This window comes from Microtus oregoni, unplaced genomic scaffold (genome assembly GCF_018167655.1).
Source record: "Microtus oregoni isolate MIOR12 unplaced genomic scaffold, Mior012 000066F_ref0000041, whole genome shotgun sequence".
Taxonomy (NCBI): domain Eukaryota; kingdom Metazoa; phylum Chordata; class Mammalia; order Rodentia; family Cricetidae; genus Microtus; species Microtus oregoni.
Genome location: NW_024543952.1, coordinates 6,068,473 through 6,200,543, shown reverse-complemented (window position 1 = coordinate 6,200,543; position 132,071 = coordinate 6,068,473).

Below are 132,071 nucleotides of genomic sequence, written 5' to 3'. Positions count from 1 at the left end.
TCAGTAATCAGCGTGCTCCGTGCTCAGTACTCAGGGTGCTGGGTGCTCAGTGCTCAGGGTGCTGGGTGCTCAGTGATCAGGGTGCTGGGTGCTCAGTGATCGGGGTGCTGGGTGCTCAGTACTCAGGGTGCTCAGTGCTCGGGGAGCTCGGTGCTCAGTACTCAGGGTGCTGGGTGCTGGGTGCTCAGTGCTCAGGGTGCTCAGTGCTCAGTACTCGGGGTGCTGGGTGCTCAGTACTCAGGGTGCTGGGTGCTTAGTACTCAGGGTGCTCCGTGCTCAGTACACAGGGTGCTGGGTCCTCAGTGCTCGGGGTGGTGGGTGCTCAGTGCTCAGTACTCAGGGTGCTGGGTGCTCAGTGCTCGGTGTGCTGGGTGCTCAGTACTCAGCGTGCTGGGTGCTCAGTACTCAGGGTGCTGGGTGCTCAGTGCTCAGGGTGCTGGGTGCTCAGTTCTCAGGGTGCTGGGTGCTCAGTGATCGGGGTGCTGGGTGCTCAGTACTCAGGGTGCTCAGTGCTCAGTACTCAGTGCTCGGGGTCCTGGGTGCTCCGTGCTCGGGGTGCTGGGTGCTCAGTGCTCTGGGTGCTTAGTGCTCAGTACTCAGGGTGCTGGGTGCTCAGTACTCAGGGTGCTGGGTGCTCATTCTCGGGGTGCTGGGTGCTCAGTGCTCGGGGTGCTGGGTGCTCAGTACTCAGTGTGCTGGGGGCTCAGTACTCAGGGTGCTGGGTGCTCAGTACTCAGGGTGCTCGGTTCTCAGTACTCAGGGTGTTGGGTGCTCATTCTCGGGGTGCTGAGTGCTCAGTGCTCAGGGTGCTGGGTGCTCAGTACTCAGGGTGCTGGGGGCTCAGTACTCAGGTTGCTGGGTGCTCAGTGCTCGGGGTGCTGGGTGCTCAGTACTCGGGGTGCTCAGTGCTCAGTACTCAGGGTGCTGGGTGCTCAGTACTCAGGGTGCTGGGTGTTCAGTGCTCGGGGTGCTCGGTGCTCAGTACTCGAGGTGCTGGGTGCGCAGTACTCGGGGTGCTGGGTGCTCAGTGCTCTGGGTGCTGGGTGCTCAGTGCTCGGGGTGCTGGGTGCTCAGTGCTGAGGGTGGTGCTGGGTGCTCAGTACTCAGGGTGCTGGGTGCTCAGTGCTCAGGGTGCTGGGTGCTCAGTACTCAGGGTGCTCAGTGCTCAGTACTCAGGGTGCTGGGTGCTCAGTGCTCAGTGTGCTCAGTGCTCAGTGCTCGGGGTGCTGGGTGCTCAGTGCTCAGGGCGCTGGGTGCTTAGTGCACGAGGTGCTGGTTGCTCAGTACTCAGGGTGCTGTGTGCTCAGTGCTCAGTACTCAGCGTGCTGGGTGCTCAGTGCTCAGAGTTTTGGGTGCTCAGTGCTCAGGGTGCTCTGTGCTCAGTACTCAGGGTGCTGGGTGCTCAGTGCTCGGGGTGCTGCGTGCTCAGTGCTCAGGGTGCTGGGTGCTCTGTGCTCAGGGTGCAGGGTGCTCAGTACTCAGGGTGCTGGGTGCTCAGTGCTCGGGGTGCTCGGTGCTCAGTACTCAAGGTGCTGGGTGCTCAGTGCTCAGGGTGCCGGGTGCTCAGTCCTCAGGGTGCTCCGTGCTCAGTGATCAGGGTGCTGGGTGCTCAGTACTCAGGGTGCTCGGTGCTCAGTACTCAGGGTTCTCAGTGCTCATTACTCAGGGTGCTGGGTGCTCAGTGCTCAGGGTGCTGGGTGCTCAGTACTCAGGGTGCTCAGTGCTCAGTACTCGGAGTGCTTGGTGCTCAGTACTCAGGGTGCTCAGTGCTCGGGGAGCTCGGTGCTCAGTACTCAGGGTGCTGGGTGCTCAGTACTCAGTGCTCGGGGTCCTGGGTGCTCCGTGCTCGGGGTGCTGGGCGCTCAGTGCTCTGGGTGTTTAGTGCTCAGTACTCAGGGTGCTGGGTGCTCAGTACTCAGGGTGCTGGGTGCTCATTCTCGGGGTGCTGGGTGCTCAGTGCTCGGGGTGCTGGGTGCTCAGTACTCAGGGTGCTGGGGGCTCAGTACTCAGGGTGCTGGGTGCTCAGTACTCAGGGTGATCTGTTCTCAGTACTCAGGGTGCTGGGTGTTCAGTGCTCGGGGTGCTCGGTGCTCAGTACTCGGGGTGCTGGGTGCGCAGTACTCGGGGTGCTGGGTGCTCAGTGCTCGGGGTGCTGGGTGCTCAGTGCTGAGGGTGGTGCTGGGTGCTCAGTACTCAGGGTGCTGGGTGCTCAGTGCTCAGGGTGCTGGGTGCTCAGTACTAAGGGTGCTGGGTGCTCAGTACTCAGGGTGCTCGGTGCTCAGTACTCAGGGTGCTGAGTGCTCAGTGCTCAGGGTGCTGGGTACTCAGTACTCAGGGTGCTGGGTGCTCAGTACTCACTGTGCTGGGTGCTCAGTGCTCAGGGTGCTGGGTGCTCAGTGCTCAGGGTGCTGGCTGCTCAGTACTCAGGGTGCTGGGTGCTCAGTGCTCAGGGTGATCGGTGCTCAGTACTCAGGATGCTCAGTACTCAGGGTGCTGGGTGCTCAGTGCTCAGGGTGCTGGGTGCTCAGTACTCGGGGTGCTGGATGCTCTGTACTCAGGGTGCTGGGTGCTCAGTGCTCGGGGTCCTGGGTGCTCAGTGCTCAGGGTGATCGGTGCTCAGTACTCAGGGGGCTCGGTGCTCAGTGCTCAGGGTGCTGGGTGCTCAGTCCTCAGGGTGCTCAGTGCTCAGGGTGCTGGGTGCTCAGAGCTCGGGGTGCTCAGTGCTCAGTACTCAGGGAGCTGAGTGCTCAGTACTCAGGGTGCTGGGTGCTCAGTACTCATGGTGCTGGGTGCTCAGTACTCAGGGGGCTGGGTGCTCAGTGCTCAGGGTGCTGGGTGCTCAGTGCTCAGGGTGCTAGGTGCTCAGTGCTCGGGGCGCTGGGTGCTCAGTGCTCTGGGTGCTTAGTGCTCAGTACTTAGGGTGCTGGGTGCTCAGTGCTCAGTGCTCAGGGTGCTGGTTGTTCAGTACTCAGGGTGCTGGGTGCTCAGTACTCAGGGTGCTGGGTGCTCAGTGCTCAGGGTGCTGGGTGCTCAGTACTTAGGGTGCTGGGTGCTCTGTGCTCAGTACTCAGGGTGCTGGGTGCTCAGTACTCAGTGCTCAGGGTCCTGGGTGCTCCGTGCTCAGGGTGCTGGGTGCTCAGTGGTCTGGGTGCTTAGTGCTCAGTACTCAGGGTGCTGGGTGCTCAGTACTCAGGGTGCTGGGTGCCCATTCTCGGGGTGCTGGGTGCTCAGTGCTCGGGGTGCTGGGTGCTCAGTACTCAGGGTGCTGGGGGCTCAGTACTCAGGGTGCTGGGTGCTCAGTACTCAGGGTGCTGGGTGCTCAGTACTCAGGGTGCTGGGTGCTCAATACTCTGGGTGTTGGGTGCTCAGTACACAGGGTGCTGGGTGCTCCGTGCTCGGGGTGCTGGGTGCTCATTGCTCAGGGTCCTGGGTGCTCAGTGCTCAGGGTGCTGGGTGCTCAGTACTCAGGGTGCTGGGTGCTCAGTACACAGGGTGCTGGGTGCTCAGTGATTGGGGTGCTGGGTGCTCAGTACTCAGGGTGCTCAGTGCTCGGGGAGCTCTGTGCTCAGTACTCAGGGTGCTCAGTTCTCGGGGTGCTCGGTGCTCAGTACTCAAGGTGCTGGGTGCTCAGTGCTCAGGTTGCCGGGTGCTCAGTCCTCAGGGTGCTCCGTGCTCAGTGATCAGGGTGCTGGGTGCTCAGTACTCAGGGTGCTCGGTGCTCAGTACTCAGGGTTCTCAGTGCTCATTACTCAGGGTGCTGGGTGCTCAGTGCTCAGGGTGCTGGGTGCTCAGTACTCAGGGTGCTCAGTGCTCAGTACTCGGAGTGCTTGGTGCTCAGTACTCAGGGTGCTCAGTGCTCAGTACTCGGGGTGCTGTTTGCTCAGTGCTCAGGGTGCTCAGTGCTCAGTGCTCGGGGTGCTGGATGCTCAGTGCTCGGGGCGCTGGGTGCTCAGTGATCGGGGTGCTGGGTGCTCAGTGCTCTGGGTGTTTAGTGCTCAGTACTCAGGGTGCTGGGTGCTCAGTACTCAGGGTGCTGGGTGCTCATTCTCGGGGTGCTGGGTGCTCAGTGCTCGGGGTGCTGGGTGCTCAGTACTCAGGGTGCTGGGGGCTCAGTACTCAGGGTGCTGGGTGCTCAGTACTCAGGGTGCTCGGTTCTCAGTACTGAGGGTGCTGGGTGCTCATTCTCGCGGTGATGAGTGCTCAGTGCTCGGGGTGCTGGGTGCTCAGTACTCAGGGTGCTGGTGGCTCAGTACTCCGGGTGCTGGGTGCTCAGTACTCAGGGTGATCTGTTCTCAGTACTCAGGTTGCAGGGTGCTCAGTGCTCGGGGTGCTGGGTGCTCAGTACTCAGGGTGCTCAGTGCTCAGTTCTCAGGGTGCTGGGTGCTCAGTACTCAGGGTGCTGGGTGTTCAGTGCTCGGGGTGCTCGGTGCTCAGTACTCGGGGTGCTGGGTGCTCAGTACTCGGGGTGCTGGGTGCTCAGTGCTCAGGGTGCTGGGTGCTCAGTGCTCGGGGTGCTGGGTGCTCAGTGCTGAGGGTGGTGCTGGGTGCTCAGTACTCAGGGTGCTGGGTGCTCAGTGCTCAGGGTGCTGGGTGCTCAGTACTAAGGGTGCTGGATGCTCAGTACTCAGGGTGCTGGGTGCTCAGTACTCAGGGTGCTGGGTGCTCAGTGCTCAGGGTGCTGGGTACTCAGTACTCAGGGTGCTGGGTGCTCAGTACTCACTGTGCTGGGTGCTCATTGCTCAGGGTGCTGGGTGCTCAGTGCTCAGGGTGCTGGGTGCTCAGTACTCAGGGTGCTGGGTGCTCAGTGCTCAGGGTGATCGGTGCTCAGTACTCAGGGTTCTCAGTAATCAGGGTGCTGGGTGCTCAGTGCTCGGGGTGCTGGGTGCTCAGTACTCGGTGTGCTGGGTGCTCTGTACTCAGGGTGCTGGGTGCTCAGTGCTCGGGGTCCTGGGTGCTCAGTATCAGGGTGCTGGATGCTCAGTGCTCAGGGGGCTGGGTGCGCAGTCCTCAGGGTGCTCAGTGCTCAGAGTGCTGGGTGCTCAGTGCTCGGGGTGCTCGGTGCTCAGTACTCAGGGTGCTGAGTGCTCAGTACTCAGGATGCTGGGTGCTCAGTACTCATGGTGCTGGGTGCTCAGTACTCAGGGGGCTGGCTGCTCAGTGCTCAGGGTGCTGGGTGCTCAGTGCTCAGGTTTCTGGGTGCTCAGTGCTCGGGGTGCTGGGTGCTCAGTGCTCGGGGTGTTGGGTGCTCAGTGCTCAGTGCTCAGGGTGCTGGGTGCTCAGTACTCAGGGTGCTGGGTGCTCAGTACTCAGGATGCTGGGTGCTGAGTGCTCAGGGTGCTGGGTGCTCAGTACTCTGGGTGTTTGGTGCTCAGTACTCAGGGTGCTGGGTGCTCAGTGCTCGGGGTGCTGGGTGCTCAGTGCTCGGGGTGCTGTGTGCTCAGTGCTCAGGGTGCTGGGTGCTCAGTACTCAAGGTGCTGGGTGCTCAGTGCTCAGGGTGCTGGGTGCTCAGTCCTCGGGGTGCTCCGTGCTCAGTGCACAGGGTGCTGGGTGCTCAGTACTCAGGGTGCTCGGTGCTCAGTACTCAGGGTTCTCAGTGCTCAGTGCTCAGGGTGCTGGGTGCTCAGTTCTCAGGGTGCTCAGTGCTCAGTACTCGGGGTGCTGGGTGCTCAGTACTCAGGGTGCTGGGTGCTTAGTACTCAGGGTGCTCAGTGCTCAGTACACAGGGTGCTGGGTCCTCAGTGCTAGGGGTGCTGGGTGCTCAGTGCTCAGTACTCAGGGTGCTGGGTGCTCAGTGCTCGGGGTGCTGGTTGCTCAGTACTCAGCGTGCTGGGTGCTCAGTACTCAGGGTGCTGGGTGCTCAGTGCTCAGGGTGCTGGGTGCTCAGTGCTCAGGGTGCTGGGTGCTCAGTGATCGGGGTGCTGGGTGCTCAGTACTCAGGGTGCTCAGTGCTCAGTACTCAGTGCTCGGGGTCCTGGGTGCTCCGTGCTCGGGGTGCTGGGTGCTCAGTGCTCTGGGTGCTTAGTGCTCAGTACTCAGGGTGCTGGGTGCTCAGTACTCAGGGTGCTGGGTGCTCATTCTCGGGGTGCTGGGTGCTCAGTGCTCAGGGTGCTGGGTGCTCAGTACTCAGGGTGCTGGGGGCTCAGTACTCAGGGTGCTAGGTGCTCAGTACTCAGGGTGCTCGGTTCTCAGTACTCAGGGTGTTGGGTGCTCATTCTCGGGGTGCTGATTGCTCAGTGCTCGGGGTGCTGGGTGCTCAGTACTCATTGTGCTGGGGGCTCAGTACTCAGGGTGCTGGGTGCTCAGTACTCAGGGTGATCTGTTCTCAGTACTCAGGTTGCTGGGTGCTCAGTGCTCGGGGTGCTGGGTGCTCAGTACTCGGGGTGCTCAGTGCTCAGTACTCAGGGTGCTGGGTGGTCAGTACTCAGGGTGCTGGGTGTTCAGTGCTCGGGGTGCTCGGTGCTCAGTACTCGGGGTGCTGGGTGCGCAGTACTCAGGGTGCTCGGTGCTTAGTACTCAGGATGCTGGGTGCTCAGTGCTCAGGGTGTTGGGTGCTCAGTGCTCAGGGTGCTCTGTGCTCAGTACTCAGGGTGCTGGGTGCTCAGTGCTCGGGGTGCTGCGTGCTCAGTGCTCAGGGTGCTGGGTGCTCTGTGCTCAGGGTGCTGGGTGCTCAGTACTCAGGGTGCTGGGTGCTCAGTGCTCGGGGTGCTCGGTGCTCAGTAATCAAGGTGCTGGGTGCTCAGTGCTCAGGGTGCCGGGTGCTCAGTCCTCGGGGTGCTCCGTGCTCAGTGATCAGGGTGCTGGGTGCTCAGTACTCAGGGTGCTCGGTGCTCAGTACTCAGGGTTCTCAGTGCTCATTACTCAGGGTGCTGGGTGCTCAGTGCTCAGGGTGCTGGGTGCTCAGTACTCAGGGTGCTCAGTGCTCAGTACTCGGAGTGGTTGGTGCTCAGTACTCAGGGTGCTCAGTGCTCAGTGCTCGGGGTGCTGGGTGCTCAGTGCTCGGGGCGCTGGGTGCTCAGTGATCGGGGTGCTGGGTGCTCAGTACTCAGGGTGCTCAGTGCTCGGGGAGCTCGGTGCTCAGTACTCAGTGCTCGGGGTCCTGGGTGCTCCGTGCTCGGGGTGCTGGGCGCTCTGTGTTCTGGGTGTTTACTGCTCAGTACTCAGGGTGCTGGGTGCTCAGTACTCAGGGTGCTGCGTGCTCATTCTCGGGGTGCTGGGTGCTCAGTGCTCGGGGTGCTGGGTGCTCAGTACTCAGGGTGCTGGGGGCTCAGTACTCAGGGTGCTGGGTGCTCAGTACTCAGGGTGCTCGGTTCTCAATACTGAGGGTGCTGGGTGCTCATTCTCGGGGTGCTGGGTGCTCAGTGCTCGGGGTGCTGGGTGCTCAGTACTCAGGGTGCTGGTGGCTCAGTACTCAGGGTGCTGGGTGCTCAGTACTCAGGGTGATCTGTTCTCAGTACTCAGGTTGCAGGGTGCTCAGTGCTCGGGGTGCTGGGTGCTCAGTACTCGGGGTGCTCAGTGCTCAGTGCTCAGGGTGCTTCGCGCTAAGTACTCAGGGTGCTGGGTGTTCAGTGCTCGGGGTGCTCGGTGCTCAGTACTCGGGGTGCTGGGTGCTCAGTACTCGGGGTGCTGGGTGCTCAGTGCTCAGGGTGCTTCGTGCTCAGTGCTCGGGGTGCTGGGTGCTCAGTGCTGAGGGTGGTGCTGGGTGCTCAGTACTCAGGGTGCTGGGTGCTCAGTGCTCAGGGTGCTGGGTGCTCAGTACTAAGGGTGCTGGGTGCCCAGTACTCAGGGTGCTGGGTGCTCAGTACTCAGGGTGCTGGGTGCTCAGTGCTCAGGGTGCTGGGTACTCAGTACTCAGGGTGCTGGGTGCTCAGTACTCACTGTGCTGGGTGCTCAGTGCTCAGGGTGCTGGGTGCTCAGTGCTCAGGGTGCTGGGTGCTCAGTACTCAGGGTGCTGGGTGCTCAGTGCTCAGGGTGATCGGTGCTCAGTACTCAGGGTGCTCAGTACTCAGGGTGTTGGGTGCTCAGTGCTCGGGGTGCTGGGTGCTCAGTACTCGGGGTGCTGGGTGCTCTGTACTCAGGGTGCTGGGTGCTCAGTGCTCAGGGTGCTGGGTGCGCAGTCCTCAGGGTGCTCAGTGCTCAGAGTGCTGGGTGCTCAGTGCTCGGGGTGCTCGGTGCTCAGTACTCAGGGTGCTGAGTGCTCAGTACTCAGGATGCTTGGTGCTCAGTACTCATGGTGCTGGGTGCTCAGTACTCAGGGGGCTGGCTGCTCAGTGCTCAGGGTTCTGGGTGCTCAGTGCTCGGGGTGCTGGGTGCTCAGTGCTCGGGGTGATGGGTGCTCAGTGCTCAGTGCTCAGGGTGTTGGGTGCTCAGTGCTCAGTGCTCAGGGTGCTGGGTGCTCAGTACTCAGGGTGCTGGGTGCTCAGTACTCAGCGTGCTGGGTGCTGAGTGCTCAGGGTGTTGGGTGCTCAGTACTCTGGGTGTTGGGTGCTCAGTACTCAGGGTGCTGGGTGCTCAGTGCTCGGGGTGCTGGGTGCTCAGTGCTCGGGGTGCTGTGTGCTCAGTGCTCAGGGTGCTGGGTGCTCAGTACTCAAGGTGCTGGGTGCTCAGTGCTCAGGGTGCTGGGTGCTCAGTCCTCGGGGTGCTCCGTGCTCAGTGCTCAGGGTGCTGGGTGCTCAGTACTCAGGGTGCTCGGTGCTCAGTACTCAGGGTTCTCAGTGCTCAGTGCTCAGGGTGCTGGGTGCTCAGTGCTCAGGGTGCTCAGTGCTCAGTACTCGGGGTGCTGGGTGCTCAGTACTCAGGGTGCTGGGTGCTTAGTACTCAGGGTGCTCCGTGCTCAGTACACAGGGTGCTGGGTCCTCAGTGCTCGGGGTGGTGGGTGCTCAGTGCTCAGTACTCAGGGTGCTGGGTGCTCAGTGCTCGGTGTGCTGGGTGCTCAGTACTCAGCGTGCTGGGTGCTCAGTACTCAGGGTGCTGGGTGCTCAGTGCTCAGGGTGCTGGGTGCTCAGTTCTCAGGGTGCTGGGTGCTCAGTGATCGGGGTGCTGGGTGCTCAGTACTCAGGGTGCTCAGTGCTCAGTACTCAGTGCTCGGGGTCCTGGGTGCTCCGTGCTCGGGGTGCTGGGTGCTCAGTGCTCTGGGTGCTTAGTGCTCAGTACTCAGGGTGCTGGGTGCTCAGTACTCAGGGTGCTGGGTGCTCATTCTCGGGGTGCTGGGTGCTCAGTGCTCGGGGTGCTGGGTGCTCAGTACTCAGTGTGCTGGGGGCTCAGTACTCAGGGTGCTGGGTGCTCAGTACTCAGGGTGCTCGGTTCTCAGTACTCAGGGTGTTGGGTGCTCATTCTCGGGGTGCTGAGTGCTCAGTGCTCAGGGTGCTGGGTGCTCAGTACTCAGGGTGCTGGGGGCTCAGTACTCAGGTTGCTGGGTGCTCAGTGCTCGGGGTGCTGGGTGCTCAGTACTCGGGGTGCTCAGTGCTCAGTACTCAGGGTGCTGGGTGCTCAGTACTCAGGGTGCTGGGTGTTCAGTGCTCGGGGTGCTCGGTGCTCAGTACTCGAGGTGCTGGGTGCGCAGTACTCGGGGTGCTGGGTGCTCAGTGCTCTGGGTGCTGGGTGCTCAGTGCTCGGGGTGCTGGGTACTCAGTGCTGAGGGTGGTGCTGGGTGCTCAGTACTCAGGGTGCTGGGTGCTCAGTGCTCAGGGTGCTCAGTGCTCAGTACTCAGGGTGCTGGGTGCTCAGTGCTCAGTGTGCTCAGTGCTCAGTGCTCGGGGTGCTGGGTGCTCAGTGCTCAGGGCGCTGGGTGCTTAGTGCACGAGGTGCTGGTTGCTCAGTACTCAGGGTGCTGTGTGCTCAGTGCTCAGTACTCAGCGTGCTGGGTGCTCAGTGCTCAGAGTTTTGGGTGCTCAGTGCTCAGGGTGCTCTGTGCTCAGTACTCAGGGTGCTGGGTGCTCAGTGCTCGGGGTGCTGCGTGCTCAGTGCTCAGGGTGCTGGGTGCTCTGTGCTCAGGGTGCAGGGTGCTCAGTACTCAGGGTGCTGGGTGCTCAGTGCTCGGGGTGCTCGGTGCGCAGTACTCAAGGTGCTGGGTGCTCAGTGCTCAGGGTGCCGGGTGCTCAGTCCTCAGGGTGCTCCGTGCTCAGTGATCAGGGTGCTGGGTGCTCAGTACTCAGGGTGCTCGGTGCTCAGTACTCAGGGTTCTCAGTGCTCATTACTCAGGGTGCTGGGTGCTCAGTGCTCAGGGTGCTGGGTGCTCAGTACTCAGGGTGCTCAGTGCTCAGTACTCGGAGTGCTTGGTGCTCAGTACTCAGGGTGCTCAGTGCTCGGGGAGCTCGGTGCTCAGTACTCAGGGTGCTGGGTGCTCAGTACTCAGTGCTCGGGGTCCTGGGTGCTCCGTGCTCGGGGTGCTGGGCGCTCAGTGCTCTGGGTGTTTAGTGCTCAGTACTCAGGGTGCTGGGTGCTCAGTACTCAGGGTGCTGGGTGCTCATTCTCGGGGTGCTGGGTGCTCAGTGCTCGGGGTGCTGGGTGCTCAGTACTCAGGGTGCTGGGGGCTCAGTACTCAGGGTGCTGGGTGCTCAGTACTCAGGGTGATCTGTTCTCAGTACTCAGGGTGCTGGGTGTTCAGTGCTCGGGGTGCTCGGTGCTCAGTACTCGGGGTGCTGGGTGCGCAGTACTCGGGGTGCTGGGTGCTCAGTGCTCGGGGTGCTGGGTGCTCAGTGCTGAGGGTGGTGCTGGGTGCTCAGTACTCAGGGTGCTGGGTGCTCAGTGCTCAGGGTGCTGGGTGCTCAGTACTAAGGGTGCTGGGTGCTCAGTACTCAGGGTGCTCGGTGCTCAGTACTCAGGGTGCTGAGTGCTCAGTGCTCAGGGTGCTGGGTACTCAGTACTCAGGGTGCTGGGTGCTCAGTACTCACTGTGCTGGGTGCTCAGTGCTCAGGGTGCTGGGTGCTCAGTGCTCAGGGTGCTGGCTGCTCAGTACTCAGGGTGCTGGGTGCTCAGTGCTCAGGGTGATCGGTGCTCAGTACTCAGGATGCTCAGTACTCAGGGTGCTGGGTGCTCAGTGCTCAGGGTGCTGGGTGCTCAGTACTCGGGGTGCTGGATGCTCTGTACTCAGGGTGCTGGGTGCTCAGTGCTCGGGGTCCTGGGTGCTCAGTGCTCAGGGTGATCGGTGCTCAGTACTCAGGGGGCTCGGTGCTCAGTGCTCAGGGTGCTGGGTGCTCAGTCCTCAGGGTGCTCAGTGCTCAGGGTGCTGGGTGCTCAGAGCTCGGGGTGCTCAGTGCTCAGTACTCAGGGAGCTGAGTGCTCAGTACTCAGGGTGCTGGGTGCTCAGTACTCATGGTGCTGGGTGCTCAGTACTCAGGGGGCTGGGTGCTCAGTGCTCAGGGTGCTGGGTGCTCAGTGCTCAGGGTGCTAGGTGCTCAGTGCTCGGGGCGCTGGGTGCTCAGTGCTCTGGGTGCTTAGTGCTCAGTACTTAGGGTGCTGGGTGCTCAGTGCTCAGTGCTCAGGGTGCTGGTTGTTCAGTACTCAGGGTGCTGGGTGCTCAGTACTCAGGGTGCTGGGTGCTCAGTGCTCAGGGTGCTGGGTGCTCAGTACTTAGGGTGCTGGGTGCTCTGTGCTCAGTACTCAGGGTGCTGGGTGCTCAGTACTCAGTGCTCAGGGTCCTGGGTGCTCCGTGCTCAGGGTGCTGGGTGCTCAGTGGTCTGGGTGCTTAGTGCTCAGTACTCAGGGTGCTGGGTGCTCAGTACTCAGGGTGCTGGGTGCTCATTCTCGGGGTGCTGGGTGCTCAGTGCTCGGGGTGCTGGGTGCTCAGTACTCAGGGTGCTGGGGGCTCAGTACTCAGGGTGCTGGGTGCTCAGTACTCAGGGTGCTGGGTGCTCAGTACTCAGGGTGCTGGGTGCTCAGTACTCTGGGTGTTGGGTGCTCAGTACACAGGGTGCTGGGTGCTCCGTGCTCGGGGTGCTGGGTGCTCATTGCTCAGGGTGCTGGGTGCTCAGTGCTCAGGGTGCTGGGTGCTCAGTACTCAGGGTGCTGGGTGCTCAGTACACAGGGTGCTGGGTGCTCAGTGATTGGGGTGCTGGGTGCTCAGTACTCAGGGTGCTCAGTGCTCGGGGAGCTCTGTGCTCAGTACTCAGGGTGCTCAGTTCTCGGGGTGCTCGGTGCTCAGTACTCAAGGTGCTGGGTGCTCAGTGCTCAGGTTGCCGGGTGCTCAGTCCTCAGGGTGCTCCGTGCTCAGTGATCAGGGTGCTGGGTGCTCAGTACTCAGGGTGCTCGGTGCTCAGTACTCAGGGTTCTCAGTGCTCATTACTCAGGGTGCTGAGTGCTCAGTGCTCAGGGTGCTGGGTGCTCAGTACTCAGGGTGCTCAGTGCTCAGTACTCGGAGTGCTTGGTGCTCAGTACTCAGGGTGCTCAGTGCTCAGTACTCGGGGTGCTGTTTGCTCAGTGCTCAGGGTGCTCAGTGCTCAGTGCTCGGGGTGCTGGGTGCTCAGTGCTCGGGGCGCTGGGTGCTCAGTGATCGGGGTGCTGGGTGCTCAGTACTCAGGGTGCTCAGTGCTCGGGGAGCTCGGTGCTCAGTACTCAGGGTGCTGGGTGCTCAGTACTCAGTGCTCGGGGTCCTGGGTGCTCCGTGCTCGGGGTGCTGGGCGCTCAGTGCTCTGGGTGTTTAGTGCTCAGTACTCAGGGTGCTGGGTGCTCAGTACTCAGGGTGCTGGGTGCTCATTCTCGGGGTGCTGGGTGCTCAGTGCTCGGGGTGCTGGGTGCTCAGTACTCAGGGTGCTGGGGGCTCAGTACTCAGGGTGCTGGGTGCTCAGTACTCAGGGTGCTCGGTTCTCAGTACTGAGGGTGCTGGGTGCTCATTCTCGCGGTGATGAGTGCTCAGTGCTCGGGGTGCTGGGTGCTCAGTACTCAGGGTGCTGGTGGCTCAGTACTCCGGGTGCTGGGTGCTCAGTACTCAGGGTGATCTGTTCTCAGTACTCAGGTTGCAGGGTGCTCAGTGCTCGGGGTGCTGGGTGCTCAGTACTCAGGGTGCTCAGTGCTCAGTTCTCAGGGTGCTGGGTGCTCAGTACTCAGGGTGCTGGGTGTTCAGTGCTCGGGGTGCTCGGTGCTCAGTACTCGGGGTGCTGGGTGCTCAGTACTCGGGGTGCTGGGTGCTCAGTGCTCAGGGTGCTGGGTGCTCAGTGCTCGGGGTGCTGGGTGCTCAGTGCTGAGGGTGGTGCTGGGTGCTCAGTACTCAGGGTGCTGGGTGCTCAGTGCTCAGGGTGCTGGGTGCTCAGTACTAAGGGTGCTGGATGCTCAGTACTCAGGGTGCTGGGTGCTCAGTACTCAGGGTGCTGGGTGCTCAGTGCTCAGGGTGCTGGGTACTCAGTACTCAGGGTGCTGGGTGCTCAGTACTCACTGTGCTGGGTGCTCAGTGCTCAGGGTGCTGGGTGCTCAGTGCTCAGGGTGCTGGGTGCTCAGTACTCAGGGTGCTGGGTGCTCAGTGCTCAGGGTGATCGGTGCTCAGTACTCAGGGTTCTCAGTAATCAGGGTGCTGGGTGCTCAGTGCTCGGGGTGCTGGGTGCTCAGTACTCGGTGTGCTGGGTGCTCTGTACTCAGGGTGCTGGGTGCTCAGTGCTCGGGGTCCTGGGTGCTCAGTATCAGGGTGCTGGATGCTCAGTGCTCAGGGGGCTGGGTGCGCAGTCCTCAGGGTGCTCAGTGCTCAGAGTGCTGGGTGCTCAGTGCTCGGGGTGCTCGGTGCTCAGTACTCAGGGTGCTGAGTGCTCAGTACTCAGGATGCTGGGTGCTCAGTACTCATGGTGCTGGGTGCTCAGTACTCAGGGGGCTGGCTGCTCAGTGCTCAGGGTGCTGGGTGCTCAGTGCTCAGGTTTCTGGGTGCTCAGTGCTCGGGGTGCTGGGTGCTCAGTGCTCGGGGTGTTGGGTGCTCAGTGCTCAGTGCTCAGGGTGCTGGGTGCTCAGTACTCAGGGTGCTGGGTGCTCAGTACTCAGGATGCTGGGTGCTGAGTGCTCAGGGTGCTGGGTGCTCAGTACTCTGGGTGTTTGGTGCTCAGTACTCAGGGTGCTGGGTGCTCAGTGCTCGGGGTGCTGGGTGCTCAGTGCTCGGGGTGCTGTGTGCTCAGTGCTCAGGGTGCTGGGTGCTCAGTACTCAAGGTGCTGGGTGCTCAGTGCTCAGGGTGCTGGGTGCTCAGTCCTCGGGGTGCTCCGTGCTCAGTGCTCAGGGTGCTGGGTGCTCAGTACTCAGGGTGCTCGGTGCTCAGTACTCAGGGTTCTCAGTGCTCAGTGCTCAGGGTGCTGGGTGCTCAGTTCTCAGGGTGCTCAGTGCTCAGTACTCGGGGTGCTGGGTGCTCAGTACTCAGGGTGCTGGGTGCTTAGTACTCAGGGTGCTCAGTGCTCAGTACACAGGGTGCTGGGTCCTCAGTGCTAGGGGTGCTGGGTGCTCAGTGCTCAGTACTCAGGGTGCTGGGTGCTCAGTGCTCGGGGTGCTGGTTGCTCAGTACTCAGCGTGCTGGGTGCTCAGTACTCAGGGTGCTGGGTGCTCAGTGCTCAGGGTGCTGGGTGCTCAGTGCTCAGGGTGCTGGGTGCTCAGTGATCGGGGTGCTGGGTGCTCAGTACTCAGGGTGCTCAGTGCTCAGTACTCAGTGCTCGGGGTCCTGGGTGCTCCGTGCTCGGGGTGCTGGGTGCTCAGTGCTCTGGGTGCTTAGTGCTCAGTACTCAGGGTGCTGGGTGCTCAGTACTCAGGGTGCTGGGTGCTCATTCTCGGGGTGCTGGGTGCTCAGTGCTCAGGGTGCTGGGTGCTCAGTACTCAGGGTGCTGGGGGCTCAGTACTCAGGGTGCTAGGTGCTCAGTACTCAGGGTGCTCGGTTCTCAGTACTCAGGGTGTTGGGTGCTCATTCTCGGGGTGCTGATTGCTCAGTGCTCGGGGTGCTGGGTGCTCAGTACTCATTGTGCTGGGGGCTCAGTACTCAGGGTGCTGGGTGCTCAGTACTCAGGGTGATCTGTTCTCAGTACTCAGGTTGCTGGGTGCTCAGTGCTCGGGGTGCTGGGTGCTCAGTACTCGGGGTGCTCAGTGCTCAGTACTCAGGGTGCTGGGTGGTCAGTACTCAGGGTGCTGGGTGTTCAGTGCTCGGGGTGCTCGGTGCTCAGTACTCGGGGTGCTGGGTGCGCAGTACTCGGGGTGCTGGGTGCTCAGTGCTCTGGGTGCTGGGTGCTCAGTGCTCGGGGTGCTGGGTGCTCAGTGCTGAGGGTGGTGCTGGGTGCTCAGTACTCAGGGTGCTGGGTGCTCAGTGCTCAGGGTGCTGGGTGCTCAGTACTAAGGGTGCTGGGTGCTCAGTACTCAGGGTGCTCGGTGCTCAGTACTCAGGGTGCTGAGTGCTCAGTGCTCAGGGTGCTGGGTACTCAGTACTCAGTGTGCTGGGTGCTCAGTACTCACTGTGCTGGGTGCTCAGTGCTCAGGGTGCTGGGTGCTCAGTGCTCAGGGTGCTGGGTGCTCAGTACTCAGGGTGCTGGGTGCTCAGTGCTCAGGGTGATCGGTGCTCAGTACTCAGGATGCTCAGTACTCAGGGTGCTGGGTGCTCAGTGCTCGGGGTGCTGGGTGCTCAGTACTCGGGTTGCTGGATGCTCTGTACTCAGGGTGCTGGGTGCTCAGTGCTCGGGGTCCTGGGTGCTCAGTGCTCAGGGTTATCGGTGCTCAGTACTCAGGGTGCTGGGTGCTCAGTGCTCAGGGTGCTGGGTGCTCAGTCCTCAGGGTGCTCAGTGCTCAGGGTGCTGGGTGCTCAGTGCTCGGGGTGCTCGGTGCTCAGTACTCAGGGTGCTGAGTGCTCAGTACTCAGGGTGCTGGGTGCTCAGTACTCATGGTGCTGGGTGCTCAGTACTCAGGGGGCTGGGTGCTCAGTGCTCAGGGTGCTGGGTGCTCAGTGCTCAGGGTGCTAGGTGCTCAGTGCTCGGGGCGCTGGGTGCTCAGTGCTCTGGGTGCTTATTGCTCAGTACTCAGGGTGCTGGGTGCTCAGTGCTCAGTGCTCAGGGTGCTGGTTGTTCAGTACTCAGGGTGCTGGGTGCTCAGTACTCAGGGTGCTGGGTGCTCAGTGCTCAGGGTGCTGGGTGCTCAGTACTCTGGGTGTTGGGTGCTCAGTACACAGGGTGCTGGGTGCTCCGTGCTCGGGGTGCTGGGTGCTCATTGCTCAGGGTGCTGTGTGCTCAGTGCTCAGGGTGTTGGGTGCTCAGTACTCAGGGTGCTGGGTGCTCAGTACTCAGGGTGCTGGGTGCTCAGTGATCGGGGTGCTGGGTGCTCAGTACTCAGGGTGCTCAGTGCTCGGGGAGCTCTGTGCTCAGTACTCAGGGTGCTGGGTGCTCAGTACTCAGTGCTCAGGGTCCTGGGTGCTCCGTGCTCGGGGTGCTGGGTGCTCAGTGCTCTGGGTGCTTAGTGCTCAGTACTCAGGGTGCTGGGTGCTCAGTACTCAGGGTGCTGGCTGCTCATTCTCGGGGTGCTGGGTGCTCAGTGCTCGGGGTGATGGGAGCTCAGTACTCAGGGGGCTGGGGGCTCAGTACTCAGGGTGCTGGGTGCTCAGTACTCAGGGTGCTGGGTGCTCAGTACTCAGGGTGCTGGGTGCTCAGTACTCTGGGTGTTGGGTGCTCAGTACACTGGGTGCTGGGTGCTCCGTGCTCGGGGTGCTGGGTGCTCATTGCTCAGGGTGCTGGGTGCTCAGTTCTCAGGGTGCTGGGTGCTCTGTACTCAGGGTGCTGGGTGCTCAGTACTCAGGGTGCTGGGTGCTCAGTGATCGGGGTGCTGGGTGCTCAGTACTCAGGGTGCTCAGTGCTCGGGGAGCTCTGTGCTCAGTACTCAGGGTGCTGGGTGCTCAGTACTCAGTGCTCCTGGTCCTGGGTGCTCCGTGCTCGGGGTGCTGGGTGCTCAGTGCTCTGGGTGCTTAGTGCTCAGTACTCAGGGTGCTGGGTGCTCAGTACTCAGGGTGCTGGGTTCTCATTCTCGGGGTGCTGGGTGCTCAGTGCTCGGGGTGCTTGGTGCTCAGTACTCAAGGTGCTGGGGGCTCAGTACTCAGGGTGCTGGGTGCTCAGTACTCAGGGTGCTCGGTTCTCAGTATTCAGGGTGCTGGGTGCTCATTCTCAGGGTGCTGGGTGCTCAGTGCTCGGGGTGCTGGGTGCTCAGTACTCAGGGTGCTGGGGGCTCAGTACTCAGGGTGCTGGGTGCTCAGTACTCAGGGTGCTGGGTGCTCAGTGCTCGGGGTGCTCGGTGCTCAGTACTCGGGGTGCTGGGTGCTCAGTACTCCTGGTGCTGGGTGCTCAGTGCTCAGGGTGCTGGGTGCTCAGTGCTCGGGGTGCTGGGTGCTCAGTGCTGAGGGTGGTGCTGGGTGCTCAGTACTCAGGGTGCTGGGTGCTCAGTACTCAGGGTGATCTGTTCTCAGTACTCAGGTTGCTGGGTGCTCAGTGCTCGGGGTGATGGGTGCTCAGTACTCGGGGTGCTCAGTGCTCAGTACTCAGGGTGCTGGGTGCTCAGTACTCAGGGTGCTGGGTGCTCAGTGCTCGGGGTGCTCGGTGCTCAGTACTCGGGGTGCTGGGTGCTCAGTACTCCGGGTGCTGGGTGCTCAGTGCTCAGGGTGCTGGGTGCTCAGTGCTCGGGGTGCTGGGTGCTCAGTGCTGAGGGTGGTGCTGAGTGCTCAGTACTCAGGGTGCTGGGTGCTCAGTGCTTAGGGTGCTGGGTGCTCAGTACTAAGGGTGCTGGGTGCTCAGTACTCAGGGTGCTCGGTGCTCAGTACTCAGGGTGCTTGGTACTCAGTACTCAGGGTGCTGTTTGCTCTGTGCTCAGGGTGCTTGGTGCTCAGTGCTCAGGGTGCTGGGTGCTCAGTACTCAGGGTGCTGGGTGCTCAGTGCTCAGGGTGATCGGTGCTCCGTACTCAGGGTGCTCAGTACTCAGGGTGCTGGCTGCTCAGTGCTCGCTGTGCTGGGTGCTCAGTACTCGGGGAGCTGGGTGCTCTGTACTCAGGGTGCTGGGTGCTCAGTGCTCGGGGTCCTGGGTGCTCAGTGCTCAGGGTGATCGGTGCTCAGTACTCAGGGTGCTGGGTGCTCAGTGCTCAGGGTGCTGGGTGCGCAGTCCTCAGGGTGCTCAGTGCTCAGGGTGCTGGGTGCTCAGTGCTCGGGGTGCTCGGTGCTCAGTACTCAGGGTGCTGAGTGCTCAGTACTCAGGTTGCTGGGTGCTCAGTTCTCATGGTGCTGGGTGCTCAGTACTCAGGGTGCTGGGTGCTCAGTGCTCAGGGTGCTGGGTGTTCAGTGCTCAGGGTGCTGGGTGCTCAGTGCTCGGGGTGCTGAGTGCTCAGTGCTCGGGGTGCTGGGTGCTCAGTGCTCAGTGCTCAGTTTGTTGGGTGCTCAGTGCTCAGTGCTCGGGGTGCTGGGTGCTCAGTACTCAGGGTGCTGGGGGCTCAGTACTCAGGGTGCTGGGTGCTCAGTACTCAGGGTGATCTGTTCTCAGTACTCAGGTTGCTGGGTGCTCAGTGCTTGGGGTGATGGGTGCTCAGTACTCGGGGTACTCAGTGCTCAGTACTCAGGGTGCTGGGTGCTCAGTACTCAGGGTGCTGGGTGCTTAGTGCTCGGGGTGCTCGGTGCTCAGTACTCGGGATGCTGGGTGCTCAGTACTCGGGGTGCTGGGTGCTCAGTGCTCAGGGTGCTGGGTGCTCAGTGCTCGGGGTGCTGGGTGCTCAGTGCTGAGGGTGGTGCTGGGTGCTCAGTACTCAGGGTGCTGGGTGCTCAGTGCTCAGGGTGCTGGGTGCTCAGTACTAAGGGTGCTGGGTGCTCAGTACTCAGGGTGCTCGGTGCTCAGTACTCAGGGTGCTGGGTGCTCAGTGCTCAGGGTGCTGGGTACTCAGTACTCAGGGTGCTGGGTACTCAGTACTCAGGGTGCTGTTTGCTCAGTGCTCAGGGTGCTTGGTGCTCAGTGCTCAGGGTGCTGGGTGCTCAGTACTCAGGGTGCTGGGTGCTCAGTGCTCAGGGTGATCGGTGCTCCGTACTCAGGGTGCTCAGTACTCAGGGTGCTGGCTGCTCAGTGCTCGCTGTGCTGGGTGCTCAGTACTCGGGGAGCTGGTTGCTCTGTACTCAGGGTGCTGGGTGCTCAGTGCTCGGGGTCCTGGGTGCTCAGTGCTCAGGGTGATCGGTGCTCAGTACTCAGGGTGCTGGGTGCTCAGTGCTCAGGGTGCTGGGTACTCAGTCCTCAGGGTGCTCAGTGCTCAGGGTGCTGGGTGCTCAGTGCTCGGGGTGCTCGGTGCTCAGTCCTCGGGGTGCTCCGTGCTCAGTGATCAGGGTGCTGGGTGCTCAGTACTCAGGGTGCTCGGTGCTCAGTACTCAGGGATCTCAGTGCTCATTACTCAGGGTGCTGGGAGCTCAGTGCTCAGGGTGCTGGGTGCTCAGTACTCAGGGTGCTCAGTGCTCAGTACTCGGAGTGCTTGGTGCTCAGTACTCAGGGTGCTCAGTGCTCAGTACTCGGGGTGCTGTTTGCTCAGTGCTCAGGGTGCTCAGTGCTCAGTGCTCGGGGTGCTGGGTGCTCAGTGCTAGGGGCGCTGGGTGCTCAGTGCTCGGGGTGCTGGGTGCTCAGTACTCAGGGTGCTCAGTGCTCAGTACTCAGTGCTCAGGGTGCTCAGTGCTCAGTGCTCGGGGTGCTGGGTGCTCAGTGCTAGGGGCGCTGGGTGCTCAGTACTCGGGGTGCTGGGTGCTCAGTACTCAGGGTGCTCAGTGCTCAGTACTCAGTGCTCAGGGTGCTCAGTGCTCAGTGCTCGGGGTGCTGGGTGCTCAGTGCTCGGGGCGCTGGGTGCTCAGTGCTCGGGGTGCTGGGTGCTCAGTACCCGGGTGCTGGGTGATCAGTACTCTGGGTGTTGGGTGCTCAGTACTCAGGGTGCTGGGTGCTACGTGCTCGGGGTGCTGGGTGCTCAGTACTCAGGGTGCTGTGTGCTCAGTACTCAGGGTGCTGGGTGCTTAGTGCTCGAGGTGCTCGGTGCTCAGTACTCAAGGTGCTGGGTGCTCAGTTCTAAGGGTGCTGGGTGCTCAGTCCTCGGGGTACTCCATGCTCAGGGTGCTGGGTGCTCAGTGCTCAGGGTGCTGGGTGCTCAGTGCTCGGGGTGCTAGGTGCTGAGTGCTCAGGGTGCTGGGTGCTCAGTGCTCGGGGTGCTCGGTGCTCAGTGCTCAGGGTCCTGGGTGCTCAGTACTCAGGGTGCTCAGTGCTCGGGGAGCTCGGTGCTCAGTGATCGGGGTGCTGGGTGCTCAGTACTCAGGGTGCTCAGTGCTCGGGGAGCTCGGTGCTCAGTACTCAGGGTGCTGGGTGCTCAGTACTCAGTGCTCGGGGTCCTGGGTGCTCCGTGCTCGGGGTGCTGGGCGCTCAGTGCTCGGGGTGCTTAGTGCTCAGTACTCAGGGTGCTGGGTGCTCAGTACTCAGGGTGCTGGGTGCTCATTCTCGGGGTGCTGTTTGCTCAGTGCTCAGGGTGCTGGGTGCTCAGTGCTCGGGGTGCTGGGTGCTCAGTGCTGAGGGTGGTGCTGGGTGCTCAGTACTCAGGGTGCTGGGTGCTCAGTACTCAGGGTGATCTGTTCTCAGTACTCAGGTTGCTGGGTGCTCAGTGCTCGGGGTGATGGGTGCTCAGTACTCGGGGTGCTCAGTGCTCAGTACTCAGGGTGCTGGGTGCTCAGTACTCAGGGTGCTGGGTGCTCAGTGCTCGGGGTGCTCGGTGCTCAGTACTCGGGGTGCTGGGTGCTCAGTACTCCGGGTGCTGGGTGCTCAGTGCTCAGGGTGCTGGGTGCTCAGTGCTCGGGGTGCTGGGTGCTCAGTGCTGAGGGTGGTGCTGGGTGCTCAGTACTCAGGGTGCTGGGTGCTCAGTGCTTAGGGTGCTGGGTGCTCAGTACTAAGGGTGCTGGGTGCTCAGTACTCAGGGTGCTCGGTGCTCAGTACTCAGGGTGCTGGGTACTCAGTACTCAGGGTGCTGTTTGCTCAGTGCTCAGGGTGCTTGGTGCTCAGTGCTCAGGGTGCTGGGTGCTCAGTACTCAGGGTGCTGGGTGCTCAGTGCTCAGGGTGATCGGTGCTCCGTACTCAGGGTGCTCAGTACTCAGGGTGCTGGCTGCTCAGTGCTCGCTGTGCTGGGTGCTCAGTACTCGGGGAGCTGGGTGCTCTGTACTCAGGGTGCTGGGTGCTCAGTGTTCGGGGTCCTGGGTGCTCAGTGCTCAGGGTGATCGGTGCTCAGTACTCAGGGTGCTGGGTGCTCAGTGCTCAGGGTGCTGGGTACTCAGTCCTCAGGGTGCTCAGTGCTCAGGGTGCTGGGTGCTCAGTGCTCGGGGTGCTCGGTGCTCAGTACTCAGGGTGCTGAGTGCTCAGTACTCAGGGTGCTGGGTGCTCAGTTCTCATGGTGCTGGGTGCTCAGTACTCAGGGTGCTGGGTGCTCAGTGCTCAGGGTGCTGGGTGTTCAGTGCTCAGGGTGCTGGGTGCTCAGTGCTCGGGGTGCTGAGTGCTCAGTGCTCGGGGTGCTGGGTGCTCAGTGCTCAGTGCTCAGTTTGTTGGGTGCTCAGTGCTCAGTGCTCGGGGTGCTGGGTGCTCAGTACTCAGGGTGCTGGGGGCTCAGTACTCAGGGTGCTGGGTGCTCAGTACTCAGGGTGATCTGTTCTCAGTACTCAGGTTGCTGGGTGCTCAGTGCTTGGGGTGATGGGTGCTCAGTACTCGGGGTACTCAGTGCTCAGTACTCAGGGTGCTGGGTGCTCAGTACTCAGGGTGCTGGGTGCTTAGTGCTCGGGGTGCTCGGTGCTCAGTACTCGGGGTGCTGGGTGCTCAGTACTCGGGGTGCTGGGTGCTCAGTGCTCAGGGTGCTGGGTGCTCAGTGCTCGGGGTGCTGGGTGCTCAGTGCTGAGGGTGGTGCTGGGTGCTCAGTACTCAGGGTGCTGGGTGCTCAGTGCTCAGGGTGCTGGGTGCTCAGTACTAAGGGTGCTGGGTGCTCAGTACTCAGGGTGCTCGGTGCTCAGTACTAAGGGTGCTGGGTGCTCAGTGCTCAGGGTGCTGGGTACTCAGTACTCAGGGTGCTGGGTACTCAGTACTCAGGGTGCTGTTTGCTCAGTGCTCAGGGTGCTTGGTGCTCAGTGCTCAGGGTGCTGGGTGCTCAGTACTCAGGGTGCTGGGTGCTCAGTGCTCAGGGTGATCGGAGCTCCGTACTCAGGGTGCTCAGTACTCAGGGTGCTGGCTGCTCAGTGCTCGCTGTGCTGGGTGCTCAGTACTCGGGGAGCTGGGTGCTCTGTACTCAGGGTGCTGGGTGCTCAGTGCTCGGGGTCCTGGGTGCTCAGTGCTCAGGGTGATCGGTGCTCAGTACTCAGGGTGCTGGGTGCTCAGTGCTCAGGGTGCTGGGTACTCAGTCCTCAGGGTGCTCAGTGCTCAGGGTGCTGGGTGCTCAGTGCTCGGGGTGCTCGGTGCTCAGTCCTCGGGGTGCTCCGTGCTCAGTGATCAGGGTGCTGGGTGCTCAGTACTCAGGGTGCTCGGTGCTCAGTACTCAGGGATCTCAGTGCTCATTACTCAGGGTGCTGGGAGCTCAGTGCTCAGGGTGCTGGGTGCTCAGTACTCAGGGTGCTCAGTGCTCAGTACTCGGAGTGCTTGGTGCTCAGTACTCAGGGTGCTCAGTGCTCAGTACTCGGGGTGCTGTTTGCTCAGTGCTCAGGGTGCTCAGTGCTCAGTGCTCGGGGTGCTGGGTGCTCAGTGCTCGGGGCGCTGGGTGCTCAGTGTTCGGGGTGCTGGGTGCTCAGTACTCGGGGTGCTGGGTGCTCAGTACTCAGGGTGCTCAGTGCTCAGTACTCAGTGCTCAGGGTGCTCAGTGCTCAGTGCTCGGGGTGCTGGGTGCTCAGTGCTCGGGGCGCTGGGTGCTCAGTGCTCGGGGTGCTGGGTGCTCAGTACCCGGGTGCTGGGTGCTCAGTACTCTGGGTGTTGGGTGCTCAGTACTCAGGGTGCTGGGTGCTACGTGCTCGGGGTGCTGGGTGCTCAGTACTCAGGGTGCTGTGTGCTCAGTACTCAGGGTGCTGGGTGCTTAGTGCTCGAGGTGCTCGGTGCTCAGTACTCAAGGTGCTGGGTGCTCAGTTCTAAGGGTGCTGGGTGCTCAGTCCTCGGGGTACTCCATGCTCAGGGTGCTGGGTGCTCAGTGCTCAGGGTGCTGGGTGCTCAGTGCTCGGGGTGCTAGGTGCTGAGTGCTCAGGGTGCTGGGTGCTCAGTGCTCGGGGTGCTCGGTGCTCAGTGCTCAGGGTCCTGGGTGCTCAGTACTCAGGGTGCTCAGTGCTCGGGGAGCTCGGTGCTCAGTGATCGGGGTGCTGGGTGCTCAGTACTCAGGGTGCTCAGTGCTCGGGGAGCTCGGTGCTCAGTACTCAGGGTGCTGGGTGCTCAGTACTCAGTGCTCGGGGTCCTGGGTGCTCCGTGCTCGGGGTGCTGGGCGCTCAGTGCTCAGGGTGCTTAGTGCTCAGTACTCAGGGTGCTGGGTGCTCAGTACTCAGGGTGCTGGGTGCTCATTCTCGGGGTGCTGTTTGCTCAGTGCTCGGGGTGCTGGGTGCTCAGTACTCAGGGTGCTGGGGGCTCAGTACTCAGGGTGCTGGGTGCTCAGTACTCAGGGTGCTCGGTTCTCAGTACTCAGGGTGCTGGGTGCTCATTATCGGGGTGCTGGGTGCTCAGTGCTCGGGGTGCTGGGTGCTCAGTACTCAGGGTGCTGGGGGCTCAGTACTCAGGGTGCTGGGTGCTCAGTACTCAAGGTGATCTGTTCTCAGTAATCAGATTGCAGGGTGCTCAGTGCTCGGGGTGCTGGGTGCTCAGTACTAGGGGTGCTCAGTGATCAGTACTCAGGGTGCTGGGTGCTCAGTACTCAGGGTGCTGGGTGTTCAGTGCTCGGGGTGCTCGGTGCTCAGTACTCGGGGTGCTGGGTGCTCAGTACTCGGGGTGCTGGGTGCTCAGTGCTCAGGGTGCTGGGTGCTCAGTGCTCGGGGTCCTGGGTGCTCAGTGCTCAGGGTGATCGGTGCTCAGTACTCAGGGTGCTGGGTGCTCAGTGCTCAGGGTGCTGGGTGCGCAGTCCTCAGGGTGCTCAGTGCTCAGGGTGCTGGGTGCTCAGTGCTCGGGGTGCTCGGTGTTCAGTATTCAGGGTGCTGAGTGCTCAGTACTCAGGGTGCTGGGTGCTCAGTACTCATGGTGCTGGGTGCTCAGTACTCAGGGGGCTGGGTGCTCAGTGCTCAGGGTGCTGGGTGCTCAGTGCTCAGGGTGCTGGCTGCTCAGTGCTCGGGGTGCTGGGTGCTCAGTGCTCGGGGTGCTGGGTGCTCAGTGCTCAGTGCTCAGGGTGTTGGGTGCTCAGTGCTCAGTGCTCAGGGTGCTGGGTGCTCAGTACTCAGGGTGCTGGGTGCTCAGTACTCAGGGTGCTGGGTGCTCAGTGCTCAGGGTGCTGGGTGCTCAGTACTCTGGTTGTTGGGTGCTCAGTACTCAGGGTGCTGGGTGCTCAGTGCTCAGGGTGCTGGGTGATCAGTGCTCAGGGTGCTGGGTGCTCAGTGATCGGGGTGCTGGGTGCTCAGTACTCAGGGTGCTCAGTGCTCGGGGAGCTCGGTGCTCAGGACTGAGGGTGCTGGGTGCTCAGTACTCAGTGCTCGGGGTCCTGGGTGCTCCGTGCTCGGGGTGCTGGGTGCTCAGTTCTCTGGGTGCTTAGTGCTCAGTACTCAGGGTGCTGGGTGCTCAGTACTCAGGGTGCTGGGTGCTCATTCTCCGGGTGCTGGGTGCTCAGTGCTCGGGGTGCTGGGTGCTCAGTACTCAGGGTGCTGGGGGCTCAGTACTCAGGGTGCTGGGTGCTCAGTACTCAGGGTGCTCGGATCTCAGTATTCAGGGTGCTAGGTGCTCATTCTCGTGGTGCTGGGTGCTCAGTGCTCGGGGTGCTGGGTGCTCAGTACTCAGGGTGCTGGGGGCTCAGTACTCAGGGTGATCTCTTCTCAGTACTCAGGTTGCTGGGTGCTCAGTGCTCGGGGTGATGGGTGCTCAGTACTCGGGGTGCTCAGTGCTCAGTACTCAGGGTGCTGGGTGCTCAGTACTCAGGGTGCTGGGTGCTCAGTGCTCGGGGTGCTGGGTGCTCCTTGCTCGGGGTGCTGGGTGCTCAGTGCTGAGGGTGGTGCTGGGTGCTCAGTACTCAGGGTGCTGGGTGCTCAGTGCTCAGGGTGCTGGGTGCTCAGTACTAAGCGTCCTGGGTGCTCAGTATTCAGGGTGCTCGGTGCTCAGTACTCAGGGTGCTGGGTGCTCAGTGCTCAGGGTGCTGGGTACTCAGTACTCAGGGGGCTGGGTGCTCAGTACTCAGGGTGCTGGGTGCTCAGTGCTCAGGGTGCTTGGTGCTCAGTGCTCAGGGTGCTGGGTGCTCAGTACTCAGCGTGCTGGGTGCTCAGTGCTCAGGGTGATCGGTGCTCAGTACTCAGGGTGCTCAGTACTCAGGGTGCTGGCTGCTCAGTGCGCGGGGTGCTGGGTGCTCAGTACTCGGGGTGCTGGGTGCTCTGTACTCAGGGTGCTGGGTGCTCAATGCTCGGGGTCCTGGGTGCTCAGTGCTCAGGGTGATCGGTGCTCAGTACTCAGGGTGCTGGGTGCTCAGTGCTCAGGGTGCTGGGTACTCAGTCCTCAGGGTGCTCAGTGCTCAGGGTGCTGGGTGCTCAGTGCTCGGGGTGCTCGGTGCTCAGTACTCAGGGAGCTGAGTGCTCAGTACTCAGGGTGCTGGGTGCTCAGTACTCATGGTGCTGGGTGCTCAGTACTCAGGGTGCTGGGTGCTCAGTGCTCAGGGTGCTGGGGGCTCAGTGCGCGGGGTGCTGGGTGCTCAGTGCTCGGGGTGCTGGGTGCTCAGTGCTCAGGGTGTTGTGTGCTCAGTGCTCAGTGCTCAGGGTGCTGGGTGCTCAGTACTCAGGGTGCTGGGTGCTCAGTACACAGGGTGCTGGGTGCTCAGTGCTCAGGGTGCTGGGTGCTCAGGACTCTGGGTGTTGGGTGCTCAGTACTCAGGGTGCTGGGTGCTCAGTGCTCGGGGTGCTGGGTGCTCAGTGCTCGGGGTGCTGGGTGCTCAGTGCTCAGGGTGCTGGGTGCTCAGTATTCAGCGTGCTGGGTGCTCAGTTCTCGGGGTGCTCGGTGCTCAGTACTCAAGGTGCTGGGTGCTCAGTGCTCAGGGTGCTGGGTGCCCAATCCTCGGGGTGCTCCGTTCTCAGTGCTCAGGGTGCTGGGTGCTCAGTACTCAGGGTGCTCAGTGCTCAGTACTCAGGGTGCTGGGTGCTCAGTACTCAGGGTGCTGGGTGCTCAGTTCTCGGGGTGCTGGGTGCTCAGTGCTGAGGGTGGTGCTGGGTGCTCAGTACTCAGGGTGCCGGGTGCTCAGTGCTCAGGGTGCTGGGTGCTCAGTACTAAGGGTCCTGGGTGCTCAGTATTCAGGGTGCTCGGTGCTCAGTACTCAGGGTGCCGGGTGCTCAGTGCTCAGGGTGCTGGGTGCTCAGTACTAAGGGTCCTGGGTGCTCAGTATTCAGGGTGCTCGGTGCTCAGTACTCAGGGTGCTGGGTGATCAGTGCTCAGGGTGCTGGGTGCTCAGTACTCTGGGTGTTGGGTGCTCAGTACTCAGGGTGCTGGGTGCTCAGTGCTCGGGGTGCTGGGTGCTCAGTGCTCGGGGTGCTGGGTGCTCAGTGCTCAGGGTGCTGGGTGCTCAGTATTCAGCGTGCTGGGTGCTCAGTGCTCGGGGTGCTCGGTGCTCAGTACTCAAGGTGCTGGGTGCTCAGTGCTCAGGGTGCTGGGTGCTCACTCCTCGGGGTGCTCCGTGCTCAGTGCTCGGGGTGCTGGGTGCTCAGTGCTTGCGGTGCTGGGTGCTCAGTGCTCAGGGTGCTGGGTGATCAGTATTCAGCGTGCTGGGTGCTCAGTTCTCGGGGTACTCGGTGCTCAGTACTCAAGGTGCTGGGTGCTCAGTGCTCAGGGTGCTGGGTGCTCAGTCCTCGGGGTGCTCCGTGCTTAGTGCTCAGGGTGCTGGGTGCTCAGTACTCAGGGTGCTCGGTGCTCAGTACTCAGGGTTCTCAGTGCTCAGGGTGCTGGGTGCTCAGTACTCAGGGTGCTCAGTGCTCAGTACTCGGGGTGCTGGGTGCTCAGTACTCAGGGTGCTCAGTGCTCAGTACTCGGGGTGCTGGGTGCTCAGTGCTCAGTGTGCTCAGTGCTCAGTGCTCGGGGTGCTGGGTGCTCAGTGCTCCTGGCGGTGGGTGCTCAGTGCTCGAGGTGCTGGTTGCTCAGTACTCAGGGTGCTGGGTGCTCATTGCTCGGGGTGCTGGGTGCTCAGTGCTCGGGGTGCTGGGTGCTCAGTGCTCAGGGTGCTGGGTGCTCAGTATTCAGCGTGCTGGGTGCTCAGTGCTCGGGGTGCTCGGTGCTCAGTACTCAAGGTGCTGGGTGCTCAGTGCTCAGGGTGCTGGGTGCCCAGTCCTCGGGGTGCTCCGTTCTCAGTGCTCAGGGTGCTGGGTGCTCAGTACTCAGGGTGCTCAGTGCTCAGTACTCAGGGTGCTGGGTGCTCAGTACTCAGGGTGCTGGGTGCTCAGTGCTCGGGGTGCTTGGTGCTCAGTGCTGAGGGTGGTGCTGGGTGCTCAGTACTCAGGGTGCTGGGTGCTCAGTGCTCAGGGTGCTGGGTGCTCAGTACTAAGGTTCCTGGGTACTAATTATTCAGGGTGCTCGGTGCTCAGTACTCAGGGTGCTGGGTGCTCAGTGCTCAGGGTGCTGGGTACTCAGTACTCAGGGTGCTGGGTGCTCAGTACTCAGGGTGCTGGGTGCTCAGTGCTAAGGGTGGTTGGTGCTCAGTGCTCAGGGTGCTGGGTGCTCAGTACTCAGGGTGCTGGGTGCTCAGTGCTCAGGGTGCTGGGTGCTCAGTGCTCGGGGTCCTGGGTGCTCAGTGCTCAGGGTGCTGGGTGCTCAGTACTCAGGGTGCTGGGTGCTCAGTGCTCAGGGTGCTGGGTACTCAGTCCTCAGGGTGCTCAGTGCTCAGGGTGCTGGGTGCTCAGTGCTCGGGGTGCTCGGTGCTCAGTACTCAGGGTGCTGAGTGCTCAGTACTCAGGGTGCTGGGTGCTCAGTACTCATGGTGCTGGGTGCTCAGTACTCAGGGTGCTGGGTGCTCAGTGCTCAGGGTGCTGGGTGCTCAGTGCGCGGGGTGCTGGGTGCTCAGTGCTCGGGGTGCTGGGTGCTCAGTGCTCAGTGCTCAGGGTGTTCTGTGCTCAGTGCTCAGTGCTCAGGGTGCTGGGTGCTCAGTACTCAGGGTGCTGGGTGCTCAGTACTCAGGGTGCTGGGTGCTCAGTGCTCAGGGTGCTGGGTGCTCAGGACTCTGGGTGTTGGGTGCTCAGTACTCAGGGTGCTGGGTGCTCAGTGCTCGGGGTGCTGGGTGCTCAGTGCTCGGGGTGCTTGGTGCTCAGTGCTCAGGGTGCTGGGTGCTCAGTATTCAGCGTGCTGGGTGCTCAGTTCTCGGGGTGCTCGGTGCTCAGTACTCAAGGTGCTGGGTGCTCAGTGCTCAGGGTGCTGGGTGCTCAGTCCTCGGGGTGCTCCGTGCTCAGTGCTCAGGGTGCTGGGTGCTCAGTACTCAGGGTGCTCGGTGCTCAGTACTCAGGGTTCTCAGTGCTCAGGGTGCTGGGTGCTCAGTACTCAGGGTGCTCAGTGCGCAGTACTCGGGGTGCTGGGTGCTCAGTACTCAGGGTGCTCAGTGCTCAGTACTCGGGGTGCTGGGTGCTCAGTGCTCAGTGTGCTCAGTGCTCAGTGCTCGGGGTGCTGGGTGCTCAGTGCTCGGGGCGGTGTGTGCTCAGTGCTCGAGGTGCTGGTTGCTCAGTACTCAGGGTGCTGGGTGCTCAGTGCTCGGGGTGCTGGGTGCTCAGTGCTCGGGGTGCTGGGTGCTCAGTGCTCAGGGTGCTGGGTGCTCAGTATTCAGCGTGCTGGGTGCTCAGTGCTCGGGGTGCTCGGTGCTCAGTACTCAAGGTGCTGGGTGCTCAGTGCTCAGGGTGCTGGGTGCTCACTCCTCGGGGTGCTCCGTGCTCAGTGCTCGGGGTGCTGGGTGCTCAGTGCTCGGGGTGCTGGGTGCTCAGTGCTCAGGGTGCTGGGTGATCAGTATTCAGCGTGCTGGGTGCTCAGTTCTCGGGGTGCTCGGTGCTCAGTACTCAAGGTGCTGGGTGCTCAGTGCTCAGGGTGCTGGGTGCCCAGTCCTCGGGGTGCTCCGTTCTCAGTGCTCAGGGTGCTGGGTGCTCAGTACTCAGGGTGCTCAGTGCTCAGTACTCAGGGTGCTGGGTGCTCAGTACTCAGGGTGCTGGTTGCTCAGTGCTCGGGGTGCTGGGTGCTCAGTGCTGAGGGTGGTGCTGGGTGCTCAGTACTAAGGTGCTGGGTGCTCAGTGCTCAGGGTGCTGGGTGCTCAGTACTAAGGTTCCTGGGTACTAAGTATTCAGGGTGCTCGGTGCTCAGTACTCAGGGTGCTGGGTGCTCAGTGCTCAGGGTGCTGGGTACTCAGTACTCAGGGTGCTGGGTGCTCAGTACTCAGGGTGCTGGGTGCTCAGTGCTCAGGGTGCTTGGTGCTCAGTGCTCAGGGTGCTGGGTGCTCAGTACTCAGGGTGCTGGGTGCTCAGTGCTCAGGGTGCTGGGTGCTCAGTGCTCCGGGTCCTGGGTGCTCAGTGCTCAGGGTGCTGGGTGCTCAGTACTCAGGGTGCTGGGTGCTCAGTGCTCAGGGTGCTGGGTACTCAGTCCTCAGGGTGCTCAGTGCTCAGGGTGCTGGGTGCTCACTCCTCGGGGTGCTCCGTGCTCAGTGCTCGGGGTGCTGGGTGCTCAGTGCTCAGGGTGCTGGGTGATCAGTATTCAGCGTGCTGGGTGCTCAGTTCTCGGGGTGCTCGGTGCTCAGTACTCAAGGTGTTGGGTGCTCAGTCCTCGGGGTGCTCCGTTCTCAGTGCTCAGGGTGCTGGGTGCTCAGTACTCAGGGTGCTCAGTGCTCAGTACTCAGGGTGCTGGGTGCTCAGTACTCAGGGTGCTGTGTGCTCAGTGCTGAAGGTGGTGCTGGGTGCTCAGTACTCAGGGTGCTGGGTGCTCAGTGCTCAGGGTGCTGGGTGCTCAGTACTAAGGTTCCTGGGTACTAAGTATTCAGGGTGCTCGGTGCTCAGTACTCAGGGTGCTGGGTGCTCAGTGCTCAGGGTGCTGGGTACTGAGTACTCAGGGTGCTGGGTGCTCAGTACTCAGGGTGCTGGGTGCTCAGTGCTCAGGGTGATTGGTGCTCAGTGCTCAGGGTGCTGGGTGCTCAGTACTCAGGGTGCTGGGTGCTCAGTGCTCAGGGTGCTGGGTGCTCAGTGCTCGGGGTCCTGGGTGCTCAGTGCTCAGGGTGCTGGGTGCTCAGTACTCAGGGTGCTGGGTGCTCAGTGCTCAGGATGCTGGGTACTCAGTCCTCAGGGTGCTCAGTGCTCAGGGTGCTGGGTGCTCAGTGCGCGGGGTGCTGGGTGCTCAGTGCTCGGGGTGCTGGGTGCTCAGTGCTCAGTGCTCAGGGTGTTCTGTGCTCAGTGCTCAGTGCTCAGGGTGCTGGGTGCTCAGTACTCAGGGTGCTGGGTGCTCAGTACTCAGGGTGCTGGGTGCTCAGTGCTCAGGGTGCTGGGTGCTCAGGACTCTGGGTGTTGGGTGCTCAGTACTCAGGGTGCTGGGTGCTCAGTGCTCAGGGTGCTGGGTGCTCAGTGCTCGGGGTGCTTGGTGCTCAGTGCTCAGGGTGCTGGGTGCTCAGTATTCAGCGTGATGGGTGCTCAGTTCTCGGGGTGCTCGGTGCTCAGTACTCAAGGTGCTGGGTGCTCAGTGCTCAGGTTGCTGGGTGCTCAGTCCTCGGGGTGCTCCGTGCTCAGTGCTCAGGGTGCTGGGTGCTCAGTACTCAGGGTGCTCGGTGCTCAGTACTCAGGGTTCTCAGTGCTCAGGGTGCTGGGTGCTCAGTACTCAGGGTGCTCAGTGCGCAGTACTCGGGGTGCTGGGTGCTCAGTACTCAGGGTGCTCAGTGCTCAGTACTCGGGGTGCTGGGTGCTCAGTGCTCAGTGTGCTCAGTGCTCAGTGCTCGGGGTGCTGGGTGCTCAGTGCTCGGGGCGGTGGGTGCTCAGTGCTCGAGGTGCTGGTTGCTCAGTACTCAGGGTGCTGTGTGCTCAGTGCTCAGTACTCAGCGTGCTGGGTGCTCAGTGCTCAGAGTGTTGGGTGCTCAGTACACAGGGTGCTGGGTGCTCAGTGCTCAGTGCTCAGGGAGCTCAGTTCTCAGGGTGCTCAGTGCTCAGGGTGCTGGGTGCTCAGGGTGCAGGCTGCTCAGTGCTCGGGGTGCTGGGTGCTCAGTGCTCAGTGCTCAGGGTGCTGGGTGCTCAGTGCTCAGTGCTCAGTGCTCAGGGTGCTGGGTGTTCAGTACTCAGGGTGCTCTGTGCTCAGTGCTCAGGGTGCTGGGTGCTCAGTACTCAGGGTTCTGGGTGCTCAGTGCTCGGGGTGCTGGGTGCTCAGTGCTCAGGGTGATCAGTGCTCAGTACAAAGGGTGCTGGGTGCTCAGTGCTCAGGGTGATGGGTGCTCAGTCCTCAGGGTGCTCAGTACTCAGGGTGCTCGATGCTCAGTGCTCAGTACTCAGGGTGCTCAGTACTCAGGGTGCTGGGTGCTCAGTGCTCGGGGTGCTGGGTGCTCAGTACTCAGGGTGCTGGGTGCTCAGTACTCGGGGTGCTGGGTGCTCAGTACTCAGGGTGCTGGGTGCTCAGTGCTCGGGGTGCTGGGTGCTCAGTGCTCAGGGTGATCGGTGCTCAGTGCTCAGGGTGCTGGGTGCTCAGTCCTCGGGGTGCTCAGTGCTCAGGGTGCTGGGTGCTCAGTGCTCGGGGTGCTCGGTGCTCAGTACTCAGGGTGCTGAGTGCTCAGTACTCAGGGTGCTGGGTGCTCAGTTCTCATGGTGCTGGGTGCTCAGTACTCAGGGTGCTGGGTGCTCAGTGCTCAGGGTGCTGGGTGCTCAGTGCGCGGGGTGCTGGGTGCTCAGTGCTCGGGGTGCTGGGTGCTCAGTGCTCAGTGCTCAGGGTGTTGGGTGCTCAGTGCTCAGTGCTCAGGGTGCTGGGTGCTCAGTACTCAGGGTGCTGGGTGCTCAGTACTCAGGGTGCTGGGTGATCAGTGCTCAGGGTGCTGGGTGCTCAGGACTCTGGGTGTTGGGTGCTCAGTACTCAGGGTGCTGGGTGCTCAGTGCTCGGGGTGCTGGGTGCTCAGTGCTCGGGGTGCTGGGTGCTCAGTGCTCAGGGTGCTGGGTGCTCAGTATTCAGCGTGCTGGGTGCTCAGTGCTCGGGGTGCTCGGTGCTCAGTACACAAGGTGCTGGGTGCTCAGTGCTCAGGGTGCTGGGTGCTCACTCCTCGGGGTGCTCCGTGCTCAGTGCTCAGGGTGCTGGGTGTTCAGTACTCAGGTTGCTCGGTGCTCAGTACTCCGGGTTCTCAGTGCTCAGGGTGCTCAGTGCTCAGTACTCGGGGTGCTGGGTGCTCAGTACTCAGGGTGCTCAGTGCTCAGTACTCGGGGTGCTGGGTGCTCAGTGCTCAGTGTGCACAGTGCTCAGTGCTCGGGGTGCTGGGTGCTCAGTGCTCGGGGCGCTGGGTGCTCAGTGCTCGAGGTGCTGGTTGCTCAGTACTCAGGGTGCTGTGTGCTCAGTGCTCAGTACTCAGCGTGCTGGGTGCTCAGTGCTCAGAGTGTTGGGTGCTCAGTACTCAGGGTGCTGGGTGCTCAGTGCTCAGTGCTCAGGGTGCTCAGTGCTCAGGGTGCTCAGTGCTCAGGGTGCTGGGTGCTCAGTGCTCGGGGTGCTGGGTGCTCAGTACTCGGGGTGCTCAGTGCTCAGTACTCAGGGTGCTGGGTGCTCAGTACTCTGGGTGCTGGGTGCTCAGTACTCAGGGTGCTGGGTGCTCAGTGCTCGGGGTGCTGGGTGCTCAGTGCTCAGGGTGATCGGTGCTCAGTGCTCAGGGTGCTGGGTGCTCAGTCCTCCGGGTGCTCGGTGCTCAGGGTGCTGGGTGCTCAGTGCTCGGGGTGCTCGGTGCTCAGTACTCAGGGTGCTGAGTGCTTAGTACTCAGGGTGCTGGGTGCTCAGTACTCAGGGTGCTGGGTGCTCAGTACTCAGGGTGCTGGGTGCTCAATGCTCAGGGTGCTGGGTGCTCAGTGCTCAGGGTGCTGGGTGCTCAGTGCTCAGTGCTCAGGGTGCTGGTTGCTCAGTACTCAGGGTGCTGGGTGCTCAGTACTCAGGGTGCTGGGTGCTCAGTACTCAGGGTGCTGAGTGCTTAGTACTCAGGGTGCTGGGTGCTCAGTGCTCAGTGCTCAGGGTGCTGGTTGCTCAGTACTCAGGGTGCTGGGTGCTCAGTACTCAGGGTGCTGGGTGCTCAGTGCTCAGGGTGCTCTGTGCTCAGTACTCAGGGTGCTGGGTGCTCAGTGCTCGGGGTGCTGCGTGCTCTGTGCTCAGGGTGCTGGGTGCTCAGTGCTCAGGGTGCTGGGTGCTCAGTACTCAGGGTGCTGGGTGCTCAGTGCTCGGGGTGCTGCGTGCTCTGTGCTCAGGGTGCTGGGTGCTCAGTGCTCAGGGTGCTGGGTGCTCAGTACTCAGGGTGCTGGGTGCTCAGTGCTCGGGGTGCTCGGTGCTCAGTACTCAAGGTGCTGGGTGCTCAGTGCTCAGGGTGCTGGGTACTCAGTCCTCGGGGTGCTCCGTGCTCAGTGATCAGGGTGCTGGGTGCTCAGTACTCAGGGTGCTCGGTGCTCAGTACTCAGGGTTCTCAGTGCTCAGTACTCAGGGTGCTGGGTGCTCAGTGCTCAGGGTGCTGGGTGCTCAGTACCCAGGGTGCTCAGTGCTCAGTACTCGGAGTGCTTGGTGCTCAGTACTCAGGGTGCTCAGTGCTCAGTACTCGGGGTGCTGGGTACTCAGTAATCTGGGTATTGGGTGCTCAGTACTCAGCGTGCTGGGTGCTCCGTGCTCGGGGTGCTGGGTGCTCAGTGCTCGGGGAGCTCGGTGCTCAGTACTCAGTGTGCTGGGTGCTCAGTACTCAGTGCTCTGGGTCCTGGGTGCTCCGTGCTCGGGGTGCTGGGTGCTCAGTGCTCTGGGTGCTTAGTGCTCAGTACTCAGGGTTCTGGGTGCTCAGTACTCAGGGTGCTGGTTGCGCATTCTCAGGGTGCTGGGTGCTCAGTGCTCTGGGTGCTTAGTGCTCAGTACTCAGGGGGCTGGGTGCTCAGTACTCAGGGTGCTGGGTGCTCATTCTCGGGGTGCTGGGTGCTCAGTGCTCGGGGTGCTCGGTGCTCATTACTCAAGGTGCTGGGTGCTCAGTGCTCAGGGTGCTGGGTGCTCAGTGCTCGGGGTGCTCGGTGCTCAGTACTCAAGGTGCTGTGTGCTCAGTTCTCAGGGTGCTGGGTGCTCAGTTCTCAGGGTGCTGGGTGCTCAGTGCTCAGGGTGCTGGGTGCTCAGTGATCGGGGTGCTCGGTGCTCAGTGCTCAGTGTCCTGGGTGCTCAGTACTCAGGGTGCTGGGTGCTCAGTACTCCGGGTGCTTTGTGCTCAGTGCTCAGTACTCAGGGTGCTGGGTGCTCAGTACACAGGGTGCTGGGTGCTCAGTGCTCGGGGTGCTGGGTACTCAGTGCTCGGGGTGCTCGGTGCTCAGTACTCAGGGTGCTGGCTGCTCAGTGCTCGGGGTGCTGGGTGCTCAGTGCTCAGTACTCAGGGTGCTGGGTGCTCAGTGCTCAGTACTCAGGGTGCTGGGTGCTCAGTACTCTGCGTGCTCCGTGCTAGGTACTCAGGGTGCTGGGTGCTCAGTGCTCATGGTGCTGGGTGATCGGGGAGCTCGGTGCTCAGTACTCAGGGTGCTGGGTGCTCAGTACTCAGTGCTCGGTGTCCTGGGTGCTCCGTGCTCGTGGTGCTGGGCGCTCAGTGCTCTGGGTGCATAGTGCTCAGTACACAGGGTGCTGGGTGCTCAGTACTCAGGGTGCTGGGTGCTCATTCTCGGGGTGCTGGGTGCTCAGTGCTCGGGGTGCTGGGTGCTCAGTACTCTGGGTGCTGGGGGCTCAGTACTCGGGGTGCTGGGTGCTCTGTACTCAGGGTGCTGGGTGCTCAGTGCTCGGGGTCCTGGGTGCTCAGTCTCAGGGTGCTGTGTGCTCAGTGCTCAGGGTGCTGGGTGCGCAGTCCTCAGGGTGCTCAGTGCTCAGTACTCGGGGTGCTGGGTGCCCAGTACTCAGGGTGCTGGGTGCTTAGTACTCAGGGTGCTCAGTGCTCAGTACACAGGGTGCTGGGTGCTCAGTGCTCGGGGTGCTGGGTGCTCAGTGCTCAGTACTCAGGGTGCTGGGTGCTCAGTGCTCGGGGTGCTGGGTGCTCAGTACTCAGCGTGCTGGGTGCTCAGTACTCAGGGTGCTGGGTGCTCAGTGCTCAGGGTGCTGGGTGCTCAGTGCTCAGGGTGCTGGGTGCTCAGTGATCGGGGTGCTGGGTGCTCAGTACTCAGGGTGCTCAGTGCTCAGTACTCAGTGCTCGGGGTCCTGGGTGCTCCGTGCTCCTGGTGCTGGTTGCTCAGTGCTCTGGGTTCTTAGTGCTCAGTACTCAGGGTGCTGGGTGCTCAGTACTCAGGGTGCTGGGTGCTCATTCTCGGGGTACTGGGTGCTCAGTGCTCGGGGTGCTGGGTGCTCAGTACTCAGGGTGATGGGGGCTGAGTACTCAGGGTGCTGGGTGCTCAGTACTCAGGGTGCTCGGTTCTCAGTACTCAGGGTGTTGCATGCTCATTCTCGGGGTGCTGGGTGCTCAGTGCTCGGGGTGCTGGGTGCTCAGTACTCAGGGTGCTGGGGGCTCAGTACTCAGGGAGCTGGGTGCTCAGTACTCAGGGTGATCTCTTCTCAGTACTCAGGTTGCTGGGTGCTCAGTGCTCGGGGTGCTGGGTCCTCAGTACTCGGGGTGCTCAGTGCTCAGTACTCAGGGTGCTGGGTGCTCAGTGCTCGGGGTGCTCGGTGCTCAGTACTCGGTTTGCTGGGTGCTCAGTACTCGGGGTGCTGGGTGCTCAGTGCTCAGGGTGCTGGGTGCTCAGTGCTCGGGGTGCTGGGTGCTCAGTGCTGAGGGTGGTGCTGGGTGCTCAGTACTCAGGGTGCTGGGTGCTCAGTGCTCAGGGTGCTTGGTGCTCAGTACTAAGGGTGCTGGGTGCTCAGTACTCAGGGTGCTCGGTGCTCAGTACTCAGGGTGCTGGGTGCTCAGTGCTCAGGGTGCTGGGTACTCAGTACTCAGGGTGCTGGGTGCTCAGTACTCACTGTGCTGGGTGCTCAGTGCTCAGGGTGCTGGGTGCTCAGTGCTCAGTGTGCTGGGTGCTCAGTACTCAGGGTGCTGGGTGCTCAGTGCTCAGGGTGATCGGTGCTCAGTACTCAGTGTGCTCAGTACTCAGGGTGCTGGGTGCTCAGTGCTCGGGGTGCTGGGTGCTCAGTACTCGGGGTGCTGGGTGCTCTGTACTCAGGGTGCTGGGTGCTCAGTGCTCGGGGTCCTGGGTGCTCAGTGCTCAGGGTGATCGGTGCTCAATACTCAGGGTGCTGGGTGCTCAGTGCTCAGGGTGCTGGGTGCTCAGTCCTCAGGGTGCTCAGTGCTCAGGGTGCTGGGTGCTCAGTGCTCAGGGTGCTGGGTGCTCAGTGCTCAGTGTGCTGGGTGCTCAGTACTCAGGGTGCTGGGTGCTCAGTGCTCAGGGTGATCGGTGCTCAGTACTCAGTGTGCTCAGTACTCAGGGTGCTGGGTGCTCAGTGCTCGGGGTGCTGGGTGTTCAGTGCTCGGGGTGCTCGGTGCTCAGTACTCGGTGTGCTGGGTGCTCAGTACTCGGGGTGCTGGGTGCTCAGTGCTCAGGGTGCTGGGTGCTCAGTGCTCGGGGTGCTGGGTGCTCAGTGCTGAGGGTGGTGCTGGGTGCTCAGTACTCAGGGTGCTGGGTGCTCAGTGCTCAGGGTGCTTGGTGCTCAGTACTAAGGGTGCTGGGTGCTCAGTACTCAGGGTGCTCGGTGCTCAGTACTCAGGGTGCTGGGTGCTCAGTGCTCAGGGTGCTGGGTACTCAGTACTCAGGGTGCTGGGTGCTCAGTACTCACTGTGCTGGGTGCTCAGTGCTCAGGGTGCTGGGTGCTCAGTGCTCAGTGTGCTGGGTGCTCAGTACTCAGGGTGCTGGGTGCTCAGTGCTCAGGGTGATCGGTGCTCAGTACTCAGTGTGCTCAGTACTCAGGGTGCTGGGTGCTCAGTGCTCGGGGTGCTGGGTGCTCAGTACTCGGGGTGCTGGGTGCTCTGTACTCAGGGTGCTGGGTGCTCAGTGCTCGGGGTCCTGGGTGCTCAGTGCTCAGGGTGATCGGTGCTCAGTACTCAGGGTGCTGGGTGCTCAGTGCTCAGGGTGCTGGGTGCTCAGTCCTCAGTGTGCTCAGTGCTCAGGGTGCTGGGTGCTCAGTGCTCGGGGTGCTCGGTGCTCAGTACTCAGGGTGCTGAGTGCTCAGTACTCAGGGTGCTGGGTGCTCAGTACTCATGGTGCTGGGTGCTCAGTACTCAGGGGGCTGGGTGCTCAGTGCTCAGGGTGCTGGGTGCTCAGTACTCAGGGTGCTAGGTGCTCAGTGCTCGGGGTGCTGGGTGCTCAGTGCTCGGGGTGCTCGGTGCTCAGTGCTCAGTGCTCAGGGTGTTGGGTGCTCAGTGCTCAGTGCTCAGGGTGCTGTGTGCTCAGTACTCAAGGTGCTGGGTGCTCAGTACTCAGGGTGCTGGGTGCTCAGTGCTCAGGGTGCTGGGTGCTCAGTACTCTGGGTGTTGGGTGCTCAGTACTCAGGGTGCTGGGTGCTCAGTGCTCGGGGTGCTGGGTGCTCAGTGCTCAGGGTGCTCAGTGCTCAGTGCTCGGGGAGCTGGGTGCTCAGTGCTCGGAGTTCTGCGTGCTCAGTACTCAGGGGGCTGTGTGCTCAGTGCTCAGTACTCAGCGTGCTGGGTGCTCAGTGCTCAGAGTGTTGGGTGCTCAGTACTCAGGGTGCTGGGTGCTCAGTGCTCAGTGCTCAGGGTGCTCAGTGCTCAGGGTGCTGGGTGCTCAGTGTGCTGGGTGCTCAGTGCTCGGGGTGCTGGTTGCTCAGTGCTCAGGGTGCTGGGTGCTCAGTGTTCAGTGCTCAGGGTGCTGGGTGCTCAGTGCTCAGTGCTCAGGGTGCTGGGTGTTCAGTACTCAGGGTGCTGGGTGCTCAGTACTCAGGGTGCTTGGTGCTCAGTGCTCAGGGTGCTGGTTGCTCAGTGCTCAGGGTGCTGGGTGCTCAGTACTCAGGGTGCTGGGTACTCAGTACTCAGGGTGCTCGGTGTTCAGTACTCAGGGTGCTGGGTGCTCAGTACTCAAGGTGCTGGGTGCTCAGTGCTCAGGGTGCTGGGTGCTCAGTACTCAGGGTGCTGGGTGCTCAGTGCTCAGTGAGCAGGGTGCTGGGTGCTCAGTCCTCAGGGTGCTCAGTACTCAGGGTGCTCGGTGCTCAATGCTCAGTACTCAGGGTGTTCAGTACTCAGGGTGCTGGGTGCTCAGTGCTTGGAGTGCTGGGTGCTCAGTACTCAGGGTGCTGGGTGCTCAGTACTCAGGGTGCTGGGTGCTCAGTACTCAGGGTGCTGGGTGCTCAGTGCTCAGGGTGCTGGATGCTCAGTCCTCAGGGTGCTCAGTGCTCAAGGTGCTGGGTGCTCAGTGCTCGGGGTGCTCGGTGCTCAGTACTCAGGGTGCTGGGTGCTCAGTACTCAGGGTGCTGGGTGCTCAGTACTCAGTGTGCTGGGTGCTCAGTGCTCAGGGTGCTGGGTGCTCAGTGCTCAGGGTGCTGGGTGCTCAGTGCTCGGGGTGCTGGGTGCTCAGTGCTCGGGGTGCTGGGTGCTCAGTGCTCAGGGCTCAGGGTGCTGGGTACTCAGTGATCAGTGCTCAGGGTGCTGGGTGCTCAGTGCTCCGGTTGCTCGGTGCTCAGTACTCAGGGTGCTGGGTGCTCAGTGCTCGGGGTGCTCGGTGCTCAGTATGTTGGGTGCTCACTACTCAGGGTGCTGGGTGCTCAGTGCTCAGGGTACTGGGTGCTCAGTGCTCAGGGTGCAAGGTGCTCAGTGCTCAGGGTGCTGGGTGTTCAGTACTCAGGGTGCTGGGTGCGCAGTGCTCGCGGTGCTGGGTGCTCAGTGCTCAGGGTGCTGGGTGCTCAGTACTCAGGGTGCTGGGTGATCAGTACTCGGGTGCTGGGTGCTCAGTGCTCAGGGTGCTGGGTGCTCAGTGCTCGGGGTGCTGGGTGCTCAGTGCTCAGTACTCAGGGTGCTTTGGTGCTCAGTGCTCGGGGTGCTGGGTGCTCAGTGCTTAGTACTCAGGGTGCTGGGAGCTCAGTGCTCAGGGTGCTGGGTGCTCAGTGCTCAGGGTGCTGGGTGCTCAGTGCTCAGGGTGCTGGGGGCTCAGTACTCAGGGTGCTGGGTGCTCAGTGCTCAGAGTGCTGGGTGGTCAGTGCTCGGGGTGCTCAGTGCTCAGTGCTCAATGTGCTGGGTGCTCAGTACTCAGGGTGCTCATTGCACAGATTCCTGGGTGCTCAGTACTCAGGGTGGTGGGTGCTCAGTGCTCAGGGTGCTCGGTGCTCAGTACGTTGGGTGCTCAGTACTCAGGGTGCTGGGTGCTCAGTGCTCAGGGTGCTGGGTGCTCAGTGCTCAGGGTGCTGGGTGTTCAGTGCTCAGGGTGCTGGGTGCTCGGTGCTCGGGGTGCTGGGTGCTCAGTGCTCGGGGTGCTCGGAGCTCAATACTCAGTGTGCTCACTGCTCAGTACTCCGGCTGCTGGGTGCTCAGTGCAAGGGGTGCTGATTGCTCAGTGCTCGTGGTGATGGGTGCTCAGTGCTCAGTGCTCAGGGTGTTGGGTGCTCAGTGCTCAGTGCTCAGGGTGCTGGGTGCTCAGTACTCAGGGTGCTGGGTGCTCAGTACTCAGGGTGCTGGGTGCTCAGTACTCAGGGTGCTGGGTGCTCAGTGCTCAGGGTGCTGGGTGCTCAGTACTCTGGGTGTTGGGTGCTCAGTACTCAGGGTGCTGGGTGCTCAGTGCTCGGGGTGCTGGGTGCTCAGTGCTCGGGGTGCTGTGTGCTCAGTGCTCAGGGTTCTGGTTGCTTAGTACTCAAGGTGCTGGTTGCTCAGTGCTCAGGGTGCTGGGTGCTCAGTCCTCGGGGTGCTCCGTGCTCGGTGCTCAGGGTGCTGGGTGCTCAGTACTCAGGGTACTCGGTGCTCAGTACTCAGGGTTCTCAGTGCTCAGTGCTCAGGGTGCTGGGTGCTCAGTTCTCAGGGTGCTCTGTGCTCAGTACTCGGGGTGCTGGGTGCTCAGTACTCAGGGTGCTGGGTGCTTAGTACTCAGGGTGCTCAGTGCTCAGTACACAGGGTGCTGGGTGCTCAGTGCTCGGGGTGCTGGGTGCTCAGTGCTCAGTACTCAGGGTGCTGGGTGCTCAGTGCTCGGGGTGCTGGGTGCTCAGTACTCAGCGTGCTGGGTGCTCAGTACTCAGGGTGCTGGGTGCTCAGTGCTCAGGGTGCTGGGTGCTCAGTGCTCAGGGTGCTGGGTGCTCAGTGATCGGGGTGCTGGGTGCTCAGTACTCAGGGTGCTCAGTGCTCAGTACTCAGTGCTCGGGGTCCTGGGTGCTCCGTGCTCTGGGTGCTTAGTGCTCAGTACTCAGGGTGCTGGGTGCTCAGTACTCAGGGTGCTGGGTGCTCATTCTCGGGGTACTGGATGCTCAGTGCTCGGGGTGCTGGGTGCTCAGTACTCAGGGTGCTGGGGGCTCAGTACTCAGGGTGCTGGGTGCTCAGTACTCAGGGTGCTCGGTTCTCAGTACTCAGGGTGTTGGGTGCTCATTCTCGGGGTGCTGGGTGCTCAGTGCTCGGGGTGCTGGGTACTCAGTACTCAGGGTGCTGGGGGCTCAGTACTCAAGGAGCTGGGTGCTCAGTACTCAGGGTGATCTCTTCTCAGTACTCAGGTTGCTATGTGCTCAGTGCTCGGGGTGCTGGGTGCTCAGTACTCGGGGTGCTCAGTGCTCAATACTCAGGGTGCTGGGTGCTCAGTGCTCAGTGCTCAGGGTGCTCAGTGCTCAGGGTGCTGGGTGCTCAGGGTGCTGGGTGCTCAGTGCTCGGGGTGCTGGTTGCTCAGTGCTCAGGGTGCTGGGTGCTCAGTGTTCAGTGCTCAGGGTGCTGGGTGCTCAGTGCTCAGTGCTCAGGGTGCTGGGTGTTCAGTACTCAGGGTGCTGGGTGCTCAGTACTCAGGGTGCTTGGTGCTCAGTGCTCAGGGTGCTGGTTGCTCAGTGCTCAGGGTGCTGGGTGCTCAGTACTCAGGGTGCTGGGTACTCAGTACTCAGGGTGCTCGGTGTTCAGTACTCAGGGTGCTGGGTGCTCAGTACTCAAGGTGCTGGGTGCTCAGTGCTCAGGGTGCTGGGTGCTCAGTACTCAGGGTGCTGGGTGCTCAGTGCTCAGTGCTCAGGGTGCTGGGTGCTCAGTCCTCAGGGTGCTCAGTACTCAGTGTGCTCGGTGCTCAGTGCTCAGTACTCAGGGTGTTCAGTACTCAGGGTGCTGGGTGCTCAGTGCTTGGGGTGCTGGGTGCTCAGTACTCAGGGTGCTGGGTGCTCAGTACTCAGGGTGCTGGGTGCTCAGTACTCAGGGTGCTGGGTGCTCAGTGCTCGGGGTGCTGGGTGCTCAGTGCTCAGGGTGATCGGTGCTCAGTGCTCAGGGTGCTGGATGCTCAGTCCTCAGGGTGCTCAGTGCTCAAGGTGCTGGGTGCTCAGTGCTCGGGGTGCTCGGTGCTCAGTACTCAGGGTGCTGAGTGCTCAGTACTCAGGGTGCTGGGTGCTCAGTACTCAGGGTGCTGGGTGCTCAGTACTCAGGATGCTGGGTGCTCAGTGCTCAGGGTGCTGGGTGCTCAGTGCTCATGGTGCTGGGTGCTCAGTGCTCGGGGTGCTGGGTGCTCAGTGCTCGGGGTGCTGGGTGCTCAGTGCTCAGGGCTCAGGGTGCTGGGTGCTCAGTGATCAGTGCTCAGGGTGCTGGGTGCTCAGTGCTCCCGTTGCTCGGTGCTCAGTACTCAGGGTGCTGGGTGCTCAGTGCTCGGGGTGCTCGGTGCTCAGTATGTTGGGTGCTCACTACTCAGGGTGCTGGGTGCTCAGTGCTCAGGGTACTGGGTGCTCAGTGCTCAGGGTGCTGGGTGCTCAGTGCTCAGGGTGCTGGGTGTTCAGTACTCAGGGTGCTGCTTGCGCAGTGCTCGCGGTGCTGGGTGCTCAGTGCTCAGGGTGCTGGGTGCTCAGTGCTCAGGGTGCTGGGTGCTCAGTACTCGGGGTGCTGGGTGCTCAGTGCTCAGGGTGCTGGGTGCTCAGTGCTCAGGGTGCTGGGTGCTCAGTACTCGGGGTGCTGGGTGCTCAGTACTCAGGTTGCGGGCTGCTCAGTACTCAGGGTGCTGGGTGCTCAGTACTCAGGGTGCTGGTTGCTCAGTGCTCAGAGTGCTGGGTGGTCAGTGCTCGGGGTGCTCAGTGCTCAGTGCTCAATGTGCTGGGTGCTCAGTACTCAGGGTGCTCATTGCACAGGGTCCTGGGTGCTCAGTACTCAGGGTGGTGGGTGCTCAGTGCTCAGGGTGCTCGGTGCTCAGTACGTTGGGTGCTCAGTACTCAGGGTGCTGGGTGCTCAGTGCTCAGGGTGCTGGGTGCTCAGTGCTCAGGGTGTTGGGTGTTCAGTGCTCAGGGTGCTGCGTGCTCGGTGCTCAGGGTGCTGGGTGCTCAGTGTTCGGGGTGCTCGGAGCTCAATACTCAGGGTGCTCACTGCTCAGTACTCCGGCTGCTGGGTGCTCAGTGCTTAGTACTCAGGGTGCTGGGTGCTCAGTGCTCAGGGTGCTGGGTGCTCAGTGCTCAGGGTGCTGGGTGCTCAGTGCTCAGGGTGCTGGGTGCTCAGTACTCAGGGTGCTGGGTGCTCAGTACTCAGGGTGCTGGGTTCTTAGTACTCAGGGTGCTCAGTGCTCAGTACTTAGGGTGCTCAGTGCTCAGTGCTCGGGGTGCTGGGTGCTCAGTGCTCGGGGTGCTGGGTGCTCAGTGCTCGGGGTGCTGGGTGCTCAGTGCTCAGGGTGCTGGGTGCTCAGTGCTCAGAGTGCTGGGTTCTCAATACTCACGGTGCTCGGTGCTCAGTACTCAGAGTGCTCAGTGCTCAGTACTCAGCGTGCTGGGTGCTCAGTGCTCAGGGTGCTGGGTGCTCAGTACTCAGGGTGCTGGGTGCTTAGTATTCAGGGTGCTCGGTCCTCAGTGCTCAGGGTGCTGGGTGCTCAGTACTCAGGGTGCTGTGTGCTCAGTGCTCAGGGTGCTCAGTGCTCAGTACTCAGGGTGCTCGGTGCTCAGTGCTCAGGGTGCTCAGTGCTCAGTACTCAGGGTGCTGGGTGCTAAGTGCTCTGGGTGCTGGGTGCTCAGTGCTCGGGGTGCTGGGTGCTCAGTGCTCAGGGTGCTGGGTGCTCAGTACTCAGGGTGCTCAGTGCTCAGGGTGCTGGGTGCTCAGTGCTCGGGGTGCTGGGTACTCAGTGCTCAGTACACAGGGTGCTGAGTGCTCAGTGCTCAGGGTGCTGGGTGCTCAGTGCTCGGGGTGATGGTTGCTCAGTGCTCAGGGTGCTGGGTGCTCAGTGCTCAGTGCTCAGGGTGCTGGGTGCTCAGTGCTCAGTGCTCTGGGTGCTGGGTGATCAGTACTCAGGGTGCTCATTGCTCAGGGTGCTGGGTGCTCAGTACTCATGGAGCTGGGTGCTCAGTACTCAGGGTGCTCAGTGCTCAGTACTCAGGGTGCTGGGTGCTCAGTGCTCAGGGTGCTGGGTGCTCAGTACTCAGGGTGCTGGGTGCTCGGTGCTCAGGGTGCTGGGTGCTCAGTGCTCAGGGTGCTGGGTGCTCGGTGCTCGGGGTGCTGGGTGCTCAGTGCTCGGGGTGCTCGGTGCTCAGTATTCAGGGTGCTCAGTGCTCAGTACTCAGGGTGCTGGGTGCTCAGTGCTCGGGGTGCTCGGTGCTCAGTACGCTGGGTGCTCAGTACTCAGGGTGCTGGGTGCTCAGTACTCAGGGTGCTGGGTGCTCAGTGCTCAGTGCTCAGGGTCCTGGGTGCTCAGTCCTCAGGGTGCTCAGTACTCAGGGTGCTCGGTGCTCAGTGCTCAGTACTCAGGGTGCTCAGTACTCAGGGTGCTGGGTGCTCAGTACTCAGGGTGCTGGGTGCTCAGTGCTCGGGGTGCTGGGTGCTCAGTGCTCAGGGTGATCGGTGCTCAGTGCTCAGGGTGCTGGGTGCTCAGTCCTCAGGGTGCTCAGTGCTCAAGTTGCTGGGTGCTCAGTGCTCGGGGTGCTCGGTGCTCAGTACTCAGGGTGCTGAGTGCTCAGTACTCAGGGTGCTGGGTGCTCAGTACTCAGGGTGCTGGGTGCTCAGTACTCAGGGTGCTGGGTGCTCAGTTCTCAGGGTGCTGGGTGCTCAGTGCTCAACGTGCTGGGTGCTCAGTGCTCGGGGTGCTGGGTGCTCAGTGCTCGGGGTGCTGGGTGCTCAGTGCTCAGGGCTCAGGGTGCTGGGTGCTCAGTGATCAGTGCTCAGGGTGCTGGGTGCTCAGTGCTCCGGTTGCTCGGTGCTCAGTACTCAGGGTGCTGGGTGCTCAGTGCTCGGGGTGCTCGGTGCTCAGTACGTTGGGTGCTCACTACTCAGGGTGCTGGGTGCTCAGTGCTCAGGGTACTGGGTGCTCAGTGCTCAGGGTGCTGGGTGCTCAGTGCTCAGGGTGCTGGGTGTTCAGTACTCAGGGTGCTGGGTGCGCAGTGCTCGCGGTGCTGGGTGCTCAGTGCTCAGGGTGCTGGGTGCTCAGTGCTCAGGGTGCTGGGTGCTCAGTACTCGGGGTGCTGGGTGCTCAGTACTCAGGTTCCGGGCTGCTCAGTACTCAGGGTGCTGGGTGATCAGTACTCGGGTGCTGGGTGCTCAGTGCTCAGGGTGCTGGGTGCTCAGTGCTCGGGGTGCTGGGTGCTCAGTGCTCAGTACTCAGGGTGCTTGGGTGCTCAGTGCTCGGGGTGCTGGGTGCTCAGTGCTCAGTACTCAGGGTGCTGGGTGCTCAGTGCTCAGGGTGCTGGGTGCTCAGTGCTCAGGGTGCTGGGTGCTCAGTGCTCAGGGTGCTGGGTGCTCAGTGCTCAGGGTGCTGGGTGCTCAGTACTCAGGGTGCTGGGTGCTCAGTCCTCAGAGTGCTGGGTGGTCAGTGCTCGGGGTGCTCGGTGCTCAGTGCTCAATGTGCTGGGTGCTCAGTACTCAGGGTGCTCATTGCACAGGGTCCTGGGTGCTCAGTACTCAGGGTGCTGGGTGCTCAGTGCTCAGGGTGCTCGGTGCTCAGTACGTTGGGTGCTCAGTACTCAGGGTGCTGGGTGCTCAGTGCTCAGGGTGCTGGGTGCTCAGTGCTCAGGGTGTTGGGTGTTCAGTGCTCAGGGTGCTGCGTGCTCGGTGCTCGGGGTGCTGGGTGCTCAGTGTTCGGGGTGCTCGGAGCTCAATACTCAGGGTGCTCACTGCTCAGTACTCCGGCTGCTGGGTGCTCAGTGCTTAGTACTCAGGGTGCTGGGTGCTCAGTGCTCAGGGTGCTGGGTGCTCAGTGCTCAGGGTGCTGGGTGCTCAGTGCTCAGGGTGCTGGGTGCTCAGTACTCAGGGTGCTGGGTGCTCAGTACTCAGGGTGCTGGGTTCTTAGTACTCAGGGTGCTCAGTGCTCAGTACTTAGGGTGCTCAGTGCTCAGTGCTCGGGGTGCTGGGTGCTCAGTGCTCGGGGTGCTGGGTGCTCAGTGCTCGGGGTGCTGGGTGCTCAGTGCTCAGGGTGCTGGGTGCTCAGTGCTCAGAGTGCTAGGTTCTCAATACTCACGGTGCTCGGTGCTCAGTACTCAGAGTGCTCAGTGCTCAGTACTCAGCGTGATGGGTGCTCAGTGCTCAGGGTGCTGGGTGCTCAGTACTCAGGGTGCTGGGTGCTTAGTATTCAGGGTGCTCGGTCCTCAGTGCTCAGGGTGCTGGGTGCTCAGTACTCAGGGTGCTGGGTGCTCAGTGCTCAGGGTGCTCAGTGCTCAGTACTCAGGGTGCTCGGTGCTCAGTGCTCAGGGTGCTCAGTGCTCAGTACTCAGGGTGCTGGGTGCTCAGTGCTCTGGGTGCTGGGTGCTCAGTGCTCGGGGTGCTGGGTGCTCAGTGCTCAGGGTGCTGGGTGCTCAGTACTCAGGGTGCTCAGTGCTCAGGGTGCTGGGTGCTCAGTGCTGGGGGTGCTGGGTACTCAGTGCTCAGTACACAGGGTGCTGAGTGCTCAGTGCTCAGGGTGCTGGGTGCTCAGGGTGCTGGGTGCTCAGTGCTCGGGGTGATGGTTGCTCAGTGCTCAGGGTGCTGGGTGCTCAGTGCTCAGGGTGCTGGGTGCTCAGTGCTCAGTGCTCTGGGTGCTGGGTGATCAGTACTCAGGGTGCTCATTGCTCAGGGTGCTGGGTGCTCAGTACTCATGGTGCTGGGTGCTCAGTACTCAGGGTGCTCAGTGCTCAGTACTCAGGGTGCTGGGTGCTCAGTGCTCAGGGTGCTGGGTGCTCAGTACTCAGGGTGCTGGGTGCTCGGTGCTCAGGGTGCTGGGTGCTCAGTGCTCAGGGTGCTGGGTGCTCGGTGCTCGGGGTGCTGGGTGCTCAGTGCTCGGGGTGCTCGGTGCTCAGTACTCAGGGTGCTCAGTGCTCAGTACTCAGGGTGCTGGGTGCTCAGTGCTCAGGGTGCTGGGTGCTCAGTACTCAGGGTTCTGGGTGCTCGGTGCTCAATACGCTGGGTGCTCAGTACTCAGGGTGCTGGGTGCTCAGTACTCAGGGTGCTCGGTGCTCACTCCTCAGGGTGCTGGGTGCTCAGTGCTCGGGGTGCTGGGTGCTCAGTACTCAGGGTGCTGGGTGCTCAGTGCTCGGGGTGCTCGGTGCTCAGTACGCTGGGTGCTCAGTACTCAGGGTGCTGGGTGCTCAGTACTCAGGGTGCTGGGTGCTCAGTGCTCAGTGCTCAGGGTCCTGGGTGCTCAGTCCTCAGGGTGCTCAGTACTCAGGGTGCTCGGTGCTCAGTGCTCAGTACTCAGGGTGCTCAGTACACAGGGTGCTGGGTGCTCAGTACTCAGGGTGCTGGGTGCTCAGTGCTCGGGGTGCTGGGTGCTCAGTGCTCAGGGTGATCGGTGCTCAGTGCTCAGGGTGCTGGGTGCTCAGTCCTCAGGGTGCTCAGTGCTCAAGTTGCTGGGTGCTCAGTGCTCGGGGTGCTCGGTGCTCAGTACTCAGGGTGCTGAGTGCTCAGTACTCAGGGTGCTGGGTGCTCAGTACTGAGGGTGCTGGGTGCTCAGTACTCAGGGTGCTCGGTGCTCAGTTCTCAGGGTGCTGGGTGCTCAGTGCTCAGGGTGCTGGGTGCTCAGTGCTCGGGGTGCTGGGTGCTCAGTGCTCGGGGTGCTGGGTGCTCAGTGCTCAGGGCTCAGGGTGCTGGGTGCTCAGTGATCAGTGCTCAGGGTGCTGGGTGCTCAGTGCTCCGGTTGCTCGGTGCTCAGTACTCAGGGTGCTGGGTGCTCAGTGCTCGGGGTGCTCGGTGCTCAGTACGTTGGGTGCTCACTACTCAGGGTGCTGTGTGCTCTGTGCTCAGGGTACTGGGTGCTCAGTGCTCAGGGTGCTGGGTGCTCAGTGCTCAGGGTGCTGGGTGTTCAGTACTCAGGGTGCTGGGTGCGCAGTGCTCGCGGTGCTGGGTGCTCAGTGCTCAGGGTGCTGGGTGCTCAGTGCTCAGGGTGCTGGGTGCTCAGTACTCGGGGTGCTGGGTGCTCAGTACTCAGGTTGCGGGCTGCTCAGTACTCAGGGTGCTGGGTGATCAGTACTCGGGTGCTGGGTGCTCAGTGCTCAGGGTGCTGGGTGCTCAGTGCTCGGGGTGCTGGGTGTTCAGTGCTCAGTACTCAGGGTGCTTGGGTGCTCAGTGCTCGGGGTGCTGGGTGCTCAGTGCTCAGTACTCAGGGTGCTGGGTGCTCAGTGCTCAGGGTGCTGGGTGCTCAGTGCTCAGGGTGCTGGGTGCTCAGTGCTCAGGGTGCTGGGTGCTCAGTGCTCAGGGTGCTGGGTGCTCAGTGCTCAGGGTGCTGGGTGCTCAGTCCTCAGAGTGCTGGGTGGTCAGTGCTCGGGGTGCTCGGTGCTCAGTGCTCAATGTGCTGGGTGCTCAGTACTCAGGGTGCTCATTGCACAGGGTCCTGGGTGCTCAGTACTCAGGGTGCTGGGTGCTCAGTGCTCAGGGTGCTCGGTGCTCAGTATGTTGGGTGCTCAGTACTCAGGGTGCTGGGTCCTCAGTGCTCAGGGTGCTGGGTGCTCACTACTCAGGGTGCTGGGTGCTCAGAGCTCGGGGTGCTGGGTGCTCAGTACTCAGGGTGCTGGGTGCTCAGTTCTCGGGGTGCTCGGTGCTCAGTACGCTGGGTGGTCAGTACTCAGGGTGCTGGGTGGTCAGTACTCAGGGTGCTCGGTGCTCCCTACTCAGGGTGCTGGGTGCTCAGTACTCAGGGTGCTGGGTGCTCGGTGCTCAATACGCTGGGTGCTCAGTACTCAGGGTGCTGGGTGCTCAGTACTCAGGGTGCTCGGTGCTCACTACTCAGGGTGCTGGGTGCTCAGTGCTCGGGGTGCTGGGTGCTCAGTACTCAGGGTGCTGGGTGCTCAGTGCTGGGGGGGCTCGGTGCTCAGTACGCTGGGTGCTCAGTACTCAGGGTGCTGGGTGCTCAGTACTCAGGGTGCTCAGTGCTCAGTACTTAGGGTGCTCAGTGCTCAGTGCTCAGGGTGCTGGGTGCTCAGTGCTCGGGGTGCTGGGTGCTCAGTGCTCGGGTTGCTGGGTGCTCAGTGCTCAGGGTGCTGGGTGCTCAGGGCTCAGGTTGCTGGGTGCTCAGTACTCAGGGTGCTCGGTGCTCAGTACTCAGGGTTCTCAGTGCTCAGTGCTCAGGGTGCTGGGTGCTCAGTTCTCAGGGTGCTCAGTGCTCAGCACTCGGGGTGCTGGGTGCTCAGTGCTCAGGGTGCTCAGTGCTCAGCACTCAGGGTGCTGGGTGCTCAGTGCTCAGGGTGCTCAGTGCTCGGGGAGCTGGGTGCTCAGTGCTCGGAGTTCTGCGTGCTCAGTACTCAGGGTGCTGTGTGCTCAGTGCTCAGTACTCAGCGTGCTGGGTGCTCAGTGCTCAGAGTGTTGGGTGCTCAGTACTCAGGGTGCTGGGTGCTCAGTGCTCAGTGCTCAGGGTGCTCAGTGCTCAGGGTGCTGGGTGCTCAGGGTGCTGGGTGCTCAGTGCTCGGGGTGCTGGTTGCTCAGTGCTCAGGGTGCTGGTGGCTCAGTGCTCAGTGCTCAGGGTGCTGGGTGCTCAGTGCTCAGTGCTCAGGGTGCTGGGTGTTCAGTACTCAGGGTGCTGGGTGCTCAGTACTCAGGGTGCTTGGTGCTCAGTGCTCAGGGTGCTGGTTGCTCAGTGCTCAGGGTGCTGGGTGCTCACTACTCAGGGTGCTGGGTGCTCAGAGCTCGGGGTGCTGGGTGCTCAGTACTCAGGGTCCTGGGTGCTCAGTTCTCGGGGTGCTCGGTGCTCAGTACGCTGGGTGGTCAGTACTCAGGGTGCTGGGTGCTCAGTACTCAGGGTGCTCGGTGCTCCCTACTCAGGGTGCTGGGTGCTCAGTACTCAGGGTGCTGGGTGCTCAATACGCTGGGTGCTCAGTACTCAGGGTGCTGGGTGCTCAGTACTCAGGGTGCTCGGTGCTCACTACTCAGGGTGCTGGGTGCTCAGTGCTCGGGGTGCTGGGTGCTCATTGCTCGGGGTGCTTGGTGCTCAGTGCTCGGGGCGCTGGGTGCTCAGTGCTCGGGGCGCTGGGTGCTCAGTGCTCAGGGTGCTCGGAGCTCAGTACTCAGGGTGCTGGGTGCTCAGTGCTCGGGGTGCTCGGTGCTCAGTACGCTGGGTGCTCAGTACTCAGGGTGCTGGGTGCTCAGTACTCAGGGTGCTCAGTGCTCAGTACTTAGGGTGCTCAGTGCTCAGTGCTCAGGGTGCTGGGTGCTCAGTGCTCTGGGTGCTGGGTGCTCAGTGCTCGGGGTGCTGGGTGCTCAGTGCTCAGGGTGCTGGGTGCTCAGGGCTCAGGTTGCTGGGTGCTCAGTACTCAGGGTGCTCGGTGCTCAGTACTCAGGGTTCTCAGTGCTCAGTGCTCAGGGTGCTGGGTGCTCAGTTCTCAGGGTGCTCAGTGCTCAGCACTCGGGGTGCTGGGTGCTCAGTGCTCAGGGTGCTCAGTGCTCAGCACTCGGGGTGCTGGGTGCTCAGTGCTCAGGGTGCTCAGTGCTCGGGGAGCTGGGTGCTCAGTGCTCGGAGTTCTGCGTGCTCAGTACTCAGGGTGCTGTGTGCTCAGTGCTCAGTACTCAGCGTGCTGGGTGCTCAGTGCTCAGAGTGTTGGGTGCTCAGTACTCAGGGTGCTGGGTGCTCAGTGCTCAGTGCTCAGGGTGCTCAGTGCTCAGGGTGCTGGGTGCTCAGGGTGCTGGGTGCTCAGTGCTCGGGGTGCTGGTTGCTCAGTGCTCAGGGTGCTGGTGGCTCAGTGCTCAGTGCTCAGGGTGCTGGGTGCTCAGTGCTCAGTGCTCAGGGTGCTGGGTGTTCAGAACTCAGGGTGCTGGGTGCTCAGTACTCAGGGTGCTTGGTGCTCAGTGCTCAGGGTGCTGGTTGCTCAGTGCTCAGGGTGCTGGGTGCTCAGTACTCAGGGTGCTGGGTGCTCAGTACTCAGGGTGCTCAGTGCTCAGGGTGCTGGGTGCTCAGTACTCATGGTGCTGGGTGCTCAGTGCTCAGGGTGCTCAGTGCTCAGTACTCAGGGTGCTCAGTGCTCAGTGCTCTGGGTGCTGGGTGCTCAGTGCTCGGGGTGCTGGGTGCTCAGTGCTCAGGGTGCTGGGTGCTCAGTACTCAGGGTGCTCAGTGCTCAGGGTGCTGGGTGCTCAGTGCTCGGGGTGCTGGGTACTCAGTGCTCAGTACACAGGGTGCTGAGTGCTCAGTGCTCGGGGTGCTGGGTGCTCAGTGCTCGGGGTGCTGGATGCTCAGTACTCAGGGTGCTGGGTGCTCAGTGCTCAGTGTGCTGGGTGCTCAGTACTCAGGGTGCTGGGTGCTCAGTGCTCAGGGTGCTGGGTCCTCAGTGCTCAGGGTGCTGGGTGCTCAGTGCTCGGGGTGCTCGGTGCTCAGTGCTCAGGATGCTGGGTGATCAGTATTCAGGGTGCTCATTGCTCAGGGTGCTGGGTGCTCAGTACTCATGGTGCTGGGTGCTCAGTACTCAGGGTGCTCAGTGCTCAGTACTCAGGGTGCTGGGTGCTCAGTGCTCAGGGTGCTGGGTGTTCAGTACTCAGGGTGCTGGGTGCTCGGTGCTCAGGGTGCTGGGTGCTCAGTGCTCAGGGTGCTGGGTGCTCGGTGCTCAGGGTGCTGGGTGCTCAGTGCTCGGGGTGCTCGGTGCTCAGTACTCAGGGTGCTCAGTGCTCAGTACTCAGGGTGCTGGGTGCTCAGTGCTCAGGGTGCTGGGTGCTCAGTACTCAGGGTGCTGGGTGCTCGGTGCTCAGTATGCTGGGTGCTCAGTACTCAGGGTGCTGGGTGCTCAGTACTCAGGGTGCTCGGTGCTCACTACTCAGGGTGCTGGGTGCTCAGTGCTCGGGGTGCTGGGTGCTCAGTACTCAGGGTGCTGGGTGCTCAGTGCTCGGGGTGCTCGGTGCTCAGTACGCTGGGTGCTCAGTACTCAGGGTGCTGGGTGCTCAGTACTCAGGGTGCTCAGTGCTCAGTACTTAGGGTGCTCAGTGCTCAGTGCTCAGGGTGCTGGGTGCTCAGTGCTCGGGGTGCTGGGTGCTCAGTGCTCGGGGTGCTGGGTGCTCAGTGCTCGGGGTGCTGGGTGCTCAGTGCTCAGGGTGCTGGGTGCTCAGTGCTCAGAGTGCTGGGTGCTCAGTACTCAGGGTGCTCGGTGCTCAGTACTCAGAGTGCTCAGTGCTCAGTACTCAGCGTGCTGGGTGCTCAGTGCTCTGGGTGCTCGGTGCTCAGTACTCAGGGTGCTCAGTGCTCAGTACTCAGCGTGCTGGGTGCTCAGTGCTCAGGGTGCTGGGTGCTCAGTACTCAGGGTGCTGGGTGCTTAGTACTCAGGGTGCTCGGTCCTCAGTGCTCAGGGTGCTTGGTGCTCAGTACTCAGGGTGCTGGGTGCTCAGTGCTCAGGGTGCTCAGTGCTCAGTACTCAGGGTGCTCGGTGCTCAGTGCTCAGGGTGCTCAGTGCTCAGTACTCAGGGTGCTCAGTGCTCAGTTCTCTGGGTGCTGGGTGCTCAGTGCTCGGGGTGCGGGGTGCTCAGTGCTCAGGGTGCTGGGTGCTCAGTACTCAGGGTGCTCAGTGCTCAGGGTGCTGGGTGCTCAGTGCTCAGTACACAGGGTGCTGAGTGCTCAGTGCTCTGGGTGCTGGGTGCTCAGTTCTCATTTCTCAGGGTGCTGGCTGCTCAGTGCTCGGGGTGCTGGATGCTCAGTATTCAGGGTGCTGGGTGCTCAGTGCTCAGGGTGCTGGGTGCTCAGTACTCAGGGTGCTGGGTGCTCAGTGCTCAGGGTGCTGGGTGCTCAGTACTCAGGGTGCTGGGTCCTCAGTTCTCAGGGTGCTGGGTGCTCAGTGCTCGGGGTGCTCAGTACTCAGGGTGCTGTGTGTTCAGTGCTCAGGGTACTGGGTGCTCAGTACTCAGGGTGCTCAGTGCTTAGTACTCAGGGTGCTGGGTGCTCAGTACTCTGGGTGCTGGGTGCTCATTGCTCGGGGTGCTCGGTGCTCAGTGCTCAGGGTGCTGGGTGCTCAGTACTCAGGGTGATCTTTGCTCCGGGTCCTGGGTGCTCAGTACTCAGGGTGCTGGGTGCTCAATACTCAGGGTGCTCAGTGCTCAGTACTCAGGGTTCTCAGTGCTCAGTGCTCAGGGTGCTGGGTGCTCAGTGCTCGGGGTGCTGGGTGCTCAGTGCTCGGGGTGCTGGGTGCTCAGTGCTCGGGCTGCTGTGTGCTCAGTGCTCAGGGTGCTGGGTGCTCAGTGCTCAGAGTGCTGGGTGCTCAGTACTCAGGGTGCTCGGTGCTCAGTACTCAGAGTGCTCAGTGCTCAGTACTCAGCGTGCTGGGTGCTCAGTGCTCTGGGTGCTCGGTGCTCAGTACTCAGGGTGCTCAGTGCTCAGTACTCAGCGTGCTGGGTGCTCAGTGCTCAGGGTGCTGGGTGCTTAGTACTCAGGGTGCTCGGTCCTCAGTGCTCAGGGTGCTGGGTGCTCAGTACTCAGGGTGCTGGGTGCTCTGTGCTCAGGGTGCTCAGTGCTCAGTACTCAGGGTGCTCGGTGCTCAGTGCTCAGGGTGCTCAGTGCTCAGTACTCAGGGTGCTCAGTGCTCAGTTTTCTGGGTGCTGGGTGCTCAGTGCTCGGGGTGCTGGGTGCTCAGTGCTCAGGGTGCTGGGTGCTCAGTACTCAGGGTGCTCAGTGCTCAGGGTGCTGGGTGCTCAGTGCTCAGTACACAGGGTGCTGAGTGCTCAGTGCTCTGGGTGCTGGGTGCTCAGTTCTCAGTACTCAGGGTGCTGGCTGCTCAGTGCTCGGGGTGCTGGATGCTCAGTATTCAGGGTGCTGGGTGCTCAGTGCTCAGGGTGCTGGGTGCTCAGTACTCAGGGTGCTGGGTGCTCAGTGCTCAGGGTGCTGGGTGCTCAGTACTCAGGGTGCTGGGTCCACAGTTCTCAGGGTGCTGGGTGCTCAGTGCTCGGGGTGCTCAGTACTCAGGGTGCTGTGTGTTCAGTGCTCAGGGTACTGGGTGCTCAGTACTCAGGGTGCTCGGTGCTTAGTACTCAGGGTGCTGGGTGCTCAGTACTCCGGGTGCTGGGTGCTCAGTGCTCGGGGTGCTCGGTGCTCAGTGCTCAGGGTGCTGGGTGCTCAGTACTCAGGGTGCTCTTTGCTCCGGGTCCTGGGTGCTCAGTACTCAGGGTGCTGGGTGCTCAATACTCAGGGTTCTCAGTGCTCAGTACTCAGGGTGCTCAGTGCTCAGTACTCAGGGTTCTCAGTGCTCAGGGTGCTGGGTGCTCAGTGCTCGGGGTGCTGGGTGCTCAGTGCTCAGGGTGCTGGGTGCTCAGTGCTCAGGGTGCTGGGTGCTCAGTGCTCAGGGTGCTCGGTGCTCAGTGCTCAGGTTGCTGGGTGCTCAGTACTCAGGGTGCTTGGTGCTCAGTACTCAGGTTGCTCATTGCTCAGTACTCAGGGTGCTCAGTGCTCAGTACTCAGGGTGCTCAGTGCTCAGGGTGCTAGGTGCTCAGTGCTCGGGGTGCTGGGTGCTCAGTCCTCAGGGTGCTGGGTGCTCAGTGCTCAGGGTGCTCTGTGCTCAGTGCACAGGATGCTGGGTGCTCAGTACTCAGGGTGCTGGGTGCTTAGTGCTCGGGGTGCTGGGTGCTCAGTACTCAGGGTGCTGTGTGCTCAGTACTCGGGTGCTCGGTGCTCAGTGCTCAGGGTGCTGGGTGCTCAGTGCTCTGGGTGCTGGGTGCTCAGTGCTCAGTACTCAGGGTGCTGGGTGCTCAGTGCTCGGGGTGCAGGGTGCTCAGTGCTCAGTACTCAGGGTGCTGGGTGCTCAGTGCTCAGGGTGCTGGGTGCTCAGTGCTCAGGGTGCTGGGTGCTCAGTGCTCAGGGTGCTGGGTACTCAGTGCTCGAGGTGCTGGGTGCTCAGTTCTCAGGGTGCTGGGTGCTCAGTGCTCGGGGTGCTGGGTGCTCAGTGCTCGGGGTGCTGGGTACTCAGTAGTCGGGGTGCTCGCTGCACAGTACTCAGGGTGCTGGGTGCTCAGTGCTCAGGGTGCTGGGTGCTCAGTACTCAGGGTGCTCTGTGCTTAGTACTCAGGGTGCTGGGTGCTCAGTACTCCGGGTGCTGGGTGCTCAGTGCTCGGGGTGCTCGGTGCTCAGTACTCAGGGTGCTGGGTGCTCAGTGCTCGGGGTGCTCGGTGCTCAGTACGTTGGGTGCTCACTACTCAGGGTGCTGGGTGCTCATTGCTCAGGGTGCTGGGTGCTCAATGCTCAGCGTGCTGGGTGCTCAGTGCTCAGGGTGCTGGGTGCTCAATACTCAGGGTGCTGGGTGTGCAGTGCTCGGGGTGCTGGGTGCTCAGTGCTCAGGGTGCTGGGTGCTCAGTGCTCAGCGTGCTGGGTGCTCAGTACTCGGGGTGCTGGGTGCTCAGTACTCATGGTGCGGGGTGCTCAGTACCCAGGGTGCTGCATGATCAGTACTCGGGTGCTGGGTGCTCAGTGCTCAGGGTGCTGGGTGCTCAGTACTCAGGGTGCTCGGTGCTTAGTACTCAGGGTGCTGGGTGCTCAGTACTTCGGGTGCTGGGTGCTCAGTGCTCGGGGTGCTCGGTGCTCAGTGCTCAAGGTGCTGGGTGCTCAGTACTCAGGGTGCTCATTGCTCAGGGTGCTCGGTGCTCAGTAGGTTGGGTGCTCAGTGCTCAGTACTCAGGGTTCTCAGTGCTCAGGGTGCTGGGTGCTCAGTGCTCGGGGTGCTGGGTGCTCAGTGCTCGGGGTGCTGGGTGCTCAGTGCTCAGGGTGCTGGGTGCTCAGTACTCAGGGTGCTGGGTGCTCGGTGCTCAGGGTGCTGGGTGCTCAGTGCTCAGGGTGCTGGGTGCTCGGTGCTCGGGGTGCTGGGTGCTCAGTGCTCGGGGTGCTCGGTGCTCAGTACTCAGGGTGCTCAGTGCTCAGTACTCAGGGTGCTGGGTGCTCAGTGCTCAGGGTGCTGGGTGCTCAGTACTCAGGGTGCTGGGTGCTCGGTGCTCAGTACGCTGGGTGCTCAGTACTCAGGGTGCTGGGTGCTCAGTTCTCAGGGTGCTCGGTGCTCACTACTCAGGGTGCTGGGTGCTCAGTGCTCGGGGTGCTGGGTGCTCAGTACTCAGGGTGCTGGGTGCTCAGTGCTCGGGGTACTCGGTGCTCAGTACGCTGGGTGCTCAGTACTCAGGGTGCTGGGTGCTCAGTACTCAGGGTGCTCAGCGCTCAGTACTTAGGGTGCTCAGTGCTCAGTGCTCAGGGTGCTGGGTGCTCAGTGCTCGGGGTGCTGGGTGCTCAGTGCTCGGGTTGCTGGGTGCTCAGTGCTCGGGGTGCTGGGTGCTCAGTGCTCAGGGTGCTGGGTGCTCAGTGCTCAGAGTGCTGGGTGCTCAGTACTCAGGGTGCTCGGTGCTAGGTACTCAGAGTGCTCAGAGCTCAGTACTCAGCGTGCTGGGTGCTCAGTGCTCAGGGTGCTCGGTGCTCAGTACTCAGGGTGCTCAGTGCTCAGTACTCAGCTTGCTGGGTGCTCAGTGCTCAGGGTGCTGGGTGCTCAGTACTCAGGGTCCTGGGTGCCTAGTACTCAGGGTGCTCGGTCCTCAGGGCTCAGGGTGCTGGGTGCTCAGTACTCAGGGTGCTGGGGGCTCAGTACTCAGGGAGCTGGGTGCTCAGTACTCAGGGTGATCTCTTCTCAGTACTCAGGTTGCTATGTGCTCAGTGCTCGGGGTGCTGGGTGCTCAGTACTCGGGGTGCTCAGTGCTCAGTACTCAGGGTGCTGGGTGCTCAGTGCTCAGTGCTCAGGGTGCTCAGTGCTCAGGGTGCTGGGTGCTCAGGGTGCTGGGTGCTCAGTGCTCTGGGTGCTGGTTGCTCAGTGCTCAGGGTGCTGGGTGCTCAGTGTTCAGTGCTCAGGGTGCTGGGTGCTCAGTGCTCAGTGCTCAGGGTGCTGGGTGTTCAGTACTCAGGGTGCTGGGTGCTCAGTACTCAGGGTGCTTGGTGCTCAGTGCTCAGGGTGCTGGTTGCTCAGTGCTCAGGATGCTGGGTGCTCAGTACTCAGGGTGCTGGGTACTCAGTACTCAGGGTGCTCGGTGTTCAGTACTCAGGGTGCTGGGTGCTCAGTACTCAAGGTGCTGGGTGCTCAGTGCTCAGGGTGCTGGGTGCTCAGTACTCAGGGTGCTGGGTGCTCAGTGCTCAGTGCTCAGGGTGCTGGGTGCTCAGTCCTCAGGGTGCTCAGTACTCAGTGTGCTCGGTGCTCAGTGCTCAGTACTCAGGGTGTTCAGTACTCAGGGTACTGGGTGCTCAGTGCTTGGGGTGCTGGGTGCTCAGTACTCAGGGTGCTGGGTGCTCAGTACTCAGGGTGCTGGGTGCTCAGTACTCAGGGTGCTGGGTGCTCAGTACTCAGGGTGCTGGGTGCTCAGTGCTCGGGGTGCTGGGTGCTCAGTGCTCAGGGTGATCGGTGCTCAGTGCTCAGGGTGCTGGATGCTCAGTCCTCAGGGTGCTCAGTGCTCAAGGTGCTGGGTGCTCAGTGCTCGGGGTGCTCGGTGCTCAGTACTCAGGGTGCTGAGTGCTCAGTACTCAGGGTGCTGGGTGCTCAGTACTCAGGGTGCTGGGTGCTCAGTACACAGGATGCTGGGTGCTCAGTGCTCAGGGTGCTGGGTGCTCAGTGCTCATGGTGCTGGGTGCTCAGTGCTCGGGGTGCTGGGTGCTCAGTGCTCGGGGTGCTGGGTGCTCAGTGCTCAGGGCTCAGGGTGCTGGGTGCTCAGTGATCAGTGCTCAGGGTGCTGGGTGCTCAGTGCTCCGGTTGCTCGGTGCTCAGTACTCAGGGTGCTGGGTGCTCAGTGCTCGGGGTGCTCGGTGCTCAGTATGTTGGGTGCTCACTACTCAGGGTGCTGGGTGCTCAGTGCTCAGGGTACTGGGTGCTCAGTGCTCAGGGTGCTGGGTGCTCAGTGCTCAGGGTGCTGGGTGTTCAGTACTCAGGGTGCTGCTTGCGCAGTGCTCGCGGTGCTGGGTGCTCAGTGCTCAGGGTGCTGGGTGCTCAGTGCTCAGGGTGCTGGGTGCTCAGTACTCGGGGTGCTGGGTGCTCAGTACTCAGGTTGCGGGCTGCTCAGTACTCAGGATGCTGGGTGATCAGTACTCGGGTGCTGGGTGCTCAGTGCTCAGGGTGCTGGGTGCTCAGTGCTCGGGGTGCTGGGTGCTCAGTGCTCAGTACTCAGGGTGCTTGGTTGCTCAGTGCTCGGGGTGCTGGGTGCTCAGTGCTTAGTACTCAGGGTGCTGGGTGCTCAGTGCTCAGGGTGCTGGGTGCTCAGTGCTCAGGGTGCTGGGTGCTCAGTGCTCAGGGTGCTGGGTGCTCAGTACTCAGGGTGCTGGTTGCTCAGTGCTCAGAGTGCTGGGTGGTCAGTGCTCGGGGTGCTCAGTGCTCAGTGCTCAATGTGCTGGGTGCTCAGTACTCAGGGTGCTCATTGCACAGGGTCCTGGGTGCTCAGTACTCAGGGTGGTGGGTGCTCAGTGCTCAGGGTGCTCGGTGCTCAGTACGTTGGGTGCTCAGTACTCAGGGTGCTGGGTGCTCAGTGCTCAGGGTGCTGGGTGCTCAGTGCTCAGGGTGTTGGGTGCTCAGTGCTCAGGGTGCTGGGTGCTCAGTGCTCCGGCTGCTGGGTGCTCAGTGCTTAGTACTCAGGGTGCTGGGTGCTCAGTGCTCAGGGTGCTGGGTGCTCAGTGCTCAGGGTGCTGGGTGCTCAGTGCTCAGGGTGCTGGGTGCTCAGTACTCAGGGTGCTGGGTGCTCAGTACTCAGGGTGCTGGGTTCTTAGTACTCAGGGTGCTCAGTGCTCAGTACTTAGGGTGCTCAGTGCTCATTGCTCGGGGTGCTGGGTGCTCAGTGCTCGGGGTGCTGGGTGCTCAGTGCTCGGGGTGCTGGGTGCTCAGTGCTCAGGGTGCTGGGTGCTCAGTGCTCAGAGTGCTCTGTTCTCAATACTCACGGTGCTCGGTGCTCAGTACTCAGAGTGCTCAGTGCTCAGTACTCAGCGTGCTGGGTGCTCAGTGCTCAGGGTGCTGTGTGCTCAGTACTCAGGGTGCTGGGTGCTTAGTATTCAGGGTGCTCGGTCCTCAGTGCTCAGGGTGCTGGGTGCTCAGTACTCAGGGTGCTGGGTGCTCAGTGCTCAGGGTGCTCAGTGCTCAGTACTCAGGGTGCTCGGTGCTCAGTGCTCAGGGTGCTCAGTGCTCAGTACTCAGGGTGCTGGGTGCTCAGTGCTCTGGGTGCTGGGTGCTCAGTGCTCGGGGTGCTGGGTGCTAAGTGCTCAGGGTGCTGGCTGCTCAGTACTCAGTGTGCTCAGTGCTCAGGGTGCTGGGTGCTCAGTGCTCGGGGTGCTGGGTACTCAGTGCTCAGTACACAGGGTGCTGAGTGCTCAGTGCTCAGGGTGCTGGTTGCTCAGTGTGCTGGGTGCTCAGTGCTCGGGGTGATGGTTGCTCAGTGCTCAGGGTGCTGGGTGCTCAGTGCTCAGTGCTCAGGGTGCTGGGTGCTCAGTGCTCAGTGCTCTGGGTGCTGGGTGATCAGTACTCAGGGTGCTCATTGCTCAGGGTGCTGGGTGCTCAGTACTCATGGTGCTGGGTGCTCAGTACTCAGGGTGCTCAGTGCTCAGTACTCAGGGTGCTGGGTGCTCAGTGCTCAGGGTGCTGGGTGCTCAGTACTCAGGGTGCTGGGTGCTCGGTGCTCAGGGTGCTGGTTGCTCAGTGCTCAGGGTGCTGGGTGCTCGGTGCTCGGGGTGCTGGGTGCTCAGTGCTCGGGGTGCTCGGTGCTCAGTACTCAGGGTGCTCAGTGCTCAGTACTCAGGGTGCTGGGTGCTCAGTGCTCAGGGTGCTGGGTGCTCAGTACTCAGGGTTCTGGGTGCTCGGTGCTCAATACGCTGGGTGCTCAGTACTCAGGGTGCTGGGTGCTCAGTACTCAGGGTGCTCGGTGCTCACTCCTCAGGGTGCTGGGTGCTCAGTGCTCGGGGTGCTGGGTGCTCAGTACTCAGGGTGCTGGGTGCTCAGTGCTCGGGGTGCTCGGTGCTCAGTACGCTGGGTGCTCAGTACTCAGGGTGCTGGGTGCTCAGTACTTAGGGTGCTGGGTGCTCAGTGCTCAGTGCTCAGGGTCCTGGGTGCTCAGTCCTCAGGGTGCTCAGTACTCAGGGTGCTCGGTGCTCAGTGCTCAGTACTCAGGGTGTTCAGTACTCAGGGTGCTGGGTGCTCAGTGCTTGGGGTGCTGGGTGCTCAGTACTCAGGGTGCTGGGTGCTCAGTACTCAGGGTGCTGGGTGCTCAGTACTCAGGGTGCTGGGTGCTCAGTGCTCGGGGTGCTGGGTGCTCAGTGCTCAGGGTGATCGGTGCTCAGTGCTCAGGGTGCTGGGTGCTCAGTCCTCAGGGTGCTCAGTGCTCAAGTTGCTGGGTGCTCAGTGCTCGGGGTGCTCGGTGCTCAGTACTCAGGGTGCTGAGTGCTCAGTACTCAGGGTGCTGGGTGCTCAGTACTCAGGGTGCTGGGTGCTCAGTACTCAGGGTGCTGGGTGCTCAGTTCTCAGGGTGCTGGGTGCTCAGTGCTCAGGGTGCTGGGTGCTCAGTGCTCGGGGTGCTGGGTGCTCAGTGCTCGGGGTGCTGGGTGCTCAGTGCTCAGGGCTCAGGGTGCTGGGTGCTCAGTGATCAGTGCTCAGGGTGCTGGGTGCTCAGTGCTCCGGTTGCTCGGTGCTCAGTACTCAGGGTACTGGGTGCTCAAGCTCGGGGTGCTCGGTGCTCAGTACGTTGGGTGCTCACTACTCAGGGTGCTGGGTGCTCAGTGCTCAGGGTACTGGGTGCTCAGTGCTCAGGGTGCTGGGTGCTCAGTGCTCAGGGTGCTGGGTGTTCAGTACTCAGGGTGCTGGGTGCGCAGTGCTCGCGGTGCTGGGTGCTCAGTGCTCAGGGTGCTGGGTGCTCAGTGCTCAGGGTGCTGGGTGCTCAGTACTCGGGGTGCTGGGTGCTCAGTACTCAGGTTGCGGGCTGCTCAGTACTCAGGGTGCTGGGTGATCAGTACTCGGGTGCTGGGTGCTCAGTGCTCAGGGTGCTGGGTGCTCAGTGCTCGGGGTGCTGGGTGCTCAGTGCTCAGTACTCAGGGTGCTTGGGTGCTCAGTGCTCGGGGTGCTGGGTGCTCAGTGCTCAGTACTCAGGGTGCTGGTTGCTCAGTGCTCAGGGTGCTGGGTGCTCAGTGCTCAGGGTGCTGGGTGCTCAGTGCTCAGGGTGCTGGGTGCTCAGTGCTCAGGGTGCTGGGTGCTCAGTACTCAGGGTGCTGGGTGCTCAGTCCTCAGAGTGCTGGGTGGTCAGTGCTCGGGGTGCTCGGTGCTCAGTGCTCAATGTGCTGGGTGCTCAGTACTCAGGGTGCTCATTGCACAGGGTCCTGGGTGCTCAGTACTCAGGGTGCTGGGTGCTCAGAGCTCGGGGTGCTGGGTGCTCAGTACTCAGGGTGCTGGGTGCTCAGTTCTCGGGGTGCTCGGTGCTCAGTACGCTGGGTGGTCAGTACTCAGGGTGCTGGGTGCTCAGTACTCAGGGTGCTCGGTGCTCCCTACTCAGGGTGCTGGGTGCTCAGTACTCAGGGTGCTGGGTGCTCGGTGCTCAATACGCTGGGTGCTCAGTACTCAGGGTGCTGGGTGCTCAGTACTCAGGGTGCTCGGTGCTCACTACTCAGGGTGCTGGGTGCTCAGTGCTCGGGGTGCTGGGTGCTCAGTACTCAGGGTGCTGGGTGCTCAGTGCTCGGGGTGCTCGGTGCTCAGTACGCTGGGTGCTCAGTACTCAGGGTGCTGGGTGCTCAGTACTCAGGGTGCTCAGTGCTCAGTACTTAGGGTGCTCAGTGCTCAGTGCTCAGGGTGCTGGGTGCTCAGTGCTCGGGGTGCTGGGTGCTCAGTGCTCGGGGTGCTGGGTGCTCAGTGCTCAGGGTGCTGGGTGCTCAGGGCTCAGGTTGCTGGGTGCTCAGTACTCAGGGTGCTCGGTGCTCAGTACTCAGGGTTCTCAGTGCTCAGTGCTCAGGGTGCTGGGTGCTCAGTTCTCAGGGTGCTCAGTGCTCAGCACTCGGGGTGCTTGGTGCTCAGTGCTCAGGGTGCTCAGTGCTCAGCACTCGGGGTGCTGGGTGCTCAGTGCTCAGGGTGCTCAGTGCTCGGGGAGCTGGGTGCTCAGTGCTCGGAGTTCTGCGTGCTCAGTACTCAGGGTGCTGTGTGCTCAGTGCTCAGTACTCAGCGTGCTGGGTGCTCAGTGCTCAGAGTGTTGGGTGCTCAGTACTCAGGGTGCTGGGTGCTCAGTGCTCAGTGCTCAGGGTGCTCAGTGCTCAGGGTGCTGGGTGCTCACGGTGCTGGGTGCTCAGTGCTCGGGGTGCTGGTTGCTCAGTGCTCAGGGTGCTGGTGGCTCAGTGCTCAGTGCTCAGGGTGCTGGGTGCTCAGTGCTCAGTGCTCAGGGTGCTGGGTGTTCAGTACTCAGGGTGCTGGGTGCTCAGTACTCAGGGTGCTTGGTGCTCAGTGCTCAGGGTGCTGGTTGCTCAGTGCTCAGGGTGCTGGGTGCTCACTACTCAGGGTGCTGGGTGCTCAGAGCTCGGGGTGCTGGGTGCTCAGTACTCAGGGTGCTGGGTGCTCAGTTCTCGGGGTGCTCGGTGCTCAGTACGCTGGGTGGTCAGTACTCAGGGTGCTGGGTGCTCAGTACTCAGGGTGCTCGGTGCTCCCTACTCAGGGTGCTGGGTGCTCAGTACTCAGGGTGCTGGGTGCTCAATACGCTGGGTGCTCAGTACTCAGGGTGCTGGGTGCTCAGTACTCAGGGTGCTCGGTGCTCACTACTCAGGGTGCTGGGTGCTCAGTGCTCGGGGTGCTGGGTGCTCAGAACTCAGGGTGCTGGGTGCTCAGTGCTCGGGGTGCTCGGTGCTCAGTACGCTGGGTGCTCAGTACTCAGGGTGCTGGGTGCTCAGTACTCAGGGTGCTCAGTGCTCAGTACTTAGGGTGCTCAGTGCTCAGTGCTCAGGGTGCTGGGTGCTCAGTGCTCGGGGTGCTGGGTGCTCAGTGCTCGGGGTGCTGGGTGCTCAGTGCTCAGGGTGCTGGGTGCTCAGGGCTCAGGTTGCTAGGTGCTCAGTACTCAGGGTGCTCGGTGCTCAGTACTCAGGGTTCTCAGTGCTCAGTGCTCAGGGTGCTGGGTGCTCAGTTCTCAGGGTGCTCAGTGCTCAGCACTCGGGGTGCTGGGTGCTCAGTGCTCAGGGTGCTCAGTGCTCAGCACTCGGGGTGCTGGGTGCTCAGTGCTCAGGGTGCTCAGTGCTCGGGGAGCTGGGTGCTCAGTGCTCGGAGTTCTGCGTGCTCAGTACTCAGGGTGCTGTGTGCTCAGTGCTCAGTACTCAGCGTGCTGGGTGCTCAGTGCTCAGAGTGTTGGGTGCTCAGTACTCAGGGTGCTGGGTGCTCAGTGCTCAGGGTGCTCAGTGCTCAGGGTGCTGGGTGCTCAGGGTGCTGGGTGCTCAGTGCTCGGGGTGCTGGATGCTCAGTGCTCAGGGTGCTGGTGGCTCAGTGCTCAGTGCTCAGGGTGCTGGGTGCTCAGTGCTCAGTGCTCAGGGTGCTGGGTGTTCAGTACTCAGGGTGCTGGGTGCTCAGTACTCAGGGTGCTTGGTGCTCAGTGCTCAGGGTGCTGGTTGCTCAGTGCTCAGGGTGCTGGGTGCTCAGTACTCAGGGTGCTGGGTGCTCAGTACTCAGGGTGCTCAGTGCTCAGGGTGCTGGGTGCTCAGTACTCATGGTGCTGGGTGCTCAGTGCTCAGGGTGCTCAGTGCTCAGTACTCAGGGTGCTCAGTGCTCAGTGCTCTGGGTGCTGGGTGCTCAGTGCTCGGGGTGCTGGGTGCTCAGTGCTCAGGGTGCTGGGTGCTCAGTACTCAGGGTGCTCAGTGCTCGGGGTGCTGGGTGCTCAGTGCTCGGGGTGCTGGGTACTCAGTGCTCAGTACACAGGGTGCTGAGTGCTCAGTGCTCGGGGTGCTGGGTGCTCAGTGCTCGGGGTGCTGGATGCTCAGTACTCAGGGTGCTGGGTGCTCAGTGCTCAGGGTGCTGGGTGCTCAGTACTCAGGGTGCTGGGTGCTCAGTGCTCAGGGTGCTGGGTCCTCAGTGCTCAGGGTGCTGGGTGCTCAGTGCTCAGGGTGCTCAGTGCTCAGTACTCAGGGTGCTCGGTGCTCAGTGCTCAGGGTGCTCAGTGCTCAGTACTCAGGGTGCTCAGTGCTCAGTTCTCTGGGTGCTGGGTGCTCAGTGCTCGGGGTGCGGGGTGCTCAGTGCTCAGGGTGCTGGGTGCTCAGTACTCAGGGTGCTCAGTGCTCAGGGTGCTGGGTGCTCAGTGCTCAGTACACAGGGTGCTGAGTGCTCAGTGCTCTGGGTGCTGGGTGCTCAGTTCTCAGTACTCAGGGTGCTGGCTGCTCAGTGCTCGGGGTGCTGGATGCTCAGTATTCAGGGTGCTGGGTGCTCAGTGCTCAGGTTGCTGGGTGCTCAGTACTCAGGGTGCTGGGTGCTCAGTGCTCAGGGTGCTGGGTGCTCAGTACTCAGGGTGCTGGGTCCTCAGTTCTCAGGGTGCTGGGTGCTCAGTGCTCGGGGTGCTCAGTACTCAGGGTGCTGTGTGTTCAGTGCTCAGGGTACTGGGTGCTCAGTACTCAGGGTGCTCGGTGCTTAGTACTCAGGGTGCTGGGTGCTCAGTACTCTGGGTGCTGGGTGCTCATTGCTCGGGGTGCTCGGTGCTCAGTGCTCAGCGTGCTGGGTGCTCAGTACTCAGGGTGATCTTTGCTCCGGGTCCTGGGTGCTCAGTACTCAGGGTGCTGGGTGCTCAATACTCAGGGTGCTCAGTGCTCAGTACTCAGGGAGCTCAGTGCTCAGTGCTCAGGGTGCTGGGTGCTCAGTGCTCGGGGTGCTGGGTGCTCAGTGCTCGGTTTGCTGGGTGCTCAGTGCTCGGGCTGCTGTGTGCTCAGTGCTCAGGGTGCTGGGTGCTCAGTGCTCAGAGTGCTGGGTGCTCAGTACTCAGGGTGCTCGGTGCTCAGTACTCAGAGTGCTCAGTGCTCAGTACTCAGCGTGCTGGGTGCTCAGTGCTCTGGGTGCTCGGTGCTCAGTACTCAGGGTGCTCAGTGCTCAGTACTCAGCGTGCTGGGTGCTCAGTGCTCAGGGTGCTGAGTGCTTAGTACTCAGGGTGCTCGGTCCTCAGTGCTCAGGGTGCTGGGTGCTCAGTACTCAGGGTGCTGGGTGCTCAGTGCTCAGGGTGCTCAGTGCTCAGTACTCAGGGTGCTCGGTGCTCAGTGCTCAGGGTGCTCAGTGCTCAGTACTCAGGGTGCTCAGTGCTCAGTTTTCTGGGTGCTGGGTGCTCAGTGCTCGGGGTGCTGGGTGCTCAGTGCTCAGGGTGCTGGGTGCTCAGTACTCAGGGTGCTCAGTGCTCAGGGTGCTGGGTGCTCAGTGCTCAGTACACAGGGTGCTGAGTGCTCAGTGCTCTGGGTGCTGGGTGCTCAGTTCTCAGTACTCAGGGTGCTGGCTGCTCAGTGCTCGGGGTGCTGGATGCTCAGTATTCAGGGTGCTGGGTGCTCAGTGCTCAGGGTGCTGGGTGCTCAGTACTCAGGGTGCTGGGTGCTCAGTGCTCAGGGTGCTGGGTGCTCAGTACTCAGGGTGCTGGGTCCTCAGTTCTCAGGGTGCTGGGTGCTCAGTGCTCGGGGTGCTCAGTACTCAGGGTGCTGTGTGTTCAGTGCTCAGGGTACTGGGTGCTCAGTACTCAGGGTGCTCGGTGCTTAGTACTCAGGGTGCTGGGTGCTCAGTACTCCGGGTGCTGGGTGCTCAGTGCTCGGGGTGCTCGGTGCTCAGTGCTCAGGGTGCTGGGTGCTCAGTACTCAGGATGCTCTTTGCTCCGGGTCCTGGGTGCTCAGTACTCAGGGTGCTGGGTGCTCAATACTCAGGGTTCTCAGTGCTCAGTACTCAGGGTGCTCAGTGCTCAGTACTCAGGGTTCTCAGTGCTCAGGGTGCTGGGTGCTCAGTGCTCGGGGTGCTGGGTGCTCAGTGCTCAGGGTCCTGGGTGCTCAGTCCTCAGGGTGCTCAGTACTCAGGGTGCTCGGTGCTCAGTGCTCAGTACTCAGGGTGTTCAGTACTCAGGGTGCTGGGTGCTCAGTGCTTGGGGTGCTGGGTGCTCAGTACTCAGGGTGCTGGGTGCTCAGTACTCAGGGTGCTGGGTGCTCAGTACTCAGGGTGCTGGGTGCTCAGTGCTCGGGGTGCTGGGTGCTCAGTGCTCAGGGTGATCGGTGCTCAGTGCTCAGGGTGCTGGGTGCTCAGTCCTCAGGGTGCTCAGTGCTCAAGTTGCTGGGTGCTCAGTGCTCGGGGTGCTCGGTGCTCAGTACTCAGGGTGCTGAGTGCTCAGTACTCAGGGTGCTGGGTGCTCAGTACTCAGGGTGCTGGGTGCTCAGTACTCAGGGTGCTGGGTGCTCAGTTCTCAGGGTGCTGGGTGCTCAGTGCTCAGGGTGCTGGGTGCTCAGTGCTCGGGGTGCTGGGTGCTCAGTGCTCGGGGTGCTGGGTGCTCAGTGCTCAGGGCTCAGGGTGCTGGGTGCTCAGTGATCAGTGCTCAGGGTGCTGGGTGCTCAGTGCTCCGGTTGCTCGGTGCTCAGTACTCAGGGTACTGGGTGCTCAAGCTCGGGGTGCTCGGTGCTCAGTACGTTGGGTGCTCACTACTCAGGGTGCTGGGTGCTCAGTGCTCAGGGTACTGGGTGCTCAGTGCTCAGGGTGCTGGGTGCTCAGTGCTCAGGGTGCTGGGTGTTCAGTACTCAGGGTGCTGGGTGCGCAGTGCTCGCGGTGCTGGGTGCTCAGTGCTCAGGGTGCTGGGTGCTCAGTGCTCAGGGTGCTGGGTGCTCAGTACTCGGGGTGCTGGGTGCTCAGTACTCAGGTTGCGGGCTGCTCAGTACTCAGGGTGCTGGGTGATCAGTACTCGGGTGCTGGGTGCTCAGTGCTCAGGGTGCTGGGTGCTCAGTGCTCGGGGTGCTGGGTGCTCAGTGCTCAGTACTCAGGGTGCTTGGGTGCTCAGTGCTCGGGGTGCTGGGTGCTCAGTGCTCAGTACTCAGGGTGCTGGTTGCTCAGTGCTCAGGGTGCTGGGTGCTCAGTGCTCAGGGTGCTGGGTGCTCAGTGCTCAGGGTGCTGGGTGCTCAGTGCTCAGGGTGCTGGGTGCTCAGTACTCAGGGTGCTGGGTGCTCAGTCCTCAGAGTGCTGGGTGGTCAGTGCTCGGGGTGCTCGGTGCTCAGTGCTCAATGTGCTGGGTGCTCAGTACTCAGGGTGCTCATTGCACAGGGTCCTGGGTGCTCAGTACTCAGGGTGCTGGGTGCTCAGAGCTCGGGGTGCTGGGTGCTCAGTACTCAGGGTGCTGGGTGCTCAGTTCTCGGGGTGCTCGGTGCTCAGTACGCTGGGTGGTCAGTACTCAGGGTGCTGGGTGCTCAGTACTCAGGGTGCTCGGTGCTCCCTACTCAGGGTGCTGGGTGCTCAGTACTCAGGGTGCTGGGTGCTCGGTGCTCAATACGCTGGGTGCTCAGTACTCAGGGTGCTGGGTGCTCAGTACTCAGGGTGCTCGGTGCTCACTACTCAGGGTGCTGGGTGCTCAGTGCTCGGGGTGCTGGGTGCTCAGTACTCAGGGTGCTGGGTGCTCAGTGCTCGGGGTGCTCGGTGCTCAGTACGCTGGGTGCTCAGTACTCAGGGTGCTGGGTGCTCAGTACTCAGGGTGCTCAGTGCTCAGTACTTAGGGTGCTCAGTGCTCAGTGCTCAGGGTGCTGGGTGCTCAGTGCTCGGGGTGCTGGGTGCTCAGTGCTCGGGGTGCTGGGTGCTCAGTGCTCAGGGTGCTGGGTGCTCAGGGCTCAGGTTGCTGGGTGCTCAGTACTCAGGGTGCTCGGTGCTCAGTACTCAGGGTTCTCAGTGCTCAGTGCTCAGGGTGCTGGGTGCTCAGTTCTCAGGGTGCTCAGTGCTCAGCACTCGGGGTGCTTGGTGCTCAGTGCTCAGGGTGCTCAGTGCTCAGCACTCGGGGTGCTGGGTGCTCAGTGCTCAGGGTGCTCAGTGCTCGGGGAGCTGGGTGCTCAGTGCTCGGAGTTCTGCGTGCTCAGTACTCAGGGTGCTGTGTGCTCAGTGCTCAGTACTCAGCGTGCTGGGTGCTCAGTGCTCAGAGTGTTGGGTGCTCAGTACTCAGGGTGCTGGGTGCTCAGTGCTCAGTGCTCAGGGTGCTCAGTGCTCAGGGTGCTGGGTGCTCACGGTGCTGGGTGCTCAGTGCTCGGGGTGCTGGTTGCTCAGTGCTCAGGGTGCTGGTGGCTCAGTGCTCAGTGCTCAGGGTGCTGGGTGCTCAGTGCTCAGTGCTCAGGGTGCTGGGTGTTCAGTACTCAGGGTGCTGGGTGCTCAGTACTCAGGGTGCTTGGTGCTCAGTGCTCAGGGTGCTGGTTGCTCAGTGCTCAGGGTGCTGGGTGCTCACTACTCAGGGTGCTGGGTGCTCAGAGCTCGGGGTGCTGGGTGCTCAGTACTCAGGGTGCTGGGTGCTCAGTTCTCGGGGTGCTCGGTGCTCAGTACGCTGGGTGGTCAGTACTCAGGGTGCTGGGTGCTCAGTACTCAGGGTGCTCGGTGCTCCCTACTCAGGGTGCTGGGTGCTCAGTACTCAGGGTGCTGGGTGCTCAATACGCTGGGTGCTCAGTACTCAGGGTGCTGGGTGCTCAGTACTCAGGGTGCTCGGTGCTCACTACTCAGGGTGCTGGGTGCTCAGTGCTCGGGGTGCTGGGTGCTCAGAACTCAGGGTGCTGGGTGCTCAGTGCTCGGGGTGCTCGGTGCTCAGTACGCTGGGTGCTCAGTACTCAGGGTGCTGGGTGCTCAGTACTCAGGGTGCTCAGTGCTCAGTACTTAGGGTGCTCAGTGCTCAGTGCTCAGGGTGCTGGGTGCTCAGTGCTCGGGGTGCTGGGTGCTCAGTGCTCGGGGTGCTGGGTGCTCAGTGCTCAGGGTGCTGGGTGCTCAGGGCTCAGGTTGCTAGGTGCTCAGTACTCAGGGTGCTCGGTGCTCAGTACTCAGGGTTCTCAGTGCTCAGTGCTCAGGGTGCTGGGTGCTCAGTTCTCAGGGTGCTCAGTGCTCAGCACTCGGGGTGCTGGGTGCTCAGTGCTCAGGGTGCTCAGTGCTCAGCACTCGGGGTGCTGGGTGCTCAGTGCTCAGGGTGCTCAGTGCTCGGGGAGCTGGGTGCTCAGTGCTCGGAGTTCTGCGTGCTCAGTACTCAGGGTGCTGTGTGCTCAGTGCTCAGTACTCAGCGTGCTGGGTGCTCAGTGCTCAGAGTGTTGGGTGCTCAGTACTCAGGGTGCTGGGTGCTCAGTGCTCAGGGTGCTCAGTGCTCAGGGTGCTGGGTGCTCAGGGTGCTGGGTGCTCAGTGCTCGGGGTGCTGGATGCTCAGTGCTCAGGGTGCTGGTGGCTCAGTGCTCAGTGCTCAGGGTGCTGGGTGCTCAGTGCTCAGTGCTCAGGGTGCTGGGTGTTCAGTACTCAGGGTGCTGGGTGCTCAGTACTCAGGGTGCTTGGTGCTCAGTGCTCAGGGTGCTGGTTGCTCAGTGCTCAGGGTGCTGGGTGCTCAGTACTCAGGGTGCTGGGTGCTCAGTACTCAGGGTGCTCAGTGCTCAGGGTGCTGGGTGCTCAGTACTCATGGTGCTGGGTGCTCAGTGCTCAGGGTGCTCAGTGCTCAGTACTCAGGGTGCTCAGTGCTCAGTGCTCTGGGTGCTGGGTGCTCAGTGCTCGGGGTGCTGGGTGCTCAGTGCTCAGGGTGCTGGGTGCTCAGTACTCAGGGTGCTCAGTGCTCGGGGTGCTGGGTGCTCAGTGCTCGGGGTGCTGGGTACTCAGTGCTCAGTACACAGGGTGCTGAGTGCTCAGTGCTCGGGGTGCTGGGTGCTCAGTGCTCGGGGTGCTGGATGCTCAGTACTCAGGGTGCTGGGTGCTCAGTGCTCAGGGTGCTGGGTGCTCAGTACTCAGGGTGCTGGGTGCTCAGTGCTCAGGGTGCTGGGTCCTCAGTGCTCAGGGTGCTGGGTGCTCAGTGCTCAGGGTGCTCAGTGCTCAGTACTCAGGGTGCTCGGTGCTCAGTGCTCAGGGTGCTCAGTGCTCAGTACTCAGGGTGCTCAGTGCTCAGTTCTCTGGGTGCTGGGTGCTCAGTGCTCGGGGTGCGGGGTGCTCAGTGCTCAGGGTGCTGGGTGCTCAGTACTCAGGGTGCTCAGTGCTCAGGGTGCTGGGTGCTCAGTGCTCAGTACACAGGGTGCTGAGTGCTCAGTGCTCTGGGTGCTGGGTGCTCAGTTCTCAGTACTCAGGGTGCTGGCTGCTCAGTGCTCGGGGTGCTGGATGCTCAGTATTCAGGGTGCTGGGTGCTCAGTGCTCAGGTTGCTGGGTGCTCAGTACTCAGGGTGCTGGGTGCTCAGTGCTCAGGGTGCTGGGTGCTCAGTACTCAGGGTGCTGGGTCCTCAGTTCTCAGGGTGCTGGGTGCTCAGTGCTCGGGGTGCTCAGTACTCAGGGTGCTGTGTGTTCAGTGCTCAGGGTACTGGGTGCTCAGTACTCAGGGTGCTCGGTGCTTAGTACTCAGGGTGCTGGGTGCTCAGTACTCTGGGTGCTGGGTGCTCATTGCTCGGGGTGCTCGGTGCTCAGTGCTCAGCGTGCTGGGTGCTCAGTACTCAGGGTGATCTTTGCTCCGGGTCCTGGGTGCTCAGTACTCAGGGTGCTGGGTGCTCAATACTCAGGGTGCTCAGTGCTCAGTACTCAGGGAGCTCAGTGCTCAGTGCTCAGGGTGCTGGGTGCTCAGTGCTCGGGGTGCTGGGTGCTCAGTGCTCGGTTTGCTGGGTGCTCAGTGCTCGGGCTGCTGTGTGCTCAGTGCTCAGGGTGCTGGGTGCTCAGTGCTCAGAGTGCTGGGTGCTCAGTACTCAGGGTGCTCGGTGCTCAGTACTCAGAGTGCTCAGTGCTCAGTACTCAGCGTGCTGGGTGCTCAGTGCTCTGGGTGCTCGGTGCTCAGTACTCAGGGTGCTCAGTGCTCAGTACTCAGCGTGCTGGGTGCTCAGTGCTCAGGGTGCTGAGTGCTTAGTACTCAGGGTGCTCGGTCCTCAGTGCTCAGGGTGCTGGGTGCTCAGTACTCAGGGTGCTGGGTGCTCAGTGCTCAGGGTGCTCAGTGCTCAGTACTCAGGGTGCTCGGTGCTCAGTGCTCAGGGTGCTCAGTGCTCAGTACTCAGGGTGCTCAGTGCTCAGTTTTCTGGGTGCTGGGTGCTCAGTGCTCGGGGTGCTGGGTGCTCAGTGCTCAGGGTGCTGGGTGCTCAGTACTCAGGGTGCTCAGTGCTCAGGGTGCTGGGTGCTCAGTGCTCAGTACACAGGGTGCTGAGTGCTCAGTGCTCTGGGTGCTGGGTGCTCAGTTCTCAGTACTCAGGGTGCTGGCTGCTCAGTGCTCGGGGTGCTGGATGCTCAGTATTCAGGGTGCTGGGTGCTCAGTGCTCAGGGTGCTGGGTGCTCAGTACTCAGGGTGCTGGGTGCTCAGTGCTCAGGGTGCTGGGTGCTCAGTACTCAGGGTGCTGGGTCCTCAGTTCTCAGGGTGCTGGGTGCTCAGTGCTCGGGGTGCTCAGTACTCAGGGTGCTGTGTGTTCAGTGCTCAGGGTACTGGGTGCTCAGTACTCAGGGTGCTCGGTGCTTAGTACTCAGGGTGCTGGGTGCTCAGTACTCCGGGTGCTGGGTGCTCAGTGCTCGGGGTGCTCGGTGCTCAGTGCTCAGGGTGCTGGGTGCTCAGTACTCAGGATGCTCTTTGCTCCGGGTCCTGGGTGCTCAGTACTCAGGGTGCTGGGTGCTCAATACTCAGGGTTCTCAGTGCTCAGTACTCAGGGTGCTCAGTGCTCAGTACTCAGGGTTCTCAGTGCTCAGGGTGCTGGGTGCTCAGTGCTCGGGGTGCTGGGTGCTCAGTGCTCAGGGTGCTGGGTGCTCAGTGCTCAGGGTGCTGGGTGCTCAGTGCTCAGGGTGCTCGGTGCTCAGTGCTCAGGTTGCTGGGTGCTCAGTACTCAGGGTGCTTGGTGCTCAGTACTCAGGGTGCTCATTGCTCAGTACTCAGGGTGCTCAGTGCTCAGTACTCAGGGTGCTCAGTGCTCAGGGTGCTAGGTGCTCAGTGCTCGGGGTGCTGGGTGCTCAGTCCTCAGGGTGCTGGGTGCTCAGTGCTCAGGGTGCTCTGTGCTCAGTGCACAGGATGCTGGGTGCTCAGTACTCAGGGTGCTGGGTGCTTAGTGCTCGGGGTGCTGGGTGCTCAGTACTCAGGGTGCTGGGTGCTCAGTACTCGGGTGCTCGGTGCTCAGTGCTCAGGGTGCTGGGTGCTCAGTGCTCTGGGTGCTGGGTGCTCAGTGCTCAGTACTCAGGGTGCTGGGTGCTCAGTGCTCGGGGTGCAGGGCGCTCAGTGCTCAGTACTCAGGGTGCTGGGTGCTCAGTGCTCAGGGTGCTGGGTGCTCAGTGCTCAGGGTGCTGGGTGCTCAGTGCTCAGGGTGCTGGGTACTCAGTGCTCGAGGTGCTGGGTGCTCAGTACTCAGGGTGCTGGGTGCTCAGTACTCAGGGTGCTGGGTGCTCAGTGCTCGGGGTGCTGGGTGCTCAGTGCTCGGGGTGCTGGGTACTCAGTAGTCGGGGTGCTCGCTGCACAGTACTCAGGGTGCTGGGTGCTCAGTGCTCAGGGTGCTGGGTGCTCAGTACTCAGGGTGCTCTGTGCTTAGTACTCAGGGTGCTGGGTGCTCAGTACTCCGGGTGCTGGGTGCTCAGTGCTCGGGGTGCTCGGTGCTCAGTACTCAGGGTGCTGGGTGCTCAGTGCTCGGGGTGCTCGGTGCTCAGTACGTTGGGTGCTCACTACTCAGGGTGCTGGGTGCTCATTGCTCAGGGTGCTGGGTGCTCAATGCTCAGCGTGCTGGGTGCTCAGTGCTCAGGGTGCTGGGTGCTCAATACTCATTGTGCTGGGTGTGCAGTGCTCGGGGTGCTGGGTGCTCAGTGCTCAGGGTGCTGGGTGCTCAGTGCTCAGCGTGCTGGGTGCTCAGTACTCGGGGTGCTGGGTGCTCAGTACTCATGGTGCGGGGTGCTCAGTACCCAGGGTGCTGCGTGATCAGTACTCGGGTGCTGGGTGCTCAGTGCTCAGGGTGCTGGGTGCTCAGTACTCAGGGTGCTCGGTGCTTAGTACTCAGGGTGCTGGGTGCTCAGTACTTCGGGTGCTGGGTGCTCAGTGCTCGGGGTGCTCGGTGCTCAGTGCTCAAGCTGCTGGGTGCTCAGTACTCAGGGTACTCATTGCTCAGGGTGCTCTGTGCTCAGTACGTTGGGTGCTCAGTGCTCAGTACTCAGGGTTCTCAGTGCTCAGGGTGCTGGGTGCTCAGTGCTCGGGGTGCTGGGTGCTCAGTGCTCGGGGTGCTGGGTGCTCAGTGCTCAGGGTGCTGGGTGCTCAGTACTCAGGGTGCTGGGTGCTCGGTGCTCAGGGTGCTGGGTGCTCAGTGCTCAGGGTGCTGGGTGCTCGGTGCTCGGGGTGCTGGGTGCTCAGTGCTCGGGGTGCTCGGTGCTCAGTACTCAGGGTGCTCAGTGCTCAGTACTCAGGGTGCTGGGTGCTCAGTGCTCAGGGTGCTGCGTGCTCAGTACTCAGGGTGCTGGGTGCTCGGTGCTCAGTACGCTGGGTGCTCAGTACTCAGGGTGCTGGGTGCTCAGTACTCAGGGTGCTCGGTGCTCACTACTCAGGGTGCTGGGTGCTCAGTGCTCGGGGTGCTGGGTGCTCAGTACTCAGGGTGCTGGGTGCTCAGTGCTCGGGGTACTCGGTGCTCAGTACGCTGGGTGCTCAGTACTCAGGGTGCTGGGTGCTCAGTACTCAGGGTGCTCAGCGCTCAGTACTTAGGGTGCTCAGTGCTCAGTGCTCAGGGTGCTGGGTGCTCAGTGCTCGGGGTGCTGGGTGCTCAGTGCTCGGGTTGCTGGGTGCTCAGTGCTCGGGGTGCTGGGTGCTCAGTGCTCAGGGTGCTGGGTGCTCAGTGCTCAGAGTGCTGGGTGCTCAGTACTCAGGGTGCTCGGTGCTAGGTACTCAGAGTGCTCAGAGCTCAGTACTCAGCGTGCTGGGTGCTCAGTGCTCAGGGTGCTCGGTGCTCAGTACTCAGGGTGCTCAGTGCTCAGTACTCAGCTTGCTGGGTGCTCAGTGCTCAGGGTGCTGGGTGCTCAGTACTCAGGGTCCTGGGTGCCTAGTACTCAGGGTGCTCGGTCCTCAGGGCTCAGGGTGCTGGGTGCTCAGTACTCAGGGTGCTGGGGGCTCAGTACTCAGGGAGCTGGGTGCTCAGTACTCAGGGTGATCTCTTCTCAGTACTCAGGTTGCTATGTGCTCAGTGCTCGGGGTGCTGGGTGCTCAGTACTCGGGGTGCTCAGTGCTCAGTACTCAGGGTGCTGGGTGCTCAGTGCTCAGTGCTCAGGGTGCTCAGTGCTCAGGGTGCTGGGTGCTCAGGGTGCTGGGTGCTCAGTGCTCGGGGTGCTGGTTGCTCAGTGCTCAGGGTGCTGGGTGCTCAGTGTTCAGTGCTCAGGGTGCTGGGTGCTCAGTGCTCAGTGCTCAGGGTGCTGGGTGTTCAGTACTCAGGGTGCTGGGTGCTCAGTACTCAGGGTGCTTGGTGCTCAGTGCTCAGGGTGCTGGTTGCTCAGTGCTCAGGATGCTGGGTGCTCAGTACTCAGGGTGCTGGGTACTCAGTACTCAGGGTGCTCAGTGCTCAGTACTCAGGGTGCTTGGTTGCTCAGTGCTCGGGGTGCTGGGTGCTCAGTGCTTAGTACTCAGGGTGCTGGGTGCTCAGTGCTCAGGGTGCTGGGTGCTCAGTGCTCAGGGTGCTGGGTGCTCAGTGCTCAGGGTGCTGGGTGCTCAGTACTCAGGGTGCTGGTTGCTCAGTGCTCAGAGTGCTGGGTGGTCAGTGCTCGGGGTGCTCAGTGCTCAGTGCTCAATGTGCTGGGTGCTCAGTACTCAGGGTGCTCATTGCACAGGGTCCTGGGTGCTCAGTACTCAGGGTGGTGGGTGCTCAGTGCTCAGGGTGCTCGGTGCTCAGTACGTTGGGTGCTCAGTACTCAGGGTGCTGGGTGCTCAGTGCTCAGGGTGCTGGGTGCTCAGTGCTCAGGGTGTTGGGTGTTCAGTGCTCAGGGTGCTGCGTGCTCGGTGCTCGGGGTGCTGGGTGCTCAGTGTTCGGGGTGCTCGGAGCTCAATACTCAGGGTGCTCACTGCTCAGTACTCCGGCTGCTGGGTGCTCAGTGCTTAGTACTCAGGGTGCTGGGTGCTCAGTGCTCAGGGTGCTGGGTGCTCAGTGCTCAGGGTGCTGGGTGCTCAGTGCTCAGGGTGCTGGGTGCTCAGTACTCAGGGTGCTGGGTGCTCAGTACTCAGGGTGCTGGGTTCTTAGTACTCAGGGTGCTCAGTGCTCAGTACTTAGGGTGCTCAGTGCTCAGTGCTCGGGGTGCTGGGTGCTCAGTGCTCGGGGTGCTGGGTGCTCAGTGCTCGGGGTGCTGGGTGCTCAGTGCTCAGGGTGCTGGGTGCTCAGTGCTCAGAGTGCTCTGTTCTCAATACTCACGGTGCTCGGTGCTCAGTACTCAGAGTGCTCAGTGCTCAGTACTCAGCGTGCTGGGTGCTCAGTGCTCAGGGTGCTGGGTGCTCAGTACTCAGGGTGCTGGGTGCTTAGTATTCAGGGTGCTCGGTCCTCAGTGCTCAGGGTGCTGGGTGCTCAGTACTCAGGGTGCTGGGTGCTCAGTGCTCAGGGTGCTCAGTGCTCAGTACTCAGGGTGCTCGGTGCTCAGTGCTCAGGGTGCTCAGTGCTCAGTACTCAGGGTGCTGGGTGCTCAGTGCTCTGGGTGCTGGGTGCTCAGTGCTCGGGGTGCTGGGTGCTCAGTGCTCTGGGTGCTGGGTGCTCAGTACTCAGGGTGCTCAGTGCTCAGGGTGCTGGGTGCTCAGTGCTCGGGGTGCTGGGTACTCAGTGCTCAGTACACAGGGTGCTGAGTGCTCAGTGCTCAGGGTGCTGGGTGCTCAGGGTGCTGGGTGCTCAGTGCTCGGTGTGATGGTTGCTCAGTGCTCAGGGTGCTGGGTGCTCAGTGCTCAGTGCTCAGGGTGCTGGGTGCTCAGTGCTCAGTGCTCTGGGTGCTGGGTGATCAGTACTCAGGGTGCTCATTGCTCAGGGTGCTGGGTGCTCAGTACTCATGGTGCTGGGTGCTCAGTACTCAGGGTGCTCAGTGCTCAGTACTCAGGGTGCTGGGTGCTCAGTGCTCAGGGTGCTGGGTGCTCAGTACTCAGGGTGCTGGGTGCTCGGTGCTCAGGGTGCTGGGTGCTCAGTGCTCAGGGTGCTGGGTGCTCGGTGCTCGGGGTGCTGGGTGCTCAGTGCTCGGGGTGCTCGGTGCTCAGTACTCAGGGTGCTCAGTGCTCAGTACTCAGGGTGCTGGGTGCTCAGTGCTCAGGGTGCTGGGTGCTCAGTACTCAGGGTTCTGGGTGCTCGGTGCTCAATACGCTGGGTGCTCAGTACTCAGGGTGCTGGGTGCTCAGTACTCAGGGTGCTCGGTGCTCACTCCTCAGGGTGCTGGGTGCTCAGTGCTCGGGGTGCTGGGTGCTCAGTACTCAGGGTGCTGGGTGCTCAGTGCTCGGGGTGCTCGGTGCTCAGTACGCTGGGTGCTCAGTACTCAGGGTGCTGGGTGCTCAGTACTTAGGGTGCTGGGTGCTCAGTGCTCAGTGCTCAGGGTCCTGGGTGCTCAGTCCTCAGGGTGCTCAGTACTCAGGGTGCTCGGTGCTCAGTGCTCAGTACTCAGGGTGTTCAGTACTCAGGGTGCTGGGTGCTCAGTGCTTGGGGTGCTGGGTGCTCAGTACTCAGGGTGCTGGGTGCTCAGTACTCAGGGTGCTGGGTGCTCAGTACTCAGGGTGCTGGGTGCTCAGTGCTCGGGGTGCTGGGTGCTCAGTGCTCAGGGTGATCGGTGCTCAGTGCTCAGGGTGCTGGGTGCTCAGTCCTCAGGGTGCTCAGTGCTCAAGTTGCTGGGTGCTCAGTGCTCGGGGTGCTCGGTGCTCAGTACTCAGGGTGCTGAGTGCTCAGTACTCAGGGTGCTGGGTGCTCAGTACTCAGGGTGCTGGGTGCTCAGTACTCAGGGTGCTGGGTGCTCAGTTCTCAGGGTGCTGGGTGCTCAGTGCTCAGGGTGCTCGGTGCTCAGTGCTCGGGGTGCTGGGTGCTCAGTGCTCGGGGTGCTGGGTGCTCAGTGCTCAGGGCTCAGGGTGCTGGGTGCTCAGTGATCAGTGCTCAGGGTGCTGGGTGCTCAGTGCTCCGGTTGCTCGGTGCTCAGTACTCAGGGTACTGGGTGCTCAGTGCTCGGGGTGCTCGGTGCTCAGTACGTTGGGTGCTCACTACTCAGGGTGCTGGGTGCTCAGTGCTCAGGGTACTGGGTGCTCAGTGCTCAGGGTGCTGGGTGTTCAGTGCTCAGGGTGCTGGGTGTTCAGTACTCAGGGTGCTGGGTGCGCAGTGCTCGCGGTACTGGGTGCTCAGTGCTCAGGGTGCTGGGTGCTCAGTGCTCAGGGTGCTGGGTGCTCAGTACTCGGGGTGCTGGGTGCTCAGTACTCAGGTTGCGGGCTGCTCAGTACTCAGGGTGCTGGGTGATCAGTACTCGGGTGCTGGGTGCTCAGTGCTCAGGGTGCTGGGTGCTCAGTGCTCGGGGTGCTGGGTGCTCAGTGCTCAGTACTCAGGGTGCTTGGGTGCTCAGTGCTCGGGGTGCTGGGTGCTCAGTGCTCAGTACTCAGGGTGCTGGGTGCTCAGTGCTCAGGGTGCTGGGTGCTCAGTGCTCAGGGTGCTGGGTGCTCAGTGCTCAGGGTGCTGGGTGCTCAGTGCTCAGGGTGCTGGGTGCTCAGTACTCAGGGTGCTGGGTGCTCAGTCCTCAGAGTGCTGGGTGGTCAGTGCTCGGGGTGCTCGGTGCTCAGTGCTCAATGTGCTGGGTGCTCAGTACTCAGGGTGCTCATTGCACAGGGTCCTGGGTGCTCAGTACTCAGGGTGCTGGGTGCTCAGTGCTCAGGGTGCTCGGTGCTCAGTACGTTGGGTGCTCAGTACTCAGGGTGCTGGGTCCTCAGTGCTCAGGGTGCTGGGTGCTCACTACTCAGGGTGCTGGGTGCTCAGAGCTCGGGGTGCTGGGTGCTCAGTACTCAGGGTGCTGGGTGCTCAGTTCTCGGGGTGCTCGGTGCTCAGTACGCTGGGTGGTCAGTACTCAGGGTGCTGGGTGCTCAGTACTCAGGGTGCTCGGTGCTCCCTACTCAGGGTGCTGGGTGCTCAGTACTCAGGGTGCTGGGTGCTCGGTGCTCAATACGCTGGGTGCTCAGTACTCAGGGTGCTGGGTGCTCAGTACTCAGGGTGCTCGGTGCTCACTACTCAGGGTGCTGGGTGCTCAGTGCTCGGGGTGCTGGGTGCTCAGTACTCAGGGTGCTGGGTGCTCAGTGCTCGGGGTGCTCGGTGCTCAGTACGCTGGGTGCTCAGTACTCAGGGTGCTGGGTGCTCAGTACTCAGGGTGCTCAGTGCTCAGTACTTAGGGTGCTCAGTGCTCAGGGTGCTGGGTGCTCAGTGCTCGGGGTGCTGGGTGCTCAGTTCTCGGGGTGCTGGGTGCTCAGTGCTCAGGGTGCTGGGTGCTCAGGGCTCAGGTTGCTGGGTGCTCAGTACTCAGGGTGCTCGGTGCTCAGTACTCAGGGTTCTCAGTGCTCAGTGCTCAGGGTGCTGGGTGCTCAGTTCTCAGGGTGCTCAGTGCTCAGCACTCGGGGTGCTGGGTGCTCAGTGCTCAGGGTGCTCAGTGCTCAGCACTCGGGGTGCTGGGTGCTCAGTGCTCAGGGTGCTCAGTGCTCGGGGAGCTGGGTGCTCAGTGCTCGGAGTTCTGCGTGCTCAGTACTCAGGGTGCTGTGTGCTCAGTGCTCAGTACTCAGCGTGCTGGGTGCTCAGTGCTCAGAGTGTTGGGTGCTCAGTACTCAGGGTGCTGGGTGCTCAGTGCTCAGTGCTCAGGGTGCTCAGTGCTCAGGGTGCTGGGTGCTCAGGGTGCTGGGTGCTCAGTGCTCGGGGTGCTGGTTGCTCAGTGCTCAGGGTGCTGGTGGCTCAGTGCTCAGTGCTCAGGGTGCTGGGTGCTCAGTGCTCAGTGCTCAGGGTGCTGGGTGTTCAGTACTCAGGGTGCTGGGTGCTCAGTACTCAGGGTGCTTGGTGCTCAGTGCTCAGGGTGCTGGTTGCTCAGTGCTCAGGGTGCTGGGTGCTCACTACTCAGGGTGCTGGGTGCTCAGAGCTCGGGGTGCTGGGTGCTCAGTACTCAGGGTGCTGGGTGCTCAGTTCTCGGGGTGCTCGGTGCTCAGTACGCTGGGTGGTCAGTACTCAGGGTGCTGGGTGCTCAGTACTCAGGGTGCTCGGTGCTCCCTACTCAGGGTGCTGGGTGCTCAGTACTCAGGGTGCTGGGTGCTCAATACGCTGGGTGCTCAGTACTCAGGGTGCTGGGTGCTCAGTACTCAGGGTGCTCGGTGCTCACTACTCAGGGTGCTGGGTGCTCAGTGCTCGGGGTGCTGGGTGCTCAGTACTCAGGGTGCTGTGTGCTCAGTGCTCGGGGTGCTCGGTGCTCAGTACGCTGGGTGCTCAGTACTCAGGGTGCTGGGTGCTCAGTACTCAGGGTGCTGAGTGCTCAGTACTTAGGGTGCTCAGTGCTCAGTGCTCAGGGTGCTGGGTGCTCAGTGCTCGGGGTGCTGGGTGCTCAGTGCTCGGGGTGCTGGGTGCTCAGTGCTCAGGGTGCTGGGTGCTCAGGGCTCAGGTTGCTAGGTGCTCAGTACTCAGGGTGCTCGGTGCTCAGTACTCAGGGTTCTCAGTGCTCAGTGCTCAGGGTGCTGGGTGCTCAGTTCTCAGGGTGCTCAGTGCTCAGCACTCGGGGTGCTGGGTGCTCAGTGCTCAGGGTGCTCAGTGCTCAGGACTCGGGGTGCTGGGTGCTCAGTGCTCAGGGTGCTCAGTGCTCGGGGAGCTGGGTGCTCAGTGCTCGGAGTTCTGCGTGCTCAGTACTCAGGGTGCTGTGTGCTCAGTGCTCAGTACTCAGCGTGCTGGGTGCTCAGTGCTCAGAGTGTTGGGTGCTCAGTACTCAGGGTGCTGGGTGCTCAGTGCTCAGTGCTCAGGGTGCTCAGTGCTCAGGGTGCTGGGTGCTCAGGGTGCTGGGTGCTCAGTGCTCGGGGTGCTGGTTGCTCAGTGCTCAGGGTGCTCGTGGCTCAGTGCTCAGTGCTCAGGGTGCTGGGTGCTCAGTGCTCAGTGCTCAGGGTGCTGGGTGTTCAGTACTCAGGGTGCTGGGTGCTCAGTACTCAGGGTGCTTGGTGCTCAGTGCTCAGGGTGCTGGTTGCTCAGTGCTCAGGGTGCTGGGTGCTCAGTACTCAGGGTGCTGGGTGCTCAGTACTCAGGGTGCTCAGTGCTCAGGGTGCTGGGTGCTCAGTACTCATGGTGCTGGGTGCTCAGTGCTCAGGGTGCTCAGTGCTCAGTACTCAGGGTGCTCAGTGCTCAGTGCTCTGGGTGCTGGGTGCAAAGTGCTCGGGGTGCTGGGTGCTCAGTGCTCAGGGTGCTGGGTGCTCAGTACTCAGGGTGCTCAGTGCTCAGGGTGCTGGGTGCTCAGTCCTCGGGGTGCTGGGTACTCAGTGCTCAGTACACAGGGTGCTGAGTGCTCAGTGCTCGGGGTGCTGGGTGCTCAGTGCTCGGGGTGCTGGATGCTCAGTACTCAGGGTGCTGGGTGCTCAGTGCTCAGGGTGCTGGGTGCTCAGTACTCAGGGTGCTGGGTGCTCAGTGCTCAGGCTGCTGGGTCCTCAGTGCTCAGGGTGCTGGGTGCTCAGTGCTCGGGGTGCTCGGTGCTCAGTGCTCAGGATGCTGGGTGATCAGTATTCAGGGTGCTCATTGCTCAGGGTGCTGGGTGCTCAGTACTCATGGTGCTGGGTGCTCAGTACTCAGGGTGCTCAGTGCTCAGTACTCAGGGTGCTGGGTGCTCAGTGCTCAGGGTGCTGGGTGTTCAGTACTCAGGGTGCTGGGTGCTCGGTGCTCAGGGTGCTGGGTGCTCAGTGCTCAGGGTGCTGGGTGCTCGGTGCTCGGGGTACTGGGTGCTCAGTGCTCGGGGTGCTCGGTGCTCAGTACTCAGGGTGCTCAGTGCTCAGTACTCAGGGTGCTGGGTGCTCAGTGCTCAGGGTGCTGGGTGCTCAGTACTCAGGGTGCTGGGTGCTCGGTGCTCAGTACGCTGGGTGCTCAGTACTCAGGGTGCTGGGTGCTCAGTACTCAGGGTGCTCGGTGCTCACTACTCAGGGTGCTGGGTGCTCAGTGCTCGGGGTGCTGGGTGCTCAGTACTCAGGGTGCTGGGTGCTCAGTGCTCGGGGTGCTCGGTGCTCAGTACGCTGGGTGCTCAGTACTCAGGGTGCTGGGTGCTCAGTACTCAGGGTGCTCAGTGCTCAGTACTTAGGGTGTTCAGTGCTCAGTGCTCAGGGTGCTGGGTGCTCAGTGCTCGGGGTGCTGGGTGCTCAGTGCTCGGGGTGCTGGGTGCTCAGTGCTCGGGGTGCTGGGTGCTCAGTGCTCAGGGTGCTGGGTGCTCAGTGCTCAGAGTGCTGGGTGCTCAGTACTCAGGGTGCTCGGTGCTCAGTACTCAGAGTGCTCAGTGCTCAGTACTCAGCGTGCTGGGTGCTCAGTGCTCTGGGTGCTCGGTGCTCAGTACTCAGGGTGCTCAGTGCTCAGTACTCAGCGTGCTGGGTGCTCAGTGCTCAGGGTGCTGGGTGCTCAGTACTCAGGGTGCTGGGTGCTTAGTACTCAGGGTGCTCGGTCCTCAGTGCTCAGGGTGCTGGGTGCTCAGTACTCAGGGTGCTGGGTGCTCAGTGCTCAGGGTGCTCAGTGCTCAGTACTCAGGGTGCTCGGTGCTCAGTGCTCAGGGTGCTCAGTGCTCAGTACTCAGGGTGCTCAGTGCTCAGTTCTCTGGGTGCTGGGTGCTCAGTGCTCGGGGTGCGGGGTGCTCAGTGCTCAGGGTGCTGGGTGCTCAGTACTCAGGGTGCTCAGTGCTCAGGGTGCTGGGTGCTCAGTGCTCAGTACACAGGGTGCTGAGTGCTCAGTGCTCTGGGTGCTGGGTGCTCAGTTCTCAGTACTCAGGGTGCTGGCTGCTCAGTGCTCGGGGTGCTGGATGCTCAGTATTCAGGGTGCTGGGTGCTCAGTGCTCAGGGTGCTGGGTGCTCAGTACTCAGGGTGCTGGGTGCTCAGTGCTCAGGGTGCTGGGTGCTCAGTACTCAGGGTGCTGTGTCCTCAGTTCTCAGGGTGCTGGGTGCTCAGTGCTCGGGGTGCTCAGTACTCAGGGTGCTGTGTGTTCAGTGCTCAGGGTACTGGGTGCTCAGTACTCAGGGTGCTCGGTGCTTAGTACTCAGGGTGCTGGGTGCTCAGTACTCCGGGTGCTGGGTGCTCATTGCTCGGGGTGCTCGGTGCTCAGTGCTCAGGGTGCTGGGTGCTCAGTACTCAGGGTGATCTTTGCTCCGGGTCCTGGGTGCTCAGTACTCAGGGTGCTGGGTGCTCAATACTCAGGGTGCTCAGTGCTCAGTACTCAGGGTGCTCAGTGCTCAGTGCTCAGGGTGCTGGGTGCTCAGTGCTCGGGGTGCTGGGTGCTCAGTGCTCGGGGTGCTGGGTGCTCAGTGCTCGGGGTGCTGTGTGCTCATTGCTCAGGGTGCTGGGTGCTCAGTGCTCAGAGTGCTGGGTGCTCAGTACTCAGGGTGCTCGGTGCTCAGTACTCAGAGTGCTCAGTGCTCAGTACTCAGCGTGCTGGGTGCTCAGTGCTCTGGGTGGTGCTCGGTGCTCAGTACTCAGGGTGCTCAGTGCTCAGTACTCAGCGTGCTGGGTGCTCAGTGCTCAGGGTGCTGGGTGCTTAGTACTCAGGGTGCTCGGTCCTCAGTGCTCAGGGTGCTGGGTGCTCAGTACTCAGGGTGCTGGGTGCTCAGTGCTCAGGGTGCTCAGTGCTCAGTACTCAGGGTGCTCGGTGCTCAGTGCTCAGGGTGCTCAGTGCTCAGTACTCAGGGTGCTCAGTGCTCAGTTTTCTGGGTGCTGCGTGCTCAGTGCTCGGGGTGCTGGGTGCTCAGTGCTCAGGGTGCTGGGTGCTCAGTACTCAGGGTGCTCAGTGCTCAGGGTGCTGGGTGCTCAGTGCTCAGTACACAGGGTGCTGAGTGCTCAGTGCTCTGGGTGCTGGGTGCTCAGTTCTCAGTACTCAGGGTGCTGGGTGCTCAGTGCTCGGGGTGCTGGTTGCTCAGTGCTCAGGGTGCTGGTCCCTCAGTGCTCAGTGCTCAGGGTGCTGGGTGCTCAGTGCTCAGTGCTCAGGGTGCTGGGTGTTCAGTACTCAAGGTGCTGGGTGCTCAGTACTCAGGGTGCTTGGTGCTCAGTGCTCAGGGTGCTGGTTGCTCAGTGCTCAGGGTGCTGGGTGCTCAGTACTCAGGGTGCTGGGTGCTCAGTACTCAGGGTGCTCAGTGCTCAGGGTGCTGGGTGCTCAGTACTCATGGTGCTGGGTGCTCAGTGCTCAGGGTGCTGGGTGCTCAGTACTCAGGGTGCTGGGTGCTCAGTGCTCAGTGCTCAGGGTGCTGGGTGCTCAGTGCTCGGGGTGCTGGGTGCTCAGTGCTCGGGGTGCTGGGTGCTCAGTGCTCAGGGTGCTGGGTGCTCAGGGCTCAGGTTGCTAGGTGCTCAGTACTCAGGGTGCTCGGTGCTCAGTACTCAGGGTTCTCAGTGCTCAGTGCTCAGGGTGCTGGGTGCTCAGTTCTCAGGGTGCTCAGTGCTCAGCACTCAGGGTGCTGGGTGCTCAGTGCTCAGGGTGCTCAGTGCTCAGCACTCGGGGTGCTGGGTGCTCAGTGCTCAGGGTGCTCAGTGCTCGGGGAGCTGGGTGCTCAGTGCTCGGAGTTCTGCGTGCTCAGTACTCAGGGTGCTGTGTGCTCAGTGCTCAGTACTCAGCGTGCTGGGTGCTCAGTGCTCAGAGTGTTGGGTGCTCAGTACTCAGGGTGCTGGGTGCTCAGTGCTCAGTGCTCAGGGTGCTCAGTGCTCAGGGTGCTGGGTGCTCAGGGTGCTGGGTGCTCAGTGCTCGGGGTGCTGGTTGCTCAGTGCTCAGGGTGCTGGTGGCTCAGTGCTCAGTGCTCAGGGTGCTGGGTGCTCAGTGCTCAGTGCTCAGGGTGCTGGGTGTTCAGTACTCAGGGTGCTGGGTGCTCAGTACTCAGGGTGCTTGGTGCTCAGTGCTCAGGGTGCTGGTTGCTCAGTGCTCAGGGTGCTGGGTGCTCAGTACTCAGGGTGCTGGGTGCTCAGTACTCAGGGTGCTCAGTGCTCAGGGTGCTGGGTGCTCAGTACTCATGGTGCTGGGTGCTCAGTGCTCAGGGTGCTCAGTGCTCAGTACTCAGGGTGCTCAGTGCTCAGTGCTCTGGGTGCTGGGTGCTCAGTGCTCGGGGTGCTGGGTGCTCAGTGCTCAGGGTGCTGGGTGCTCAGTACTCAGGGTGCTCAGTGCTCAGGGTGCTGGGTGCTCAGTGCTCGGGGTGCTGGGTACTCAGTGCTCAGTACACAGGGTGCTGAGTGCTCAGTGCTCGGGGTGCTGGGTGCTCAGTGCTCGGGGTGCTGGATGCTCAGTACTCAGGGTGCTGGGTGCTCAGTGCTCAGGGTGCTGGGTGCTCAGTACTCAGGGTGCTGGGTGCTCAGTGCTCAGGGTGCTGGGTCCTCAGTGCTCAGGGTGCTGGGTGCTCAGTGCTCGGGGTGCTCGGTGCTCAGTGCTCAGGATGCTGGGTGATCAGTATTCAGGGTGCTCATTGCTCAGGGTGCTGGGTGCTCAGTACTCATGGTGCTGGGTGCTCAGTACTCAGGGTGCTCAGTGCTCAGTACTCAGGGTGCTGGGTGCTCAGTGCTCAGGGTGCTGGGTGTTCAGTACTCAGGGTGCTGGGTGCTCGGTGCTCAGGGTGCTGGGTGCTCAGTGCTCAGGGTGCTGGGTGCTCGGTGCTCGGGGTGCTGGGTGCTCAGTGCTCGGGGTGCTCGGTGCTCAGTACTCAGGGTGCTCAGTGCTCAGTACTCAGGGTGCTGGGTGCTCAGTGCTCAGGGTGCTGGGTGCTCAGTACTCAGGGTGCTGGGTGCTCGGTGCTCAGTACGCTGGGTGCTCAGTACTCAGGGTGCTGGGTGCTCAGTACTCAGGGTGCTCGGTGCACACTACTCAGGGTGCTGGGTGCTCAGTGCTCGGGGTGCTGGGTGCTCAGTACTCAGGGTGCTGGGTGCTCAGTGCTCGGGGTGCTCGGTGCTCAGTACGCTGGGTGCTCAGTACTCAGGGTGCTGGGTGCTCAGTACTCAGGGTGCTCAGTGCTCAGTACTTAGGGTGCTCAGTGCTCAGTGCTCAGGGTGCTGGGTGCTCAGTGCTCGGGGTGCTGGGTGCTCAGTGCTCGGGGTGCTGGGTGCTCAGTGCTCGGGGTGCTGGGTGCTCAGTGCTCAGGGTGCTGGGTGCTCAGTGCTCAGAGTGCTGGGTGCTCAGTACTCAGGGTGCTCGGTGCTCAGTACTCAGAGTGCTCAGTGCTCAGTACTCAGCGTGCTGGGTGCTCAGTGCTCTGGGTGCTCGGTGCTCAGTACTCAGGGTGCTCAGTGCTCAGTACTCAGCGTGCTGGGTGCTCAGTGCTCAGGGTGCTGGGTGCTCAGTACTCAGGGTGCTGGGTGCTTAGTACTCAGGGTGCTCGGTCCTCAGTGCTCAGGGTGCTGGGTGCTCAGTACTCAGGGTGCTGGGTGCTCAGTGCTCAGGGTGCTCAGTGCTCAGTACTCAGGGTGCTCGGTGCTCAGTGCTCAGGGTGCTCAGTGCTCAGTACTCAGGGTGCTCAGTGCTCAGTTCTCTGGGTGCTGGGTGCTCAGTGCTCGGGGTGCGGGGTGCTCAGTGCTCAGGGTGCTGGGTGCTCAGTACTCAGGGTGCTCAGTGCTCAGGGTGCTGGGTGCTCAGTGCTCAGTACACAGGGTGCTGAGTGCTCAGTGCTCTGGGTGCTGGGTGCTCAGTTCTCAGTACTCAGGGTGCTGGCTGCTCAGTGCTCGGGGTGCTGGATGCTCAGTATTCAGGGTGCTGGGTGCTCAGTGCTCAGGGTGCTGGGTGCTCAGTACTCAGGGTGCTGGGTGCTCAGTGCTCAGGGTGCTGGGTGCTCAGTACTCAGGGTGCTGGGTCCTCAGTTCTCAGGGTGCTGGGTGCTCAGTGCTCGGGGTGCTCAGTACTCAGGGTGCTGTGTGTTCAGTGCTCAGGGTACTGGGTGCTCAGTACTCAGGGTGCTCGGTGCTTAGTACTCAGGATTCTGGGTGCTCAGTACTCCGGGTGCTGGGTGCTCATTGCTCGGGGTGCTCGGTGCTCAGTGCTCAGGGTGCTGGGTGCTCAGTACTCAGGGTGATCTTTGCTCCGGGTCCTGGGTGCTCAGTACTCAGGGTGCTGGGTGCTCAATACTCAGGGTGCTCAGTGCTCAGTACTCAGGGTGCTCAGTGCTCAGTGCTCAGGGTGCTGGGTGCTCAGTGCTCGGGGTGCTGGGTGCTCAGTGCTCGGGGTGCTGGGTGCTCAGTGCTCGGGGTGCTGTGTGCTCAGTACTCAGGGTGCTGGGTGCTCAGTGCTCAGAGTGCTGGGTGCTCAGTACTCAGGGTGCTCGGTGCTCAGTACTCAGAGTGCTCAGTGCTCAGTACTCAGCGTGCTGGGTGCTCAGTGCTCTGGGTGCTCGGTGCTCAGTACTCAGGGTGCTCAGTGCTCAGTACTCAGCGTGCTGGGTGCTCAGTGCTCAGGGTGCTGGGTGCTTAGTACTCAGGGTGCTCGGTCCTCAGTGCTCAGGGTGCTGGGTGCTCAGTACTCAGGGTGCTGGGTGCTCAGTGCTCAGGGTGCTCAGTGCTCAGTACTCAGGGTGCTCGGTGCTCAGTGCTCAGGGTGCTCAGTGCTCAGTACTCAGGGTGCTCAGTGCTCAGTTTTCTGGGTGCTGCGTGCTCAGTGCTCGGGGTGCTTGGTGCTCAGTGCTCAGGGTGCTGGGTGCTCAGTACTCAGGGTGCTCAGTGCTCAGGGTGCTGGGTGCTCAGTGCTCAGTACACAGGGTGCTGAGTGCTCAGTGCTCTGGGTGCTGGGTGCTCAGTTCTCAGTACTCAGGGTGCTGGGTGCTCAGTGCTCGGGGTGCTGGTTGCTCAGTGCTCAGGGTGCTGGTGGCTCAGTGCTCAGTGCTCAGGGTGCTGGGTGCTCAGTGCTCAGTGCTCAGGGTGCTGGGTGTTCAGTACTCAGGGTGCTGGGTGCTCAGTACTCAGGGTGCTTGTTGCTCAGTGCTCAGGGTGCTGGTTGCTCAGTGCTCAGGGTGCTGGGTGCTCAGTACTCAGGGTGCTGGGTGCTCAGTACTCAGGGTGCTCAGTGCTCAGGGTGCTGGGTGCTCAGTACTCATGGTGCTGGGTGCTCAGTGCTCAGGGTGCTGGGTGCTCAGTACTCAGGGTGCTGGGTGCTCAGTGCTCAGGGTGCTCAGTGCTCAGTACTCAGGGTGCTCGGTGCTCAGTGCTCAGGGTGCTCAGTGCTCAGTACTCAGGGTGCTCAGTGCTCAGTTTTCTGGGTGCTGGGTGCTCAGTGCTCGGGGTGCTGGGTGCTCAGTGCTCAGGGTGCTGGGTGCTCAGTACTCAGGGTGCTCAGTGCTCAGGGTGCTGGGTGCTCAGTGCTCAGTACACAGGGTGCTGAGTGCTCAGTGCTCTGGGTGCTGGGTGCTCAGTTCTCAGTACTCAGGGTGCAGGCTGCTCAGTGCTCGGGGTGCTGGATGCTCAGTATTCAGGGTGCTGGGTGCTCAGTGCTCAGGGTGCTGGGTGCTCAGTACTCAGGGTGCTGGGTGCTCAGTGCTCAGGGTGCTGGGTGCTCAGTACTCAGGGTGCTGGGTCCTCAGTTCTCAGGGTGCTGGGTGCTCAGTGCTCGGGGTGCTCAGTACTCAGGGTGCTGTGTGTTCAGTGCTCAGGGTACTGGGTGCTCAGTACTCAGGGTGCTCGGTGCTTAGTACTCAGGGTGCTGGGTGCTCAGTACTCCGGGTGCTGGGTGCTCAGTGCTCGGGGTGCTCGGTGCTCAGTGCTCAGGGTGCTGGGTGCTCAGTACTCAGGGTGCTCTTTGCTCCGGGTCCTGGGTGCTCAGTACTCAGGGTGCTGGGTGCTCAATACTCAGGGTTCTCAGTGCTCAGTACTCAGGGTGCTCAGTGCTCAGTACTCAGGGTTCTCAGTGCTCAGGGTGCTGGGTGCTCAGTGCTCGGGGTGCTGGGTGCTCAGTGCTCAGGGTGCTGGGTGCTCAGTGCTCAGGGTGCTGGGTGCTCAGTGCTCAGGGTGCTCGGTGCTCAGTGCTCAGGTTGCTGGGTGCTCAGTACTCAGGGTGCTTGGTGCTCAGTACTCAGGGTGCTCATTGCTCAGTACTCAGGGTGCTCAGTGCTCAGTACTCAGGGTGCTCAGTGCTCAGGGTGCTAGGTGCTCAGTGCTCGGGGTGCTGGGTGCTCAGTCCTCAGGGTGCTGGGTGCTCAGTGCTCAGGGTGCTCGGTGCTCAGTGCACAGGATGCTGGGTGCTCAGTACTCAGGGTGCTGGGTGCTTAGTGCTCGGGGTGCTGGGTGCTCAGTACTCAGGGTGCTGGGTGCTCAGTACTCGGGTGCTCGGTGCTCAGTGCTCAGGGTGCTGGGTGCTCAGTGCTCTGGGTGCTGGGTGCTCAGTGCTCAGTACTCAGGGTGCTGGGTGCTCAGTGCTCGGGGTGCAGGGTGCTCAGTGCTCAGTACTCAGGGTGCTGGGTGCTCAGTGCTCAGGGTGCTGGGTGCTCAGTGCTCAGGGTGCTGGGTGCTCAGTGCTCAGGGTGCTGGGTACTCAGTGCTCGAGGTGCTGGGTGCTCAGTACTCAGGGTGCTGGGTGCTCAGTACTCAGGGTGCTGGGTGCTCAGTGCTCGGGGTGCTGGGTGCTCAGTGCTCGGGGTGCTGGGTACTCAGTAGTCGGGGTGCTCGCTGCATAGTACTCAGGGTGCTGGGTGCTCAGTGCTCAGGGTGCTGGGTGCTCAGTACTCAGGGTGCTCTGTGCTTAGTACTCAGGGTGCTGGGTGCTCAGTACTCCGGGTGCTGGGTGCTCAGTGCTCGGGGTGCTCGGTGCTCAGTACTCAGGGTGCTGGGTGCTCAGTGCTCGGGGTGCTCGGTGCTCAGTACGTTGGGTGCTCACTACTCTGGGTGCTGGGTGCTCATTGCTCAGGGTGCTGGGTGCTCAGTGCTCAGCGTGCTGGGTGCTCAGTGCTCAGGGTGCTGGGTGCTCAATACTCAGGGTGCTGGGTGTGCAGTGCTCGGGGTGCTGGGTGCTCAGTGCTCAGGGTGCTGGGTGCTCAGTGCTCAGCGTGCTGGGTGCTCAGTACTCGGGGTGCTGTGTGCTCAGTACTCATGGTGCGGGGTGCTCAGTACCCAGGGTGCTGGGTGATCAGTACTCGGGTGCTGGGTGCTCAGTGCTCAGGGTGCTGGGTGCTCAGTACTCAGGGTGCTCGGTGCTTAGTACTCAGGGTGCTGGGTGCTCAGTACTTCGGGTGCTGGGTGCTCAGTGCTCGGGGTGCTCGGTGCTCAGTGCTCAAGGTGCTGGGTGCTCAGTACTCAGGGTGCTCATTGCTCAGGGTGCTCGGTGCTCAGTACGTTGGGTGCTCAGTGCTCAGTACTCAGGGTTCTCAGTGCTCAGGGTGCTGGGTGCTCAGTGCTCGGGGTGCTGGGTGCTCAGTGCTCGGGGTACTGGGTGCTCAGTGCTCAGGGTGCTGGGTGCTCAGTACTCAGGGTGCTGGGTGCTCGGTGCTCAGGGTGCTGGGTGCTCAGTGCTCAGGGTGCTGGGTGCTCGGTGCTCGGGGTGCTGGGTGCTCAGTGCTCGGGGTGCTCGGTGCTCAGTACTCAGGGTGCTCAGTGCTCAGTACTCAGGGTGCTGGGTGCTCAGTGCTCAGGGTGCTGGGTGCTCAGTACTCAGGGTGCTGGGTGCTCGGTGCTCAGTACGCTGGGTGCTCAGTACTCAGGGTGCTGGGTGCTCAGTTCTCAGTACTCAGGGTGCTGGGTGCTCAGTGCTCGGGGTGCTGGTTGCTCAGTGCTCAGGGTGCTGTTGGCTCAGTGCTCAGTGCTCAGGGTGCTGGGTGCTCAGTGCTCAGTGCTCAGGGTGCTGGGTGTTCAGTACTCAGGGTGCTGGGTGCTCAGTACTCAGGGTGCTTGGTGCTCAGTGCTCAGGGTGCTGGTTGCTCAGTGCTCAGGGTGCTGGGTGCTCAGTACTCAGGGTGCTGGGTGCTCAGTACTCAGGGTGCTCAGTGCTCAGGGTGCTGGGTGCTCAGTACTCATGGTGCTGGGTGCTCAGTGCTCAGGGTGCTGGGTGCTCAGTACTCAGGGTGCTGGGTGCTCAGTGCTCAGGGTGCTCAGTGCTCAGTACTCAGGGTGCTCGGTGCTCAGTGCTCAGGGTGCTCAGTGCTCAGTACTCAGGGTGCTCAGTGCTCAGTTTTCTGGGTGCTGGGTGCTCAGTGCTCGGGGTGCTGGGTGCTCAGTGCTCAGGGTGCTGGGTGCTCAGTACTCAGGGTGCTCAGTGCTCAGGGTGCTGGGTGCTCAGTGCTCAGTACACAGGGTGCTGAGTGCTCAGTGCTCTGGGTGCTGGGTGCTCAGTTCTCAGTACTCAGGGTGCTGGCTGCTCAGTGCTCGGGGTGCTGGATGCTCAGTATTCAGGGTGCTGGGTGCTCAGTGCTCAGGGTGCTGGGTGCTCAGTACTCAGGGTGCTGGGTGCTCAGTGCTCAGGGTGCTGGGTGCTCAGTACTCAGGGTGCTGGGTCCTCAGTTCTCAGGGTGCTGGGTGCTCAGTGCTCGGGGTGCTCAGTACTCAGGGTGCTGTGTGTTCAGTGCTCAGGGTACTGGGTGCTCAGTACTCAGGGTGCTCGGTGCTTAGTACTCAGGGTGCTGGGTGCTCAGTACTCCGGGTGCTGGGTGCTCAGTGCTCGGGGTGCTCGGTGCTCAGTGCTCAGGGTGCTGGGTGCTCAGTACTCAGGGTGCTCTTTGCTCCGGGTCCTGGGTGCTCAGTACTCAGGGTGCTGGGTGCTCAATACTCAGGGTTCTCAGTGCTCAGTACTCAGGGTGCTCAGTGCTCAGTACTCAGGGTTCTCAGTGCTCAGGGTGCTGGGTGCTCAGTGCTCGGGGTGCTGGGTGCTCAGTGCTCAGGGTGCTGGGTGCTCAGTGCTCAGGGTGCTGGGTGCTCAGTGCTCAGGGTGCTCGGTGCTCAGTGCTCAGGTTGCTGGGTGCTCAGTACTCAGGGTGCTTGGTGCTCAGTACTCAGGGTGCTCATTGCTCAGTACTCAGGGTGCTCAGTGCTCAGTACTCAGGGTGCTCAGTGCTCAGGGTGCTAGGTGCTCAGTGCTCGGGGTGCTGGGTGCTCAGTCCTCAGGGTGCTGGGTGCTCAGTGCTCAGGGTGCTCGGTGCTCAGTGCACAGGATGCTGGGTGCTCAGTACTCAGGGTGCTGGGTGCTTAGTGCTCGGGGTGCTGGGTGCTCAGTACTCAGGGTGCTATGTGCTCAGTACTCGGGTGCTCGGTGCTCAGTGCTCAGGGTGCTGGGTGCTCAGTGCTCTGGGTGCTGGGTGCTCAGTGCTCAGTACTCAGGGTGCTGGGTGCTCAGTGCTCGGGGTGCAGGGTGCTCAGTGCTCAGTACTCAGGGTGCTGGGTGCTCAGTGCTCAGGGTGCTGGGTGCTCAGTGCTCAGGGTGCTGGGTGCTCAGTGCTCAGGGTGCTGGGTACTCAGTGCTCGAGGTGCTGGGTGCTCAGTACTCAGGGTGCTGGGTGCTCAGTACTCAGGGTGCTGGGTGCTCAGTGCTCGGGGTGCTGGGTGCTCAGTGCTCGGGGTGCTGGGTACTCAGTAGTCGGGGTGCTCGCTGCATAGTACTCAGGGTGCTGGGTGCTCAGTGCTCAGGGTGCTGGGTGCTCAGTACTCAGGGTGCTCTGTGCTTAGTACTCAGGGTGCTGGGTGCTCAGTACTCCGGGTGCTGGGTGCTCAGTGCTCGGGGTGCTCGGTGCTCAGTACTCAGGGTGCTGGGTGCTCAGTGCTCGGGGTGCTCGGTGCTCAGTACGTTGGGTGCTCACTACTCTGGGTGCTGGGTGCTCATTGCTCAGGGTGCTGGGTGCTCAGTGCTCAGCGTGCTGGGTGCTCAGTGCTCAGGGTGCTGGGTGCTCAATACTCAGGGTGCTGGGTGTGCAGTGCTCGGGGTGCTGGGTGCTCAGTGCTCAGGGTGCTGGGTGCTCAGTGCTCAGCGTGCTGGGTGCTCAGTACTCGGGGTGCTGTGTGCTCAGTACTCATGGTGCGGGGTGCTCAGTACCCAGGGTGCTGGGTGATCAGTACTCGGGTGCTGGGTGCTCAGTGCTCAGGGTGCTGGGTGCTCAGTACTCAGGGTGCTCGGTGCTTAGTACTCAGGGTGCTGGGTGCTCAGTACTTCGGGTGCTGGGTGCTCAGTGCTCGGGGTGCTCGGTGCTCAGTGCTCAAGGTGCTGGGTGCTCAGTACTCAGGGTGCTCATTGCTCAGGGTGCTCGGTGCTCAGTACGTTGGGTGCTCAGTGCTCAGTACTCAGGGTTCTCAGTGCTCAGGGTGCTGGGTGCTCAGTGCTCGGGGTGCTGGGTGCTCAGTGCTCGGGGTACTGGGTGCTCAGTGCTCGGGGTGCTGGGTGCTCAGTACTCAGGGTGCTGGGTGCTCGGTGCTCAGGGTGCTGGGTGCTCAGTGCTCAGGGTGCTGGGTGCTCGGTGCTCGGGGTGCTGGGTGCTCAGTGCTCGGGGTGCTCGGTGCTCAGTACTCAGGGTGCTCAGTGCTCAGTACTCAGGGTGCTGGGTGCTCAGTGCTCAGGGTGCTGGGTGCTCAGTACTCAGGGTGCTGGGTGCTCGGTGCTCAGTACGCTGGGTGCTCAGTACTCAGGGTGCTGGGTGCTCAGTACTCAGGGTGCTCGGTGCTCACTACTCAGGGTGCTGGGTGCTCAGTGCTCGGGGTGCGGGGTGCTCAGTACTCAGGGTGCTGGGTGCTCAGTGCTCGGGGTACTCGGTGCTCAGTACGCTGGGTGCTCAGTACTCAGGGTGCTGGGTGCTCAGTACTCAGGGTGCTCAGCGCTCAGTACTTAGGGTGCTCAGTGCTCAGTGCTCAGGGTGCTGGGTGCTCAGTGCTCGGGGTGCTGGGTGCTCAGTGCTCGGGTTGCTGGGTGCTCAGTGCTCGGGGTGCTGGGTGCTCAGTGATCAGGGTGCTGGGTGCTCAGTGCTCAGAGTGCTGGGTGCTCAGTACTCAGGGTGCTCGGTGCTAGGTACTCAGAGTGCTCAGAGCTCAGTACTCAGCGTGCTGGGTGCTCAGTGCTCAGGGTGCTCGGTGCTCAGTACTCAGGGTGCTCAGTGCTCAGTACTCAGCTTGCTGGGTGCGCAGTGCTCAGGGTGCTGGGTGCTCAGTACTCAGGGTCCTGGGTGCTTAGTACTCAGGGTGCTCGGTCCTCAGGGCTCAGGGTGCTGGGTGCTCAGTACTCAGGGTGCTGGGTGCTCAGTGCTCAGGGTGCTCAGTGCTCAGTACTCAGGGTGCTCGATGCTCAGTGCTCAGGGTGCTCAGTGCTCAGTACTCAGGGTGCTCAGTGCTCAGTGCTCAGGATGCTGGGTGCTCGTTGCTCGGGGTGCTGGGTGCTCAGTGCTCAGGGTGCTGGGTGCTCAGTACTCAGGGTGCTCAGTGCTCAGGGTGCTGGGTGCTCAGTGCTCAGTACACAGGGTGCTGAGTGCTCAGTGCTCTGGGTGCTGGGTGCTCAGTGCTCAGTACTCAGTGTGCTGGCTGCTCAGTGCTCGGGGTGCTGGATGCTCAGTACTCAGGGTGCTGGGTGCTCAGTGCTCAGGGTGCTGGGTGCTCAGTACTCAGGGTGCTAGGTGCTCAGTGCTCAGGGTGCTGGGTGCTCAGTACTCGGTGTGCTGGGTGCTCAGTACTCAGGGTGCTCGGTGCTCAGTGCTCGGGGTGCTGGGTGCTCAGTGGTCAGTACACAGGGTGCTGAGTGCTCAGTGCTCGGGGTGCTGGGTGCTCAGTGCTCGGTACTCAGGGTGCTGGGTGCTCAGTGCTCGGGGTGCTGGATGCTCAGTACTTAGGGTGCTGGGTGCTCAGTGCTCAGGGTGCCTCGTGCTCAGTACTCAGGGTGCTGGGTGCTCAGTGCTCAGGGTGCTGGGTGCTCAGTACTCAGGGTGCTGGGTCCTCAGTGCTCAGGGTGCTGGGTGCTCAGTGCTCGGGGTGCTCAGTACTCAGGGTTCTGTGTGTTCAGTGCTCAGGGTACTGGGTGCTCAGTACTCAGGGTGCTGGGTGCTCAGTACTCATAGTGCTCAGTGCTCAGTACTCGGGGTGCTGGGTGCTCAGTACTCAGGGTGCTCAGTGCTCAGTACTCGGGGTGCTGGGTGCTCAGTACTCGGGGTGCTGGGTGCTCAGTGCTCAGGGTGCTGGGTGCTCAGTTCTCGGGGTGCTGGGTGCTCAGTGCTCCGGGTGCTCGGTGCTCAGTACTCGGGGTGCTGGGTGCTCAGTGCTCAGGGTGCTGGGTGCTCAGTGCTCAGGGTGCTGGGTGCTCAGTGCTCGGGGTGCTCGGTGCTCAGTACTCAGGGTGCTGGGTGCTCAGTACTCAGGGTGCTGGGTGGTCAGTACTCAGGGTGCTCAGTACTCAGGGTGCTGGGTGCTCAGTGCTCAGGGTGCTGGGTGCTCAGTGCTCGGGGTGCTGGTTGCTCATTCTCGGGGTGCTGGGTGCTCAGTACTCAGGGTGCTGGTTGCTCAGTGCTCGGGGTGCTCGATGCTCAGTACACAGGGTGCTGGGTGCTCAGTGCTCGGGGTGCTGGGTGCTCAGTACTCAGGGTGCTGGGTGCTCAGGGCTCAGTGCTCAGGGTGCTCAGTGCTCAGGGTGCTGGGTGCTCAGGGTGCTGGGTGCTCAGTGCTCGGGGTGCTGGGTGCTCAGTGCTCAGGGTGCTGCGTGCTCAGTGCTCAGTGCTCAGGGTGCTGGGTGCTCAGTGCTCAGTGCTCAGGGTGCTGGGTGTTCAGTACTCAGGGTGCTGGGTGCTCAGTACTCAGGGTGCTGGGTGCTCAGTGCTCAGGGTGCTGGGTGCTCAGTGCTCAGGGTGCTGGGTGCTCAGTACTCAGGGTGCTCGGTGCTCAGTACTCAGGGTGCTGGGTGTTCAGTGCTCAGGGTGCTGGGTGCTCAGTGCTCAGGGTGCTGGGTGCTCAGTGCTCAGTACTCAGGGTGCTCGGTGCTCAGTGCTCAGTACTCAGGGTGCTCGGTGCTCAGTGCTCAGGGTGCTGGGTGCTCAGTGCTCGGGCTGCTGGGTGTTCAGTACTCAGGGTGCTGGGTGCTCAGTACTCAGGGTGCTGGGTGCTCAGTGCTCAGCGTGCTGGGTGCTCAGTGCTCAGGGTGCTGGGTGCTCAGTACTCAGGGTGCTCCGTGCTCAGTACTCAGGGTTCTCGGTGCTCAGTGCTCAGGGTGCTGGGTGCACAGTGCTCAGGGTGCTGGGTGCTCAGTACTCGGGGTGCTGGGTGCTCAGTACTCAGCGTGCTGGGTGCTCAGTGCTCAGGGTGCTGGTTGCTCAGTGCTCGGGGTGCTGTGTGCTCAGTACTCGCGGTGCTGGGTGCTCACTGCTCAGGGTGCTGGTTCTCAGTGCTCGGGGTACTGGGTACTCAGTGCTCAGTACACAGGGTGCTGGGTGCTCAGTGCTCGGGGTGCTGGGTGCTCAGTGCTCAGTACTCAGGGTGCTGAGTGCTCAGTGCTCGGGGTGCTCGGTGCTCAGTACTCAGGGTACTCGGTGCTCAGTACTCAGGGTGCTGGGTGATCAGTGCTCAGGGTGCTGGGTGCTCAGTACTCAGTGTGCTGGGTGCTCAGTACTCAGGGTGCTGGGTGCTCAGTACTCAGGGTGCTCGGTGCTCAGTACTCAGGGTGCTGGGTCCTCAGTGCTCAGGGTGCTGAGTGCTCAGTACTCAGGGTGCTGGGTGCTCAGTACTCGGGGTGCTGGGTGCTCAGTACTCAGGGAGCTGGGTGCTCAGTACTCACTGTGCTGGGTGCTCAGTACTCGGGTGCTGGGTGCTCAGTGCTCAGGGTGCTGGGTGCTCAGTGCTCAGGGTGCTGGGTGCTCAGTGCTCAGTACTCAGCGTGCTGAGTGCTCAGTGCTCGGGGTGCTGGGTGCTCAATGCTCAGTACTCAGGGTGCTTGGTGCTCAGTGCTCGGGGTGCTGGGTGCTCAGTGCTCAGGGTGCTGGGTGCTCAGTGCTCGGGGTGCTGGGTGCTCAGTACTCAGGGTGCAGGGTGCTCAGTACTCAGGGTGCTGGGTGCTCAGTGCTCGGGGTGCTGGGTGCTCAGTGCTCGGGGTGCTGGGTGCTCAGTGCTCGGGGTGCTCGGTGCTCAGTACTCAGGGTGCTGGGTGCTCAGTGCTCGGGGTGCTCAGTACTCAGGGTGCTGTGTGTTCAGTGCTCAGGGTGCTGGGTGCTCAGTACTCAGGGTGCTCGGTGCTTAGTACTCAGGGTGCTGGGTGCTCAGTACTCCGGGTGCTGGGTGCCCAGTGCACGGCGTGCTCGGTGCTCAGTGCTCAATGTGCTGGGTGCTCAGTACTCAGGGTGATCATTGCTCAGAATGCTGGGTGCTCAGTACTCAGGGTGCTGGGTGCTCAGTACTCAGGGTGCTCAGTGCTCAGTACTCAGCGTGGTCAGTACTCAGTACTAAGTGTGCTCAGTGCTCAGGGTGCTGGGTGATCAGTGCTCGGGGTGCTCGGTGCCCAGTACTCAGGGTGCTGGGTGCTCAGTGCTCGGGGTGCTGGGTGCTCAGTACTCAGGGTGCAGGGTGCTCAGTACTCAGGGTGCTGGGTGCTCAGTGCTCGGGGTGCTGGGTGCTCAGTGCTCGGGGTGCTGGGTGCTCAGTGCTCGGGGTGCTCGGTGCTCAGTACTCAGGGTGCTGGGTGCTCAGTGCTCGGGGTGCTCAGTACTCAGGGTGCTGTGTGTTCAGTGCTCAGGGTGCTGGGTGCTCAGTACTCAGGGTGCTCGGTGCTTAGTACTCAGGGTGCTGGGTGCTCAGTACTCCGGGTGCTGGGTGCCCAGTGCACGGCGTGCTCGGTGCTCAGTGCTCAAGGTGCTGGGTGCTCAGTACTCAGGGTGATCATTGCTCAGAGTGCTGGGTGCTCAGTACTCAGGGTGCTGGGTGCTCAGTACTCAGGGTGCTCAGTGCTCAGTACTCAGGGTGGTCAGTACTCAGTACTAAGTGTGCTCAGTGCTCAGGGTGCTGGGTGATCAGTGCTCGGGGTGCTCGGTGCCCAGTACTCAGGGTGCAGGGTGCTCAGTGCTCAGGGTGCTGGGTGCTCAGTGCTCAGGGTGCTGGGTGCTCAGTGCTCAGGGTGCTGGGTGCTCAGTACTCAGGGTGCTCGGTGCTCGGGGTGCTGGGTGCTCAATGCTCGGGGTGCTCGGTGCTCAGTACTCGGGGTGCTCAGTGCTCAGTACTCAGGGTGCTGGGTGCTCAGTGCTCAGGGTGCTGGGTGCTCAGTACTTAGGGTGCTGCGTGCTCGGTGCTCAGTATGCTGGGTGCTCAGTACTCAGGGTGCTGGGTGCTCAGTACTCAGGGTCCTGGGTGCTCAGTACTCAGGTTGCTCGGTGCTCAGGACTCAGGGTGCTGGGTGCTCAGTGCTCAGGGTGCTGGGTGCTCAGTACTCAGGGTGCTGGGTGCTCAGTGCTCGGGGTGTTCGGTGCTCAGTACTCGGGGTGCTCAGTGCTCAGTGCTCAGGGTGCTGGGTGCTCAGTGCTCAGAGTGCTGGGTGCTCAGTACTCAGGGTGCTCGGTGCTCAGTACTCAGGGTGCTGGGTGCTCAGTGCTCAGGGTGCTCAGTGCTCAGTACTCAGCGTGCTGGGTGCTCAGTGGTCAGGGTGCTCGGTGCTCAGTACTCAGGGTGCTCAGTGCTCAGGGTGCTGGGTGCTCAGTACTCAGGGTGCAGGGTGCTCAGTGCTCAGTACTCAGGGTGCTCAGTGCTCAGGGTGCTGGGTGCTCAGTGCTCGGGGTGCTGGGTACTCAGTGCTCAGTACACAGGGTGCTGGGTGCTCAGTGCTCGGGGTGCTGGGTGCTCAGTGCTCAGTACTCAGGGAGCTGGGTGCTCAGTGCTCAGGGTGCTGGATGCTCAGTACTCAGGGTGCTGGGTGCTCAGTGCTCAGGGTGCTGGTTGCTCAGTACTCAGGGTGCTGGGTGCTCATTGCTCAGGGTGCTGGGTGCTCAGTACTCAGGGTGCTCATTGCTCAGGGTGCTGGGTGCTCAGTACTCAGGGTGCTGGGTGCTCAGTACTCAGGGTGCTGGGTGCTCAGTACTCAGGGTGCTCAGTGCTCAGTACTCAGGGTGTTCAGGGCTCAGGGTGCTGGTTGCTCACTGCTCGGGGTGCTGGGTGCTCTGTGCTAAGGGTGCTGGGTGCTCAGTGCTCAGGGTGCTCGGTGCTCAGTTCTCAGGGTGCTGGGTGCTCAGTACTCAGGGTGCTGGGTGCTCAATACTCAGGGTGCTCAGTGCTCAGTACTCAGGGTGCTCAGTGCTCAGTACTCAGGGTGCTCAGTGCTCAGGGTGCTGGGAGCTCAGTGCTCGGGGTGCTGGGTGCTCAGTCCTCAGGTTGCTGGGTGCTCAGTGATCAGGGTGCTCGATGCTCAGTGATCAGGGTGCTGGGTGCTCAGTACTCAGGGTGCTGGGTGCTCAGTGCTCAGGGTGCTGGATGCTCTGTGCTCAGGGTCCTCGGTGCTTAGTACTCAGGGTGCTCGGTGCTCGGGGTGCTGGGTGCTCAGTGCTCGGGGTGCTGGGTGCTCAGTGCTCGGGGTGCTGGGTGCTCAGTGCTCGGGGTGCTGGGTGCTCAGTGCTCGGGATGCTGGTTGCTCAGTGCTCAGGGTGCTCAGTGCTCAGTACTCAGAGTGCTCAGTGCTCAGTGCTCAGGGTGCTCAGTGCTCAGTACTCAGGGTGCTCAGTGCTCAGTGCTCTGGGTGCTGGGTGCTCAGTGCTCAGGGTGCTGGGTGCTCAGTTCTCAGGGTGCTGGGTACTCAGTACTCAGGGTGCTGGTTGCTCAGTGCTCGGGGTGCTCGATGCTCAGTACACAGGTTGCTGGGTGCTCAGTGCTCGGGGTGCTGGGTGCTCAGTACTCAGGGTGCTGGGTGCTCAGGGCTCAGTACTCAGCGTGCTGGGTGCTCAGTGCTCAGAGTGTTGGGTGCTCAGTACTCAGGGTGCTGGGTGCTCAGTGCTCAGTGCTCAGGGTGCTCAGTGCTCAGGGTGCTGGGTGCTCAGGGTGCTGGGTGCTCAATGCTCGGGGTGCTGGGTGCTCAGTGCTCAGGGTGCTGGGTGCTCAGTGCTTAGTGCTCAGGGTGCTGGGTGCTCAGTGCTCAGTGCTCAGGGTGCTGGGTGTTCAGTACTCATGGTGCTGGGTGCTCAGTACTCAGGTTGCTGGGTGCTCAGTGCTCAGGGTGCTGGGTGCTCAGTGCTCAGGGTGCTGGGTGCTCAGTACTCAGGGTGCTGGGTGCTCAGTACTCAGGGTGCTCGTTGCTCAGTGCTCAGGGTGCTGGGTGCTCAGGGCGCGGGGTGCTGGGTGTTCAGTACTCAGGGTGCTGGGTGCTCAGTACTCAGGGTGCTGGGTGCTCAGTACTCAGGGTGCTCAGTGCTCAGTACTCAGGGTGCTCAGTGCTCAGTACTCAGGGTGCTCAGGGCTCAGGGTGCTGGGTGCTCACTGCTCGGGGTGCTGGGTGCTCAGTGCTCAGGGTGCTGGGTGCTCAGTGCTCAGGGTGCTCGGTGCTCAGTTCTCAGGGTGCTGGGTGCTCAGTACTCAGGGTGCTGGGTGCTCAGTACTCAGGGTGCTCAGTGCTCAGTACTCAGGGTGCTCAGTGCTCAGTACTCAGGGTGCTCAGTGATCAGGTTGCTGGGTGCTCAGTGCTCGGGGTGCTGGGTGCTCAGTCCTCAGGGTGCTGGGTGCTCAGTGCTCAGGGTGCTCGGTGCTCAGTGATCAGGGTGCTGGGTGCTCAGTACTCAGGGTGCTGGGTGCTCAGTGCTCAGGGTGCTGGGTGCTCAGTACTCAGGGTGCTGGGTGCTCAGTGCTCAGGGTGCTGGGTGCTCAGTGCTCAGGGTGCTCGGTGCTTAGTACTCAGGGTGCTCGGTGCTCGGGGTGCTGGGTGCTCAGTGCTCAGGGTGCTGGGTGCTCAGTACTCAGGGTGCTGGGTGCTCAGTGCTCAGGGTGCTGGGTGCTCAGTGCTCAGGGTGCTCGGTGCTTAGTACTCAGGGTGCTCGGTGCTCGGGGTGCTGGGTGCTCAGTGCTCAGGGTGCTGGGTGCTCAGTGCTCAGGGTGCTGGGTGCTCAGTGCTCGGGGTGCTGGGTGCTCAGTGCTCGCGGTGCTGGGTGCTCAGTGCTCGGGGTACTGGGTGCTCAGTACTCGGGGTGCTCGGTGCTCAGTACTCAGGGTGCTTGGTGCTCAGTGCTCAGGGTGCTGGGTGCTCAGTACTCAGGGTGCTGGCTGCTCAGTACTCAGTGTGCTGGCTGCTCAGTAATCAGGGTGCTGGGTGCTCAGTACTCGGGGTGCTGGGTGCTCAGTACTCAGTGTGCTGGGTGCTCAGTACTCAGGGTGCTCAGTGCTTGGGGTGCTGGTTGCTCAGTACTCAGGGTGCTCAGTGCTTGGTGTGTTGGGTGCTCAGTACTCAGGGTGCTGGGTGCTCAGTGCTCAGGGTGCTGGGTGCTCAGTACTCAGGGTGCTGTGTGCTCAGTGCTCGGGGTGCTGGGTGCTCAGTGCTCAGTACTCAGGGTGCTGGGTGCTCAGTGCTCAAGGTGCTGGGTGCTCAGTACTCAGGGTGCTGGGTTCTCAGTGCTCAGGGTGCTGAGTGATCAGTACTCAGGGTGCTCGGTGCTCCGTGCTCGGGGTGCTGGGTGCTCAGTACTCAGGGTGCTGGGTGCTTAGTACTCAGGGTGCTGGGTGCTCAGTGCTCGGGGTGCTGGGTGCTCATTGCTCAGGGTGCTGGGTGCTCAGTACTCAGGGTGCTGGGTGCTCAGTACTCAGGGTGCTGGGTGCTCAGTACTCAGGGTGCTCAGTGCTCAGTACTCAGGGTGTTCAGGGCTCAGGGTGCTGGGTGCTCACTGCTCGGGGTGCTGGGTGCTCAGTGCTCAGGGTGCTGGGTGCTCAGTGCTCAGGGTGCTCGGTGCTCAGTTCTCAGGGTGCTGGGTGCTCAGTACTCAGGGTGCTGGGTGCTCAGTACTCAGGGTGCTCAGTGCTCAGTACTCAGGGTGCTCAGTGCTCAGTACTCAGGGTGCTCAGTGCTCAGGGTGCTGGGAGCTCAGTGCTCGGGGTGCTGGGTGCTCAGTCCTCAGGTTGCTGGGTGCTCAGTGATCAGGGTGCTCGATGCTCAGTGATCAGGGTGCTGGGTGCTCAGTACTCAGGGTGCTGGGTGCTCAGTGCTCAGGGTGCTGGATGCTCTGTGCTCAGGGTCCTCGGTGCTTAGTACTCAGGGTGCTCGGTGCTCGGGGTGCTGGGTGCTCAGTGCTCGGGGTGCTGGGTGCTCAGTGCTCGGGGTGCTGGGTGCTCAGTGCTCGGGGTGCTGGGTGCTCAGTGCTCGGGGTGCTGGGTGCTCAGTGCTCAGGGTGCTCAGTGCTCAGTACTCAGGGTGCTCAGTGCTCAGTGCTCAGGGTGCTCAGTGCTCAGTACTCAGGGTGCTCAGTGCTCAGTGCTCTGGGTGCTGGGTGCTCAGTGCTCAGGGTGCTGGGTGCTCAGTGCTCAGGGTGCTGGGTGCTCAGTACTCAGGGTGCTGGTTGCTCAGTGCTCGGGGTGCTCGATGCTCAGTACACAGGTTGCTGGGTGCTCAGTGCTCGGGGTGCTGGGTGCTCAGTACTCAGGGTGCTGGGTGCTCAGGGCTCAGTACTCAGCGTGCTGGGTGCTCAGGGCTCAGAGTGTTGGGTGCTCAGTACTCAGGGTGCTGGGTGCTCAGTGCTCAGTGCTCAGGGTGCTCAGTGCTCAGGGTGCTGGGTGCTCAGGGTGCTGGGTGCTCAATGCTCGGGGTGCTGGGTGCTCAGTGCTCAGGGTGCTGGGTGCTCAGTGCTTAGTGCTCAGGGTGCTGGGTGCTCAGTGCTCAGTGCTCAGGGTGCTGGGTGTTCAGTACTCATGGTGCTGGGTGCTCAGTACTCAGGGTGCTGGGTGCTCAGTGCTCAGGGTGCTGGGTGCTCAGTGCTCAGGGTGCTGGGTGCTCAGTACTCAGGGTGCTGGGTGCTCAGTACTCAGGGTGCTCAGTGCTCAGTACTCAGGGTGCTCAGTGCTCAGTACTCAGGGTGCTCAGGGCTCAGGGTGCTGGGTGCTCACTGCTCGGGTTGCTGGGTGCTCAGTGCTCAGGGTGCTTGGTGCTCAGTGCTCAGGGTGCTCGGTGCTCAGTTCTCAGGGTGCTGGGTGCTCAGTACTCAGGGTGCTGGGTGCTCAGTACTCAGGGTGCTCAGTGCTCCGTACTCAGGGTTCTCAGTGCTCAGTACTCAGGGTGCTCAGTGCTCAGGGTGCTGGGTGCTCAGTGCTCGGGGTGCTGGGTGCTCAGTCCTCAGGGTGCTCATTGCTCAGGGTGCTGGGTGCTCAGTACTCAGGGTGCTGGGTGCTCAGTACTCAGGGTGCTGGGTGCTCAGTACTCAGGGTGCTCAGTGCTCAGTACTCAGGGTGCTCAGTGCTCAGTACTCAGGGTGCTCAGGGCTCAGGGTGCTGGGTGCTCACTGCTCGGGGTGCTGGGTGCTCAGTGCTCAGGGTGCTGTGTGCTCAGTGCTCAGGGTGCTCGGTGCTCAGTTCTCAGGGTGCTGGGTGCTCAGTACTCAGGGTGCTGGGTGCTCAGTGCTCAGGGTGCTGGGTGCTCAGTACTCAGGGTGCTGGGTGCTCAGTGCTCAGGGTGCTGGGTGCTCAGTGCTCAGGGTGCTCGGTGCTTAGTACTCAGGGTGCTCGGTGCTCGGGATGCTGGGTGCTCAGTGCTCAGGCTGCTGGGTGCTCAGTGCTCAGGGTGCTGGGTGCTCAGTGCTCGGGGTGCTGGGTGCTCAGTGCTCGCGGTGCTGGGTGCTCAGTGCTCGGGGTACTGGGTGCTCAGTACTCGGGGTGCTCGGTGCTCAGTACTCAGGGTGCTTGGTGCTCAGTGCTCAGGGTGCTGGGTGCTCAGTACTCAGGGTGCTGGCTGCTCAGTACTCAGGGTGCTCGGTGCTCAGTACTCAGGGTGCTGCGTGCTCGGTGCTCAGTACGCTAGGTGCTCAGTACTCAGGGTGCTGGCTGCTCAGTAATCAGGGTGCTGGGTGCTCAGTACTCGGGGTGCTGGGTGCTCAGTACTCAGTGTGCTGGGTGCTCAGTACTCAGGGTGCTCAGTGCTTGGGGTGCTGGTTGCTCAGTACTCAGGGTGCTCAGTGCTTGGTGTGTTGGGTGCTCAGTACTCAGGGTGCTGGGTGCTCAGTGCTCAGGGTGCTGGGTGCTCAGTACTCAGGGTGCTGTGTGCTCAGTGCTCGGGGTGCTGGGTGCTCAGTGCTCAGTACTCAGGGTGCTGGGTGCTCAGTGCTCAAGGTGCTGGGTGCTCAGTACTCAGGGTGCTGGGTGCTCAGTACTCAGGGTGCTGGGTGCTCAGTACTCAGGGTGCTGGGTGCTCAGTACTCAGGGTGCTCAGTGCTCAGTACTCAGGGTGTTCAGGGCTCAGGGTGCTGGGTGCTCACTGCTCGGGGTGCTGGGTGCTCAGTGCTCAGGGTGCTGGGTGCTCAGTGCTCAGGGTGCTCGGTGCTCAGTTCTCAGGGTGCTGGGTGCTCAGTACTCAGGGTGCTGGGTGCTCAGTACTCAGGGTGCTCAGTGCTCAGTACTCAGGGTGCTCAGTGCTCAGTACTCAGGGTGCTCAGTGCTCAGGGTGCTGGGAGCTCAGTGCTCAGGGTGCTGGGTGCTCAGTACTCAGGGTGCTGGGTGCTCAGTACTCAGGGTGCTGGGTGCTCATTGCTCAGGGTGCTGGGTGCTCAGTACTCAGGGTGCTGGGTGCTCAGTACTCAGGGTGCTGGGTGCTTAGTACTCAGGGTGCTGGGTGCTCAGTGCTCGGGGTGCTGGGTGCTCATTGCTCAGGGTGCTGGGTGCTCAGTACTCAGGGTGCTGGGTGCTCAGTACTCAGGGTGCTGGGTGCTCAGTACTCAGGGTGCTCAGTGCTCAGTACTCAGGGTGTTCAGGGCTCAGGGTGCTGGGTGCTCACTGCTCGGGGTGCTGGGTGCTCAGTGCTCAGGGTGCTGGGTGCTCAGTGCTCAGGGTGCTTGGTGCTCAGTTCTCAGGGTGCTGGGTGCTCAGTACTCAGGGTGCTGGGTGCTCAGTACTCAGGGTGCTCAGTGCTCAGTACTCAGGGTGCTCAGTGCTCAGTACTCAGGGTGCTCAGTGCTCAGTACTCAGGGTGCTCAGTGCTCAGGGTGCTGGGAGCTCAGTGCTCGGGGTGCTGGGAGCTCAGTGCTCAGGGTGCTGAGTGCTTAGTACTCAGGGTGCTGGGTGCTCAGTGCTCGGGGTGCTGGGTGCTCATTGCTCAGGGTGCTGGGTGCTCAGTACTCAGGGTGCTGGGTGCTCAGTACTCAGGGTGCTGGGTGCTCAGTACTCAGGGTGCTCAGTGCTCAGTACTCAGGGTGTTCAGGGCTCAGGGTGCTGGGTGCTCACTGCTCGGGTTGCTGGGTGCTCAGTGCTCAGGGTGCTGGGTGCTCAGTGCTCAGGGTGCTCGGTGCTCAGTTCTCAGGGTGCTGGGTGCTCAGTACTCAGGGTGCTGGGTGCTCAGTACTCAGGGTGCTCAGTGCTCAGTACTCAGGGTGCTCAGTGCTCAGTACTCAGGGTGCTCAGTGCTCAGTACTCAGGGTGCTCAGTGCTCAGGGTGCTGGGAGCTCAGTGCTCGGGGTGCTGGGTGCTCAGTCCTCAGGTTGCTGGGTGCTCAGTGCTCAGGGTGCTGGATGCTCTGTGCTCAGGGTCCTCGGTGCTTAGTACTCAGGGTGCTCGGTGCTCGGGGTGCTGTGTGCTCAGTGCTCGGGGTGCTGGGTGCTCAGTGCTCGGGGTGCTTCGTGCTCAGTGCTCGGGGTGCTGGGTGCTCAGTGCTCAGGGTGCTCAGTGCTCAGTACTCAGGGTGTTCAGTGCTCAGTGCTCAGGGTGCTCAGTGCTCAGTACTCAGGGTGCTCAGCGCTCAGTGCTCTGGGTGCTGGGTGCTCAGTGCTCAGGGTGCTGGGTGCTCAGTACTCAGGGTGCTGGTTGCTCAGTGCTCGGGGTGCTCGATGCTCAGTATACAGGTTGCTGGGTGCTCAGTGCTCGGGGTGCTGGGTGCTCAGTACTCAGGGTGCTGTGTGCTCAGGGCTCAGTACTCAGCGTGCTGGGTGCTCAGTGCTCAGAGTGTTGGGTGCTCAGTACTCAGGGTGCTGGGTGCTCAGTGCTCGGGGTGCTGGGTGCTCAGTACTCAGGGTGCTGGGTGCTTAGTACTCAGGGTGCTGGGTGCTCAGTGCTCGGGGTGCTGGGTGCTCAGTGCTCGGGGTGCTCGGTGCTCAGTGCTCGGGGTGCTTGGTGCTCAGTAATCAGGGTGCTGGGTGCTCAGTACTCGTTGTGCTGGGTGCTCAGTGCTCAGGGTGCTGGGTGCTCAGTACTCAGGGTGCTCGGTACTCAGTATTCACGGTGCTCAGTGCTCAGTACTCAGGGTGCTCACCCTCAGTGCTCGGGGTGCTGGGTGCTCAGTGCTCGGGGTGCTGGGTGCTCAGTGCTCGGGGTGCTGGGTGCTCAGTGCTCAGGGTGCTGGGTGCTCAGTGCTTAGAGTGCTGGGTGCTCAGTACTCAGGGTGCTCGGTGCTCAGTACTCAGGGTGCTGGGTGCTCAGTGCTCAGGGTGCTCAGTGCTCAGTACTCAGCGTGCAGGGTGCTCAGTGGTCAGGGTGCTCGGTGCTCAGTACTCAGGGTGCTCAGTGCTCAGGGTGCTGGGTGCTCAGTACTCAGGGTGCAGGGTGCTCAGTGCTCAGTACTCAGGGTGCTCAGTGCTCAGGGTGCTGAGTGCTCAGTGCTCGGGGTGCTGGGTACTCAGTGCTCAGTACACAGGGTGCTGGGTGCTCAGTGCTCGGGGTGCTGGGTGCTCAGTGCTCAGTACTCAGGGAGCTGGGTGCTCAGTGCTCTGGGTGCTGGATGCTCAGTACTCAGGGTGCTGGGTACTCAGTGCTCAGGGTGCTGGTTGCTCAGTACTCAGGGTGCTGGGTGCTCAGTGCTCAGGGTGCTGGGTGCTCAGTACTCAGGGTGCTCATTGCTCAGGGTGCTGGGTGCTCAGTACTCAGGGTGCTGGGTGCTCAGTACTCAGGGTGCTGGGTGCTCAGTACTCAGGGTGCTCAGTGCTCAGTACTCAGGGTGCTCAGTGCTCAGTACTCAGGATGCTCAGGGCTCAGGGTGCTGGGTGCTCACTGCTCGGGGTGCTGGGTGCTCAGTGCTCAGGGTGCTGGGTGCTCAGTGCTCAGGGTGCTCGGTGCTCAGTTCTCAGGGTGCTGGGTGCTCAGTACTCAGGGTGCTGGGTGCTCAGTACTCAGGGTGCTCCGTGCTCAGTACTCAGGGTGCTCAGTGCTCAGTACTCAGGGTGCTCAGTGATCAGGGTGCTGGGTTCTCAGTGCTCGGGGTGCTGGGTGCTCAGTCCTCAGGGTGCTGGGTGCTCAGTGCTCAGGGTGCTCGCTGCTCAGTGATCAGGGTGCTGGGTGCTCAGTACTCAGGGTGCTGGGTGCTCAGTGCTCAGGGTGCTGGGTGCTCAGTACTCAGGGTGCTGGGTGCTCAGTGCTCAGGGTGCTGGGTGCTCAGTGCTCAGGGTGCTCGGTGCTTAGTACTCAGGGTGCTCGGTGCTCGGGGTGCTGGGTGCTCAGTGCTCAGGGTACTGGGTGCTCAGTGCTCAGGGTGCTGGGTGCTCAGTGCTCGGGGTGCTGGGTGCTCAGTGCTCGCGGTGCTATGTGCTCAGTGCTCGGGGTGCTGGGTGCTCAGTACTCGGGGTGCTTGGTGCTCAGTACTCAGGGTGCTTGGTGCTCAGTGCTCAGGGTGCTGGGTGCTCAGTACTCAGGGTGCTGGCTGCTCAGTACTCAGGGTGCTGCGTGCTCGGTGCTCAGTACGCTAGGTGCTCAGTACTCAGGGTGCTGGCTGCTCAGTAATCAGGGTGCTGGGTGCTCAGTGCTCGGGGTGCTGGGTGCTCAGTGCTCGGGGTGCTGGGTGCTCAGTGCTCGGGGTGCTGGGTGCTCAGTGCTCAGGGTGCTCAGTGCTCAGTACTCAGGGTGCTCAGTGCTCAGTGCTCAGGGTGCTCAGTGCTCAGTACTCAGGGTGCTCAGCGCTCAGTGCTCTGGGTGCTGGGTGCTCAGTGCTGAGGGTGCTGGGTGCTCAGTGCTCAGGGTGCTGGGTGCTCAGTACTCAGGGTGCTGGTTGCTCAGTGCTCGGGGTGCTCGATGCTCAGTACACAGGTTGCTGGGTGCTCAGTGCTCGGGGTGCTGGGTGCTCAGTACTCAGGGTGCTGGGTGCTCAGGGCTCAGTACTCAGCGTGCTGGGTGCTCAGTGCTCAGAGTGTTGGGTGCTCAGTACTCAGGGTGCTGGGTGCTCAGTGCTAAGTGCTCAGGGTGCTCATTGCTCAGGGTGCTGGGTGCTCAGGGTGCTGGGTGCTCAATGCTCGGGGTGCTGGGTGCTCAGTGCTCAGGGTGCTGGGTGCTCAGTGCTTAGTGCTCAGGGTGCTGGGTGCTCAGTGCTCAGTGCTCAGGGTGCTGGGTGTTCAGTACTCATGGTGCTGGGTGCTCAGTCCTCAGGGTGCTGGGTGCTCAGTGCTCAGGGTGCTGGGTGCTCAGTGCTCAGGGTGCTGGGTGCTCAGTACTCAGGGTGCTGGGTGCTCAGTACTCAGGGTGCTCGTTGCTCAGTGCTCAGGGTGCTGGGTGCTCAGTGCGCAGGGTGCTGGGTGTTCAGTACTCAGGGTGCTGGGTGCTCAGTACTCAGGGTGCTCGGTACTCAGTACTCACGGTGCTCAGTGCTCAGTACTCAGGGTGCTCACCCTCAGTGCTCGGGGTGCTGGGTGCTCAGTGCTCGGGGTGCTGGGTGCTCAGTGCTCGGGGTGCTGGGTGCTCAGTGCTCAGGGTGCTGGGTGCTCAGTGCTTAGAGTGCTGGGTGCTCAGTACTCAGGGTGCTCGGTGCTCAGTACTCAGGGTGCTGGGTGCTCAGTGCTCAGGGTGCTCAGTGCTCAGTACTCAGCGTGCAGGGTGCTCAGTGGTCAGGGTGCTCGGTGCTCAGTACTCAGGGTGCTCAGTGCTCAGGGTGCTGGGTGCTCAGTACTCAGGGTGCAGGGTGCTCAGTGCTCAGTACTCAGGGTGCTGGGTGCTTAGTGCTTGGGGTGCTGGGTGCTCAGTGCGCTGGTTGCTGGGTGCTCAGTGCTCAGGGTGCTCAGTGCTCAGTACTCAGGGTGTTCAGTGCTCAGTGCTCAGGGTGCTCAGTGCTCAGTACTCAGGGTGCTCAGCGCTCAGTGCTCTGGGTGCTGGGTGCTCAGTGCTCAGGGTGCTGGGTGCTCAGTACTCAGGGTGCTGGTTGCTCAGTGCTCGGGGTGCTCGATGCTCAGTATACAGGTTGCTGGGTGCTCAGTGCTCGGGGTGCTGGGTGCTCAGTACTCAGGGTGCTGTGTGCTCAGGGCTCAGTACTCAGCGTGCTGGGTGCTCAGTGCTCAGAGTGTTGGGTGCTCAGTACTCAGGGTGCTGGGTGCTCAGTGCTCGGGGTGCTGGGTGCTCAGTACTCAGGGTGCTGGGTGCTTAGTACTCAGGGTGCTGGGTGCTCAGTGCTCGGGGTGCTGGGTGCTCAGTGCTCGGGGTGCTCGGTGCTCAGTGCTCGGGGTGCTTGGTGCTCAGTAATCAGGGTGCTGGGTGCTCAGTACTCGTTGTGCTGGGTGCTCAGTGCTCAGGGTGCTGGGTGCTCAGTACTCAGGGTGCTCGGTACTCAGTATTCACGGTGCTCAGTGCTCAGTACTCAGGGTGCTCACCCTCAGTGCTCGGGGTGCTGGGTGCTCAGTGCTCGGGGTGCTGGGTGCTCAGTGCTCGGGGTGCTGGGTGCTCAGTGCTCAGGGTGCTGGGTGCTCAGTGCTTAGAGTGCTGGGTGCTCAGTACTCAGGGTGCTCGGTGCTCAGTACTCAGGGTGCTGGGTGCTCAGTGCTCAGGGTGCTCAGTGCTCAGTACTCAGCGTGCAGGGTGCTCAGTGGTCAGGGTGCTCGGTGCTCAGTACTCAGGGTGCTCAGTGCTCAGGGTGCTGGGTGCTCAGTACTCAGGGTGCAGGGTGCTCAGTGCTCAGTACTCAGGGTGCTCAGTGCTCAGGGTGCTGAGTGCTCAGTGCTCGGGGTGCTGGGTACTCAGTGCTCAGTACACAGGGTGCTGGGTGCTCAGTGCTCGGGGTGCTGGGTGCTCAGTGCTCAGTACTCAGGGAGCTGGGTGCTCAGTGCTCTGGGTGCTGGATGCTCAGTACTCAGGGTGCTGGGTACTCAGTGCTCAGGGTGCTGGTTGCTCAGTACTCAGGGTGCTGGGTGCTCAGTGCTCAGGGTGCTGGGTGCTCAGTACTCAGGGTGCTCATTGCTCAGGGTGCTGGGTGCTCAGTACTCAGGGTGCTGGGTGCTCAGTACTCAGGGTGCTGGGTGCTCAGTACTCAGGGTGCTCAGTGCTCAGTACTCAGGGTGCTCAGTGCTCAGTACTCAGGATGCTCAGGGCTCAGGGTGCTGGGTGCTCACTGCTCGGGGTGCTGGGTGCTCAGTGCTCAGGGTGCTGGGTGCTCAGTGCTCAGGGTGCTCGGTGCTCAGTTCTCAGGGTGCTGGGTGCTCAGTACTCAGGGTGCTGGGTGCTCAGTACTCAGGGTGCTCCGTGCTCAGTACTCAGGGTGCTCAGTGCTCAGTACTCAGGGTGCTCAGTGATCAGGGTGCTGGGTTCTCAGTGCTCGGGGTGCTGGGTGCTCAGTCCTCAGGGTGCTGGGTGCTCAGTGCTCAGGGTGCTCGCTGCTCAGTGATCAGGGTGCTGGGTGCTCAGTACTCAGGGTGCTGGGTGCTCAGTGCTCAGGGTGCTGGGTGCTCAGTACTCAGGGTGCTGGGTGCTCAGTGCTCAGGGTGCTGGGTGCTCAGTGCTCAGGGTGCTCGGTGCTTAGTACTCAGGGTGCTCGGTGCTCGGGGTGCTGGGTGCTCAGTGCTCAGGGTACTGGGTGCTCAGTGCTCAGGGTGCTGGGTGCTCAGTGCTCGGGGTGCTGGGTGCTCAGTGCTCGCGGTGCTATGTGCTCAGTGCTCGGGGTGCTGGGTGCTCAGTACTCGGGGTGCTTGGTGCTCAGTACTCAGGGTGCTTGGTGCTCAGTGCTCAGGGTGCTGGGTGCTCAGTACTCAGGGTGCTGGCTGCTCAGTACTCAGGGTGCTGCGTGCTCGGTGCTCAGTACGCTAGGTGCTCAGTACTCAGGGTGCTGGCTGCTCAGTAATCAGGGTGCTGGGTGCTCAGTGCTCGGGGTGCTGGGTGCTCAGTGCTCGGGGTGCTGGGTGCTCAGTGCTCGGGGTGCTGGGTGCTCAGTGCTCAGGGTGCTCAGTGCTCAGTACTCAGGGTGCTCAGTGCTCAGTGCTCAGGGTGCTCAGTGCTCAGTACTCAGGGTGCTCAGCGCTCAGTGCTCTGGGTGCTGGGTGCTCAGTGCTGAGGGTGCTGGGTGCTCAGTGCTCAGGGTGCTGGGTGCTCAGTACTCAGGGTGCTGGTTGCTCAGTGCTCGGGGTGCTCGATGCTCAGTACACAGGTTGCTGGGTGCTCAGTGCTCGGGGTGCTGGGTGCTCAGTACTCAGGGTGCTGGGTGCTCAGGGCTCAGTACTCAGCGTGCTGGGTGCTCAGTGCTCAGAGTGTTGGGTGCTCAGTACTCAGGGTGCTGGGTGCTCAGTGCTAAGTGCTCAGGGTGCTCATTGCTCAGGGTGCTGGGTGCTCAGGGTGCTGGGTGCTCAATGCTCGGGGTGCTGGGTGCTCAGTGCTCAGGGTGCTGGGTGCTCAGTGCTTAGTGCTCAGGGTGCTGGGTGCTCAGTGCTCAGTGCTCAGGGTGCTGGGTGTTCAGTACTCATGGTGCTGGGTGCTCAGTCCTCAGGGTGCTGGGTGCTCAGTGCTCAGGGTGCTGGGTGCTCAGTGCTCAGGGTGCTGGGTGCTCAGTACTCAGGGTGCTGGGTGCTCAGTACTCAGGGTGCTCGTTGCTCAGTGCTCAGGGTGCTGGGTGCTCAGTGCGCAGGGTGCTGGGTGTTCAGTACTCAGGGTGCTGGGTGCTCAGTACTCAGGGTGCTCGGTACTCAGTACTCACGGTGCTCAGTGCTCAGTACTCAGGGTGCTCACCCTCAGTGCTCGGGGTGCTGGGTGCTCAGTGCTCGGGGTGCTGGGTGCTCAGTGCTCGGGGTGCTGGGTGCTCAGTGCTCAGGGTGCTGGGTGCTCAGTGCTTAGAGTGCTGGGTGCTCAGTACTCAGGGTGCTCGGTGCTCAGTACTCAGGGTGCTGGGTGCTCAGTGCTCAGGGTGCTCAGTGCTCAGTACTCAGCGTGCAGGGTGCTCAGTGGTCAGGGTGCTCGGTGCTCAGTACTCAGGGTGCTCAGTGCTCAGGGTGCTGGGTGCTCAGTACTCAGGGTGCAGGGTGCTCAGTGCTCAGTACTCAGGGTGCTCAGTGCTCAGGGTGCTGAGTGCTCAGTGCTCGGGGTGCTGGGTACTCAGTGCTCAGTACACAGGGTGCTGGGTGCTCAGTGCTCGGGGTGCTGGGTGCTCAGTGCTCAGTACTCAGGGAGCTGGGTGCTCAGTGCTCTGGGTGCTGGATGCTCAGTACTCAGGGTGCTGGGTACTCAGTGCTCAGGGTGCTGGTTGCTCAGTACTCAGGGTGCTGGGTGCTCAGTGCTCAGGGTGCTGGGTGCTCAGTACTCAGGGTGCTCATTGCTCAGGGTGCTGGGTGCTCAGTACTCAGGGTGCTGGGTGCTCAGTACTCAGGGTGCTGGGTGCTCAGTACTCAGGGTGCTCAGTGCTCAGTACTCAGGGTGCTCAGTGCTCAGTACTCAGGATGCTCAGGGCTCAGGGTGCTGGGTGCTCACTGCTCGGGGTGCTGGGTGCTCAGTGCTCAGGGTGCTGGGTGCTCAGTGCTCAGGGTGCTCGGTGCTCAGTTCTCAGGGTGCTGGGTGCTCAGTACTCAGGGTGCTGGGTGCTCAGTACTCAGGGTGCTCAGTGCTCAGTACTCAGGGTGCTCAGTGCTCAGTACTCAGGGTGCTCAGTGATCAGGGTGCTGGGTTCTCAGTGCTCGGGGTGCTGGGTGCTCAGTCCTCAGGGTGCTGGGTGCTCAGTGCTCAGGGTGCTCGCTGCTCAGTGATCAGGGTGCTGGGTGCTCAGTACTCAGGGTGCTGGGTGCTCAGTGCTCAGGGTGCTGGGTGCTCAGTACTCAGGGTGCTGCGTGCTCGGTGCTCAGTACGCTAGGTGCTCAGTACTCAGGGTGCGGGCTGCTCAGTAATCAGGGTGCTGGGTGCTCAGTGCTCGGGGTGCTGGGTGCTCAGTACTCAGTGTGCTGGGTGCTCAGTACTCAGGGTGCTCAGTGCTTGGGGTGCTGGTTGCTCAGTACTCAGGGTGCTCAGTGCTTGGTGTGTTGGGTGCTCAGTACTCAGGGTGCTGGGTGCTCAGTGCTCAGGGTGCTTGGTGCTCAGTACTCAGGGTGCTGGGTGCTCAGTGCTCGGGGTGCTGGGTGCTCAGTGCTCAGTACTCAGGGTGCTGGGTGCTCAGTGCTCAAGGTGCTGGGTGCTCAGTACTCAGGGTGCTGGGTCCTCAGTGCTCAGGGTGCTGAGTGCTCAGTAGTCAGGGTGCTGGGTGCTCCGTGCTCGGGGTGCTGGGTGCTCAGTACTCAGGGTGCTGGGTGCTTAGTACTCAGGGTGCTGGGTGCTCAGTGCTCGGGGTGCTGGGTGCTCAGTGCTCGGGGTGCTCGGTGCTCAGTGCTCGGGGTGCTTGGTGCTCAGTAATCAGGGTGCTCGGTGCTCAGTACTCGTTGTGCTGGGTGCTCAGTGCTCAGCGTGCTGGTTGCTCATTACTCAGGGTGCTCGGTACTCAGTACTCACGGTGCTCAGTGCTCAGTACTCATCGTGCTCAGTGCTCAGTGCTCTGGGTGCTGGGTGCTCAGTGCTTAGAGTGCTGGGTGCTCAGTACTCAGGGTGCTCGGTGCTCAGTACTCAGGGTGCTGGGTGCTCAGTGCTCAGGGTGCTCAGTGCTCAGTACTCAGCGTGCAGGGTGCTCAGCGGTCAGGGTGCTCGGTGCTCAGTACTCAGGGTGCTCAGTGCTCAGGGTGCTGGGTGCTCAGTACTCAGGGTGCAGGGTGCTCAGTGCTCAGTACTCAGGGTGCTCAGTGCTCAGGGTGCTGGGTGCTCAGTGCTCGGGGTGCTGGGTATTCAGTGCTCAGTACACAGGGTGCTGGGTGCTCAGTGCTCGGGGTGCTGGGTGCTCAGTGCTCAGTACTCAGGGAGCTGGGTGCTCAGTGCTCTGGGTGCTGGATGCTCAGTACTCAGGGTGCTGGGTGCTCAGTGCTCAGGGTGCTGGTTGCTCAGTACTCAGGGTGCTGGGTGCTCAGTGCTCAGGGTACTTGGTGCTCAGTACTCAGGGTGCTCATTGCTCAGGGTGCTGGGTGCTCAGTACTCAGGGTGCTGGGTGCTCAGTACTCAGGGTGCTGGGTGCTCAGTAATCAGGGTGCTGGGTGCTCAGTACTCAGGGTGCTGGGTGCTCAGTACTCAGGGTGCTCAGTGCTCAGTACTCAGGGTGCTCAGTGCTCAGTACTCAGGGTGCTCAGGGCTCAGGGTGCTGGGTGCTCACTGCTCGGGTTGCTGGGTGCTCAGTGCTCAGGGTGCTGGGTGCTCAGTGCTCAGGGTGCTCGGTGCTCAGTTCTCAGGGTGCTGGGTGCTCAGTACTCAGGGTGCTGGGTGCTCAGTACTCAGGGTGCTCAGTGCTCAGTACTCAGGGTGCTCAGTGCTCAGTACTCAGGGTGCTCAGTGCTCAGGGTGCTGGGTGCTCAGTGCTCGGGGTGCTGGGTGCTCAGTCCTCAGGGTGCTCATTGCTCAGGGTGCTGGGTGCTCAGTACTCAGGGTGCTGGGTGCTCAGTACTCAGGGTGCTCAGTGCTCAGTACTCAGGGTGCTCAGTGCTCAGTACTCAGGGTGCTCAGGGCTCAGGGTGCTGGGTGCTCACTGCTCGGGGTGCTGGGTGCTCAGTGCTCAGGGTGCTGGGTGCTCAGTGCTCAGGGTGCTCGGTGCTCAGTTATCAGGGTGCTGGGTGCTCAGTACTCAGGGTGCTGGGTGCTCAGTACTCAGGGTGCTCAGTGCTCAGTACTCAGGGTGCTCAGTGCTCAGTACTCAGGGTGCTCAGTGATCAGGGTGCTGGGTGCTCAGTGCTCGGGGTGCTGGGTGCTCAGTCCTCAGGGTGCTGGGTGCTCAGTGCTCAGGGTGCTCGGTGCTCAGTGATCAGGGTGCTGGGTGCTCAGTACTCAGGGTGCTGGGTGCTCTGTGCTCAGGGTGCTGGGTGCTCAGTACTCAGGGTGCTGGGTGCTCAGTGCTCAGGGTGCTGGGTGCTCAGTGCTCAGGGTACTCGGTGCTTAGTACTCAGGGTGCTCGGTGCTCGGGGTGCTGGGTGCTCAGTGCTCAGGGTGCTGGGTGCTCAGTGCTCAGGGTGCTGGGTGCTCAGTGCTCGGGGTGCTGGGTGCTCAGTGCTCGCGGTGCTGGGTGCTCAGTGCTCGGGGTGCTGGGTGCTCAGTACTCGGGGTGCTCGGTGCTCAGTACTCAGGGTGCTTGGTGCTCAATGCTCAGGGTGCTGGGTGCTCAGTACTCAGGGTGCTGGCTGCTCAGTACTCACCGTGCTCGGTGCTCAGTACTCAGGGTGCTGCGTGCTCGGTGCTCAGTACGCTAGGTGCTCAGTACTCAGGGTGCTGGCTGCTCAGTAATCAGGGTGCTGGGTGCTCAGTGCTCGGGGTGCTGGGTGCTCAGTACTCAGTGTGCTGGGTGCTCAGTACTCAGGGTGCTCAGTGCTTGGGGTGCTGGTTGCTCAGTACTCAGGGTGCTCAGTGCTTGGTGTGTTGGATGCTCAGTACTCAGGGTGCTGGGTGCTCAGTGCTCAGGGTGCTGGGTGCTCAGTACTCAGGGTGCTGTGTGCTCAGTGCTCGGGGTGCTGGGTGCTCAGTGCTCAGTACTCAGGGTGCTGGGTGCTCAGTGCTCAAGGTGCTGGGTGCTCAGTACTCAGGGTACTGGGTGCTCCGTGCTCGGGGTGCTGGGTGCTCAGTACGCAGGGTGCTGGGTGCTTAGTACTCAGGGTGCTGGGTGCTCAATGCTCGGGGTGCTGGGTGCTCAGTGCTCGGGGTGCTCGGTGCTCAGTGCTCGGGGTGCTTGGTGCTCAGTAATCAGGGTGCTGGGTGCTCAGTACTCGTTGTGCTGGGTGCTCAGTGCTCAGGGTGCTGGGTGCTCAGTACTCAGGGTGCTCGGTACTCAGTACTCACGGTGCTCAGTGCTCAGTACTCAGGGTGCTCAGTGCTCAGGGTGCTGGGTGCTCAGTGCTTAGAGTTCTGGGTGCTCAGTACTCAGGGTGCTCGGTGCTCAGTACTCAGGGTGCTGGGTGCTCAGCGCTCAGGGTGCTCAGTGCTCAGTACTCAGCGTGCAGGGTGCTCAGTGGTCAGGGTGCTCGGTGCTCAGTACTCAGGGTGCTCAGTGCTCAGGGTGCTGGGTGCTCAGTACTCAGGGTGCAGGGTGCTCAGTGCTCAGTACTCAGGGTGCTCAGTGCTCAGGGTGCTGGGTGCTCAGTGCTCGGGGTGCTGGGTACTCAGTGCTCAGTACACAGGGTGCTGGGTGCTCAGTGCTCGGGGTGCTGGGTGCTCAGTGCTCAGTACTCAGGGAGCTGGGTGCTCAGTGCTCTGGGTGCTGGATGTTCAGTACTCAGGGTGCTGGGTGCTCAGTGCTCAGGGTGCTGGTTGCTCAGTACTCAGGGTACTGGGTGCTCAGTGCTCAGGGTGCTGGGTGCTCAGTACTCAGGGTGCTCATTGCTCAGGGTGCTGGGTGCTCAGTACTCAGGGTGCTGGGTGCTCAGTACTCAGGGTGCTGGGTGCTCAGTACTCAGGGTGCTGGGTGCTCAGTACTCAGGGTGCTCAGTGCTCAGTACTCAGGGTGCTCAGTGCTCAGTACTCAGGGTGCTCAGGGCTCAGGGTGCTGGGTGCTCACTGATCGGGTTGCTGGGTGCTCAGTGCTCAGGGTGCTGGGTGCTCAGTGCTCAGGGTGCTCGGTGCTCAGTTCTCAGGGTGCTGGGTGCTCAGTACTCAGGGTGCTGGGTGCTCAGTACTCAGGGTGCTCAGTGCTCAGTACTCAGGGTGCTCAGTGCTCAGTGTGCTCGGTGCTTAGTACTCAGGGTGCTCGGTGCTCGGGGTGCTGGGTGCTCAGTGCTCAGGGTGCTGGGTGCTCAGTGCTCAGGGTGCTGGGTGCTCAGTGCTCGGGGTGCTGGGTGCTCAGTGCTCGGGGTGCTGGTTGCTCAGTGCTCGGGGTGCTGGGTGCTCAGTACTCGGGGTGCTCGGTGCTCAGTACTCAGGGTGCTTGGTGCTCAGTGCTCAGGGTGCTGGGTGCTCAGTACTCAGGGTGCTGGCTGCTCAGTACTCAGGGTGCTCGGTGCTCAGTACTCAGGGTGCTGCGTGCTCGGTGCTCAGTACGCTGGGTGCTCAGTACTCAGGGTGCTGGCTGCTCAGTAATCAGGGTGCTGGGTGCTCAGTGCTCGGGGTGCTGGGTGCTCAGTTCTCAGTGTGCTGGGTGCTCAGTACTCAGGGTGCTCAGTGCTTGTGGTGCTGGTTGCTCAGTACTCAGGGTGCTCAGTGCTTGGGGTGTTGGGTGCTCAGTACTCAGGGTGCTGGGTGCTCAGTGCTCATGGTGCTGGGTGCTCAGTACTCAGGGTGCTGGGTGCTCAGTGCTCGGGGTGCTGGGTGCTCAGTGCTCAGTACTCAGGGTGCTGGGTGCTCAGTGCTCAGGGTGCTGGGTGCTCAGTGCTCAGGGTGCTGGGTGCTCAGTGCTCAGGGTGCTGGGTACTCAGTGCTCAGTGTGCTGGGTACTCAGTGCTCGGTGTGCTGGGTGCTCAGTACTCAGGGTGCTGGGTGTTCAGTACTCAGGGTGCTCAGTGCTCAGTACTCATGGTTCTCAGTGCTCCGTACAAGGGTGCTCAGTGCTCAGGGTGCTGGGTGCTCAGTGCTCGGGGTGCTGTGTGCTCAGTCCTCAGGGTGCTGAGTGCTCAGTGCTCAGGGTGCTGGGTGCTCAGTGCTCAGGGTGCTGGGTGCTCAGTACTCAGGGTGCTTGGTTCTCAGTGCTCGGGTTGCTGGGTGCTCAGTACTCAGGGTGCTGGGTGCTCAGTGCTCAGGGTGCTGGGTGCTTAGTGCTCAGGGTGCTCGGTGCTTAGTACTCAGGGTGCTCGGTGCTCGCGGTGCTGGGTGCTCAGTGCTCGGGTTGCTGGGTGCTCAGTGCTCGGGGTGCTGGGTGCTCAGTGCTCGGGGTGCTGGGTGCTCAGTGCTCGGGGTGCTGGGTGCTCAGTACTCGGGGTGCTCGGTGCTCAGTACTCAGGGTGCTGGGTGCTCAGTGCTCAGGTTACTGGGTGCTCAGTACTCAGGGTGCTGGGTGCTCGGTGCTCAGTACGCTGGGTGCTCAGTACTCAGGGTGCTGGGTGCTCAGTGCTCGGGGTGCTCAGTACTCAGGGTGATGTGTGTTCAGTGCTCAGGGTACTGGGTGCTCAGTTCTCAGGGTGCTCGGTGCTCAGTACTCAGGGTGCTCAGTGCTCAGGGTGCTGGGTGCTCAGTACTCAGGCTGCCTGGTGCTCATTGCTCAGAACTCAGGGTGCTCAGTGATCAGGGTGCTGTGTGCTCAGTGCTCGGGGTGCTGGGTTCTCAGTGCTCAGTACACAGGGTGCTGGGTGCTCAGTGCTCGGGGTGATGGGTGCTCAGTGCTCAGTACTCAGGGTGCTGGGTGCTCAGTGCTCGGGGTGCTGGATGCTCAGTACTCAGGGTGCTGGGTGCTCAGTGCTCAGGGTGCTGGTTGCTCAGTACTCAGGGTGCTGGGTGCTCAGTGCTCAGGGTGCTGGGTGCTCAGTACTCAGGGTGCTCATTGCTCAGGGTGCTGGGTGCTCAGTACTCAGTGTGCTGGGTGCTCAGTACTCAGGGTGCTGGGTGCTCAGTACTCAGGGTGCTCAGTGCTCAGTACTCAGGGTGCTCAGTCCTCAGTACTCAGGGTGCTCAGGGCTCAGGGTGCTGGGTGCTCACTGCTCGGGGTGCTGGGTGCTCAGTGCTCAGGGTGCTGGATGCTCAGTGCTCAGGGTGCTCGGTGCTCAGTGCTCAGGGTGCTGGGTGCTCAGTACTCAGGGTGCTGGGTGCTCAGTACTCAGGGTGCTCAGTGCTCAGTACTCAGGGTGCTCAGTGCTCAGGGTGCTGGGTGCTCAGTGCTCGGGGTGCTGGGTGCTCAGTCCTCAGGGTGCTGGGTGCTCAGTGCTCAGGGTGCTCGGTGCTCTGTGTTCAGGGTGCTGGGTGCTCAGTACTCAGGGTGCTGGGTGCTCAGTGCTCGGGGTGCTGGGTGCTCAGTACTCAAGGTGCTGGGTGCTCAGTGCTCAGGGTGCTGGGTGCTCAGTGCTCAGGGTGCTTGGTGCTTAGTACTCAGGGTGCTCGGTGCTCGGGGTGCTGGGTGCTCAGTGCTCGGGGTGCTGGGTGCTCAGTGCTCGGGGTGCTGGGTGCTCAGTGCTCGGGGTGCTCAGTGCTCAGTACTCAGCGTGCAGGGTGCTCAGTGGTCAGGGTGCTGGGTGCTCAGTGCTTAGAGTTCTGGGTGCTCAGTACTCAGGGTGCTCGGTGCTCAGTACTCAGGGTGCTGGGTGCTCAGCGCTCAGGGTGCTCAGTGCTCAGTACTCAGCGTGCAGGGTGCTCAGTGGTCAGGGTGCTCGGTGCTCAGTACTCAGGTTGCTCAGTGCTCAGGGTGCTGGGTGCTCAGTACTCAGGGTGCAGGGTGCTCAGTGCTCAGTACTCAGGGTGCTCAGTGCTCAGGGTGCTGGGTGCTCAGTGCTCGGGGTGCTGGGTACTCAGTGCTCAGTACACAGGGTGCTGGGTGCTCAGTGCTCGGGGTGCTGGGTGCTCAGTGCTCAGTACTCAGGGAGCTGGGTGCTCAGTGCTCTGGGTGCTGGATGCTCAGTACTCAGGGTGCTGGGTGCTCAGTGCTCAGGGTGCTGGTTGCTCAGTACTCAGGGTACTGGGTGCTCAGTGCTCAGGGTGCTGGGTGCTCAGTACTCAGGGTGCTCATTGCTCAGGGTGCTGGGTGCTCAGTACTCAGGGTGCTGGGTGCTCAGTACTCAGGGTGCTGGGTGCTCAGTACTCAGGGTGCTGGGTGCTCAGTACTCAGGGTGCTCAGTGCTCAGTACTCAGGGTGCTCAGTGCTCAGTACTCAGGGTGCTCAGGGCTCAGGGTGCTGGGTGCTCACTGATCGGGTTGCTGGGTGCTCAGTGCTCAGGGTGCTGGGTGCTCAGTGCTCAGGGTGCTCGGTGCTCAGTTCTCAGGGTGCTGGGTGCTCAGTACTCAGGGTGCTGGGTGCTCAGTACTCAGGGTGCTCAGTGCTCAGTACTCAGGGTGCTCAGTGCTCAGTGTGCTCGGTGCTTAGTACTCAGGGTGCTCGGTGCTCGGGGTGCTGGGTGCTCAGTGCTCAGGGTGCTGGGTGCTCAGTGCTCAGGGTGCTGGGTGCTCAGTGCTCGGGGTGCTGGGTGCTCAGTGCTCGGGGTGCTGGTTGCTCAGTGCTCGGGGTGCTGGGTGCTCAGTACTCGGGGTGCTCGGTGCTCAGTACTCAGGGTGCTTGGTGCTCAGTGCTCAGGGTGCTGGGTGCTCAGTACTCAGGGTGCTGGCTGCTCAATACTCAGGGTGCTCGGTGCTCAGTACTCAGGGTGCTGCGTGCTCGGTGCTCAGTACGCTGGGTGCTCAGTACTCAGGGTGCTGGCTGCTCAGTAATCAGGGTGCTGGGTGCTCAGTGCTCGGGGTGCTGGGTGCTCAGTTCTCAGTGTGCTGGGTGCTCAGTACTCAGGGTGCTCAGTGCTTGTGGTGCTTGTTGCTCAGTACTCAGGGTGCTCAGTGCTTGGGGTGTTGGGTGCTCAGTACTCAGGGTGCTGGGTGCTCAGTGCTCATGGTGCTGGGTGCTCAGTACTCAGGGTGCTGGGTGCTCAGTGCTCGGGGTGCTGGGTGCTCAGTGCTCAGTACTCAGGGTGCTGGGTGCTCAGTGCTCAGGGTGCTGGGTGCTCAGTGCTCAGGGTGCTGGGTGCTCAGTGCTCAGGGTGCTGGGTACTCAGTGCTCAGGGTGCTGGGTACTCAGTGCTCGGTGTGCTGGGTGCTCAGTACTCAGGGTGCTGGGTGTTCAGTACTCAGGGTGCTCAGTGCTCAGTACTCATGGTTCTCAGTGCTCCGTACAAGGGTGCTCAGTGCTCAGGGTGCTGGGTGCTCAGTGCTCGGGGTGCGGTGTGCTCAGTCCTCAGGGTGCTGAGTGCTCAGTGCTCAGGGTGCTGGGTGCTCAGTGCTCAGGGTGCTGGGTGCTTAGTGCTCAGGGTGCTCGGTGCTTAGTACTCAGGGTGCTCGGTGCTCGCGGTGCTGGGTGCTCAGTGCTCGGGTTGCTGGGTGCTCAGTGCTCGGGGTGCTGGGTGCTCAGTGCTCGGGGTGCTGGGTGCTCAGTGCTCGGGGTGCTGGGTGCTCAGTACTCGGGGTGCTCGGTGCTCAGTACTCAGGGTGCTGGGTGCTCAGTGCTCAGGTTACTGGGTGCTCAGTACTCAGGGTGCTGGGTGCTCGGTGCTCAGTACGCTGGGTGCTCAGTACTCAGGGTGCTGGGTGCTCAGTGCTCGGGGTGCTCAGTACTCAGGGTGATGTGTGTTCAGTGCTCAGGGTACTGGGTGCTCAGTTCTCAGGGTGCTCGGTGCTCAGTACTCAGGGTGCTCAGTGCTCAGGGTGCTGGGTGCTCAGTACTCAGGGTGCCTGGTGCTCATTGCTCAGTACTCAGGGTGCTCAGTGATCAGGGTGCTGTGTGCTCAGTGCTCGGGGTGCTGGGTTCTCAGTGCTCAGTACACAGGGTGCTGGGTGCTCAGTGCTCGGGGTGATGGGTGCTCAGTGCTCAGTACTCAGGGTGCTGGGTGCTCAGTGCTCGGGGTGCTGGATGCTCAGTACTCAGGGTGCTGGGTGCTCAGTGCTCAGGGTGCTGGTTGCTCAGTACTCAGGGTGCTGGGTGCTCAGTGCTCAGGGTGCTGGGTGCTCAGTACTCAGGGTGCTCATTGCTCAGGGTGCTGGGTGCTCAGTACTCAGTGTGCTGGGTGCTCAGTACTCAGGGTGCTGGGTGCTCAGTACTCAGGGTGCTCAGTGCTCAGTACTCAGGGTGCTCAGTCCTCAGTACTCAGGGTGCTCAGGGCTCAGGGTGCTGGGTGCTCACTGCTCGGGGTGCTGGGTGCTCAGTGCTCAGGGTGCTGGATGCTCAGTGCTCAGGGTGCTCGGTGCTCAGTGCTCAGGGTGCTGGGTGCTCAGTACTCAGGGTGCTGGGTGCTCAGTACTCAGGGTGCTCAGTGCTCAGTACTCAGGGTGCTCAGTGCTCAGGGTGCTGGGTGCTCAGTGCTCGGGGTGCTGGGTGCTCAGTCCTCAGGGTGCTGGGTGCTCAGTGCTCAGGGTGCTCGGTGCTCTGTGTTCAGGGTGCTGGGTGCTCAGTACTCAGGGTGCTGGGTGCTCAGTGCTCGGGGTGCTGGGTGCTCAGTACTCAAGGTGCTGGGTGCTCAGTGCTCAGGGTGCTGGGTGCTCAGTGCTCAGGGTGCTTGGTGCTTAGTACTCAGGGTGCTCGGTGCTCGGGGTGCTGGGTGCTCAGTGCTCGGGGTGCTGGGTGCTCAGTGCTCGGGGTGCTGGGTGCTCAGTGCTCGGGGTGCTCAGTGCTCAGTACTCAGCGTGCAGGGTGCTCAGTGGTCAGGGTGCTGGGTGCTCAGTGCTTAGAGTTCTGGGTGCTCAGTACTCAGGGTGCTCGGTGCTCAGTACTCAGGGTGCTGGGTGCTCAGCGCTCAGGGTGCTCAGTGCTCAGTACTCAGCGTGCAGGGTGCTCAGTGGTCAGGGTGCTCGGTGCTCAGTACTCAGGTTGCTCAGTGCTCAGGGTGCTGGGTGCTCAGTACTCAGGGTGCAGGGTGCTCAGTGCTCAGTACTCAGGGTGCTCAGTGCTCAGGGTGCTGGGTGCTCAGTGCTCGGGGTGCTGGGTACTCAGTGCTCAGTACACAGGGTGCTGGGTGCTCAGTGCTCGGGGTGCTGGGTGCTCAGTGCTCAGTACTCAGGGAGCTGGGTGCTCAGTGCTCTGGGTGCTGGATGCTCAGTACTCAGGGTGCTGGGTGCTCAGTGCTCAGGGTGCTGGTTGCTCAGTACTCAGGGTACTGGGTGCTCAGTGCTCAGGGTGCTGGGTGCTCAGTACTCAGGGTGCTCATTGCTCAGGGTGCTGGGTGCTCAGTACTCAGGGTGCTGGGTGCTCAGTACTCAGGGTGCTGGGTGCTCAGTACTCAGGGTGCTGGGTGCTCAGTACTCAGGGTGCTCAGTGCTCAGTACTCAGGGTGCTCAGTGCTCAGTACTCAGTGTGCTCAGGGCTCAGGGTGCTGGGTGCTCACTGATCGGGTTGCTGGGTGCTCAGTGCTCAGGGTGCTGGGTGCTCAGTGCTCAGGGTGCTCGGTGCTCAGTTCTCAGGGTGCTGGGTGCTCAGTACTCAGGGTGCTGGGTGCTCAGTACTCAGGGTGCTCAGTGCTCAGTACTCAGGGTGCTCAGTGCTCAGTGTGCTCGGTGCTTAGTACTCAGGGTGCTCGGTGCTCGGGGTGCTGGGTGCTCAGTGCTCAGGGTGCTGGGTGCTCAGTGCTCAGGGTGCTGGGTGCTCAGTGCTCGGGGTGCTGGGTGCTCAGTGCTCGGGGTGCTGGTTGCTCAGTGCTCGGGGTGCTGGGTGCTCAGTACTCGGGGTGCTCGGTGCTCAGTACTCAGGGTGCTTGGTGCTCAGTGCTCAGGGTGCTGGGTGCTCAGTACTCAGGGTGCTGGCTGCTCAATACTCAGGGTGCTCGGTGCTCAGTACTCAGGGTGCTGCGTGCTCGGTGCTCAGTACGCTGGGTGCTCAGTACTCAGGGTGCTGGCTGCTCAGTAATCAGGGTGCTGGGTGCTCAGTGCTCGGGGTGCTGGGTGCTCAGTTCTCAGTGTGCTGGGTGCTCAGTACTCAGGGTGCTCAGTGCTTGTGGTGCTTGTTGCTCAGTACTCAGGGTGCTCAGTGCTTGGGGTGTTGGGTGCTCAGTACTCAGGGTGCTGGGTGCTCAGTGCTCATGGTGCTGGGTGCTCAGTACTCAGGGTGCTGGGTGCTCAGTGCTCGGGGTGCTGGGTGCTCAGTGCTCAGTACTCAGGGTGCTGGGTGCTCAGTGCTCAGGGTGCTGGGTGCTCAGTGCTCAGGGTGCTGGGTGCTCAGTGCTCAGGGTGCTGGGTACTCAGTGCTCAGGGTGCTGGGTACTCAGTGCTCGGTGTGCTGGGTGCTCAGTACTCAGGGTGCTGGGTGTTCAGTACTCAGGGTGCTCAGTGCTCAGTACTCATGGTTCTCAGTGCTCCGTACAAGGGTGCTCAGTGCTCAGGGTGCTGGGTGCTCAGTGCTCGGGGTGCGGTGTGCTCAGTCCTCAGGGTGCTGAGTGCTCAGTGCTCAGGGTGCTGGGTGCTCAGTGCTCAGGGTGCTGGGTGCTCAGTACTCAGGGTGCTTGGTTCTCAGTGCTCGGGTTGCTGGGTGCTCAGTACTCAGGGTGCTGGGTGCTCAGTGCTCAGGGTGCTGGGTGCTTAGTGCTCAGGGTGCTCGGTGCTTAGTACTCAGGGTGCTCGGTGCTCGCGGTGCTGGGTGCTCAGTGCTCGGGTTGCTGGGTGCTCAGTGCTCGGGGTGCTGGGTGCTCAGTGCTCGGGGTGCTGGGTGCTCAGTGCTCGGGGTGCTGGGTGCTCAGTACTCGGGGTGCTCGGTGCTCAGTACTCAGGGTGCTGGGTGCTCAGTGCTCAGGTTACTGGGTGCTCAGTACTCAGGGTGCTGGGTGCTCGGTGCTCAGTACGCTGGGTGCTCAGTACTCAGGGTGCTGGGTGCTCAGTGCTCGGGGTGCTCAGTACTCAGGGTGATGTGTGTTCAGTGCTCAGGGTACTGGGTGCTCAGTTCTCAGGGTGCTCGGTGCTCAGTACTCAGGGTGCTCAGTGCTCAGGGTGCTGGGTGCTCAGTACTCAGGGTGCCTGGTGCTCATTGCTCAGTACTCAGGGTGCTCAGTGATCAGGGTGCTGTGTGCTCAGTGCTCGGGGTGCTGGGTTCTCAGTGCTCAGTACACAGGGTGCTGGGTGCTCAGTGCTCGGGGTGATGGGTGCTCAGTGCTCAGTACTCAGGGTGCTGGGTGCTCAGTGCTCGGGGTGCTGGATGCTCAGTACTCAGGGTGCTGGGTGCTCAGTGCTCAGGGTGCTGGTTGCTCAGTACTCAGGGTGCTGGGTGCTCAGTGCTCAGGGTGCTGGGTGCTCAGTACTCAGGGTGCTCATTGCTCAGGGTGCTGGGTGCTCAGTACTCAGTGTGCTGGGTGCTCAGTACTCAGGGTGCTGGGTGCTCAGTACTCAGGGTGCTCAGTGCTCAGTACTCAGGGTGCTCAGTCCTCAGTACTCAGGGTGCTCAGGGCTCAGGGTGCTGGGTGCTCACTGCTCGGGGTGCTGGGTGCTCAGTGCTCAGGGTGCTGGATGCTCAGTGCTCAGGGTGCTCGGTGCTCAGTGCTCAGGGTGCTGGGTGCTCAGTACTCAGGGTGCTGGGTGCTCAGTACTCAGGGTGCTCAGTGCTCAGTACTCAGGGTGCTCAGTGCTCAGGGTGCTGGGTGCTCAGTGCTCGGGGTGCTGGGTGCTCAGTCCTCAGGGTGCTGGGTGCTCAGTGCTCAGGGTGCTCGGTGCTCTGTGTTCAGGGTGCTGGGTGCTCAGTACTCAGGGTGCTGGGTGCTCAGTGCTCGGGGTGCTGGGTGCTCAGTACTCAAGGTGCTGGGTGCTCAGTGCTCAGGGTGCTGGGTGCTCAGTGCTCAGGGTGCTTGGTGCTTAGTACTCAGGGTGCTCGGTGCTCGGGGTGCTGGGTGCTCAGTGCTCGGGGTGCTGGGTGCTCAGTGCTCGGGCTGCTGGGTGCTCAGTGCTCGGGGTGCTGGGTGCTCAGTGCTCGGGGTGCTGGGTGCTCAGTACTCGGGGTGCTCGGTGCTCAGTACTCAGGGTGCTTGGTGCTCTGTGCTCAGGGTGCTGGGTGCTCAGTACTCAGGGTGCTGGCTGCTCAGTACTCAGAGTGCTCGGTGCTCAGTACTCAGGGTGCTGGGTGCTCGGTGCTCAGTACGCTGGGTGCTCAGTACTCAGGGTGCTGGCTGCTCAGTACTCAGGGTGCTGGGTGCTCAGTGCTCGGGGTGCTGGGTGCTCATTACTCAGGGTGCTGGGTGCTCAGTCCTCAGGGTGCTCAGTGCTTGGGGTGCTGGTTGCTCAGTACTCAGGGTGCTGAGTGCTTGGGGTGTTGGGTGCTCAGTACTCAGGGTGCTGGGTGCTCAGTGCTCAGGGTGCTGGGTGCTCAGTACTCAGGGTGCTGGGTGCTCAGTGCTCGTTGTGCTGGGTGCTCAGTGCTCAGTGCTTGGGGTGCTGGGTGCTCAGTGCTTGGGGTGCTGGGTGCTCAGTGCTCGGGGTGCTGGGTGCTCAGTGCTCAGGGTGCTGGGTGCTCTGTGCTCAGAGTGCTGGGTGCTCAGTACTCAGGGTGCTCGGTGCTCAGTACTCAGGGTGCTCAGTGCTCAGTACTCATCGTGCTGTGTGCTCAGTGCTCAGGGTGCTCGGTGCCCAGTACTCAGGGTGCTCAGTGCTCAGTACTCAGCGTGCTGGGTGCTCAGTGCTCAGGGTGCTGGGTGCTCAGTACTCAGGGTGCTGGGTGCTTAGTACTCAGGGTGCTCGGTCCTCAGTGCTCAGGGTGCTGGGTGCTCAGTACTCAGGGTGCTGGGTGCTCATTGCTCAGGGTGCTGGGTGCTCAGTACTCAGGGTTCTGGGTGCTCAGTGCTCAGCGTGCTGGGTGCTCAGTACTCATTTTGCTCATTGCTCAGGGTGCTGGGTGCTCAGTACTCAGTGTGCTGGGTGCTCAGTACTTAGGGTGCTGGGTGCTCAGTACTCAGGGTGCTCAGTGCTCAGTACTCAGGGTGCTCAGTCCTCAGTACTCAGGGTGCTCAGGGCTCAGGGTACTGGGTGCTCACTGCTCGGGGTGCTGGGTGCTCAGTGCTCAGGGTGCTGGATGCTCAGTGCTCAGGGTGCTGGGTGCTCAGTACTCAGGGTGCTCAGTGCTCAGTACTCAGGGTGCTCAGTGCTCAGGGTGCTGGGTGCTCAGTGCTCGGGGTGCTGGGTGCTCAGTCCTCAGGGTGCTTGGTGCTCAGTGCTCAGGGTGCTCGGTGCTCTGTGATCAGGGTGCTGGGTGCTCAGTACTCAGGGTGCTGGGTGCTCAGTGCTCGGGGTGCTGGGTGCTCAGTACTCAAGGTGCTGGGTGCTCAGTGCTCAGGGTGCTCGGTGCTTAGTACTCAGGGTGCTCGGTGCTCGGGGTGCTGGGTGCTCAGTGCTCGGGGTGCTGGGTGCTCAGTGCTCGGGGTGCTGGGTGCTCAGTGCTCGGGGTGCTGGGTTCTCAGTGCTCGGGGTGCTGGGTGCTCAGTACTCGGGGTGCTCGGTGCTCAGTACTCAGGGTGCTTGGTGCTCTGTGCTCAGGGTGCTGGGTGCTCAGTACTCAGGGTGCTGGCTGCTCAGTACTCAGAGTGCTCGGTGCTCAGTACTCAGGGTGCTGGGTGCTCGGTGCTCAGTACGCTGGGTGCTCAGTACTCAGGGTGCTGGCTGCTCAGTACTCAGGGTGCTGGGTGGTCAGTGCTCGGGGTGCTGGGTGCTCATTACTCATGGTGCTGGGTGCTCAGTCCTCAGGGTGCTCAGTGCTTGGGGTGCTGGTTGCTCAGTACTCAGGGTGCTCAGTGCTTGGGGTGTTGGGTGCTCAGTACTCAGGGTGCTGGGTGCTCAGTGCTCAGGGTGCTGGGTGCTCAGTACTCAGGGTGCTGGGTGCTCAGTGCTCGTTGTGCTGGGTGCTCAGTGCTCAGTGCTTGGGGTGCTGGGTGCTCAGTGCTTGGGGTGCTGGGTGCTCAGTGCTCGGGGTGCTGGGTGCTCAGTGCTCAGGGTGCTGGGTGCTCTGTGCTCAGAGTGCTGGGTGCTCAGTACTCAGGGTGCTCGGTGCTCAGTACTCAGGGTGCTCAGTGCTCAGTACTCATCGTGCTGTGTGCTCAGTGCTCAGGGTGCTCGGTGCTCAGTACTCAGGGTGCTCAGTGCTCAGTACTCAGCGTGCTGGGTGCTCAGTGCTCAGGGTGCTGGGTGCTCAGTACTCAGGGTGCTGGGTGCTTAGTACTCAGGGTGCTCGGTCCTCAGTGCTCAGGGTGCTGGGTGCTCAGTACTCAGGGTGCTGGGTGCTCAGTGCTCAGGCTGCTCAGTGCTCAGTGCTCGGGGTGCTGGGTGCTCAGTACTCAGGGTGCTCAGGGTGCTGGGTGCTCAGTGCTCGGGGTGCTGGGTACTCAGTGCTCAGTACACAGGGTGCTGAGTGCTCAGTGCTCGGGGTGCTGGGTGCTCAGTGCTCAGTACTCAGGGTGCTGGGTGCTCAATGCTCGGAGTGCTGGATGCTCAGTACTCAGGGTGCTGGGTGCTCAGTGCTCAGGGTGCTGGGTGCTCAGTACTCAGGGTGCTGGGTCCTCTGTGCTCAGGGTGCTGGGTGCTCAGTACTCAGGGTGCTGGGTCCTCTGTGCTCAGGGTGCTGGGTGCTCAGTGCTCGGGGTGCTCAGTACTCAGGGTGCTGTGTGTTCAGTGCTCAGGGTACTGGGTGCTCAGTACTCAGGGTGCTGGGTGCTCAGTACTCATGGTGCTGGGTACTCAGTGCTCAGGGTGCTCATTCTCGGGGTGCTGGGTGCTCAGTACTCAGGGTGCTGGGTGCTCAGTGCTCGCGGTGCTGGGTGCTCAGTGCTCGGGGTGCTCGGTGCTCAGTACTCAGGGTGCTGGGTGCTCAGTACTCAGGGTGCTCAGTGCTCGGGGAGCTCGGTGCTCAGTACTCAGGGTGCTGGGTGCTCAGTGCTCGGGGTGCTCGGTGCTCAGTACTCAGGGTTCTCAGGGCTCAGTGCTCAGGGTGCTGGGTGCTCAGTACTCATAGTGCTCAGTGCTCAGTACTCGGGGTGCTCGGTGCTCAGTACTCAGGGTGCTCAGTGCTCAGTACTCGGGGTGCTGGGTGCTCAGTGCTCAGGGTGCTCAGTGCTCAGTGCTCGGGGTGCTGGGTGCTCAGTTCTCGGGGTGCTTGGTGCTCAGTACTCGGGGTGCTGGGTGCTCAGTGCTCAGGGTGCTGGGTGCTCAGTGCTCGGGGTGCTGGGTGCTCAGTGCTCAGGGTGCTGTGTGCTCAGTGCTCGGGGTGCTCGGTGCTCAGTACTCAGGGTGCTGGGTGCTCAGTACTCAGGGTGCTGGGTGCTCAGTGCTCAGGGTGCTCAGTGCTCAGTACTCAGGGTGCTGGGTGCTCAGTACTCAGGGTGCTAAGAGCTCAGGGTGCTCAGTGCTCTGGGTGCTGGATGCTCAGTGCTCAGTGCACAGGGTGCTGGGTGCTCAGTTCTCTGGGTGCTCAGTGCTCAGTACTCAGGGTGCTGTGTGCTCAGGACTCAGGGTGCTGGGTGCTCAGTACTCAGGGTGCTGTGTGCTCAGTACTCAGGGTGCTGGGTGCTCAGTCCTCGGGGTGCTGTGTGCTCAGTTCTCTGGGTGCTCAGTGCTCAGTACTCAGGGTGCTCATTGCTCAGTACTCAGGGTGCTCAGTGCTCAGTACTCAGGGTGCTCAGTGCTCAGGGTGCTGGGTGATCAGTGCTCGGGGTGCTGGGTGCTCAGTCCTCAGGGTGCTGGGTGCTCAGTGCTCAGGGTGCTCGGTGCTTAGTACTCAGGGTGCTGGGTGCTCAGTACTCGGGGTGCTCGGTGCTCACTGCTCAAGGTGCTGGGTGCTCAGTACTCAGGGTGCTCATTGCTCAGAGTGCTGGGTGCTCAGTACTCTGGGTGCTGGGTGCTCAGTGCTCAGGGTGCTCGGTGCTCAGTACGTTGGATGCTCAGTACTCAAGGTGCTGGGTGCTCAGTGCTCAGTGTGCTGGGTGCTCACTGCTCAGGGTGCTCGGTGCTCAGTACGTTGGGTGCTCAGTACTCAGGGTGCTGGGTGCTCAGTGCTCGGGGTGCTGGGTGCTCAGTGCTCGGGGTGCTCGGTGCTCAGTACTCAGGGTGCTCAGTGCTCAGTACTCAGGGTGCTGGGTGCTCAGTGCTCAGGGTGCTGGGTGCTCAGTACTCAGGGTGCTGGGTGCTCGGTGCTCAGTACGCTGGGTGCTCAGTACTCAGGGTGCTGGGTGCTCAGTACTCAGGGTGTTCGGTGCTCGGTGCTCAGTACGCTGGGTGCTCAGTACTCAGGGTGCTGGGTGCTCAGTGCTCGGGGTGCTGGGTGCTCAGTACTCAGGGTGCTTGGTGCTCAGTACTAAGGGTGCTCAGTGCTCAGTACGCAGGGTGCTCAGTGCTCAGTGCTCGGGGTGCTGGGTGCTCAGTGCTCGGGTTGCTGGGTGCTCAGTGCTCGGGGTGCCGGGTGCTCAGTGCTCGGGGTGCTCAGTGCTCAGTGCGCAGAGTGCTGGGTGCTCAGTACTCAGGGTGCTCGGTGCTCAGTACTCAGGGTGCTCAGTGCTCAGTACTCAGCGTGCTGGGTGCTCAGTGCTCAGGGTGCTCGGTGCTCAGTACTCAGCTTGCTCAGTGCTCAGTACTCAGCGTGCTGGGTGCTCAGTGCTCAGGGTGCTGGGTGCTCAGTACTCAGGGTGCTGCGTGCTTAGTACTCAGGGTGCTTGGTCCTCAGCGCTCAGGGTGCTGGGTGCTCAGTACTCAGGGTGCAGGGTGCTCAGTGCTCTGTACTCTGGGTGCTGGGTGCTCAGTGCTCGGGGTGCTGGGTGCTCAGTGCTCAGGGTGCTGGGTGCTCAGTAATCAGGGTGCTCAGGGTGCTGGGTGCTCAGTGCTCGGGGTGCTGGGTACTCAGTGCTCAGTACACAGGGTGCTGAGTGCTCAGTGCTCGGGGTGCTGGGTGCTCAGTGCTCAGTACTCAGGGTGCTGGGTGCTCAGTGCTCGGGGTGCTGGATGCTCAGTACTCAGGGTGCTGGGTGCTCAGTGCTCAGGGTGCTGGGTGCTCAGTACTCAGGGTGCTGGGTGCTCAGTGCTCAGGGTGCTGGGTGCTCAGTACTCAGGTTGCTGGGTCCTCAGTGCTCAGAGTGCTGGGTGCTCAGTGCTCGGGGTGCTCAGTACTCAGGGTGCTGTGTGTTCAGTGCTCAGGGTACTGGGTGCTCAGTACTCAGGGTGCTCGGTGCTCAGTACTCATGGTGTTGGGTACTCAGTGCTCAGGGTGCTCATTCTCGGGGTGCTGGGTGCTCAGTACTCAGGGTGCTGGGTGCTCAGTGCGCTGGGTGCTGGGTGCTCAGTGCTCGGGGTGCTCGGTGCTCAGTACTCAGGGTGCTGGGTGCTCAGTACTCAGGGTGCTCAGTGCTCGGGTAGCTCGGTGCTCAGTACTCAGGGTGCTGGGTGCTCAGTGCTCCGGGTGCTCGGTGCTCAGTACGCAGGGTTCTCAATGCTCAGTGCTCAGGGTGCTGGGTGCTCAGTACTCCTAGTGCTCACTGCTCAGTACTCGGGGTGCTGGGTGCTCAGTACTCAGGGTGCTCAGTGCTCAGTACTCGGGGTTCTGGGTGCTCAGTGCTCAGGGTGCTCAGTGCTCAGTGCTCGGGGTGCTGGTTGCTCAGTTCTCGGGGTGCTCGGTGCTCAGTACTCGGGGTGCTGGGTGCTCAGTGCTCAGGGTGCTGGGTGCTCACTGCTCGGGGTGCTTGGTGCTCAGTGCTCAGGGTGCTGGGTGCTCAGTGCTCGGGGTGCTCGGTGCTCAGTACTCAGGGTGCTGGGTGCTCAGTACTCAGGGTGCTGGGTGCTCAGTGCTCAGGGTGCTGGGTGCTCAGTACTCAGGGTGCTGGGTGCTCAGTACTCAGGGTGCTAAGAGCTCAGGGTGCTCAGTGCTCGGGGTGCTGGATGCTCAGTGCTCAGTGCACAGGGTGCTGGGTGCTCAGTCCTCGGGGTGCTGGGTGCTCAGTTCTCTGTGTGCTCAGTGCTCAGTACTCAGGGTGCTGTGAGCTCAGTACTCAGGGTGCTGGGTGCTCAGTACTCAGGGAGCTCAGTGCTCGGGGTGCAGGGTGCTCAGTACTCAGGGTGCTGGGTGGTCAGTACTCAGGGTGCTTAATACTCAGGGTGCTGGCTGCTCAGTGCTCGGAGTGCTGGGTGCTCATTCTCGGGGTGCTGGGTGCTCAGTACTCAGGGTGCTGGTTGCTCAGTGCTCGGGTGCTCGGTGCTCAGTACACAGGGTGCTGGGTGCTCAGTGCTCGGGGTGCTGGGTGCTCAGTACTCAGGGTGCTGGGTGCTCAGTGCTCAGTGCTCAGGGTGCTGGTTGCTCAGTGCTCAGAGTGTTGGGTGCTCAGTACTCAGGGTGCTGGGTCCTCAGTGCTCAGTGCTCAGGGTGCTCAGTGCTCAGGGTGCTGGGTGCTCAGGGTGCTGGGTGCTCAGTGCTCGGGGTGCTGGGTGCTCAGTGCTCAGTGTGCTGGGTGCTCAGTGCTCAGTGCTCAGGGTGCTGGGTGCTCAGTGCTCAGTACTCAGCGTGCTGGTTGCTCAGTGCTCAGAGTGTTGGGTGCACAGTACTCAGGGTGCTGGGTGCTCAGTGCTCAGTGCTCAGGGTGCTCAGTGCTCAGGGTGCTGGGTGCTCAGGGTGCTGGGTGCTCAGTGCTCGGGGTGCTGGGTGCTCAGTGCTCAGGGTGCTGGGTGCTCAGTGCTCAGTGCTCAGGGTGCTGGGTGCTCAGTGCTCAGTGCTCAGGGTGCTGGGTGTTCAGTACTCAGGGTGCTGGGTGCTCAGTACTCAGGGTGCTGGGTGCTCAGTGCTCAGCGTGCTGGGTGCACAGTGCTCAGGGTGCTGGGTGCTCAGTGCTCAGGGTGCTGGGTGCTCAGTGCTCAGGTTGCTGGGTGCTCAGTACTCAGGGTGCTGGGTGCTCATTACTCAGGGTTCTCGGTGCTCAGTGCTCAGGGTGCTGGGTGCACAGTGCTCAGGGTGCTGGGTGCTCAGTACTCGGGGTGCTGAGTGCTCAGTACTCAGGGTGCTGGGTGCTCAGTGCTCAGGGTGCTGGGTGCTCAGTGCTCGGGGTGCTGGGTGCACAGTACTCGGGGTGCTGGGTGCTCAGTGCTCAGGGTGCTAGGTCTCATTGCTCGGTGTACTGGGTACTCAGTGCTCAGTACACAGGGTGCTGGGTGCTCAGTGCTCGGGGCGCTGGGTGCTCAGTGCTCAGTACTCAGGGTGCTGGGTGCTCAGTGCTCGGGGTGCTGGGTGCTCAGTACTCAGGGTACTCGGTGCTCAGTACTCAGGGTGCTGGGTGATCAGTGCTCAGGGTGCGGGGTG